This window comes from Pteronotus mesoamericanus, unplaced genomic scaffold (genome assembly GCF_021234165.1).
Source record: "Pteronotus mesoamericanus isolate MK-2021 breed Mesoamerican mustached bat unplaced genomic scaffold, CSHL_Meso_final contig_74, whole genome shotgun sequence".
NCBI classification, from domain to species: Eukaryota; Metazoa; Chordata; class Mammalia; order Chiroptera; family Mormoopidae; genus Pteronotus; species Pteronotus mesoamericanus.
In genome coordinates, this window is record NW_026555247.1 from 24573131 (window position 1) to 24688158 (window position 115028).

At 41.0% G+C, this 115028-nt stretch overlaps 2 protein-coding genes across 4 annotated transcripts in view; both read right to left on the reverse strand.

The window, feature by feature from the left end:
- Positions 1-36496, reverse strand: part of EPG5 (ectopic P-granules 5 autophagy tethering factor) — an 85607-nt gene extending 49111 nt beyond the window's left edge. For both annotated transcript variants that reach the window (XM_054583586.1, XM_054583585.1), the window contains exons 1-17: positions 36384-36496; positions 27092-28036; positions 25403-25646; positions 24385-24521; positions 23381-23488; positions 22172-22245; positions 20262-20367; positions 19321-19435; positions 18741-18891; positions 17049-17204; positions 13582-13739; positions 12298-12452; positions 10307-10447; positions 6697-6861; positions 4702-4821; positions 3836-4095; positions 190-330 (exon numbers count right to left, since the gene is read on the reverse strand). In XM_054583586.1, the coding sequence (XP_054439561.1) occupies positions 190-330; positions 3836-4095; positions 4702-4821; positions 6697-6861; positions 10307-10447; positions 12298-12452; positions 13582-13739; positions 17049-17204; positions 18741-18891; positions 19321-19435; positions 20262-20367; positions 22172-22245; positions 23381-23488; positions 24385-24521; positions 25403-25646; positions 27092-28036; positions 36384-36446 (3239 nt within the window). In that variant the 5' untranslated portion in view covers positions 36447-36496. The remainder of the gene's footprint in view (positions 1-189; positions 331-3835; positions 4096-4701; positions 4822-6696; positions 6862-10306; positions 10448-12297; positions 12453-13581; positions 13740-17048; positions 17205-18740; positions 18892-19320; positions 19436-20261; positions 20368-22171; positions 22246-23380; positions 23489-24384; positions 24522-25402; positions 25647-27091; positions 28037-36383) is intronic.
- An 8669-nt stretch (positions 36497-45165) lies between these two features.
- On the reverse strand, positions 45166-109576 carry PSTPIP2 (proline-serine-threonine phosphatase interacting protein 2). 2 transcript variants are annotated; one of them, XM_054583588.1, is made up of 15 exons: positions 109466-109576; positions 75853-75953; positions 71554-71631; positions 66014-66048; positions 65097-65203; positions 62130-62192; positions 56881-56979; positions 56250-56295; positions 55294-55373; positions 53089-53187; positions 52209-52305; positions 52003-52084; positions 50913-50947; positions 49823-49880; positions 45166-46811 (listed from the first exon to the last, which is right to left on the reverse strand). In XM_054583588.1, exons 1-14 carry the CDS (start codon positions 109496-109498, stop codon positions 49831-49833), a joined length of 1005 nt encoding a protein of 334 aa, XP_054439563.1. In that variant the 5' UTR covers positions 109499-109576; the 3' UTR covers positions 45166-46811; positions 49823-49830. The 2 variants fall into 2 exon arrangements, with proteins under 2 accessions (XP_054439563.1, XP_054439562.1); XM_054583587.1 differs by lacking the exon at positions 45166-46811 and adding an exon at positions 49541-49559 and having other exon boundaries at positions 109466-109537.
- Between the last annotated feature and the right edge of the window lie 5452 nt (positions 109577-115028).

Sequence of the window (115028 nt, forward strand, 5' to 3'; positions counted from 1 at the left end):
CCTCTCTCATAGCACCCTGCTGATTTCCTTCATGGTCCTTAAAATCAGTAACTACATCCTCAAGACTGGATAACTTCCTGTGTGTCCGAGGGCAATGCCTGGCCAGCTTTGCCCACCACGATACAGGTGGTGGTGGCACACAGAAACCAGAGACAGTCCTTTGTACCTGCTGAGCTGTTCTCTACTTACTGCTCATTCTTCAGAAGGTAATATTGGCAAGGGTAGAACAAAGGCAGAATCTTATCCAGGACATGGACCACTGTTCTCAAATGCCTCGACTGGACCAGAATTCCCAACAGTGAGATGCCTTCTGCACAGAACTTCTCAATGCTATGGAAAAAGACAAACGCAATGAGCATGCAAGGTAGCCAGTCCATAAAATGATGTTCTTGCCATGAGCTGTCAGCCTACATGCTACCAGGACCATTCTCCAACACGTTCTTGCATAACCAAGCTTCACACATGAAAAATGAGAATCAGAACTCTGGAAGTACAAAGGAACTTAAAAGTTCATTTATATTTTCATTTTATAGATGAGAAAGGTGAAGTATCATGCCCAAATTCACCTAATTTCTTAGTATAGGGTCAAAATGAGAACCCAGGTTTGAAAATTTCTAGTCCAGAGCACTTGCTGCTACCCTCTTTTGTTTCTTAAATGGTGCTTCTTCTAAAAGTCAAGAGACTCTCATCATGTGCAAGTCCCACAAGGTATTTACAGCAAAGAGAAGATTCAAAAGTAAGCTCAATCTGGCAGTAAACTCCGGCAAAAGTCTTCTCAAACCCACTTGGCATCAAAATTTACTTATTTTTTTTTTTACTCCAGAGAAATCTATCCTTAAGAAATAACCTCACATATAGAAAAATAAAAAGAGAGATAACCCATGTAAAAATGCACTTTACAGAATTACTATAATCGCAAACTCAGAGGCCAAAATGACATGGAAATATTGGGAAAATCCATTCAATAGGAATATTATTGCACAATTTTAAAACAATGCATATGATGGCCAAGGGCAACATGGAAAAATACTTCTGCTATAACAATACTGGGAACAAAACATAAAATTTTATACTTCTGACTACAACTACTAGTGGAAAAGAATTATACAAACGGGTAAAAAACACAGGAATGAATGGCACCAAAATGCTCATTGTTGTTGCAGTGGCATATATTATAGCTCTAAAAAAGATCAAAGGAAAAATACTGCACAAAAATAACAAAAACAACAAGACACAATGTTTTAGGGTGAGAAAAATTCTGGGGAATTTTTTTACTGCTGTCCTCCGAACTGTATGTGATGTTATATTCATGTGCAACTTGTACCCCTGCATACTCTACCCCAACCCTCAAGCCCATTCATAAAAGTGCCTTAAGTTAGTTCTAGTATAATCACATCCCAGACGATCAAAGAAAAACCCTTATCCTTACCCTCACTCACACTGAGAATTCAGTAATTTGCACTAAACAAGTACTTCTCTTTAGAGAGGACCTATACCAGTATCAATGAATAAAGAGCTACAGTTCCCAAATGGGTATCAAAAAAAATTAGAGAAATCATGAAACAATTATATTGAGAACACTACCTTCAAAGAATTCACATGCCAGACACTGTTCTAGGCATGTTAAATGTATTATAATTCACAAAAGCCTCATAAAGTCCAAAACTATTATCTCAGTTTGAAAGATGAGAGACCTGAGATACAGAAAACTGAAAGATACCAGAGCTACTGGAAATCAGTGCAGAGTGCCTTCCAAAAGGCCCAGACAATCTCTTCCTAGTAGATCAATTCTGCCCTTTTACCTGGCCTTCAAATGTGTCCACAGGTTGGCCCTCCTGGCCTACCTGATCACCTCCATCCACCAACATGAACCACAGGTTTCAGTCAGGAGTGTTTCCTCATCATCACCCCACCTCTCCTCGTAACCCCTCAGCCACCTGGGGCTCCTTTCTGCATTCATGCAATCAAATTCATACTCAGTTCAAGTTCTGGAGATACAAAGATGAATGAGACAATGCCCTTACCTTGAAGGAGGGCGAGGGAGAAACTTTTACACTACAGCACAGAAAGTGCGCTGCTCAGGATGCACAGGAGTTGCAGGGTGGGAAGGGGTAAATCTTCAACACTGTGGGCACAGATCACCTGGAGAAGGTGAGTCACCACTCTGCTCTGTAGAAGTCTTCTCTAAGATTCCTCTCCAAAGCTTAGCTCCTCCATGCAGGTAATGTGCTCTAACGCTTCTCCTTCCTTTAAATTATTCCTGCCCTGGACGGGTGGCTCAACTGATTGGAGCATCGTTCCATGCACCAAAAGGTTGCAGGTTCAATTCCCGGTTGGGGCATATAGGGGAGGCAACTGATCGATGTTTCTCACATCGATGTTTCTCTCTCCTCTCCTCTCTGTCTCTCCCGAAAATCAATACACATATCCTCAGGTGAGGATTAAAAAAAAGTAATTAAAAAATATAAATTATTTATAAAAAAAATATATAAATAATTCTTCCTGCTCATGCTGAGTGGCCCTCAATCTATATTGTACATTAGAATAGTCTGGAGACTTGCAGAGGAAAGCACTGCCTTGTGGCAGCTGCAGCCACAGAGTCACTGCAGACGCTGATAAAGACACCTCCAAAAACAGAGAGAAGACGACATAATTTGGCTTCTCGCCTCCAGCCTCCAGCCTGTGCCTCCCATTGGCGGGGCCCCAAAAGAACCAATTTGGCTGGGATCTGGGAAATGTAGTTTGCAAAAGTGATCACTGTGATCTGTGCTATAGAACAGAATGCAGGAAAGTGGGGGAAGAGATGGATGTGAGGGAGGAGGACAAGTTTCAAATCTCAAGGCTAGCTTCCTGTTTCACTTCAGATTAACCCAGCCCCCAAAGTGGACGGCTGGCAGGGGCACGAATGATTCCAATTCCTTTGAGGCCTAGAGATGTTTTCGGCCTGCTTGGTACTGCCAACTATTTTATGTCTACCATCTCCACTAAACTGTCAACAACCTAAGGGCATTTTTTAACAACTCTGTATCTTCCCTGCTGTATAGCAGAGGGCTGAACACTAACAGCTGATAGAAAATATACTCAGTGTAGAACATGACATTGAAATCAGAATGCTAAGAAGGTGCTACAATGAGTTTGAAATGCAAGAACCAGAAAGCACAGGTCAAGAGAGGTTTTAGAAAATTAAGGAGGCTAAAAAATAAAAAGAAAACATCATAGGAAAATGGTCTTTAAAGAAAGTAATTTTTAACCAACTAAGAAGCCATTCACTCATTGTTATTTACTGGTACTACAAGACGAACACAGTTCCTAAGTCCTAAGCTCAGAAAAGGTCCCTGATAAAATTAAGCAGACAACTACAAGGAGTGTGATAAACGCTCCTGTGGAAGCAACCCAGACAGCTACGAGCTCGTAACAGAGAAGTATGTAACCTCATCAAGCATTTCATGTCCCTGGGCATGTTTGGCCCTTTGGCTGAGGAACCAGAGTTGGGCTGCCATCCACTTTAAAATTCTGTACAGGTGACCAATAATTTTTATTTGATCATTATTCTGAGGAAGAGAATACATCTACTGCTGACATAAACATTCCATTCTGGATGACATGTTCAACAGTCTTCATAATGTAACAAGGTGACTTTCTGGCATAAATGTATCCTATTAATTTGGGTAGCATTTCCCTCTTGAAAAGCTATTAATCCAGGCTTATGATTGGGCCCTGATGACTCCTAGGCAGGTATGATGGAGTCCTCTGACCTTGGGATGTAAAAGATGAGATTCCAGAATCAGTGACTGTAAGATTCAACAACCCTAGAGCTTCAGCCCAAACACGGTACCTGTGGCCCACCGTCGTCATAGCTAAGGCCAGATAACAGCCAATGGGCATGCCCGCTTTGACAGCCTTCAGGAGAGGATGAAACGTGGGTGACTCGGTCATGTCAGGCACAGTGCTGGAGAAGGGGACTGCTGGACAGTTCTGCTGTATTCCATAATCATTTTTATGAAGTTTTAACCTCAAGATCAAGTTCCAGGCCCATTGGTTAAATGAGGTCTCAGGTGTCTCTCCATATCGAACAATACTGGCCAAGTATGAAACCTAGAACAATTTTTATTTTAAACTACATTAGTCACATACACATTAAATCAGCAAGATCACCCAACCATCTCCTTCTGTGATCAACAATGCCCTCGGAAGAGAGGACATATTACTTGCTGGTATTCTGTGCTTGTGATACTAAACCAAAGCAATCTCTCAAAGTGACCACTTCTGCTTACTTGCTAGTCGTTTTATGAACTTGATCTGAGTCAGCTCAAGCAACAGGGTAATAATATAAAAGTCAGGCAAAAAACGGTGTGCTGGTAAGTAAATTTAACCAGTTGGAGAGTGAGAGAAGCTAATTCACACCATTCGCCAATTTTAGTGGATTAAAAAAATTCCCACCATGGTCACTTTCAAGCTACTAATAGATAATCCTGGCTTAGAGGTTCTTGAAAATGTCCACAATCAGTTCTCCTGAGCGAGTACAAGCCAGCTCCAGCACACAACTGTAGCACAACTCAAATTCCATGATATTAAAATCATCATATGTAGACTGCTTCTTAAAGAAAAATTTTTATCCAACCATAGAGTAAATACTGTAACTTGATTTCCCCAGGCTATTTATAATAAAGATATATGTCCTCAATACAGAGATGGAAATACCTGCTTCATACTTTCAGAAAGAAGCCCAGCATATGGCTTCTGTGCAAGGTATTTCTGGTATGCTTCGAGAATTGTTAAAGCCACTTCAGCATGGACTACTTGCTCCAGATGAAGGATATCCTGTTAAAGAGAAAATTAATCACAAATATGCAATTTTAATTTATATATACGCGCGTGTGTGTGTGTGTGTGTGTGTGTGTCCTTATTTTTGAACCAGAAGACTAGGCAGAATAGTGAAAAAGAATCTTGGATGCAGAAGCTCAATTTCCCGAAAATCACATTCCCTAACTATTAAGTTATAAAATGACAATAGGAAAAAAAATTAAAGTCTTGTTTTAAAGAACCATCATGTTGTACCAACATAGGTTCAGAACTGAATCATCCAAGATTCCAGCATAAAAGTTATCTTTGATGTAATCCTCCTCCCCTTCCCTAGAATCTCTATAAAGTTACAGGTTTAAGGGCATTTCCCCAAATGAGGAACATGTTTAATTATTATTAAATAGGAAGATATTTAATAAAGTTTTTATTTCCTTTTCTTGTTCTATCAGTATTGAAAATATAAAAAATACTCAACAACTCAGGTAAAATATTGAGGAGCCTAAAGTTGTCTATCAAATTTCCCACCCAGTCTTCCTCTGCAGCCTGAAGAAATCCATTCATTTACTCTCTCACAGAAAATGGCTTTTCTAACTCTAACAAGGGAGCAAGGACACTCTCACGGGGGAATCTCCATGCAGATAAGGGAAGAGGACCTGGGAATGTGGAGGCAGAGAACAGCTTCCTGCAGCGCTCACCCACCAGCTCTTGAGAGAAAGAAGACCCAGATGAACCTATGGGCAGTCCCATGTGGTCACGGTCACCCTAGGAGGAAAGCTCTCTGGCTCCAGTGTCCTCATCTATACAACAGGCGTCATGTTCATGCACATCACTGACAATGGCTGTCAGGACTAGTGACGTGCTCAGAACAAAAGCTGAAGAGGGCTGAGTTCTCTCCTGTTTTCCCTTTAAAATGCTTGTCTATTTTGACCCAGGAGGGCAACCACTAAGGCACAGGGTAAAGAAACAGGAAGGGTTTAACAGTCAAAAACACTTCACCTGACACTTTGGAGACATAATAAGTAGCAAGACCTTCAAAATAATGAATTATTATTAATGAAAACTACTACCACTGAGTACTTAATGTATGTCAAAAACCATACTGTTTTACCATGTCCTAAGCTAAAGAATCCTTACATCAACCCTCTAAAGTAAGCTTATCAGTACTGATGCTTAGAGATGACAACTGAGGCCCAGAGAACACAAGAAGCTTGCTCAGGGTCACAGAGCCTGGAGGTGGCAGAGCTGGGATCAGAACCCAGGCGGGCTGGCTCAGGCTCATAACCAAGGCGCAGTGTTTCACAAAACTAATCTGAAATAACATGCAAGACAAAATGCAGGAGGAAGAAGGACCAGAAACAGGAGAGGTAATTAGGAAGAACTGCAGTAAATAGCCACCGAGAAAACAGCAGATACAAATCGTCTAAAGAAAAAAGGAAGAATTTTCAGTGTGGAACAACTTATCTTCATACGGAGGATATTCTGTATGCAAAACAGGATTAAAGAGAAGATTCTAAACTCTGACACAGCTACAAGAAAATGCAAACCTTGCAAATAACACTTGGAAATGTTAATGTTTTGAGAAAATGTTTCTTTGAAAAGGATGTGTATAGAATATACAGTTTCTAGAGCCACAAGAATTTTTAGACCATGCAATACCTTACTATTTAGTCAGGAGCATTGACGTCTTTTCCCTTAGACTGTCAAATAAAAAATGACAACAGCCAACACAACAATAGCCATCCAGTGTGAACAAATCAAAATTATACCTATTTTTTTTTTTGGTCAGATTGGCAAAAAATATATTTCTGGTGTACTACAGAATTTTAGTAATTACTTTATGTGCAATGAGATTAAAAAGGTTGAATATCACTAGAGAATGGTTTTAACACATACCTGTACATTAAATCCCCAGTTGAGTCCTTCCAGAATAATACAAGCCAATTTGTTCTTCACTGTTGTCAGGTTATAATTTAGTAACCAATCCCGAATCACGGCTATCTCAGAGGCGGAAGGTCGCCAAAGATACAAAGGCAGTTCTTTAAACAAGTATAAAGACACCTTATTGAAAAGAAAATGATAATAATTAAAATAAAAAAACTTAGAAGCAATCCTATATCACTATAATACTACATCATTAAACTGCTTGCAAAATTTTTTCTCAAAAAGAGGGGTTTTGTTTGATTTTTAGATAAGTGAAAAGGACAATCAAATCAAATAAATATTAAAATGGATACATCTAATATAAAATATTCAATGTCAACTATAATTGAAAATAAAATAAAAATAAAAATAATGATACACCAAAAGCACATTTTGCAATACTTTATAAAGGTCAATTTTTTTTCAGTATGTCAACTGGAATAATTCCTCTGGAGAACACCACCATATCAAGACCCAAATTTAATGTCATGTTAAATATGATGGTTCTCCACCTTCACATTATTTTACAAAAAGGTTTAGCACTTTAAAAAAATTATTTCTTCTGCGGCATTTTAAAAAATATTTCTATTAGCTTCAAAACAAGACAGAGAGGAGAAGCAAGAGGTGGATGGAGTTAAAAATGAAACAAGATCAAGAAAGAGTTGGTAATTGTTGGAACTGGACAATGGGTACATAGCAATTCAAAATACAGAAGAAGAGGGAATGCTTCCCAACCCATGTAGTAAACACAACCTTAAAACCAACAACTAGCAAAGACATTAGGAAAAAAAATTAAAAATTAATATCCTTCAGGAATATATGTGTAAAAATCCTCAACAAAAACACTGATTTTATGCATCACATTGAATCTAACAATACATAAAAAGAATAATATACCATGATCAAGTGGTTTTTATTCCAGGAACAAAGATGTTTCAACATTTGAAAACTAGTCAGTATAATTTACCACATTAATAGAAAGATAAAAATCATAAGATAATCTCAATGGATGCAAAAAAAAAAAAGAAAGAAATTGAATAACCATTCATAAAAAAACTGAGCAAACTAGAAATGGAAACTTTCTCAACCTAATACAGAGCATCAATGAAAAGCCTACAACTAATATTTTACTTAATGGTGAACTTCTGACCACTTTCCTCTATGAGAGGGAACAAGGGAAGAATGTACACACTCCCTATTTCTGTTCAATATTATAATAAAGGACATAGTCAATGCAGTAGGGTAAGAAAGAAATTAATGGCCTAACAATTAAGAGGGAACATCCTACTAAGAGTTCTCAACAAAACAGAATTTAAATAGGGTATTTTAAATTATATTCATGTTTTCTCTAGAAGCGTCAGCAAGTTCACAAAGCACACAGGAACCACACGTATAGATGAAGAGTGGAGGCACCTTTTAGATGTGCACTAAAAAAGATTATGGTCCTAATTTTTACACGTAGAGTTAAGCATATCTCTGGGGACAGTTTACTACTTAGAAATATCATGACCAAATTAAAAATGTAAGTGTGGCCAAACCCTGAAAAACACTTTAGAGAAAAAGGCCATAGGCTCAATCAAACTGAAAGAATCACATGACCCACTATAGATTTCTTTGGCATTCATTCCATTAGATGTCTGCTCAAAAAAGGAGGAACCAAAAACATGCTCCTGTATTGCTCTTTTAAAGAACCTTTCATCTCAATATAATCATATCGCAGTGGAATGCAATGAATGCAAAGTTCCATGTACTAACAAATTGCCACTTTGGAAAACAATAAAAAAAAATATTAAAAATAGAATCACCATATGATCCCATAATTCTACTTATGAGTACATACCCAAAAGAAATAAAAACAGAGTCTTAAAGAGATATTTGTACATTCACATTCATTGCAAAGTTATTCATAAGAACCAAAAGGTAAAAGCAATCTGTAGCCATCAACAGATGAATGGATAAACAAAATATGGTATATACATACAACTTTTATTTAGGCTTGAAAAGAAAGAAAATTCTGATACATGCTAGAATATACGTGAACCTTGAAAATATCATGCTAAGTGAAATAAGCCAGTCGTAATAAGATATATACCATATGATTTCACTTACATGAGGTACCTAGAACACATAGAGACAGAGGGGAATGTCTGTTGCCAGCGGCTGGGCTGGACGGACAGTGTAGGGTGGAGGGAGGAGGAAATGGGAAGTTACTGTTTAATAGGTATAGTTTCAGTTCTGCAAGATGATAGAGTTCTGTGGGCAGATGGTGGTGATGGTAGGTAGCAATACAATGTGAATGTACTCAATGTACTGAACGATACACTTAAAAATGGTTAAGATGGTATATCTTATGTTGTATATAATTTACTGCAATTAAAAAATTTTAATGTACTTTTCCCACGTACTTTTCCAAAGAAAGCATGATATATTATTTATTCTTCATGTAGGAAAAAAAGTCTCATAAGCCAATCTTTCATTGGAATCTGCCCACTTATGAATGTGACAAAGTAATAACAGTTATCAGTCGCCTGTCCTACTGTGACTATAACGTAGAAGGCCTTTTGTAAATATAGGCCCAAAGAAAAATACTATTACATTAAACATTTCTCTTGAAGTTATGACACACGACAATCTGTCATTAGAAAAACTCACAAATTATAGCCTTATCATAGGTGATGAAGGATATCCTAAGTGTATGCTTTTTTAAAATGGTACATCCAGACAATGGAATACTATTTGGCCATAAAAAAGAATGAAGCACCTGCTAAACATGGATGGACCTGGAAAGTTTGCTAAGGAAAGATGCTAGTCACAAAAAATCACATATTATATAATTCCATTTATAAGAAATGTACAGAATAGTTAAGTCTATAAACAGAGAGTAGATTTGTGGTTGCTTAGGGCTAGAGGAATGGAACCACTGAGTCTAATAGTTAACAGGTATGTGGTTGCTTGTTGAAATGATAAAAACGTTCTAAAATTGACGGTGGCAATGGTTGCATATTTCTATGAAAATATTAAAAAACACTGACTTGTACATTCTAAATAGATGAACTGTATGGCATATGAATTATATCAATAAAGTTATTACTAAAAACTACATAAAGTTACAAAAGTGAATGTGATTGTGACAAATGACAGAAACTATATGTGTCTTGCTCAACTTCAACTATTGCTTTTAATTTTGCTTTTAATTTAAATAGTGTCTTGTTTCTTAATCACAGTTGTTTCTTCCAAGGATAAAACAGAAAATTATAAAAGCCAAATAAAATTATGAAATAAAAACTGTTAATAAACCATAGGCTTATAATTATTTGAAACCTGATATTAAGGAGGTAGAAACGTCCTCCTTTGAGGATACTAAAGAAAAAAATCACAGCTTTTTATAAGCAGCAGCTAATCCCAAGTAGGCAGGTGGATGGCACAAAGCCTGAAACACAATACATGTTCTCTTCATTCTGCTGTGCCCATGACTCAGTCATTCCCAACAACCTTACTAATTCTCCCATTGCTCCATTACTCCAGGATTTAAAAGGGGAAAAGACGAAACAAGTAAACAAATAAACAAAAGCAGTGCTCTTACCATTCCAACCTGGTCAATGGTGTCTTGAACTCTATCCAAAAGAAGAGAAATGATCTTAGGGTGAACCGCTGTGATGGCCCCTAAAAGCTCTCGACCAACCTTTGAAAAAGTCTCTCTGGTGGACAAGGTAACATAAGATACCTAAACGTGGGAGGGGGTAGAAATGGCACCTTTAATACCAATTATCAGTCAAAACACATTTCCATAATTTACTTAGGACGTTTTCAAGTAAAGTAGAAAGGCACAGCCTTAGTTCACATAATGTTCAAAAAGATGTCAAAGAACAAACCTGTACCCTGAGGCTGGACGGTGGGAAGAGAGGGAATGGAAAGGAAAGGTAACTATGTAATAATGACTTAAGAGCTGGGTTTAGAAAGTATATCCTGAACTAGCAATAAAATAGTCCCTTCAGTGTTAAAAGTTTTTAAAAATTGAGGAAATCACTAAAATGATAAAAATCAGCCCTGGCTGGTGTGGCTCAATGGACTGAGCACCAGCCTGTGAACCAAAGGGTCACTGGTTCAATTCCCAGTCATGGCACATGCCTGCCACTCCCAGGAGGGAGCACATGAGAGGCAACCAGACAATGATGTTTTTCTTCCTCTCTTTCTCCTTCCCTTCCCCTCTCTCTAAAAATAAATAAAATTTTTAAAAAATGATAAAAATCAGAAGGCATTTCAAGGGAATACGCATTCTCTCCTACAAAATAAGATCCCCAACTACAAGAGCTCCTAAAATATCAATGTTTACCAATTCCTCTTGAAGAATGTCTCCAAACTATAGGTTACAATCCACTGGTGCCAATGGCAAACATTATTTTTTAAATACAATGGAATAGAACAGAAATATAATAGATGAATAAAATAGAATAGAAAAATGTGAGAGCATACACCTAAAATTAAGTCTTACTTTAATTTCATGCAAGAACTTATACACATGCACACACAGCATCAGAATGTAATTTTCACTGTGAGTACTGGTCAGACACTTGAAACATTATTCAAGAGCGTAAGTATTACTTTAGGGTCTGGAGAATGCCAAGATCCAGTGATAAAGCAATTTTAATGTAAAGTAATTTTTTCACCACATGGAGATAGTTTGGAATTGCAGATCCATCCAGGCCTTAACCTCATGCATGGTTACAACGTACAAGTATAAGAATAGCTTCATAGAGTATTAGATCCTGGAAAAGAACTCATCCAGTCTGCCATTCTCAAATTGGAGTATTGGGTGGAGGATAATAACCTCAGAGAACCTTCTTGGGACATAACTTTACTTGTACAGTATGGAGGAAATACTTATTTTTGAAGATAAGCAGGTAAGTGACAACCTAAACTGAAAATATACATGGGTTTGTTTTTATATATATATACACAAAACTTCAATGAAAGTTTTAGTAACCATTTTGTGTTATGCCCCTAGACACTTGGGGGTCCAAAGTTCACTCTCCTCCACTGCTAGGGATGGCTCAGTGAAAAAGTGAAGAAAATGAGAATTTCATCCCAGCCTGTCATTTTATAGATGAGGAAACTGAAGCCCAGAATGGTAAGGTATCTTTTCTGATGTGAGATGGACAATTAACAGCAGATTTAAAACAATTCCAGGCCTTCTATGTTCAGTATTCTTTCCCTCATCTTATTTAAACTGACTTAACCACCAGCATTCCACATTCCTGGCAGGGTCAGAGGGAGGAGGACGGAGACAACAGACAGTATAAAAACTACGAGGGTCGGGCTATGTCAGGTTGTCTACTCCTTACCAAAACTTAAGTACCAAAGGTCAAGAAATAGTAGGGGGAAATGGAATGGGTATGATCCGTATTTTCAATACTCCTTATAGCAAAATGATGTTCTGTTGATTATCTGCTCCCATGAGTGCAGACAGTAAACAGTAGTCACTTTTATTTTTTTAAAGCATTCCCAAAAGAGGCAGTGAGTGGACAATCAAAAGAAAATATTTTTTAGCTGGCTTCTAAAACATAATATTCTAACCTCATATATCTCCAGAACAATAATTTTTATGAAGTCTTCATCCACATTGGTTCTTCTGGCCTGAGCCATCTGAGCAAATGCAGTCAGAAGGCAAATCTCTTCCGAGCTATTCATGGAAGAAAGACACTTCTCAAAGTTCACAAAATGTTCTGGGTCTGCAGGTTCACATCAAGAGAATTAAAATGGAGAATGAATAAATATATATCACTTTAATTACTCTTTCAGAGAGAAAGAAAATATAAAATTAAAAGATGCTCAGAAATATTTAAGATACAAAAGTTATTTCTTGAAGTTACTCAGTGTTCCTGGGTCTCTGCTGTGTACACAGGGGTATACATGTTCGTAAACTTTAGAATGGATTTCTACAGACACCAAGAGGAAGAAGGCGGGGCCAACTTTAAATATAACATAATGTAGCCTCAGGTGACATTTAACATCCCCAAGCCTCACTTTCCTCATCCAAAGGTTATTTAAGATTAAATGACATTTCACTAGAAAAGTGCTTTGTCAACTAAAAAGCATTAGTACTGTCACTAGGTGAGACATCTTCAAATGGCAGCTTGAAGCTACTTGATAACTTGCCAGGCAAATGAACGACAGCCCTGCTAATCAAAACCACTAAGACTGGCAAACTACTCAGCACAAGCATGGCATTCCAAACAAAGGATATTTGATTATAAATGAAAATTTCAGACAAGAAATTAATTATATTAATAACTGAAATTATTAACAATAACTGAAATACTAATGAAATGTGACACAGTTGTCTATTTCTCAGAGGATGCTCTGTAAGCAACATTACATTTTGTCACTAGGGGGCAGTATTGATCAACAGCTTTGCAGTATATAACAAAATTAAATGCTTCAAAGGCAAGTTGTACAGAGGAATGCAGGGGAAAAAAATCTTAGAAAATATATTCCCTTGATAGACATTTTCACAGTAAGAAAGCAACAAGCCAACAATGCTTTTCATATATTTACACATTTGAGAAAAAGGGAGGACATCAAATTTCCTGTATCTTCAAATTATCTTTGCAAAGCATTTATCAACTCAATTTTCATTTCCTATCCACAAATTGGGTTTTCCATAGAAACAACTACCCGGAGCATTTCTAAAGTAATGAAAATTGGAATTATATTCTAATATGTCAAAAACCACAGTCTCTTGAACTTCAAAATTATCACACAAATACACAAAGTAAAACATTCTCAGTCTTTCTAAGAGTAAAGAGGAGCAAGCAACGATGACAGGCACAGATGCTGCCCACTGCGGTGAGGCTCTACCTTGGAGTTGCTTCTTGCACTCTGCTGGCGGGAGGGCAGTGCAGAGAGTCTCCAGGTTCCCGCTCTCCACCTGGTGCATGAGGTAGAAGAGCTTCCAGAGCATCGGGACCGACAGTGTTCCAAAAGGCATTTCTGACATAAACAGCCAAATGCCAAGTCTGCATGTTTTAAAAGAGTAGAAAGAGTTTTATTTATATTATCAGTCAACCTCACCACACTGAGAAAGTAAACCTTCAGTTCTGACAAAAAAAAATTTTTAAATCATACTATAGCAATTTTTCTAACACATCTCAGCTATAAACACCTTGAGGATAGATAGTGTAACGGGAAATACAAAGCACTTAGTTTGTGCCAGATACTGTTCTAATCGCTGCTTCATGTTTTATCCCCTCATTCCTTCCTCACTAAAACCAAGGCAACCACTACTATCAATATTATCCCAATTCACACATGAGGCTGCTAAAGGGAGACAGTAAGAGGCAGAGCTGGGTTTTGAACCAAAGGTTCTTTTAAGACCTGAGTGACAGAGAGTCTGCATCGATGTGGGTGTGTGTGCCTGAGCAAATGTACAGGTACATGTGTAGTGGGTGAGAGGGGAATCAAAAACTCTTCAGTGACTCCTCACTCATCTCCAAGTGAAGTTCCAACTCCTCAGCCCTGCATTCAAAGGCCTCCACAATATAGCTCAGACCCACATTTCCAACCAGAGTCGTCTCTGCATTCAGGTTAGACCACTCGGGCACAAGCCTGGAGAGGGCCTCCTGCCTCCAAGCTACCAGCCCTCCATTTGCGAAGCTCTTCTCTGCTGTCCTCCTCCGCACGGTTACAGAATGCCATCCATACCTGACTTTGGCATTATCATTCCCTTTATCAGTGGTTCTCACACAGCAGCAGGTGGCAGAAAAATCACCTTCAGTCTTTGTGGGAAATGCAGATTACAAAAGCCAGCCTGTAGAAATCCTAATTTTGTAGGTCAAATTGGGGTGACTACTTTTTAGTCACCCCAGGGCCTCAGACTCAAGTGGTCCTTAAACTACACAGTGAGAACTAGCTCTCAGTTCTGTAATATAGGTACACACACTAGCCACAACAGTTTGAGAGCAGAAATTAGATTTTGTTCATCTTTGTATAAACCAGTATGTAATCTAGAGTCTTACACTTTAATTATCCAGTGCTTGAATCAGTATCTCAAAAACATCAACATTCAATAAATGCTTATAAAAATGTTATGCTATGTGAATTTTATCTAAAAAAAGAAACACCTAAATAAAATAGGGGGACTCTCAAAGCTTTTGTTATATTTTGGGCAAAATTACAAACTGACCAATTAAAAATCAACAAGGCTTATTAATTGAAAAGACAACTAAGATAAATAGCGTATGCCTCACCCATATCAATGGGCTACCAGATCACTAGTGGTCCAAACTACCACTGCCCTGGACTCTGAAAATCAAAAGCTAGACTCCTGAGCAAGAGCTGAAAAAAACTTCTCTTAAAGTTCAGGTGGGCCTGGCTTCTTAATTATTGTAACACCTCACATGGGACTTGACTTTCTTGTATAACGGATCCCAAAACAATTAGGGGAAATGTAGACACCTTGTTGTAGGCTACGAAATTCCTATATGGCAGACATGCAGTGAGTCTGGCTTAGGTTTCTGCTCTGTGTACTCTGGTTTTGATTTGTTTTGTCTTAGGCGGGGGGATAGCCACTGTCAGAAATTTCCATTGGAATGCCCAATAAATTTAAATTTCATGGCCTTAAATACCTAATTCTCATATAATTTCTTCCCAAAATAAATTCCTATAATAAACTATACTCAAGAACAATAGTTTTCAGTATTTTAAAGTTTAAAACAGTTATTGTATATGTAAATTATATACATACAATGTTACAGGAGGATTCACAGCTCAGAATATGAGCTAGTAAGTTGTTGCACACCTGAAACTAATATAATGTTGAATGTAAACTGCAATTGAAAAATAAAATTTAAAGTTAGTTTCAAAAAAAAAAAAAACAACGCTAGGAAGTAGGAAGTAACTATGGTGAGAGCTTTCCTGCTCAGCTCAGCAAGCACAAGACCCAAGCAGCAGGAAGGCAGAGCAGACTCTTCCACAGCAGGCCAGCTTCAATGCGCAGGTGCTCCTGGGCTGACCCCTCCTGAGACCACCAAACTTGTGGACAATATAGAACGTATAACAAGAGCATTCTAATTTTTTTATTGATTGGGGAGCAAGGGGGAGAGAGAAAGAAAGAAACATTGCTTTGTTGCTCCACTTATTTATACACTCCTTGGCTGTTTCTTGCATGTACCCTGACTGGGGAATCAAACCCACAACCTTGACGTATAGGGATGACATTCTAACCACCTGAGCTAGCCGGCCAGGGCCAAGAATAATCTGAAGATAAATTTCAAAGCCTAAGTTCTATTTACGTTAGACCCACACCTTCTGAGTGCCTGAAACTGACTAAAATTTAGTCAAGGAGTCTTGCTCTTTCTCTAAGCAAGCAGTTATCTTAGTCTTCATCTGAAAACACAAAAGAACCACCACTTACATTTGAAAACTCCTTCATGGTTTAAAAACTAGTTCCACATATTACTATAGTTGAAGCTCCTTCCTGAGCTTGATGGGAGAGATAGTATATTATCATCATCTCCACTTTATAAATGGAGAAAGTGAGACTATAAACTATTAAGTGGCTTCCCCAGGGTAAGAACAAATAGCAGACCAAGACTCGAACCCACTACACAACACAAAATAGATAAGAGGCTGAGGCTAAGAGGCCCAGGGTCAGAGAAGTGTAGAAAGCTCAGAAGATGACAAGGATGGGGAGAGGTGGCAGTTCACACGTGGAGCTGGGTGGGGCTGGAGGGCTGCGCTCCTCTCCCAGCAGGGGGCACAATGATGCCGGAAGAACCCACTCCCACACTTGGCCAGAGGCTCAGCGTACTGGGTGTGCTGCTGTGCCCCTGCCTCTGCCTCAACTGTAACCTAGGCTGTAAGTAGCAGCAAAGACAGCATGATCAGGAGACAGCATTTAAACAGCCAAGGCGGAGGACCAGGACCCAGGACCGTCCTGGACCTTAAAACCTCCGGAGAAAGGCAACTTCAACAATCAAGTCAGAAAACCACCTGTGCCGTGCACTGAGCACCTACTCTGCCACACTGTACGCACCAGAAATGAATGTGAAAAAGGATTCATCCCCTGCTTAAGGTTACCCCAAACATTCAGGGGTGCCAAAGCTAGATCTCAGAATCCAGTTATTTTAAGACTAACAGAAACCTGAGAGATCATTTTCAGTCAATACTACAGTTAAGGGCACTTTAGTCCATGAATTTGCCCAAGATAAGAAATACATGAAATACATTAAGATATCAGAAGAAATCAACTTCGGTCAATACTTTCATGTCAATCTTTCTCCCTAGCCAGGGAGCCATTTCTCGACACTTACCATCACACTCCTTACCTTTTGGCTTTCAGCACGTGCAGGACAGTTCTCAGAAACAGCTCATCAAACTCAACCTGTAGTTTCTCCACGGAGTAGGGCTCCAGGGCCAACCCCACACCTTGGTTGTGTCTCACATACTGTGCCCAATGGTCACTCACATAACCAAGGGTCATCCTGAGGATGAGGAAAAACAATACAGCACGCCTCATCAATGTGCTCAGGGTCGGCAGCTTTAGTTATGTTTGAAGCATTAATCTATTCAACACATGGTTACAGAACACCCATCATCTTCTCGGTTCTGAAGGAAATTCAACAGGAGGAGGTAGAGAGGCCCTACCTCCACAGAGCTTACATTTAGTTAGGACAAACAGACAATAAACGAAGTAAGTAAAATATATAGTCTGCCACATGGTGTTAAGTGACACAAGGAAAAATACATTGGAGAGGAGAATAAAGTTTCTCTGGATTTGATGGGAGGAGAGGTGATGGGAGCAGGAAATGCCTAAAACTGAAGAGGGACGTGCGATCACGACAGCGGGAGGTCAAGGGGATATCGGAGGCAAGAGCATCAAGGCAGGAGACACAACCAGGGCGAAGGCTGCACGCTGTGCTCAGCACGTCGGAGACACAGCAAGGCAGCCAGTGTGCCAGAGCGAAGTGGGTGAGAGGGGGGCTGGCTGCAGGGGAAATCAGACAAGTGACGAAAACCAGACCACGGAGGGGCCTGGAGGCCCCTGTGAAGACTTTGGCTTCTATTCTGACTGAGACTGGGAGCAGCAGGGTCTTGAGCAGAGGAGAGACGTGAGCTGACTCACTATTTTCAGGGAACACTGGCTGACATGGGAATAAGCTGGAGGTGGGGTGAAGGAGGTGCAAGGGCAAAAGCAGGAAGGTAAGTAAAGGGGCCGCTGTGATAACCAGGGAGAAATAACTAAGAATGAACCAGAGTGGTAGTCGTGAAGGTGGTGAGGAGCTGCGTTCTGGAAATAGCCTGTTCTATTATTCAAAGGGATGCATATCCCTCCCGTGTTAATCTCGGCAGCTGGAATGTATGATAAGACTGGTGGCATGCCATAATTTGGCAGCATTTTTCCTTTCTGAGTGGCACACAAAATACATCTTCAGAATTGGTGACATCTTAGCTTTGATAAAAGATGGTGTTTTGAAGGCAAAGATGATGGAACTGGCTGTTAGATGGGATGTGGGGTGTAACAGAGAAAAGTCAGGAATGACACCATATGCGTCAGCCCAAACATCCAGAAGAATTAAGTTGCCACTGCGTGAAACAGAAGACTGTGGGAGGAGCAGTTTGGAAGGTGGGAAGAGTGAGTTTGCTTTGGGAATATTAAATTACAATGTTCATGAGTCATCCAAGTAGAGATGCTGAATAGGCAGTTAGATAAACAAGCTTATGAAAGAGATACATACACACTGGAAATATAATTCTGAGAATTGTAACAGTTTGAGGATGTTGACTCCAACAACAATTATCAAGCAAACCAGTTAAATTTGAGATAATTAACCAAATATTCTGACTGGAAGCATTTATATAATTTCCATCTAGTAGATGGTGCAAAAAACTAGTTCTTACTTTTATGATAAATTAAGATGTGAAGCATATACAACAGTGTCCTTAATCCCAATGACACAGTATCTATATCTGACCAGGGTGAAAGCAAAGAGAAACAATGTGCCAGCAGCAGTTATTACCTGATCATATGACCAATTCGCTTCACAAACTGCCTATAGCGTGCTCTATTAAAGGTTTCTAACCCCACAGCCAGAAGTTCCACTAATGAGTTAGCAAAGGCAAAAATTTTCATCATCTCTTGAGGTCTTGTTGTTTCAGGTAAATAATCACCTGGCAGTTAAAATCAGAGAAAAGAAAAAATTACAATTACTATGGAAAAACAGCAAAAGATACACGTATAGATACCTCAATAAGGAAACAAAGCCTGGGCGGAGAAGAACTAACAATCGCCATTGCTCTGGCTCCTATGTCAATGAGAAATGGGAAACTCAAAACAAAGTACAAAATTAAAACAATTTCAGTTGGGCAATGTGCTCACTAGTCACTCTTTTTGCATTTAAACACTAAGTAGGAAATTACAAGCACAAGAGATGGAAAGGAAGCTTTATCAAGATGTGATGCAATCACCTCTTCAGAGCACTGCTAGGCACAGGGGAACCGGAACAGGAGCCTGCACAAGGTATAAGACTTGATGCAGGCAGGGTTCCTGTGCTTGATCCTGCCACTACATTTTACATATGACCAAACAAATTAGTCTACCTTTTGCCTTAAACCCAAGAAGATGTTGAAAGAGTTCATGAAATGGGAACTGTGATAAAAGGATAACCAAGTCATCTTCATTAAGGAGACTCCAACTGGTCTCAGGGTCTTCATCCTAAAGGAAAAGATGCAAAATCACATCCACTTGATCAGATGACACTACAGTCTAGAGTTTCAGAAGCTAACTTATCAAAAGTCTCTATGACACAGGTGCGGTAGTCTCATGAGTATTCATGGACTTCTCTTCCAGGACACAGATTTATAGGATCGGTTTCATACGTGGGCTGTAAATCCTTGAAATTGCAATTATAATTTTATGTGTATCTGGGTCACGTCCATTCTTCAGTAATAACTGACTGGAGAAAAAACTTACAGATATACTAACCACTACAGTAGAAGGAAAAATTAATGAGGGTTTTCTTGAGAAATTGGATTTTGATCATTAAATTCTCACCAAAAACAGACAACCATCTTCTACTTTTCAAATGAGAAGATCTGGATAAGAAGTTGTAAGTTAAGGCAGAACTCTGGTGTGCTCAGCTCTTTACTAACCAGACTCAGATAATCTGTAGGTGAGAACCTAAGACTAGAAAACTGTTACCACAAAAAATACAATCCTAATACAAAGTTTATATAATCTGTAAATATTCCCAGGTTCTAAATCCTCCCAACTCAACAAGGAGATGTTCTAGAAAAGGGTGACAGCATAGCACACTGGATTGGAGCAGAGGCGGTAGAGGCTCCGCCATTTAATCATTTGTATGACTTGAATGATTTGGAACAAATTCCTTCAGCTCCTGGGCCTCAGTTTTCCCACTGTAAAACGGGATGACAACAGTACTTGCTTCACAGGGTTGTTGGGAGAATTAAGTGAGATCATATGTGGAAAGTGCTTAGAACTCAAAATGATGAATCAAAATAATGCAGACATGATGGGTTACCTCTTCTCCTCCTTCATCTACTAGCGTCCAGGACCCAGACGCCGGCCCCGAAGAAGGCGGCTTCCCCTCACTGGGCTTCATGTGGCACAGGAACTCCGCTCGATTTCTAAGGACAAGAGAGATCACTCCAATCACAAACACAGAAAGCCCACACGCATGCATTCCGATCACCTCCTTTTCCTGAAGAGTCAGACATCGACTCAATCTTCAAATGGTTTAAATTAGTAAACACGAAAGAACTGACTACAACTCAAGGAAACCAAAATCTCACTAATTTCAGTGAGAAGACCACAGCCATTCTGACACAGTAATGATGAAAGAAAATGCAGAAAAGCAGTTAAACCAGCACCCCCCCACCTTGCACACAGTAGGACCTCAATACAATGGGCTGCTGCAGCAACCTTAACTCTAACCAGGCTTACAGAGTGTTGCCAAGGAGATGACTTTAAAAATCATGCTTTATTGAATGAAAACGGATAATCCACAGGTAATGCGGAAGCTTGTTTGGGGCACAAAAATACATGTAGATGCAAAAACATTTTTTAAGTCCAATCACATGGACCCCTGCATCCAGGACATGACAGAGGAGTCAGGAAGAACTCCTGCCAGCCAGATTGCCACACAGTGCTGGCCGGATCTGGGGAGTACGCGTGGCCAGAAGTTTCTTCTCTGAGACCACAGCTCGGTTCACAGTCCCTCTTCCTTTCTCTCTGGCCTGACCCTGAGAATTCATCCATTCTGTTCTTTAACCAGGAACTTTCTTCTATGACTTATAGCGCCACGGAGCTCCGATCCTGAAGCTCCATATGACCACTGGTATCTCACTTTTGTATCCAATAGTATACATGCCTCGTACGCTCTCTGTCACTGGGTCTCAGAAGTTGGTCAAGTCGTATCTGAACTGCTCCTTTCCCACATTTTGTTTATTGAGTCAACTACCTAACGCTTTCCCGGGAAGATGATCTTTAGCTTCCCCTTTCTCTTTCTCAGGCTTGGATGCAGACAGGCTTTCCAAGACTGAAAGCCAGTGGAAGTAACACTGCTCAAGGTCACCTAGGTACAGACTCTGCCTCTCCCCAAGTTAAGGAAGTGCCCCCTCAATGCTGGTTTGGGTTCCAGGGCCAGGAGAGCCAGACGTCTATAATTGTAATTCGATTAAGCAGAAGTACACCTTCTGCCTCCAACTGAGCCTAAACTTGCTTACATACAACTGTCATCCACGTTCAAATACTCTCAATTATCACGAAGGCCAGATCGTATCAAATCTAGATTTTTCTGTTTTAGTGTCAGAGCCTTTATAGTCCAACTCGCTCCGTACATCTCTATTATCACCTCTCACACAACCAGCCAAGGCGGTCCTCTTTCCTGTCCCCCGCACAGCTATCCTCACCTGTACTTCGGGCCACTGCTCACTGTTCTCCCCACTACAGTGCCCTCTTCTCCTTTTCTCCTACTGAAATCCATTCCGTCCTTCAAACCCAGCTCACGCCCTTGGAACCCTCTCTGACTCCTCCGCTCTCTGCTCTCTTTATTCTCATTACATCAAACACAGCTTCACAATTCAGCACTTAAATCTGTGTTTTTTGTTTCCTCTGCCATTCAATCTCTCCTTCTAAGAAACAGATTATCTTTTTTGTCTCCCCCCACAGTACCTTTCACAATAACATATACAATAGGAGAGGCAAACCCACTAACAGGGGGACTCAAAAAGATCAATAATTTATATATAAGCAGTTAATAAGGTCACTTTGGGACAAAGGGCAGCAAACCCAAAGGAAACCTGCAATGTTAAATCCTGGAATGCTGATACAGCCCTGGACAGTTCTCTGGATACGGACAATTTAGGAAGCCAATCCTTGGATAGAAAGAAGCATTTCAATTTCTACATCAAAAAGATCTTCCACACTTACTTGACAGGAGACATTAGAAGGGCAAGGGACTGCATAAAATGAAAGACCCCTGATGGGTTATTCAACACTTTGATCTGAAATCAGAAAAGGAAAAAGCATGCTGTAGAAAGCCAACAACCCAAGTATCCCTTCTTAGTTCACAAAAATTCTGAGAAAGGGCACTGTTAAGAAAACAAAGATGGAACTGGCACCTAACCCGCAAGAGCGAGAGCATAGCTCATGGGTCACCTGGCAGTAATGATTCAGCTGTCCTCGAAGGGCAGAGGTAGCTGAGCAGTTTAGAATTACCTGTAACAATATGGGTCAAAGAACAATGTGCTATTTTAATCCAAAGATAAACAAAACAGAACAAAAAAATCCTCCTTCTACCTAAAAAAAACCGAAACTTCTTGCTGCTAGAAATACTAAAGAAAAGGTAATGTAAAGAAGAACTTGGCATACACTTGGCTTCTGCTCATCTGAGTGGTTGCTATTAGTAACAAAACAACCCAAAGGCAAGAAGCAGAGAAGAAAATCTATAAACCATATAATCAACACCTGAGTTGATTATATGACAGATGATCATACACACCTGTTCATATGCCAATATTAATAAACTTTGAGATACTGGTAGTTTCTGTTCTACCTGTACTAACTGTGGTATGAAGTGAATTAATTTAGGGAGCTGTGTAGCCCTGGCCAGTGCAGCTCAGTTGGTTGGAGTGCTGTCCCATAAACTGAAAGGTCGTGGGTTCAATTCACAGTCAGGGCACCTGCCTAGATTGTGGTTCGGTCCTCAGTCAGTGCACATACAAAACGCAACTGATTGATGTTCTCTCCCTCCCTTCCCCTCTTTCTAAATCAATAAGCATGTCCTCAGGTGAGAATTTAAAAAAAAGAAATTTAAGAAGCTATATTGAGTATTACAGAAAAAAGTCCTAGAGAGCCTTCCCACACAGAATTTTTACAGAATTAACTACTACTGAACTACCAAGCCATACTGCTACTGAACTTTTGCAGTTCTACTTAATTTCATCAATTACGGGTGACCCAAGAACTTTCAGCATAAAAAAAAACTCCTACAAATGTATTCTGGATGTATTTTAAGAATTTTATTTTAAATATAAGTACTTTTTAGCTAGCCTTTTTTAAAAAGCAATTTCTTCAGGAAAAATGTTTAACAAAATCTCCTTCCCATACCCCTCAAAACCAGAAAGATATTCATCATACCTGTATAAAAGGAATAGCCCATTTACTGACGCCAGCTGGGCATCGAAGAACATGGTTTAGCAGGAACAGGTGATCTCCAGGACAGCCAACTCTTTGTAACACTGATACCTAAACACCAAAGGACATACAGTATCACTACTTAAAAAAGAAGAACATGTCTAGGGCTCCAACATTGGGGTGATTCTAGTGAAATAACTTACCTAATGTCTAAATACATGTGATCTTTCAAAGAATAACCAGACATAAGACACACTATTGACTGACTGAGTCTCTACCACAGAGGCACCCAGAGGCTGATGAATCTATGAGCACTATAATAAAAATATCTTAAGTCGTTTCTCTGAAAAATTTTTACATCTGGCAAATTACAAATCACTAATATCCCTGGCCATTTGTGAATAGATAGAAGTATTTTATTCTATTCTCATTTGTAATAATTTCCCCAATCTATATTAAGTGGTATGTTTGGAACATCACCCCATATTTAAGAACTCTAGTATAAACCTATCGAAGCACTCAAGGCAGCCCCATTAAAAAACATAACCAATAAACAAATAACCTTCCCTGTAACACACCTAACATCTTTCTGATGTTTCTCTAAGATCTTTCTTTTTTCCCCTTGAAAACATTTTTAAAGTATGACTAAGTGCAACATTAAATATAGATGATAAAAAGAAATATGGAAACTTTTAGATAAAATATCTATATTCTAAATATGAATCTAGTTTTATATTTAGCAGGCTTCATATATTTCCATTTCTTCCTAAGTTGAAGCCAGAGATCATTTAACATAAAACTTATCAGAGAGAAAAGCTGTTTGTGTTTAACAATGTACTAAATGAGTACAACTTATTTCCATGTGTCATGATCAAAGACAATGTTACTAACAAATTAAATGAAGTAGCTAGAGAAACAGTTGGAGAAAAACTACAATGAAAGAAGAAATAATTCTTAAATTATCAGGGAAATAAGGAAGACTACTGTATCTATTTCGATTCCCTTACCAATTTTTGCAGCCAGAGAAGAATATCATCCTGGAACTGAGTATCTTCGTTAGGTCTCCTGGTGAACATGAATAAGACGCTAATGCACTCCTTCAGTGGACACAGGTCAGACGGAATGCTTTCTGCCTGTTTAGAAGCTACAAATTAGAGAGAGAATTAAATGACTCCTACATAAATGGTGGTGGGGGGTTCGGGGGAATACTTATTATCTTCACTTTACAAAAGAAATCTTCAAAACATTCACTTTAAATAAAAATCCAGGAACAAAAGCTGCATCAAAAATATTTGAATTTCTACTAAATATGTAAACTAAAAAAATGTATTTAACTTTGTGAAGTATTTCAAAGCAAGGGAAAATTAACTTCATTAAAATTTATTTTTTATTTTAAAATCAGCAGATCTCTGGCCCAGCACCAGTTCTTTGATTAGTAATGAAAACAATGAGAGGGGAAGGGAGGATTTTTTTACTTTCAACGATCCTAATATCCCTCCCAGAAATAAAAAACGCATGATTCAATTAGTATCATTAATACTTTACACACAATACAGTAAAGCCTAATTTCTTAAAATCCAAAATAGGATGAACATTTCAGAACATTAGATCTCAAAATTAAATACATTAAAAACAGCCTAACAAGCAGGACAAGCAAAAATAAAGTGCAAGAGACAGAGGATGAAACAGTATTGATTATCAATTTCATAATCAAAAAATCTATTTGGCCCTGATTTGGTAACAAGCACGTAAATTAGGACGATAAGGGACATTAAGGATAAAAAGCGAGCTTTCTGGTTCCCTAGAAAAGCAAAGGATGGCGGGGAAGGGAGATCTCACACTGCTCCCTAAAAATGTTAGTGGGACAGATCACAGTCCTACACTGGGGAGGTGAGGCAAGCACAGGCACAAACGATACCTGGGAACACTGGTTAGTGCACAATGAATTCCACTGGATTGTACCCCTCAATTTTTTTTTTGCATTTCAGACTATAAGGAAGAGTGAGACTTTCATTACTTACACACCTCGGCCTTGCTGATGAATTGCTAAAGATCTCAGAACAGCTGAACTGTTAAGCAAGGCATAGATGTAAGACTCCACTTGCAACCTGGAGAGCACAGAAGTGTAAGAGTGCAGAGCCAGAGTCTGGTGGAGGTGCTCAGATTTGGCATCAAATAGCTTCTTTAGCTCCTCCAGAGCATTTTCATTCATTTCTACTCTTTGGTAGCGATGATAGCCTGAAACTTTCACTTGATCTGCACAGATACCCTAGCAGTGGAAAAAAGGGTAAAATATGAAACCAGTTACTCTTTGCACTTAAAATAATCAGGCAGGTGTATGAGGCATAGGCTTCAATAGTACCATTTTCAACATGCTTATAAACCACAGTGAGGGGACCATAGTACCACACAGAGAACAATAAAGTGTAGAATCTGGTGCCAAGAAGTATAATGCCAATCACCAATGCATCACAAGATCAGAGAAAAGAAATCCTAAGGAGGTGGAGAAAGATACAAATAAATAAGAGAGCTTGTCTCTAGGACTCTCATTGCTGATGATCTTACCTTCTACGTTACAAACCCACTGAGGTCAATGTGATAGCCCCCTCATCTTCAAGGGACCTCAAAATATCTTTGTACTTACCCTCATCATTCTATGTGATTTTGCTCAAAAGAAAAAAAAAACTCCTCTCCTTTCCGGTACTAACACTGCCAGCTGTGTTCTTGATTCTAACCTATTTTATTTTTGATTTCAAAGAGAGAAGAAGGGAGAGGGAGAAAAACATCGATGTAAGAGAAACATAAACTGGTTGCCTTCTGATCAGGGACTAAACCCACAACCTAGGCATGTACTCTGATGGGGAATTGAACTCGCAACCTTTTAGTCCACAGGACGATGCTCCAACCAACTAAGACACCCCAGCCAGAGGTAACCTCTCTTTTTCAGTATCTCCAAATGTCTCTCTCTCGACAGACTCCTTTCTATCCACAAATAGAGGTAACACAGGTATCCCAATGAATAAGGATTAGGGACATGGAAAAAAAAAAATCCCATTTCTCCCTGATATCTCCTCAAGATATCTTTCAATGTCAAGCTTGTGAGAATGGCCTTCCCTCCCCTTTCAGGCCGCTATGAAATGGCTTTCCTGCTGGTCACCTTGGTCTCTACCGGGACACATCTAATGGCCTTCCCTGTTTCCTCATCTCCTCTTAACCTTGTTCCATGAATCATCCTCTCCTTGATATTCTCTACCCACTGGATGTTCTTGCCATTAGGCCCAAGGTCACAAACTAAAAGGTCCACAGGCTAAAACTGACTTGGGAGACATGACTTGCTTGGCCTCTGCTGTGTGAGTATGTGTGTAATTAACTGCCAACATTTTCAAATAGATTCCTATTTGGAAAATCTTAAGATGTGGCAATGCTGGATCAACACACCCTGACAGCAATAATCAGCGAGGGCTCCACAGCAGCTGCCCCTGCTGGACCCAACATGAGCTTGCTCAGCGACCACTGTCCCACTCAGCCTGCCTCATTTCTTCAGTTACTCGTGCGGCCCCTTCAGGCACCTGACTTTGTGATTCCTGTACTGTACTACTCTGGACTAAGACAGTGTCAGCGTGGGTACAGGAGCAGACTCCAGGCCTAGGTGGCATCAGAGGGTTGGCAGTACCCCAGGCTCCTGAAAGCTTTAAGGAATACTCGTCAAAGTACCTGTACAGACAACTGTTCCTCCTTAAAGTGCCACAGTCGACTTTTAGCATTTTGGCAATCGGACGTCAGAGCAGATAGCTCAGCTTCAGCCAGGAGCAGCTGCTTCCTGCATCGCGAATAGTTCAAAAGCAACTCATAAAATTCATGCCTGTCCTGATGAGCCATGCTGTCAAATTCTTCTAAATATGACTCAACATTTTCCAGCCATGAACCAGGCTCAAAGACTTTTAGCTGTTCTTTAGTAAACGGTACTACTTCTGGCTGAGCTGGGAGCTCCGGGTAGAGTCGCTCATTCCGAAGCAAGGGTTTTGCTGCCACCAAAGGGGGCACTTCTCCAGCCATTTCCGCTGGCAACTGGGGATACAGTTTTTTCACCCTAGGTGGCTGAAAAATGTCCGTGGCTTCACAAGAACTGTGCAAGCCAACATTTTGTAGCACCTCTGAAGAAAGACTCAAGGCTTGTTTGTCATCTTTGCTATGCTGAGTTTCTCTGGCCTGTAAATTTTCCATTCCCTGCTGAGTATAAGAAAAACTAGATTGCAGTGTACTTTCAGAAGGTCCACGTTGTACCACTTCACCTTTCTCTCCTTCTGTAAAGTTCTTGGGAGTTTCTACTTTGGTTCCAACATTGTCTCCAGGGTCAACCTTCGGCTTGACTTCTTCACCCCCAACACAGGCTCCGACCTCCTCCCCTTCTTTTAGGGTCTCTGTGTTACATGTCAGGGACCCTTCACTGTTTATAGTTAAGGAGGTGAGTTGTACATCAAACATTTCACTCTCGTTTTGTCCACAGGCATCATTCTGGAGCTCGGAACCAGCTGACACCTTCAGCTGGTCTCCTCTTAATTCACAAGCCAGAGTAGGGATTCCCAGTTCTCTGCAGGTTTTTGAAAGGGAGACTTCATCGTACTCTTCCCTTTGAGGAGTTTCATATTTCTTCTTTTCCTAAAAACAAGATTTATACTGTGAAATAACTTACAACAATAACCATGCTTTCAATAAGGAATTTTTAAATTGTCTATAAAATCTAAATTTTCTCACTTAACAAATGGAATCTATATTGAGATACCACCAGAATGACTGCTTAAAATCAGATAATAAGTGGTGGCAAGAATGTAGAGAAATTACAACCCTCATATACTGCTACAGGGAATGCAACAAGATGAGGTCACTATAGAAAACAGCTTGACAGTTCCTAATTGCAGTGAAGCTTGCACAACCCTGTGATCATACTAAAAAACCACTGAAATCATACACTTTAAGTAGGTGAATTGAATAGTGTGCGACTTACAGCTCAATAAAGTTGTTTAAAACAAACATGAGAGATTCTAAAAGTTTAGTGAGTTGAAAAATAAAGAAAAGTAAGCAAGCAGAGACCCAAATGGCATAAAGAGGGAACACATTTTTTAGTTCTCTTCTCTGAAACTCTAAGAGACCTCTGGGGATGTTAAATGCCAACTAGAACACGGGGAGCTGAGGAAGCAGGCACGTGATGGGCCTCCTGATCGAGGGCACAGCAAACAACCACACCTCCTCTGAGCAACTCAGCGCTTTCACTCCCATCGGTCCCTCCTCCAGGCTTTAACCTCTCTGTGTCTGCTCCTGCCCCACTCCGACCCCAACTCACCCTTCCTCTCTCTCCACTGCAGGACTGCCCTTGCAGTTTCAAATTCTCTCCCTCTCTAACCAAAATGAAGTCTCCAGCTGCTACTCCCAAACTTGTACACCCACTCCCATCAGATCTACCTTCCAGGGAATAATCATAACCAAAATAATAGCAACAGATAATGTGGTTAGATAACCAATTAAAGAATTTTTAAAAGATTCTAGCCCCTCCAGGGAAGAACACAGAAGCCTTCAGACTTCAATTTCCTCTGAGAGAAGAACTCAATGCTTCTCATGGTTTCAAAAGTGGAACCAAAGAAAACTCTGTACCTGTACAGATAGGAAAGTTAGGTCCAAAGAGGAATTAACACAGAGTTGCCCCAGAAAGAAGTTGGGGGAAAAGGAGAAAGAAGCTTAAGATGTGACTGGAAGACCAGACCAGCCCAGCAGAGAAGGCCAGGGAAAAGGAAGGAGGGACAATGGCAGGTCCCACAACCTTTGAGCAGGTGGCAAAGGCCTCACCTTGCCCTGTCACAGACCCCTGGATAGGGAGAGAACTTCCGGGGGCCACACGTACGTGGAGGACAGGAGGTTTTACGCAATCACCACCACTGCCATGGCCTCATGGGCGGAGACAACCTCCCAGTGGCCCACTTCACTTCTCTAAAGCACAGAATAGAGGAGCAGGTCCTGAATGGCTCCAGGACTCCAGCCTCTGCCCCACCACCAGTTCATCCCATCATTACAGACATCATTACAAGGCTGGTCTCCATAAAACACTGCTCTGAACAACATAAAAACAGTCTTGGCTCTCCACTCATGAAAGACTGACTCTTAATTCTGGCATTCAGTGCCTTTGTTACCTTAGTTATGACCCAGTTCCAAGACAAAATTTTCAACCACCACACCAACCCCTGAACTCCAGCCATCTGTCCTCGTCAGCTGGTCCTTGTCACGTACTACCACATATGATTATTTATATTTATGCTCTGTCCCCGCCTCTTCTCCCACCCCCATTAGACCACAAGCATCTTTGAGGCAGGAAAATTAAAATGGAACAAAGACCTCAAGCTCTACTCCTCCCCTTCTCCGTCTTTGCTGGAACATCACAGAATGGACCTTCACTGACCACCATTCCCCTTCCCCGGTTTCCTGCAATTGGGGCGACCAAAAAGAAATTGCTATCTGGAGGAGACAATGCCGAGCCCACCAGTATCAGAAGGATCACCCACATTTAATGAAAACTTTCCACCCAGACCTACCCCATCAGGTTGCCTGCTCTCACTTCTCAAGTGCAAGCTACTGAAACAGGTAGAATAAAATGTTCCCCAAAGTTGCTCCATCAGGTTAAGCTCTGCCAGGACTGTGACAGTTATCAATAGGTAGTTAACAAACAATGGTCCACGAACTACCAACTTTTAAGTTTGTTTTTCTTTTAAGTTTGTTTTTCAACTTAAAGTCAAGTTGATCTAAAGTCAAGTCACAAACCCCAGAGACAAACTCTGGTTGGGAATGTCCCTTCCTGCATCCCATAATAAGTGCTGCATAATCTCAGAATGCTTCGCTTCACTGACATATATCCAGACATCAATGTTCCAAAAAAGAAAAACGTAACCTACTCTCTGATTGGTTAACCCCAGCAACTTCTGTGTTCCCAAGCCATAAAAACTCCTAAACCCCACATTTAAGGCACAGAACCTGAGACCCTCTCTTGTGTTCTTGCCCTGTGCAGAGCCTCAAAAAAAATCTGCCTTTGCTTTTATCAGTGTCCCTGGTCTAAATTCTTTTATATCAGGAGATAAAAACCCAAACGTGTTGGTAAACTATAGCATTAATAAATTTACTGTGCCTTGTTAAATCTTTCTGCCACACTCTTGAATTCCTTCTTGTACCGTGACAAGGACCTGGATCGGGTTGAGGCCTCCCTTGGCCTCCCCAGGTGCTGCCCAGCATCATCTTGAGGCCAGGTAGGTATCCTAATGTTTCTTTGAGTCTGATCTGCCTTTGATTTTTCACACTGTGTTCAAGAAATGTTTCTTGTGTGCCAACTACATGCTGAGCTCTGTTGTAGGTACAAGAACCATAAAAGAAATTATTAAATTATCCAACAATTATTTATACTATGTGCCCTGCAACATTCAGAAATATTTTTAATATGCTCACCGGAAAAAGAGGGAATAATCAAAGTATTGAGAGGAAACTGAACTTTTTGCCAAAATGTGAATCTATTATTACTCTTAAAATACAAGACTTCATTTAAAAATTTAAAAAGGCCAGCTTACAATTAGTTGCCTAGTTGAGTTAAATACAGATAAAGACATAGAACATATTATACTTATAATAACCATTACATATCACAAAATAAAATTCAAACATCAAGTGATGTGCAAAAATTAATACTTTCAAATTAATTTAAGAAAAAGACATGTTTCTTAGAATTAAAAATGGCCAGGAGATTAAGAAAAATCTGTATTTATTTTTGATCTCCATATAAGTTACATACACGTAAAGAACCAACTTTAAAATATATAATTCCATGAGAGAAAAAACAATCAAGAAATTATACAGAAATGGAAGAGCTGTTAATAAACAAAGAAAAGCATTTAACTATTCATTACAGTTAATATGCCCTGAGGTGTTGCAGCATGCTTGGGAAAAATCCTAAAGAACACACAACAAATCGTCACCAGCAGTTATCTTTAGAAGATGGAATTCAAAGCATTTCATTTTTGGGTTATTTGTTTCTCTGTATGTGTGCACACTGATAAATACATACTTTTTTAAAGAAAATGGCACTTTTGTAATAAAAAATAAGTTTTTTTTAACTTCTGAAAAAAATTGGGAAGTTTCCATTCATTAAACACAGTTCTTTCTCTTGGAACTGTAGTTAAGAAAAAAAAATTACAACCATTTTCCTTCCTTAAAAGTAAGGATGAGCTGCTTCTTTACAAAGGATGAAGGTCCAATTTTAAATATTTTATTTATTTATTTTAGAGAGAGGAGAGAAACACTGATCAGTTGCCTCTTGCACACCCCCAACCTGGGGCCTGGCCTGTAACCCAGGCATGTGCCCTGATCGGGAGTTGAACTGGTGACTTCCTGGTTTGCAGGCCTCCTCTGAGCAACTCAGCGCTTCCACTCCCATCTGTCCCTCCTCCAGGCTTTAACCTCTCTGTGTCCGCTCCTGCCCCACTCCGACCCCAACTCACCCTTCCTCTCTCCCCACTGTAGGACTGCCCTTGCGCCCAACCCACTGAGCCACACCATTCAGGGCAAAGGTCCAGTTTTAAACATTCCAGAGAATACTTTCATGAAATTACTTTAATACTTTCTAGAGATTTCAGTATCTTCCTTTTCCAGATACAGTAAGGGAACACCCTTACAAATGGAGATTTCCCTTACAAATATAAATGTCCTTTTACAAAGTGTAGCTTCTACTAGGTTTCCAGTGCTTGCTCCACTTCTGCTGTTTCTTAAAATTAACCAGCCTAAAATAATCAGTATCTCAAGAGGTATATTTTGGGGTGGCAAAGTCTGCTCCCCTTCAAATGTCTAATAGGCATTTATTACAAAATTAGCATATCCAACACTGAACTTCTGATCTGCCCCCTGAAACCTGCTCCACCTTAGAGGCACCCTTGAATATTTTCTCCAATAGCCACATCCAAGTCACCAGCAGTTATTGGCTCTAACTTGAGAAACTCCCCAGACTACAGAGAGCATATGAGATCTTGCATTCTGGTATATGCAGTCAGTTTGTCTCAAATAAACTTATTAAAATTCTCTTTAAAAAAGAAAAAAAAGAAACTCCCCAGACTTCAAACACTTCTCATCACCTTTGCTCCTATATCTCTGATCCAAGCCACCACCACCTCTTCTTGCCTAAATTAATGCAATTAATTGTCTCTTAGATGGTGTCTCTGCTTCTACTCTTGCCCACTTAAGCCTATTTTGAACAAAGCACACACAGTGATAGTTTAAAACAGAACTCCAATGGCATCACTCCTCTGCTCAAAATCCTTAAGTGATTCCAAACGTCGCTCTGAGTAAAAGTCCTTCCAATGGCCTACAAGGCCATTGACCCGGCCCTGGGTTACCTTTCTGACTTCATCCAAACTACTCTCCCTCACTCACCCCACCCTAACCGCACTGCCTCCTAGCAGGTCCTGGGACAAACAGGCCACTGCCTTAAGGCATTTGCCCTCTGCCTGGTACATTCTTCCCCAATATCCACAGAGCTAACTCCCACATCCCTTTCCTGTGTTTATGTAAATGTTATCTTCACCAAGTATTACCTTGATGACCTATTTAAAATTGCAACCCATCCTAATATCTCACCTGTATTCCCCAAATCTATATCCAGTCCTTCTGCTTTTTTCATAGCACTTATCATCTTCTAACATGACATATTTTATTTGTTTTTATAGGGTTTACTGTTTGTTTTCTCCCTCTAGAAGGTAAGCTCCATGGAGGCCGGGTCTTTGTGTTTTCTTTTGTTTTTCCCCTCTATTATTTCCCAAATGCTTAGAACAGCTTCTGGGACATAGTTAGTGATTAATGAGTGTTTCTCCAACAAATGACTGAATCTTAGGAGGCACAAAAGGAGCTACATTATATACAGTATCCCCCAACTTTACTCCTATAACCACTAACGGGACGGAGGGACTAAGAGATCTAACAAGATCAATCATCAAAAGAGATCAATAAAGTCAGGGTCCTCTGAGGTAGGGAATATATTTAGCAGAAGATTATTTTTTTAAATGAAGATGTTATTAGGACTATCTATCAGATGATAACCACAACTTAACAATGTGAGGTCATCTACCAGATGACTAACATTAAAGAATGTAGACCAGCAGCCTGTGTAAAATCCAGAAGCTGCTCAACTATTCAAAGACAATAGCACATGACACTGCTCGCTTCCTGAACTGAGCCTTGGAACTACTTCATGGCTCTGTAAATAGTTGCCAAATTATACTACAGATGGTAAATTAGGTTTCACTGATGTAAGACTGTATGATCAATGCCAAACCACAGCCAGCATTAAAACAATTAATTTTCTAGATTGACAGTACGAGGGCCTCGCTAGTACTGTGGGCTTTTTTTTCATTTGTTTTCTCATACTACTCAGGAAATTTACAGGGGGAAATTCTTCTGAGTGACAAAGCTTGGAAATTTTCTTCAATACTGATATTTATTCCTTCATCCAACAAGTATTATCAAGGGCCTACAAAGGCTGTGAAATGTACTACGAACAAGATAAACATGACAGGTCCCTCCCTCCCTGAGTTCACAGTTTTAAGGGAGAAGAGAGATGTTGACAAAACAACTACAAGTGAAATGAGTGACACAAAGATGCAGAGTGGTACTGACGGATTTGGGAGGAGAGAGGGGAAGTGGGAACAGACCTGAGGCTGACGTGGAAAAGCCAGATCGCTGAGGGCCCTGAGTCCCTGCTAAGGTCTTTACAGACTCTAGCCTGTGGGCAATGGGAAACCTTTGAAAGGTTCTGAGAACAGTAATCACTATTTTGTTTTTAAAAATCCCTATCAATCCAGCTCTAGTTTAGAGAATGGACAGCAAGAATGAACTTGGAGAGGCCAGTTTAGCAAAAAAATCCTCCTTGGTGGATGGTGGTAGTAGTTAGGATGGAAGAAATGGGCAGAATTGAAAGAATATTTTAAAAATACAATTGGTAAGACTTAATGACTGATTAGATTTGGAGGGTAAGAAAAAGTGTATGTCAAGAATTTCTGGTTTGACTAAATTCTTTTAGAGTGAAGGCTCTCCATAATTTTTTTTTGTTTTGTTGGGGGTTTTCTTGTTTGTTTGTTTGTTTGTTTGTTTGTTTGTTTTTTGAGAGGGGAAGGGAGAAAGAGAGGGAGAGAAACATCGATGCAAGAGAGAAACATCAGTCAGTTGCCTTCAGTTGGTACCCTGACCAGGGACAAACCCAAAACCCAGGCATGTGCCCCGACAACCTTTTTGTTTGCAGGAAAATGGCCAACCAACCGAGCCACACTGGCCGGGTCACCTCTTCATAAATTTTAGCAGACAAAAAAAATAAGTCAACATATGCTTGCGTAGGAAAGTTGTCTTAAAGTTCTCAATAAAATGAGCAACTGTTTTTTCACAATGGATTTAAAAGTTTTAAGATTTTAAGTTATTTTAGAAACTGTTCTCAACAAAATAACTTGACTGAGAATCCTCTTCACTGTTTTTAGATATTTATAACATTCTATCTATAGGTAAATACATAGAGATATATGAAACAATTACTAGGCAACTGGATTGAGAATTCAGATTTCTGGCTTTAACTTTTCTCATTAACTACATGCTTTTCAGCTTATCGTTTAACTCCTCTAGGCTTTAGTTTCATCATTCATTTTTTTAAAAAGAGATTAAAAATTAAGATTCTGTTCTCTACAGATTGATGTTTACATGTTAAACACCCCTGTATTCTAGGTTCAGAGACCTTACTCATGGTTGACCAATGGCTGTTTTCTTCCTCCTCTGTTTTAATAGTTCTTGCCAAATTAAATGCAAAAGTATTTCCCTTAAAAAATGTTTCTGAAATTAGGTAGCAAAATGGCTTTCAAATCTCCAAAGAGTTAACCCCTCACAGACCTGTGTACCCTGATGTGCATAACTCCACTAGAGGCTTTTAAAAAGACATCATAATGAAAGGGATTCTCCTAAGTCATTTACAACTTATTAAATGTAGGACCTTTGAACACTAGTCTCCTGTTCAAACCTTCTTCCCATGAGAAAATCAGATTTTGTTCCCATCTTTAAGTCACACCTGTGCTGGACCATCCCGCATTTGCAGAAGTGGAAGTTGCCTGAACTTGTAATACCATCCTCATAACTTCCTTAATGTAAATTCAGTTTCAGGGAAGCCAAAGTTATCTAGGTCCAACCATCCAAGAATAGCATTTAATCTGTTCACTGTACAATAAATGTCACTTCAGAAAATATATAGAAAAAAATAAAAACTCAGGCTGCACCTAAAAACAAAACAAATCAACCTAAAAACACATCAATACCACGTGTCCGTCTAATCCATGAAACCTGGAAAATTCAAATCCCTAATGTGTGAGTCTCGTCCTGGTTTAACTTCTGGACATTCGTGACCCCATCTTAAACAACCAGGATAATGAGAAATAAATAGCACCACCACCATCACCTCTAATTTTAAAAGTGAATAGGCCCATCACTACAGTCTACTTTCTGGCGGTCGCTCTCCATGAAGCTCTGCCAAAGCATACATTCTCCGAGTGGAGGAGAGCTTCCTTCCCTCTTATGCACGAGAAAGACTGAAAATGTTGCCAGGTTATAAAGGAGAAATGAAGACAGTCAAAGATAAAGCAGGGACGCGAAAAGCTGCTTCGCCGCAGGAATCCAGACCGAAGTGAGGAACGTCAAGACGGGAACCCAACGAGGTTAGAGAAAGAAGAAAAAAATGGGCTCCCGACAAAGTCTAGCAGGGGAATGTGGAGCAGGAATACAGGAACAGGATGTAGTAGATAGGTGGTGGGACCAAATACGGGGAGGTGGAGGGCAGAGGATGCGGAGGGATCAGTAGATGGGTAGATGTAGCCGGAGACTCCCAAGAGAGGATAAGGGAGATCAAGAACACCGGCCAGGGCCTCGGAGAGTAGAGGGGCGGGAGGAGGGGTATCCTCACCTTGGTTTTAGTCCGGCTGGCCTTGGGCTTGGCCCGGCGAGTTGGTCTCACAGCCTCAGCCATAGACCCTACGGCGTCGGCGTCGCCGTTTGTTTTTGTCAAACCCCTGCGCTCCCAACAACCAGCCCGGTCCCGCCCCCAAACTGTCACATGATCAAATCTCCACCACTCCCGGAGAAGGGGAGGCAGCTGGGAGCCTCTACGGGCTGCAGTCTAGGACAAACCACTCCGGGAGTCCTTTTCCCTGGAGGTCAGAGGCCCCGCCTCCTTCCCTCAAGGCCCCGCCCCCTGGCCCGGGAGCTAGGGCCTCCAGGCCTGTTTTGGGACTGCCCGGAGGGTGGGGGAGCGGGCGCGAGTGGCCCGGCTGACAGGTGGTGTTAGTTTAGATCGGGTACACAAGCACATCTCAACCACGTGGGCGTAAAGGAGTCCGGGGAGAAGTGCTTATCAATCTTCTTCTGATAACCAGATCAAGTTAGCCTAAAGCTCTAGTTGGCGCTCAAAGAAAGGAGAGCTTGACTTTTCGGGTGTAATGAAGATTAAATGGGCTAAATGTGAAAGGTGCTTGGCCGTGGCAGGCATGTCAGAAAATAGTAATTATTTTCATTACTGTGCAAATTCCTGCACAGGAAAGAGAAATCTGTCCAGAAGAATACAGAGAAAAAAGCAGTAAGACAAGACCCATAAAAATAATTTTACACATCTTCATTAAAAATTCCAGACGTCAAAAACTTGGCACCATTTCCCTTTCCCAGCTCTACGCTTTCTTTTTTCCAAAGCCTTTAGTTACTCTTAAAATACTAAATAATTTGCCCTTTTGACATTTTAATTTTTGTTTTGTTGTTAAAATAATTTGCTTACATATTTGTGTCTGTCATTCTGGCTAAAATATAAAATAAAATCCTCAAGGGCAGTTTTGTTCTTTGAGGCATCCCAAGTGCTGCTAGAACACTGGCCAGTACATAGTAGGTGCTCAATATTTGGTGAACAAATGAATGAGTGTGAGTTGTTTCAACTGATGGTGGGATTAGATAGTTGGTGGAATATAAGGGAGGAAAAATTTTCAAAGAGTATGTAGCCACTGGTAGCATACTCTACCTAGAATGAAAAATTCAGGAATATGGCATGAGAAATGGAAAGGACTTCAAATGTGCAGTCTGCAGTGTCTTGTTGAACAGCTAATTAAACATATAAATTACAAGTTCATTTATTTTGATCCCAAATTTTCAACAACCAAAAAAGTTATCAAGCTCCTAAGAATATAAAACTGCACCTTGTATAACCTGGGCGGAGCGGGGGGAGTGTATAAAGTATATACAAAATTATCATGGGAAAGACTTTGCCAATATAAACAAAATCTTTATATCACCATTAGTGTCCACAATTTTTGCTGGCATTTCTTCCAGGCTAGAAAACTCTCTCTGATCTCTGCCAATTCAAATCCTTTTTGGCCTTTAAAGATCTCCAAGTGTCAACTACTACTTAACAAAACAGAACTGACCCCACCTTCACTCCCCCTGCTTTACAGCTTAGTTGGGAAGCAGACACAATGTACAAAGTGCAAAAAATATATCACACCCTATGGGGTAAAGGAGGCATATTTTATATTTATTAAGTGAATTTGTTAGACCTTAGTAGAATAGTGTAAGAAGTTCTATTTATTGATCAGTTTGGGCAATAGAAGAAATCAAAATATATTTCATACTGAAGTTTTTAAGGAATTTAAGTCATAAATGGAACCAATCATTTAACAAAGTTTGGCTTATGTAATTTGAGTTGACCAAATGTTAAGTTCCCCCTTGAAAGAGGTTATTTAAATGTATTAATTAGATTTATAAATACAATGTTAAGATTTATAAAGATAACTTGAAGCCTTAAAAACTAAAATTTAAAATGTGTATGACTTGAATGCACTTAAGATTTTTTAAAATTAATTTAAAAGATTAATTTAAAAAAACAAAACAATGATAAGTGTCTTTTCTATAAGTAAATGCTTTCTGCAGTCACTCTTAAAAAAAAAAATCACTTTGACCCCTGACTGGTGTGGCTCAGTAAGTTAAGCACCAGCTTGTGAATGGAAGGTCATCGGTTCAATTCTGGTTCAGGGCACAAGCCTGTGTTGCAGGCCAGGTCCCCAGGTAGAGGCATGCAAGAGGCAAGAGGCAATGGATCGATGTTTCTCTCACACATCAATGTTTCATCTTCCTCCCTTCCCCTCTCTCTAAAAATAGAGAAATAAAATCTTTTTAAAAATCACTTTGTTAGCAATCAGTGTTAATTACTGGCCTAATTAACAGTGAGGGTTTTGCTACTATTGACCCCTAGGTGGTAATAACCACCATTTCCTGAACTCTTACAATCAGCCAGAGACTGTTCTGAGTACTTCTCACATAATAATTCATTTGATTCTCATAACAACCCTACAAAGTCAATAATTTTATTGTTCTCATTTTATAGGCAGGAACTGAGACTCAGACATATTGAATTATTGGTCTAAGGTCACACAGATAGTAAATGGTGGAGCTGAGATATGAACCAATGCAGTTGTACAGTATAAATGGACTTTTACAATAGGAAGCCAGGCTTAGTCTCTCCATGTTTACAATACTCTATACTTATACACCGAGGCCAAGGTGAATATCAGAAATATTTTATTTAACAAATATTGGATTATTCATAATAGTCACAATGTTGACTATTGGGTATTGGGTTTACTTTTTTTTCCTTTAAAAGTTTCTCTAAGAGTTTTACCTTATTTTTGTAATAATTTTAAATTATAATATTCTTAAACATATCTGTAAACAATGTAGAAGTGCATATAATAAAAAGTTACCATTCCTTGCCCCAGTGTTAACCATTATTAACAGTGCAGTGTGCATCCTTCCAGGATTTTTCTACCCAGGTACAAATATCACACTATGAAATATTCAGTGTATGTATCACCTGTGACCTTTTAATTTATAAATCTTGGAGATAGTTCCTTTTAAGAACAAAAAGCTCTATTTCATTTTTCCTTTAATTGTTACATAACTTTATTTAAACTGATTTCTGATGGCCATTAAGTTATTTCCAATTTTTCCACTAATAAAAACAATGCTTACAAGGAACTACACTTACACATTTTTGTGCATGTGAAATTCTATAAGATAGATGCTCAGATGTGAAATTGCTGCTCAGAGAGGCATTCTCGTTTTTATTTATTTCTTTTGGGGGGCACCTTTATAACTTTGACAATCAGTTACTTCTCATCCACATTAATTGTTTGTAGATTTTTGAAAGTGGTGACAGGTACACAAGTGACCAAAAAATAGAGCTTGTTTGGTGACTTTTCATCCTTATTGTGTTTTCTGGACAACCGTCCCCGACTGCAGTATGGATGGGACATTCTGTATTCCTTTGGCCCAGGCAGCTTTGTTGAGCCTGGTGTCATTGTGTACATCGGGAGTTCCCGTCTCCTCCTGGCAAATTTCTGAATCACTGAGTGCCCGAGGGGCACACTTCCTGAAACCCGCTCCATGGATGTGCTTATGAACATTGACGGTGTATTCTCTTGTCACTGCCTCATTGATGGCAGAACAGCCCTCTCGCCACCCTTCTTCGTGGAAGCCGTTATGCCCGGCCCAAGTTGGAAAGCTCTCAGTTTTAATTTTAGTAAATATTTACCAAATTTCCCTTCAATGAGTTATATTAATTTTTACTGCAACTTTCAGAATTTAAAATGTTTTAATCTCTAAAAAATTCTAATCAATTAAAAACAAAACCAGGCATTGATAAAAGGAGTATAATTCACATATTATATTATGGCACCCCTAAATGTAACATAACCTGGATTCTTCAGTCAGCCAACATCTGGAACAGCGCTTGTCAAAAAAGGTCCCGTGAAAGCCGCTGAACTCACGGGGTCCTGAGTGGACCTTACACTCGCTCACAGAATTGGATTCCAGAATCTCTGTTGCCATCTGGTGGCAATTCCGCGATGATAAAACCTCCTGTGAAAGGATTTCCAAGAAGTCACACATTTTATAGTTAATTACTTCCTCTACATCAGCAGTCCCCAACCTTTTTGGCACCATGGTCCAGTTTCGGGGAAGGCAATTTTTCCATGGATCGGGGTGGGGGTGATGGTTTCAGAATGATTCAAGCACATTACATTCAAGCTCACCTCCTGCTGTGCGGCCCAGTTCCCAACAGGCCTGGACGGGTACCCATCCTTAGCCCAGAGGTTGGGGACCCCTGTTCTACATCATTCTGTATAAGGCATTATGTCATCATTCATGATTACAAGATGGATTTTTAATTATTTTTTAAAATCGTGTCACTTCTAAATTATTTCTGTTTCTGGAGACAATTAGATGACAGTGCAAGTAATTACCAAAAACACCCAGCCTACATTATTTTTGTAAGACTCTTGTATAGAGAGGATCTCTTCTGTTCATAGACTCTGGCTTCCACAGGAAGAAAAACATGTAAAACTTGTCTTTTTCCTATTATTTTTCCCTTTCGTAATCTTCCCTACTAAGAAAAAAGAGTTTAAATGGGTCATAGAACCAATTATTTGCACCCCTGAAGCATCAGACGCTGCTGGTGTCCCACTCGTATCCTCTGGGCACTTACTTTTGAGTATGCAGACCCGAATTCCAACAGGCAGCACCTCTGAGCCTCAGAGCTCATTTGGCCGGATATATGATGGGCTGGAAGTGCCTGGGAAATAATGCACTGCCCTGAATGAAAGCAACTCTCAACCAGGGGCAGTTGGGAGCTGGCATATAAATAGTTACAGGTTGAACTGTATCCCCCAAATTGTATATGTTGAAGTCCTAACCCCCAGTATTTCAGAATGGGACTTTAATTGGAAACAGAGTTTCTACATGGGGTAATCAAGTCAAAAGGAGGTTATAAGGGTAGGCCCTCATCCAATACAGCTGGTGTCCTTCAGGGAAGGGAGGATTTTGTCACAGACACACAAGGCCTAGAACAGATCCCTCCCTCACAACCCTCCGAAGGAACGAACCCTGCTGATACTCTGATTTTGGAACTCACAACTGTGAGGCAATAAGCTTCTTCTTTTTAAGCCACCCAATTTGTGGTACATTGTTGCAGCAGCTTTAGTAAACTAGTACAAACACCCAGCTCCCTCACCGGCTGGGTGGAAGTACATTGACATATGTGTTCTGTGCTATTTCCCAGAGTTCCCAGGGCGAGTCACCTCATTTCCCACAGTGGATAACAGTTTATTCACTTCTTTCTCTTTCCTTTTTCGCTTCTCATTTTATTACTGGTGTCCACTGGATTCACCTTTCAAATAAACAACTTGACCCCAAATTCTTGTCTCTGAGCCTCTCTCTCTGGGGTACCCCACACTAAGACAGTTATTTCTAGAAATGGTACTCAGAGGTCAGGCTGGCATACTGGAATGAGAGTCCTTCCCAGTTAGATGCTAACAAGGGTGTCGCTGTTTATGGAAGTAGAACGGTGAGAAACTCTGAGCTTAAAGCATCACAATTATTAGAGGCCTTATCTGTGGTGAATTAAGGTAAGATTCAGGGGGAAGGGCTTATTCACATTGCTAGCATCTGAGAGATATGAAGTCATGACTAACTGTTATCAACTGCTGTTGGTGCTGTGAAGAAAATTATAAGTTCATGTCACTGGGGACTAATAGGAAAAGCCAGGAAACCTCTATGGTTTCGTTTAAAGAGGTACATTTTGTAAAATTATAAAGGAAATATGAACATGAAATGTTTGAAATAATGTTGCTACTAAAATATTTTACTTTTCTTCAGACAGATGAGTCAAGCCAGCACATAAACAATCCACCATACAATGGAAATGGGACCCTCTGGATCAGGTAGGGCAAACCCCGAAAGCCAAAAGGCCAAATACATCAAACAGGCAATGCATGCACCTCCATCACCATCCTCTGTTGCACTTGTGCCTCTCCTTCAGCTCATACCTGTGGCCTCATAGGGAGGTTTCTTCAACCCAACTGATGGAGAAGAACAAACAAACTCAGGCCTGGTTGATAGATAGGTCAGCTCTCTGTGTTATTTGTCATTAGTCTGTATGCGGATTGCTGCCACACTACAGCTCCATTCAGGAGTGACTATGAAAAGCAGTGGTGAAGAGAAGTACTCCCAGTGGGCAGTGCATCAGGTAACATGGCTGGTCATCATCCTCATGCGAAGGGAGGAGTAGCCCAAGGAAAGTATATGCCATGTGCCAAAGACTCCTGGGCAGTGGCACGTGACCTGACTGGTTGATCAAGAGACAAAATTAGTAGGCTGAAGACAAAAGAATAGGCATAAAAGGTGTAAACCTTTGTGTCTTACAGTTAGTGTCCACAAGAAAGCGTGCATCAAAGGAAGTACAGGACAACCAGGTGGTTAGGATGACTCATCCTGTGAAGTCCGGCCAGCCTCTGTCCTTGCCCACCCCAGGGCTTCCTCACTGGGCTCCCACAGAGTAGCTACCACTGGATGTCTGAACAATTAGCCCTGGAGGCTGAACCCTAAATATGTTGCCATCTCTTAAGAACACCAACCAGCCACTTGGTGGCAAATTTAATCGCCACTCCCACAAAATTTTAATACCACAGATATACTGTATCTGACAGTATATCAGATACTTTCTGTACAGATATTTACGCTCTCTCTGTATATCTGTGCTTTATACATAAGAAGAGTAAGAATTGTTTTGCCCATCAAAAACCAATCTTTACCCCTTGAAAGCAATATTGCCCTTGTTGAAAATGCATGTCATATACCAAGAGCTTCACCTTACAATGATAGGAGTGGTCTCTGTCACCATAGTTCACATTGACCCAACTAAGTTGGGGAATTTGTGTTCCTATCCTTTCAATGTTAGGCTCTGTTGGACTAGAGCACCTGACTTCAGGTGGTCAGCAGAGTATACATCTACCAGGGGACATAGAAAGGGTGCCATTAAAACTATGGCTGGTGCTTGGTCATTCTGGGGCCTTCATGCCAATACACTAGCAAGCAAAGGAAGCAGTAACTATCCCAGCAGGAGTAGGTGATTACCAAAGGAAGGAGGGCAAGGAGGAGGATGTCTGGGGCTTGGGAATTTCACTGGGATGCCTCTTGGTGTTGCCATGCCTGGGGATGAACATAAATCGGCAAGAGCCTGAAAACCAGGGGTTCAGGCCCCTTAGGGATGAGGGTCTAGGTTACCCCACCAGTTAAGCGACCTAAACAAGCAGAAGACATGCTAAGTGTGAAGGGAGCCTGCAATGTGTGTGTGCCAGCTTGCTAGGACTGCCATAGCAAAATACCACAGACTCTGGGTGGCTTAAATGATTGAAATTGATTTTCCTGCAGTTCTGGAGGCTAGAAGTCCGAGATCAAGGTGCTGCCAGGGTTGGCTTCCTCTGAGGTCTCTCTCTTTGACTTGCAGGCAGCTGCCTCTCGATGGCCACTCTCCTGATGCCTCTTGACACGCTCCTCCCTTTCTGCCCTAGCACCCCTGGTTTCTCTTCCTCTTCCTATAAGGACACCAACCAGTAAGACTGGATTAGGGCCCCATCCTAACAGCCTTACTTCAATTTAATTACCTCACTAAAGGCCCTATTTCCAAAAACAGTCCCATTCTCAGGCATTAATGGTTGGTCTTTAACGTATGAATTGGAAGGGACACAATTCACTCCATAACAGGGCAGTAGAGGAAGAAGAGAATGAATATCACTTATGAACTCAGAACCATCTGTGGCAACAGGACTAGAGCTTGTGCTATTAAACTTCCTGGTGTGCGTGTGTCTGTGTGTGTTCTGGGCAGGGGACTGGAAGGAGCAGTGGCAGGATGGAGTATAATCCCTGCGGGCACAGGTGACTCTGAGCCATGCAGGGGCCAACGTTGTCAGCGCCCCATCCACATCCCCTCGGTACCTGGCACTTCCTTACACCACAGCCCGACCTCCAACTGCCTGAAGACCCTGTGAAGCCGCTGGAAGCGCCCTGCCAGCGTTCACGGCCGGCCAGAAATGCCCGGATATGCCTGGCAGGAGCAGCCCTCTACCTGCAGCTGGTGGGAACTGGTGAACGCCTCTCCCAGCTCCTCCCCTCAGGCGCCTGTCCCTGCACCCTCTCAGCGGTTCCCAACAGGCTTAAGCTCCACTTGCCCACTGTGGTAACTTCCTTTATAATGAATGGGTTTTTGTTTTTTTTTTTGCTCTCCTTGTCTCACTTCCCTACTGGTGTTTTCAGGGATCAATGCCCCCGAACCCCTAACCCCAGGAAACAGTACTTGCACTAAAATCCTTATTGCGGGGTCTGCTCCAGGTGGAACCCAAATTAAGATATCAACAGTGGGCACAGTAAATTTGACATGTATACTTATTTGACTGGCTTCGTTCCCATTACACACCTTATTGCTCTCTCAGCTGGCTGCTCCTCTATGTTCTCTTCCAGGTCCCTAATTCATATTTACTACTATGGGTCAGGTGCTCGGGACACAGCTGGAAAATGGACAAAGAGGGGCCCTGCTCTCATGGAGATTAAAGTCTGCGAGGGCAGCCCAACCTTGAACAAGAGTGAATTATGTAATACCAAGAAAAATGTGGGAAGGGGGAGGCTACGGCAGCAGGAGGCCCTGAGGAAGTGACCTTGAACCTGGCACCTGAAGGGTTAGCAGGAAGCAGCATGCCACCAGTCTGCGCCTGGGCGCCCTCCATGGCAGTCTGTCCTTCTGTAGTCAAACAATAGCAAATGTGACAAAGGGTCAAACAGGGCTTGGGAGGGTGATATGGCTAACTCGAAATGCAAAATAAATCCCAAATCATCAAGAACTTTTATTTTACCTCATATTGAACTGAACGAGCAATTACAATACAAATATTTTCAAATCATAAAACATGTTTACATCAATTACACTAATAGAAAGGTGAAATCCCTGAGGAATTGCCAACAATAAATAAAGCACTTAGAAATAAAATGTTCTGAATTTGAAGAAAAATTTCCTGAAACTGTTCATTTGGGGAAGTCCATGGCCCTTTGCAAACTTCAGTTTCTCAAAAGGATATCCAATTGTTGCAAGTTTCCTGTCATGACAAGAAACTATCACTTTTAATAGAGGCTTATGTTAAAAGAGGGAAAATAATCAGTCTTCTTTCGATCAATTTGTCCATAGTTCTGGGGAAGCTATTGAATAGAGCAGGGAAGGAAAATATTTGCTTTGTGGTAACAAAATTTTACAACATACTAAGTACCAGTGCTGTTTTAACTTGTCATTAACTAAAATGAAGTGCTTTCTCAGTGTGCGAATGTTGTACAAAAGGTACATAATCTCCTTGCTGTTTGTGGGTGACAATGGGAAGACCCCAATTTTTGTGAAAGGGTAAGGTTGATACTTTAGAGATTCCAGGATCTAGGAAGGGCAAGGTTCTCTGTGAAGACCCAGGACTGAGATCTGGCTCTGTAACTCAAATTTCTCATCAGGAATAGAGTAAAAATACCACATTTCATTGAGGATCTTTCTCTCCCCGCCACCCCCAGCCCCCGCCCCTCTTTTTGGCACACTTTAGCATCTGAAATTCAAATATGCTTGGCCATTAACTGTCACAATTTAACTGTTAACTCTCCCCCACCTGACTTTCTTAGTGGTATGTAAAATAATAGTATAGTTTACAACCGATGCTTCTTTATTAAATTAAATATGGTGCTGTGGAGTTCGGTACACAGAGTGAACCATATAAAAATAAATATGACATTTAAACCCTGGTAATTTTCCCAGTTTAAAAGATGCCAGCAAAAACAGTTGGCGTCTTAAATTTCATCCTGAGCACCACAGCCGCAGGAAGAGTTAGAAAAATGGTGATGTGCGAAGAGCTCGTACTCCAGTTCTGGTTCTGTCCAGAACCAGCTGGGACAACAGTAAGGAAACTGATTTCATACTTCTGGGTCTCATTTCCTCATCTGGAACATGAGAAAGCATGATCAGATGGCCCCTAAGTCTTCTAGCCAAAAAGGAAGGCCATTTTAAATCATGCACCATTGAGAGTGTGTGTCGCTGTGGAAACGCCATAGCACGCTGCCCCAAAGCCAGAGGGGCTTCTTGTGCAGGTGGGGGGCTCAGACTCCGCTCCAGCCATCCCTGTTCCCCATCCCCCAACAGTCAAGGCTCAAAATCCAGAGACCGTCCTGGACCAAGTAGAAAACACAATGCATTCACAACTTTAGTAACTGATTGGGAAAGGATCATTCTTGAGTCTGGGCCAATTTGTAAACTTCTTTTAGAAACTGCAGAACTCTACTAGCTTAAATTAAACTAAATGTTTACCATAAACTTAAAATATCAAAAAATTACAGCAAGGGTTCACTTCAAAGTCTTCATGATTGACACAATTTCTACAGATTCAGCTGCTCTGGGTGCCTCCTTCCATGCCATAGAAGCATCAGCCAGAAAAGGCTCTGTGCTCTGAAAGAAAATAGCAGAGAAATTTCATTGAATTAACCCATTCACATCAGCACCCTGCTCCTACACTGAGATTGTTTTTATTCAACAGGAATAAGTGTGTTTGGCCAAGGAAAGCGCATGGTGAGAATCAGGTATTCCAAGTGATGAACAAAAATGGAATGTGATAATAGCATCCATTGGTTTATGGTAAATAACACATATATTTATATTTTTTGATACACATATTTTTAAATGCAAAGGTTACCATCTGTCCTGAGGATGTAAAGTACAGCATAGAGGATACAGTCAATAATAGTATAATAACTAAGTACAGTGCCAGGTGAGTACTTGAAATATCGGGGAGAACAATTTGTAAAGTGTAGGACTGTCTAACCACTATGCTGTACACCTGAAACGAATACAAAATAATACAGAATGTAAACTGCCATTGAAAAATAAAATTTAGAGGAGACTTGACTTTGGGCAGTGAATATACAATAAAATATACAGATGATGTACTATAGAATTGTATACCCGAAACTTATATAATTTTATTAACCAATGTCACCCAATAAATTCAATAGAAAAGAAAAGAAAATTTAGAATTGGAAGATGGGTAAAAACAGTGAAGGTTTTTAGAAGTACAAATCGGTAGTTACAGAATAGTCGTGGGTATGTAAAGTGCAGCATAGGAATATACTCAACAATATTGTAATCACTAGGTATGGTGTCAGATGGGGACTAGATTTATCAAGGCGATCACTTCCTAAGTTACATAAATGTCTAATCATGAGGTTGCACACCTGAACTAATGTAATATTGTACAACTATAATTAAAAAATAAAAACTTTTAAAAAAATTTTTTAAGAGACTGCAAAAAAAAGTTATAATCTCTCTTAACCTAACCATGTTAGACTTAAAAGCAGGAATAGCAGCTAGAATCAACAACTGCAGAACAAACTGCAAATTCCTAAAACTTCCTATTTAAATTTCAATTCCAAAGTTCAAAGTATTTTAAATGTTGTGATATGTTGCTTATGAAGCTACTAAGGTAGACTCCCTTCTTTAAAATCCTCTTACGCTGAGTCAATTATACATCTATATCTTGAACTCCTCCTCACTGAGCTGGCGCAGACACTAATGAATCCCTGTGAAACGCTGTAACTTGAGTATACGTGCTCGTTCCAGCAGATTCTTGGGCTCAGAGGAACAAGAGGTTTGGAGTCAAATGCTATTATTAAACAAGTAGAATATATGCTTTATGTAAAGTGGTGTCTGAAGTCAGTTTCACCTTTGAATTCCAAGTCATTGATTTTTCCCTGTTGCTGCTCTACCTCTACCATGGGCCTTGCCCCTTTTAATGAGAAAGATGGAGGCTGACAAAATGAAGAAATGATGACTGGTTGTAGAGACTACACTTTGGCTCTGGCTGGTGTGGCTCAGTGGATTGAGTGCCAGCCTGTGAACCAAAGGGTCGCCAGTTCTGTTTCTAGTCAGGGCACATGTCTGGCTTGCAGGCCAAGTTCCCAGTAGGGGGTGCTCAAGAGGCAAACACACATTGATGTCTCTCTCCTCTTTCTTCCTCCTTTCTCCTCTCTAAAAATAAATAAATAAAATCTTTAAAAAAACTACACTTTGTAGATCAGAAACTTATATGTAGTTAGAGGATGGGGTATTTTATTATGTCTTCAATTTCCAATGTCTTTTCCAGCAAAGTTCCTTAAATATTAAACACACTTCTTAAGCAATTTAGAGACTTACATTTAAATATAAATAATACTGGCTAATTATTTCTATCTAATCAAGACAACATGGCTTTCATCCTCTCTAGCCAAATGGCTAGAAGTCACAAAATAGGTGTTTTTAGAGGGCCAAAGACAAGCAATATTTGATGCACTTACTTCCAAGCACTTGCCAGGGGTATAGAACACTGAAGTGAAAAGCATCAGGGAGCACTGCTAAGAACCTGTTTTGCCTCATAAGTGACAGCAAATGTCACTGACACAAAATCAGGAAGGGTGGGAGAGAGGCTGTGCTGCTTCCATTATGACTTCCTGCATCCTACCCGCCTCTCCTATCACTCCCAGGAACACACTGAGACCAGAAGTACGCAAGAGGATCAGTTCTTTAAAAACAGTTTTTAATTGAAGAAGTAATAAATTTTCATTGCAGACAAATTAGAACACACGGACAAACAAAAGGAAAATGATTATCTGCTTGGGCATATATCCTTTCAGACCTTATATATGCATATATTGTCATACCCCAAGATATGCTTGATCGGTTAAAAGCATTATACTTTAGGAAGAGTATCTTTTAGTATTTCTATTTTGGCTTTGGCGGCATTCCTAAACACTTGTGAAGACCGATAGTGACTTGGGGCATGTTGCAAATACCCAAATGCCAAAGAATAAGAGTCATGTTTGCAGCCATGGTTGCTCAGTAGTTCCCCTCCAGGAATCCCTGTGGCTTGCTAGCCCGGAGCAGTAGTAACGTGGTGCAGGATGAGCCCGGTGGTGCCCTTGTGTGCTTGGGGAGTGTAATATCATTTGCCTTATTTCTACTGACTTTTTCTTACTTGACTTTTCCTCTTTGGGGGATGAAGAAGTAGAGGTCAGGTGTGTTTTGTTTTTGAGCATTGCCTTTATTTTTTTTTCTAGAATTAGCTAAATTTGTTGTCAATCAAAAGATGTTTTCATGCATGCAGGTAGTCCACAAGTGATGATGAGCACTGCCTTTAATGTCGGTGGGTAACGGCCACAAAAGAGCCTAATGAGAGTAAAATAAAGAGTTGTTGCCTAGTTCGTGAAGGAAAAATACCCTCATTCAAATAGGTCTGGGGTGGTCTCCGGTCCCCTTTCCGTGGGGGGATCCAGAGAAGTTGTCCTGCAGAAACACCACACCCACCAACCTGCCAGCCTGGTGCAAGGCTTTGCTTGCTTCAGTGGCATTATAAAGAAGCATCAAAGACTTCAAAAACACTATCCCCAGGCTAACTGCAACTTGATGACATGAAAATTAAAGGCTCTTACCATTGTTGTTACTGGTAGATCAAACTGTAGCCATCAATGAAAGAATAATCCGGGTCTTCTGCATAGGAAACACAGAGCAACATGAAGCCAACATTTTTTCATTAAGATCTTAGCCCTTTCAAATCAAGACACTCCACTCAAAGGTTCTAGAGACTGCCTTTTGTAAGAAGAAAATGTATCTGGCAACAAAGCCTACAAATGGTAGTCATGACTGCAAACCAGAGAATATTCTGGAAATCCCTATTATGATTTCTTTGTCCTTTTTCACTCCTGTCCAGATAGCAGGACCAACGGTAAAGTCATCTTCAAATATGGACAAAAAAAAGTCCCGCATTATGAAGTAAATCCTAAGGCAATAAGAAGTAAAATAATGTAAATCCCTATATTGTTCAAAAATGTAATTTAGCCACTAAATTTTTGCTCACCTGCTAAATGCAGCAATAGCTGTCTCTTCCCTCATTCCCTTGAACACAGTTAGGTAGATCTTCCTTTTATTCAAATACTAGATATTTGCTGAGTGCTATTATGTGCCCAGCACTGTGTTAGGTATGGTGAGTCATACAGGAAAAAACAAAGTGCCTGCCTTCAAGGGGTTTATTATTACTCAAAGAACTAACAAAAAAATGCTAAAAGGTGTGGCTCTCCCAGAGGTATGGTAACAGTCCACAGAAAAAAGAGACTAGTGATTAGTCAAAGATCCAATTATGGGCAAGGCACAAAATATACAGTATTAAGTTACATAGTTCTCGACAGTTATGCCTTCTATATGTTATATTTCTGTGTAATCCAAAGGAAACTATATCTCAGTTCTTCTCATGGTCCAAGATGAAATAATCTCTTAGGTAAGACTGCCTTATAAGATGTTTCTTTGGTACTCCAGGAGGTAAATTCTCCTGGATAGCTACAAAATAGATACAAATGACCAATTTCCACTCTGTGACATACAATAGTAAGACTCCAATATATACTTATTCTTTCAGGAATTTGATTCTATTTATTCCCTTCTCTCCCTTTATTTCAAAATTCTAGCTACCCCACTTTAAAGAAAGCCTAATATAAGCATTCCCAAAGGTGTTCCTTGGCAGCATACCTGGTAAACTTTTAGGAACTGGGAGAGGTCCTCTCCTGTAAGAAATGAAAACCAAAAGCTTTCAGAGAAGTTCTTGTTTTTCTAATCTACCACATTACACAACAAGTGCATTGCACTCCCATCAGATCTGGTTTCTGCCTTGGAGGGTCAAGAAAAGCTCAAGCGAAGCCCAAGCGCTGCAGACGTTCTGTCACACGGAGGACAGTGGTCGGGAGCACCGGGCCCTGCGGCTGCATCCCAGGCTGGCAGCAGGAACGTTCCAGCTGTGCGGGCAAGACTTCCTGCTCTCCTTATACATCAGCATCTTCACATGCAAAATGGGAAGAACAACAGCTCCTACCTCACTGTGAGGCTTAAAACAGCTAATTCATACGAACTGTTTTGAACAGTGCCTGGGATTCTTAAACACTGGTTGGTGATGGTCATGCCATCCCACCAAACACCCCATTATCTTTTTAAAAAGTGGACTAAAAATTCAACAACTTCAACTTCAAGGTACATAAAACAAAAGTTCTTCTCCTGTCCGGGTCTTTTACGTCAGGAGTGGCAAACTCTTCTGTGAAGAGCCAAATGGGATAAGTGATTTAGGCTTGTTGGCCATGTATCACTTCTGTCATAACTCTAGTCAACTTCAGTACGAAAGCAGCTATAGACAGAATGTCAAAAAATGAGTGCAGTCATGCTGTAGTAAAACTTTATATACAAACACCAAAATTTGAATTTCATATAATTTTCACATCATAAGATAGTATTCTTTCCATTTTTTTTCAACCATTAAAATATTCACAAGTCCTACCAACACAGGTAGATCAAAGTTTGCTGACTCCTGCTCTCTACAGGCTCTAAGACAGGTATAGGACTTGTGCACGAATAATAAACTTCATATTCAGGTATGATAATGTCCTCCTTGAACTATGACTAGTAAAATCCATTTCATATTTGTCCTAAACTTGCTATTTCCAAAAATCTAGCAACCTTCCTAAGCAAATACAGTGGTAGCTATGTTTCCATTGTAGTGTCTTAGAACACTAATGATAAATAATGTTTATTAAAAGTATTTTTCTTCATGTGAAAGAAAGCTGGTCATTACCTTGCCACGTTCGGTCCTACAGCCTTTCCCTGTGGGGCTGCATTCTTCTGTGGGCAGTAGAAATTCTCATACATGATGGGTGCTAGAGGAATCATCGAGAAATAAAACATGAACTAGCATGTATCTTCCACTATCAACAACATATGACAAAAAAGACTGATAGAATTGCCTCAATAAACCTCCACCACCCCCACCGCTCCACTCACCTGGTGGAACCTGTCCAGTTTTTCGTTGATTCACAAAGCATTCAATGTCCTTCTCAATGCTGCACATTTCTAAACTCTTACGGACTTCTTCATACATCTAACGACAAGAACATACGTCAAGGTAGAGAAGTAGCCATGACACTGGTGACATGGCTTATTAAAACTGGAGGTTTGTTATATGGCTGACTCATTTCCAAATTGTATTTTTTAAAGATTTAAGAAAAAGCACTGATGGGGCAAAGTAAATAGAAACCAAATCCCAAGATCAATGCTACACACAAACACAAAGACAATCACTTGGAGACAAGTTCTTCCATTTGATCCTACAGGTTTTCTCTGTGCTTAATTGTTCTTCTAAAGTGAATGTCTCATCTAAGTGAGGGTGACGATTTCTCAGCAAAGAAGGTTGCACTAACTTGATTCCGGTCTCTCTGAGACCCAGGGACCCCACAAGGATTGCTGTGCACATATTAAACCTGGATAATTGTCCTAGGAATGCCATTGAAGTAAATCTTGGACCCTGGAGTGACTATGAGCCTGGGCATGGGTCAGTCTGCTAGTACCTGGTGCTGTCCTGGAGTGACCAACTCTCCGAGACTCACATTCATGCTATAACAACTCTGTATGCCATAAATTAAACTGTATTTGGGTCTCCCTGCCCTGCCCTCCTACTCTGAATTTCTTAAAGAGAAAGTCATGGTGGTAAAATAGATCAGGAGTCAGGCAGGCTAGGAGTTTATCTAGGTCCTTCTATCAACTAACTGTGTGGCACTGGGCAAGTGACTGTATCCTTCTGGGCCTCAAATGAGATGGGTGAACTAATAAATGTCTACAGTTCCTTCCACTCCTGTGAATCTTCCCATGGATGCCTCTGACTTACATCATCATTGGTGACGCATTGTTTCGACAGCTGATTCATGTGTGACCACAATGAGTTCCGGAAGAATTTTATTCGTTCATATTCTTGAGCTTCAAACATCTACAGAAACATAACCATATGTAAATACATACGCAGAGAAAGAGGCCATTTGTCGACACTGGCTATGAAACAGTGTCCGCCTTCAATTATGCGAGCGTATTGTCCATTTAGGGCACTCTTCTCACCATCAAGGAAGCTCATAAATTCTTAGAGCAGGCAAAGAATGCAAGTGGATCCTAATACGGCATTCACATAGACAGAGTGGGAAATGATTCTGAAGGTGAGAGGTCACGATGAACCCAGACACCCAGGCCCTAACCTGAGCGCCAGCTCACATTTCCAACTGCCTTAGAGGCATCTCCACCCTGGTAGCCGGCCAGGCCCTCAGATTCCAACCTTCCCCCCACCCCCCACACACAGCAATGAATGAATTCAAGTGGGAAGATGCTCATGGTGGTGGATGCTAGTTGATGAGTACAGGGGGGTCCTTGCGCTTGTCTTCTCATCTTTGTGTATGTTTGAAATTTTTCTTAATAAAGAGGTTTTTTTTTTTAAGTTATAGCCTAAACAATAGTTTTTTGAATACATATGAATATCAACTTTTGGAAAATCAAGCTATTCTATAAAGTAGATGTTATTCTATTCAACAGTGAATGTTATGTATTAACATATTTTTAAAAATACTGACTACAAAAGTATTACATTTTAAAACTTTTTATAATATAAAATTTCAAACATATAAAAGAGTAGAGAGACTGGTATAATGAATTCCCATGTACCCACTACCTAGCTTTGTCAAAAACTTTGCCCAAAATCTGCTTCCGATTTTGTTAAAGTCCCTGTGTGCTTTTCCCAATCTCTGTCACATTCCCCAGAGATAACCATTATCCTAAATTTTATCATTCCCATGCAGATTTTTATAACATGCTGGTATCCATAAGACATAAATCATGTTCTTTTGCATGTTCTTAAACCTTAAAAAAAAAATGGCTTTACTCCATGCATTTCCATGAGAGTGTGGAGTTAAGGAAGTAAAGCAAAAAGAAGGTTTTAGGAGGGAGATAGTGACCTACAGTATCAGGTGGTAAAGACAGGTCAAATAAGACGAGAAACTGCAAAGGTCCACTGGACCTCACACCAAGGGGATCACTGGTTCCTCTGAGAGAGGGGGCAGGGGAGCAAACCCCAGACACAGCTGGGACAGGCAGGGGCAAGGAGGATGTGCAGACAGCTCCTTCGAGAAGCCTGGCTGTAAAGAGAGCAGCAGGTGGCAGATGGGAAGCAATAGCTCCTAGGTTTTAATGCCAGGAATGAGCTGAGTTTGTGTACATGATAATGGAAGAACTCCCCATTAAAGGGAGCTGCTGTGCACAAGGCAGGGGGGGAAAGGCAGCTGCAAGGGATCCTGAGGCCAGGTGGTGGGAGGGAGACCTTGATAGGACAGAAGCGGCCTCTTCTGTACTGTATCAGGAGAAACAAAGGGAAGGGGGATGACTAGGCCAGGAGTTCTCATGTTGGAATTCACATCAGAATCCCACAGAGGTTACCGGGTCCACTCCCAGAGTTTCTGATTCTGTAGGTCTGGTGTTGGTCTGGAATGAATCTCTAACAAGTTCTGAGATGATGGTAATGCTACATGTCTTGGGACCTCATTTTGAGAACCACTGATAAGATGTGTAGAGAGGGTGACAGAAAACTTGGGAAGTTTCCAGGAAATTGTGAATGACCTAATGTGCTGACAATGAAGGGGACCCATGGTGAAGTCAAAGGTGTAAGGGGGTTAAAATATTCTGAAGCCTGCTTACCTGCTGTCTGCATTTTTCTTATCACACACCAAGTGCACGTGAGCTCCCTAAAGGTAATTACTTAATTAACCATTAATGAATTCATCTGTTTCATGCCTGTGCTAACCCAACATTAGAGGAACACCTCAAACAGAGTTGGACAGCATGGTCAGGACAGGCAGGAGACAGAAAATGAGGTTCAGGGAAAAACATTCCAGTTCCTTCCATCCTCCTCTTAAATTTCTGATTTCTAATCTGTCCTCAAGGAACTCTATTGGAATTGGGAAGAATAATAAGAGGGTGACACATTCCTATAAAAGTAAACTCTACAAGTTCTAGGAGGAAGACCACCCCCTCCTGAGCGGCTTCCGGTTCCAGTTACCTCACAGGCCTTGATGTGCTCGCTCTGCCACTCTTCTCGGATCTTATCCAGCGTATTGATCTGCATCATATATGTCTTGTCTGCAAAGGCGGGGAGGGGATCGGATTCAGAAATGGGGCCGGAGGGCAGGTCGCAGACCCACCCCTCAGACTTGTCCCAGATGGCAAATGAAACTCGCAGTGAGTTCACAAGCCTCTGTGGAGCTCTGCACGTTGGAAGGCCTAATTACATCTCTCACTCTCATAATATCTTTGTGAAATAAGCACTGAACCAAGAAATTAGCAAGAAATGATCCACGGCAGGAGAAGTGAAAGCAGGCGAGGAATTCTGGCCAGGGTTTTCTTTGTCTAATTCCTCCTCAACAGCTTCCACCCCTTTTCAGGAAAATTATCCAATGAGAGATGCAGAGAAATACCTTGAGCCATTAAGGGCACTAGGTTACTTTAGTGTTGGGTTTCGAGACATCTTAAGTGACTGTGGTCATGAGAGGTTTCTTTCTTGCAGGATACTCTGGGAATTAAAAACCCTTGCAAACAAACACCTGCTTTGGATCTTGGATTTCAATGATGACAAGGCTTCGCAACTTGGCTGTTTGTTTCATAGCAGATAAGAGTTAATCAGGGCTGAAATGGGCTTTTAAAATAGATGTTCCAAAAAAAATCAGAGTGAGCCCTCGATTACAAAGCAGCTGCCACATGGCCCTACCATCACCATTCCAGTACATGTAAGGCAGCCGACTAAGCCGTCAGTGGCCAGAAACTGCTGCCTCATTTGCTTCCTTGCAGTTTCCCTTCCCTCCCTCCCTTCCTCGCTTCCTTCCTGTTTCTCCCTCCTGAAAGCCTACGGTATAGCCGCATGTCCTGCATTGTAAGGTATATCAATCTACCTTTCTTGGACAGATTTAGGATAATGTAAATCCCACTGCAATCCTCCCCCATCCCTGGAAGCCTCCTCACCGGAGTCCTCTACTGCTGTCTTTGCAGATGCCAGTTTCACAAAAAGCTGTGAGGACACAAAAGAACAAGAGATCAGTAATGCTGGGCCAGGATTCTGCAGGCAAAACAGACCTAAAAACAACGACTGTGAAGAGACAAGTGCCAGTACAAATCTTATTATGTTTCTCTCCTGAGTACATCATTCAACTAGCCTTCTAATCTTATCGCTATTGAAAACTATCCACCAAGCATCTTGCCCTACGCCATCCTAAAGGTGTACCTCTGCCTTCTGGTTGATGGCAGTCTTATATCTAGATTTATAAAATTAAATTTATAATATACCCAAGCAGGAGGCAGCCTAGCTCCAAAGAATACATGAGTTGAGTTTGAAGAAAGATGAAAAAAAAAACCAACCCAGACCCCTCCCTGGCTTATCGCCCCGCTGCCTCCCCCATGGCCTCCCTTCTTTAGCTCTTCTACTACCCCCAAAATGCGGCAAGGGTTTTTCTGGTTCAGAGGATCTCAATAGCCTAAAGGAAGATACTGCCAGAAGCTTAGGGTGCAGGTCCATTTTAAATTAAGAGTATTAGTTGGTTTTAGCTTAATATATAGCGAATCTCGGGTTTTTCAGGTGATCAGCCCTCCCAGGTACCTTTTCTTGTTGCTTCGGGGTTACCACGTTGGCGCTCCGGTGGACAGCCTGCTCTGCGTCATCTTTGTCTCGGCATTTCTGCTCGTAGTTCTTCTTTGCCTTGGTGGTTATGAGCCAAAAGAGGACCAAATTAGGTGAGCAGAGCGCAGCCCTGCGAAACAGCCACCCTAGCCTGTCAAGTCCAGCAAAATACAGGGCGTCCTGAACAGGGCCGTGGTCACCCCTGAAACGTGGTCACTCAGAAGACAGGTACTCGTTCTTATCTATCTTCGGAAGCTCTCTCTAGCCCTTTTCCAAATTATGTATGCAGTGGCAGCCTGATCAGAGAAATAGTAACTCCTATTTGGCAAAGTATTACATGAACTTCAAAAACTGACCAGAACAAAAGATGGCATTTCAGGTGAAAAAAAAATCAAAAGACCTACGTAACTATGAAATATGTAACCCAACATTCATAAACCCTCAGAACTTAGGTGCAATCGCCTGGTCATGGTCATTATCATTATGCTTCAATATTCGAATGTGCCTCAGCATTGCATGTGGACAGCGGCATCAATCCCACCATATCTGTTGCTTAAGAACGGCCATGCTCCTTTTTGATTTAAAGAATTCTGTTTTAGCTCATTTAAAAGTACGCTAGTAGCCCTGATTGATGTAACTCAGTTGGTTGGACATCAGCCTGCAAAGCAAAATGTTGCCGGTTCAATTCCCAATCAGGGCACATGCCTGGGTTGTGGGGTTCAGTCCCGGACGGGGCGCATATGAGAGGCAACCGATCGATGTTTCTCTCTCATGTTGATGTTTCTCTCCTTCTCTTTCTCCCTCCCTTCCCCTCTCTCTAAAAATAAATAAATAAAATCTAAAAAAAAAATTAAAGGCAGGCCAGTAGTACGGAAACAGTTCACAAACCATTGGTAGTGAACCAAATAATTTTCTGTTCCAACTATGGAAGCTAAGTTTTAACTTGTTTAAACAAAGCAAAGGTGTGAATCAGTTAGCTAAGAAGTGAAAATGGTGACCAAAAAAAAAGGCTTGGCTAAGAATGAAGACTCTCTTGCAGAGATGGTTTGTGCTCATTCAATATTTCATATGCTTCTCCAAGTTTCTCAGCATCCTTTGCAATTCAGTTGGGGTTAACTTTTCAGCAAACAACCTTACAATTCTCTCTCTATCCGCACATACATAGAAATAAAAGTCTGTAATTTTTCATTATTACAAGTACATAAGATATTCATGTAATAATTCTTTTCTTTTACAACAGTATGTTATAGACATGCCTCTGTATCAAGCATGGGCTCTACCGCTAAACATTTTTAATAGTTGTAAACACACACACACACACACACACACACACACACCATAATTTTCTTATCAACTTTATGGTCGACACTTATCTTATTTTCCATTTTTGATGACATAAAAACATCCTGATCTTATTTTGAGTAGTGTGAATTTATCCATACAGATCAAATTCCTAGAAGTATAATTGTTTGGTAAAACAGTGTATACATATCAGACCTCCCTCCAAAATAGCTGCACAAATTTATACTCCTACCAAAAGTATACAAGAGTACCACTTGCCTCACATTCTCACCAATACCAAGTTTAGACAATATTTTTTAATCTTTTCTAATGCTAGTGGTGAAAATGTTAGCATATTTTTGTTTTATTTGTATTTATTTCATTACTACTAAGGTTGTATGTCTTTTTTACAGCATGTCTTTTACCTACTTTTCTATTGGAGCATTCTTTATTTTAGTTGGTTTTTAAGAGCTCAATCTAGATTAGGAATACTAACTGGTTATATAAGTTACCAGTATTTTCCTATTACACATGGTCTTCAAACCATGTGTAAGATGACATATTTTTTCCTTTGTTCTAGAGAAGTCTTAGATGTTAATGTTGTCAGTGATCAATCTTTCTTTATCTGCATTTTTAAAAAAGATTTTATTTATTTATTTTTAGAGAGAGGGGAAAGGAAGGAGAAAGAGAAGGAGAGAAACATCAGTGTGTGGTTGCCTCTCGCACACCCCCTGTTGGGGACCTGGCCCCGGCTTGTGCCCTGACTGGGAATCAAACCAGAAACCCTTTGGTTTGCAGGTTGGCACTCAATCCACTGAGCTACACCAGCTGGGGCTATCTGAATTATTTTTTAATATGAAATATTAAGCATTTTTTCTCTGTTGCTACATAGGGCTCATAATCAAATTTTTTAAAGTTACAAAATTTTTTTAATCTTTCCATTTTTTGGTCACTAAATCATCTAGAGTTTTCATTATAAGTAGTGAATAAGTTCATGCCTTCGTTGATTTCTTAAAGATATAGTCTTACATTCTTAGCATAAGATTAATGAGGTATGATCATATTTATGAAAATATCACAAAATACTTTTTTTAAAGGTTTATGTAAGGTTCTAGGAAAGGCAGACCTTGGTCTCAGAAGAGCAACCTAGAGGTGAGTACCCTGGGTTTTCCTTTTGCCTTATATATCACAGACTGAATGCCAAAGAAGGAAGGAACCAAGCAATGCCAATGGACATTGACCCAAAAATAAAGTCCCAACAAAACCTTGCTCTCTCTAGCAAAAAGACCAGAAAAGAAGCAGCCTAGCAGAACAGAAACCTTTAGGAAGAACTCATTCTACTGCAGCCAAACACCACATAAAAAGCTGTGGCCCTACCCCCACACAACCAACAAAGGCCAAATGGGGAGTCTAGACCTCCACCTTCATCAATCTATAAGGAAGTGCCCAACTCCCATGACAAGTGATGTGAGAGGGGGCCAAATAGGGAACTGGGACTTTCATTCCCACTAGAAGTTATCAAAACCCCACACACAATGCCAGTGGAAACTAGGTAGGGAAGGGGGACTTCTACCCCCACCTGGCAATAATGAGGTACATCTCTCCCTGCTAGGGTAGTATCAGAGGAGGTCGAGTGGAGACATTAACCACCTCCCAGTAGTAACAAGACCACAACTATCCTGTGGTGTCAGCAAAGAGTAAGGGGGTAACCTGGAGTTTTACTCCCACGTAGCAACAATGAGGCGGTGCTTCACCTCCCCCTGATGGAGCGGTGTCAGAGGAAGCCAGCTAAAACAGAAGGTTTAAATAAGACCTACAGTCCTCTAACAATACCTGCATTTCCAAAGTCAACTGAATATCATTCATCATTCCAAGAGCCAGGAAGATCTCAATGTGGATGATAAAGACCATTAATAGATGCCGAAATCAAGACAACAGAGATGTTAGAATTATCTGACAGATTTTAAAGCAGCCATCATAAAAAAAAAATTCAGGGAGCAATTACAAACACACTTGCAAAAAAAAAAATACTGTCTTGCAAAGAAATAGAGAGCAAAGAAGAAGCTACATAGAACTAAATGGAAATTTTGTAACTGAAAAATACAATAACCGAAATTTCTTTAGAGTTTATTTATTTATTTTTAGAGATAGTGGAAAGGAAGGGAAAAGAAAGGGAGAAAAACATCAATTGTTTGCCCCTCACATGCCCCCAACTGGGACCCTTCCTGCAACCTAGGCATGTGCCCCAGCTGGGAGCCAAACACAGCAGCCTTTCAGTTCTCAGGTTGGCGTTCAATCTGTTGAGCCACACCAGCCAGGACTAATAAATGAAATTTTAAAACTCAATGGATGGTCTTAAGAAGAGAATGGAAGAGACAGAAGAAAGAATTGGTGAATTAGAAAATAGAACAATATAAATTACCTAATCTGAACAAGGAAGAGAAAATAGGTAGATAAAAATGAACCGAGACACAGGAACCTCTGGCACTGTTTAAAAAAGGATCTAACACTCACATCCTTAGAGTCCTAGGAGAGAAGGAGGGTAGCTGAAAAAGTTCTCAAAGAAATAATTTGCAAAATTTCTTTCCAAACTCAAGAAGCTGATTCAAACCCCAGACAAGATAAACCCAAACAGATCCATAACAAAACACATAGGTGAACTTGTGAAAACTAAAAACAAAAGGAAAAATCAGTCTGAATGACATTGCATTTTAAAAAAATTTTATGGTGTCAGTTTTATTCAGTTTTTCAGGAGGTCATGAGGAAGTGGCACAATGTATTTCAAGTACTGAAAGGAAGGAACTGGCAACACACAATCCTATAGCCAGTGAAAATATCCTTTAAGAATGAAAGCGAAATAAAGACATTTTCATATGAAGAAAAACTAACTTTATTTGTCTCTAGAAGACCTATCTTGAAGGATAGCTAAAGAAAGTTAGCTAAACAAAAGAAAATTATAAAAGAAGAAAACAGAACATCAGAAAGGAAAAAAAGAATATACTAAGCAAAAAAATGAGTAAGTACAATAGTCTTTTTTTCTCTTCTTGAGTTTTCCAAATTATTTTTGACAGCTGAAGCAAAATTATAACACTTATATAGCTCTAAATGTAGGGCAAGGAAATAGTTAAAATATATATAAATAAATCTCAATAAGACTTTCTCTTTAATTGAAAGAAAACTTGCCCCAGGTTGTTCAAAACATAAAAGGTCTGGGAACAATCCCATATCAGTCAACACTATTTCTGCGTTCGTTAAACTGACATCATTTCCTATTTATCAACTGCTTTTGAAGTGATTTGCATCAAAGGAAAAAATGGCACAGGACAGACTGCATATTGCCATTAACATTGGTGACGTTTTCTTTTCTGACCAGGTTACCAAATATCACATCATAGTCATAGAAAGTCATGATACTTCTGTGCAAAGATGGGGTCACAGATGTCATAATAACAGAATTCATTGTATCCAAAGTTAACAGATTCATGAAAAGCTAGAGTGAGGTCCCTAGCAAACTCTCTTAGCTCTGTCTTGCTAAGATTTTTTAAAACAAATTACATAAAGTAAAAAAGGCTCTTACAATTAGCAGATATCTTAAAACAGAACGGAGTTACTCAATAAAATGAGTTAAGAAATCAAGATTCAGAACAGCCACAAGGAGAAAGCTCAAATTCAACAAGATAAACGGTATCATACGGTATATATACTTTTGTGTCTAGGTCTGAAATATTTAAATTAACTTGCTATACTTTCCCAGGTTACCAGAAAGATAATTGTGTTCCCACTATCTAGTTTCATCCTCAATATCTCCAAGGCCTTAAAAAGAAGGAAAGCCAAATCACTAAAAAACCCATTGCACTAATAAATAACATTATTGAAATGTCATTTGAGTAGGAATATGTTCACATGCAACACAGGATTTCAGAAAAGGGCAATAAAGTGAAACTCACATCCATGGTTTTCTTGAATTGTAAGCTCTTTTGTTTATGGACAGCATCCATTATAATCTCTGTCTGTGAAGAGAACACAAGCACTATTAATAATAAAAAGAGAAATGATTGTTAATACCATCTTCTCTTGAGGGCAAAGTGTCCAAGACGGATTATCTCACTGAGTCCTCACACAACCCAAAAGGCAGATGTACTATTGATTATTCCCATTTCACAAATGAGGAAACATAGCAAAGGGGCTGAACAATTTGCCAAGGTTCCATGGCTGGTTTATGGTGGGGTCCATCTTTGAACTTGGGCAGACCAAATCCAATGGAAATTTGATTGTTTTATTACTGATAACACGAAGTAGTGCAAAAACACAATCATCCTTGCTCTAGGGTGGGGAGAAGTAAGAGGGAGGAAGAAGAGATTTATAGATGACCCCACTGACCCTCCCCTCACCATGTAAATAGCTGTTTAGTGATCAGCGGTCTGTTTGTCTGTCTACCCCACTCAGACTGTATTCTGAAGACTGGAAGTGTCACTCTCTATAACCAAGGAGTTTCCTTGCTTCGGAGACGCCTTTCTTCACAGGCCGAACCAAACTGTCACAATCATTCCAATCTTAGCTGACATGGCAAAACCATGTGGGGACCAGAGGAGGGAGTAGCTGACCATGTGCTGTCTCTGTCAGGCTCGGGGCATTCTGGGCAGGGAAAGGAACCTCAGTGCCCTGAAACACCAGGACTCCTGAGAATAGCTCCAAGGGCCCTACCCTACGCACCAACCGCCAGGAGTGAGAGCCTCGTGTCTCACCACCCTCACCTATGTTGCCTTTCACTCTGTTGGTTTTTGCTTCAAAGTCACTTCTTCCAGGAGGCCTCCCTAGCCCCATAGATTAGGTCAGGCTTCCCCGCTGTGTGTCCAGGTGGCAATGTGATCTCCCCCACCATTTAAGGCTCATCACACTTTAACATGATTCCTGTTGCATTAGTCCCTCTGGCCATACTCTTCACTCAGTGAGGGAAAGAGGGCCTCGTCCATACTGTTCACCATCCTCAGAGAGCATTCATTGTGTGAGTGAGGACACCAAAAACTTCTGTCCAGCCATTCTACCTGTCTTTCCCTGCCCCAGTTTTAAAAAAGAAACCAACTGATGGCTTTTCTTGATAAGTGGAAATGTCTTCATTTCCAAGAAGTGAAAGACCAAAGTGTGTAAGGTTTGACCAATGGAAATGAGAAGTTAGCAACTGACACATTTTCCCCTGAAGTCAGAATTTTTTTAAAAAGTATCTAAACCCTGATGTGGTACAACCCAGAGTTCACTGTGATCCATGTAGTTACAGACATATTTATAAACTTTGGACTCCTCCCAGAAAGCTGGGAGGGCATTTTCCTGCCAAAGAGAGGACACTACTAGGCTTCACAGGGAACTTGGACGACAGCAGTGGGTGGGGCACAGGCTGCTCTATTGCCTAAGAGAACTCAGAACACGGTCCTCCAGCTACAAAGGGCTGTTCTTTGTAACTAGTGAGGAGGGGAAGTTTCAGAAGCCTTGCAAAATTAACAAAACTCTCTTTGAAATGACTAGGGGTCACCCAGGGCACTTGAAGATGGGAGGAAATGCCCCTCCTCTCCTCTTGGTGGACATCATGTGTGCACAGACCTTGCTTGGCGAGAGCATTCTGCTTCTCAAAATTTGTAATTACTCTGAAGAGGTGGGCAGGGCAATGTCCGCCCCAAGAGCCTGGCCATCCTGTAGGTGGGTGTAATATACGCATTACTTCTGCTCTGAAAACTACTTCGGGCCAGATGGAGCCCTCAGATCCGGGACAAGAAGCTGGAATTTGCATGAAAGTGCTTGATATGGTGTTCCTCAAATGTCCAGCCTTCCTTCCTAGGAAGGGGCACAGCTGTTAGAGCTTCTCATGAAATGACAATAGGCTGTTAAGATGCCACACCCACTCTAAACGCCAAGTAGTCGCCAAGGAAGCTGGGAGAGGCTTCCTGAGAACCACAGGCAAAGTTGCTGAGATTGAGGTTTGGGTAGCATCAGCCTTAACAGCTGGCTGTCTATGGGATACACCGCAGAAAATGACCTCAGGTGGGTCAGGATAAAGAAGGGTTTCCGAAAAGTCCATGCAGAGCTGTCCGTGGAGACCTGAATGGACATTTTTGGATGCCAGACAGGGGAGAGCCTGTCCCCATGGGAAGCTAGGTTCCAGCCTTGGAGACCAGATATTAAAAAAAGAGAAAGAAAAAAAGAAAGAGATTCTGGGAGGGCCCTACTTGGCTGCCAGGGCAACCTGAATATGCAAGTCTTTTAGGAACAAAATACAAGGGAGTCAGAATAGTGGCTGGTCTAGTCTAAGTAACACTTGATCTTTATAACTTCTAAAATGTTTGCCAGCTTTATTAACTTGCTCGCCCCCATCTCCTCTCATGTAGTTGGCCAGAGTAAATCTCATCAATGAAAAAGAGCATATACATGTCTGCTTTGAAGAGAAAAAGAACTTGGATTTCCCAGCGCCTCAGCTTCCCTGTTTGTAGAATACGGAGGTTGGGCTACACCACAGTCTCCAACGAGAGTGTGAGTCTCCTACACTTCCTACCCTCCCCTTACCACCTGGCCCCAGAAGGGGAGTATGGTCTGGGAGCCTGCCAGCTTGGCTATGCTAGACTCTACTGAAGAAAGAGTGGTTCCCCTTCCCACTCAGAGTTTAAATAGTGGTAACAGATATAAAGAGAGGAGGGAAGCAGGTTGGACCCCTGAACCTGTCAAAAATTAGAAAAGAACTGGCGTGGGGTATAAATGGGCACACAACCACAAGTCTCCACAGTGTTCTCCAATGAATAGTCTCCGAGGTTGAAAGAAGAGCTTGGGCGCATAAAGGTGTGAGCGAAGCCAAGGTGTTTACTGCACAAGCAAGCCCAGAGCATGCTGCCATGAGAGAGGCAACATCTTAACACAGAAGCAAACCCAACCTTTTTCCGCTGTAGTTTTTGCCTTTCCCTAAATTCTTCTATCTTCCTGGCCTCATCTCTTAGGGTCTGTGCAAGCTGAATGTGACATTGGGCTACATTTTCTACTTCTGCAAAAGAATGAAAAAAAAAAACAACCAATAAATAAGATTCACATGTGAAAACTCGGGTGTTTAGTATCTTCTTCACAGTTAGTTGTCTCATTTGAATTTTAATATAAATATATTTTTGTTAAGAAAATGAAACTACTTGTTAGAAAAAAAGACAACAAGTAAAATAACACCAAATATATATGCTTAGGAGACCCAGCCTATGCTGAAGTCCCCTTGGGTCATATCACGATTGGCCTTGCGGTGAGTATAAGAAAATGAAAAGATACTGTCCATATCTTGAGAAATAATAGCCATCGATGAGTTAAAGAGAGAAGAGTACACCTTCTATGGAAAAATTAAGGTGAATATTTATTTAGCTAATCCTTACAAAGGTCTAGAACCACTCAATTGCCTACAAAAACACTTCCAGCACATGTACATACTATGCGTTGGTAAAATCCATAGTGTGGAAGCACCAAGTATTCTGAAGAGCAAAAAGCCTTAAAGGGAGTTTCTGAGTGACAGCGCTTGGGAATGTCAGAACTGGACAGGACCCTTTGAAGGCCCATGGTGCCAGGGCCTCACCCGGGACGTCAAGTGTGAGGACCATGGCTGTGAGGGAGCCAAACGCACATCCTGATAGGCAGGTGTGGGGGGCTCTCCAGCTCACTTCAACTCTTCAGAGCTGTTTCTCGCCTTAGGAGTTGCTTTCATTTTTTTTGTCACCCAACATGAGACTACTGTTCAAATGAAAACCCACCTTTGATGAGAGACACAGAGCTTGCCAAGGGCAGCAAATACATTTTTAAAGAATCACAAATCACTTACTCTGCTTGAAGACTTCCAGGGCCCGCTTCAGGGTGCTGAAAAATAAGGACATATATAATTTCAAGTTCTGGAGATTAGCTGTACAATCTTATTATAATGCCATTGCATTCTTCTCTTGGCCCATAACTTAGAGCCTATAGATTCATCTCTGCTCCAGAGTTTGAGAAGACAGCAAAAGATCCAGGGTTCTTCAGTCCAGTTTGTTCTTCCTTATACTCTCAATCCCAGGCACAAACATCACAAATTCTTCTCTGTCCAGCTGGGTAGAGCAAGATGCCAACATTTTCTATACTTAATTTCCCCCATAGATAATATAGGAGTTATGGTCTCTCTTTCATAAGAATATGAGTCTTTCTTTAAAGTGTAATAATTGGAAATATGGCTATAAGCCAAAAAAGGAAGGGTTCAAACTCAGGCTCCCGTTCACCTCTTCTTCCACCCATTCATCAATCATCACATCCTTATTAAGCATAAACTATGGGTCAGGCATTGTGTTAGATGTTGGTGATTCACTGGTTCAAGACAGACCTCAGAGTCTCATGGAGGAGATGGATATGAAACACACTGTGTTCATGTCTTACTGCTGAATAACAAACTACAACAAATTTAGCTTAATACAAACCCATTTACCTTACAGTGTCTGTGGAGGTGACCATGACTCATACCTTCTTTCAGATTCCCCCTTCCTCTCTCTGTTAGCCCAGGGCTCTTCCTCCCTACACACTCTCTCAGCCATGGTTTAAGTTCTTCCCCATCCTGCCTTAATGAAACCTCCTCCTGAGGTGACTTGGCCCCAGAAATTTCTTGCTCACTGCTGCCTTCATGGAAGCAGATCTCCCTGGGCTCACTCCAGCCGCTGAAGTAGAAAAGGTACTTTGTGAGTTCGTGGTCCCCTAGCCATCCAGCATAGGACCATGGATCATTTTCTATATGTGTATATGTATGTGGCAAGTTTTACTATTTTGCAAAGTAAAAACCCTTGTATTTTCCAGCTGGCCCCTTCTTTTAGCTACCTCACTTTTCCCACTCTATTTATCCCATAACAAAGAGTTCTTATTTCTCCTTCCTTTTCTCGCATAAACATTTCCAATTACTACAAACACATCCAGCAGAAAAACATTACTGCTCATTCTCCATACATTTTACCCATCCTGTGATACAATTTTTCAAGGAACACAGTGAACTGGGGAAGTCATCCTCTCTAAACAAATGCACCAACAGTCCAGAAGGATGAAGGACTGTCACTGATGAGCAGACTTACTACTGGAATTAGTGAGAAACAAAGATGGGTATGGCAGCAGATGCAACTGCAAGTCTTGCCTTACCAAGAGTCATGGAGGTGAAATCTGCCCTCACACCCTTTTAGCTCCCCCTCCCAAACAGCCTGTCCGCATTCCCCCTCCCAAATTGAAAGCCCAAGGTACTCCCACATTTTGTATTTTAATCCTTGTGTTAAGAAAGGTTGTTTTACAGGGCGAGTGCTGAGCAAGCCTCCAGCAGACGGGCAGCAGCACTGTCCCCTCTCCAACCCCTCCTCCACATACAGCCACAAACCAGTGAAGTGGATTGCCCTGCCCTGGTGATACCTAAGGCTCTGCATAATTCAACTTAACAGGTGCGCTAAGACTGGGAGTCAAAGCAGCTCTGCCCAATACACAGAAGCAAATACAGGGAGGCTGCTGAATTGAGGAGACAAAGATCTATGGCCCAAATGAAAGAACAGAACAAAACTCCAGAAAAGGAACTAAGCCAAACGGAGATAGCCAACCTATCAGATGCAGAGTTCAAAACACTAGAGATTAGGAAGCTCAGGCAACTCACTGAGTATGGCAAAAGCATAAGGGAAGAAATGAAGGTTACACTAAATGAAAAAAAGAAATATCCACAGGGAACCAACAGTGAAGGGAAAGAAGCCAGGGTTCAAATGATTTTGAATATAAGGAAGAAATCAACAATCAATCAGAACAGAATGAAGAAATAAGAATTCAAAAAAAAAAAAAAAAAAGAGGAGAGAATATGAAGACTCTGGGACATCTCCAAAAGTGACAACATCCAAATCATAGGGATGCCAGAAGGAGAAGAGGAAGAGTAAGAAATTGAAAACTTATTTGAAAAAATAATGAAAGAAAACTGCCTCATACAGTGAAGGAAATGGACATACAAGTCCAGAAAGCACAGATAGTCCTAAACAAGTTGGACCTGAAGAGGACAACATCAAGACACCATCATAATTAAAATGCCAAAGGTTAAAGATAAAGAGAGAATCTTAAAAGCAGCAAGAGAAAAGCAGAGAGTTACCTACAAAGCAGTTCCCATAAGACTATCAGCTGCTTTCTCAAAAGAAACTTTGCAGGCAAGAAGAGACTGGCAAGAAGTATTCAAAGTCATGAAAAGCAAGGACCTACAACCAAGATTATGCTACCCAGCAAAGCTGTCATTTAGAATGGAAGGGCAGATAAAGTGCTTATCAGGCAAGGTAAAGTTAAAGGAGTTATTCATCACCAAGCCCTTATTATACGAAATGTTAAAGGGACTTATTTAAGAAAAAGGGGATCAAAACTATGAACATGAAAATAATAACAAACCCACAACTATCAATAACTGAATCTAAAAAACAAAAACAAACTAAGCAAACAACCGAAACAGTAACAGAATCATAGATAAAGAGATCATTGGGAGTGTTTCAGCAGGGCGGGGGAGGGGGAGAGTGGGGGGAAAGGTACATGGATTAAGAAGCATAATTGGTAGGTACAAAATAGACAGGAGGATGTTAAGAATAGTATAGGAAATGGAGAAGCCAAAGGACTTATATGCATGATCATAGACAAAAACTAAGGGGGGCGGGATTTCTGGAGGGAGGGGGCGCCAAATGGAAGAGGGCAAAAGGGGCAATATTGGGACAACTGTAATAGCATAATCAATAAAATACACTAAAAAAAAAAAAGAAATCTATCCTTACAGATAGTCTGTTCAGGGTCTAAAATTCTCCCATTCTAAGTGACTGATTGAAGGGCCACTAAAAGAGCAGCCCCGATGTCCCTTTACTTTGTCGTTAACTTTATTGTCTCAGGTCATCACTTGCTATTTCCTGTGTTCGGGACATGATGACCATCAGGGGATGGAACCCTAACTTTGGGAGCAGTGGCCTGGCAACGTCATCTCCTCATCTCCCTGGTGTTCTTCATTACTGTGCACAATGGAAATAGTCTACCACCCTTTCAATAAGCACTTTGACCTTAAACCCTAAAAAGGCCCATCAGAGGCCAGAGACCCTCAGGGTGGCCGATGAGGCCACAAACCCTACCTAGCCCATGGAAAAGCAAAGTCACTCACTCTCATGTAGGGCACCTTCCTAAAGATCATCCTGGAAGTGAGAAAAACATAAATCACCTACGTGGCCTTTCGCTTCAACCTCGGCAACACATTCCCCAGGTCTCACATCCTGTTGTGTGTATACTCTTAGAAGGAAAACGGACTGGCTTTTATCACAGAACAAAAGAGGACTGTGCCAGAGTCTCTCTATGAATTTACTCAGTTACAAGTCAAATGTGTAAAAATATAAGAAATACCATTTGGATCTCTTTCTACTGAAGATCTTTTCCAGGAAGAACTATGCGAGAGAATGTGGCTATTATCCATCAAATCACCCTCATAAGTTTGGGATATTTTCCTAAACAGCTTATTTATTTTATAAATAAAGACTTTGTTTTTGGAGGGGGGTGGAGGGTGGGGTTCAGTTGACCAACTGATCTCCCTTGAAATAATCTGAACCCTGCCGGAATGACCATGCAACTTGTCTAAGTCTATGCAGTTTTGACCTGTGAACATGTAAATGTTTTACATATTCAAAAACAAAACTAAATCAAACAGGAAAAAGGAAAATATCCCTAAAATTTAAAACAAATTTAACTAATACAAAATTGGTTACATAATCACACAGAGGAAATAAATATTTTAAATGACTTTAAAACACAGTATTCTTAGCGAAATACAGCCTAAGAGCAAGAGGAACTGCAAAGAAATGTTAAACTTTATTCGCAAGTTTTATAGTTCATAGCAATATTGATATTATTTTGAAAATTTTTGATATGTATTTTCATATAAAGAAACTAATTATGCTAATATTGTTAGAACCAAGATTTTCCACTTAAGCAGAAATAAATATAAAATTAAGGAAGTTAAGTAAAACCCTGTAAAGTGAAATTAGAATTTGAAATATCAACATGAACTCATGCTTTTAAAATCTGCCCCCTGAAAGGACCTAGAAATACGGACACCTCTGTGACAATGAACTTGAAGTTCCATCTCTAAACGCGATTGATTAATCACTAAAAGGAACTAAGTATACTTTGAGAAATAACTGGTTCCAGGTTTAAATTTAAAGTCACAAAATTTTATTAAGAAAACACAGCAAATGTGGATAATTATGAAATCTAGGTGACGGGTTCCTTATGTTTGTCTTTTTACTTTTCAGTGTTTTTAAATTTTTCATTTACAACATCAAAAATAAAATATAATCAATAGGTCAAAACCAAATTCTCCTTGTACTAATGTCCTGTGCCGGAGGGTAACAAATTTTTAGGCTTACGTAACTATTAACATTTTAACTGTCTCCCAATGTTTGCATCCTTTTCATTAATCTAGTACTTTGAAGTCTGAGAGTGCATGTGTTGCATGCCTCTTAGAAGCAAGAAGAGAGAAGAGGAAGGCCACTAGCTTGTCTGCCCCATCCAGACCTCTGAGAGGACACAGACCTCTACGCAGCTGTCTACAGCACAGCCAAAGCAGTATGCATTTCAGTGTGTCATGTGACTGGTTCTGCTGAGGCCTGCAAAGTTCTGTCCAAACTACTTCTCCCAACAATGCCCTACCCTACCAACATGCTTGTTTTGGAGAGGGAATATAGAAATTTCTACATGCGTAGGACCAGCCACAAAATTTGGGAAGTCCACTGCAAAAGGAAAATGTGGGACCCCTTGTTTTATAAATTATTAAGAATTTCAAAATGATGACAGCAAAGAGCATTAGGCCAATTATGCAATCTTCCTAAGTATAGGTTACTGTGTGATTGACTGCCCATAAAGCCAGGAATGATGGAAAAATAAATCATTGTAGTACAGAAATCTCACCCTGGTGGTGAGAACTACGCAGCAGGGCAAAGACAATCCCTGGCAGCTATCACAAACTATGTACGTGTATACAGGTGTATGCATATGTGTATATAAGCTTCTCTATTAAATTTAGAGAAGCTTAAATTTAGAGAAGCTTTGTAGGTAGGTATATAATGTAATCCCATCTACGAAAAAAATATGCATAGAAAAGGACTTCAAGGAAAATTTAGAGAATATTAATAATGGGTTGTTAGTGTCATGGTTCATTTTAACTTTCTATTTTTCACAACTGGAAATAAGGAAAAAAAACAATTAAAAATTATTTTCATCCAAGACACTTCACCCCACTGGCCAGCTTTGTCTGCTGAGGTGATGGGGGCTCCTGGCAGTGTAAGCCACCCTGGAACCACAAGGAAACGTGGCACCTACTTGATCTCAGACTGTCCACATGGTTTCTTCCTAGAGAGGTTGAGCAGATCTTTGCCGTATCTCTCTTCAATTGATGCCCTAAGGGGAACAGAAGAGAGGCTTGTGAGTCCTTCTCAGGGCTGACTCTTTATTGAGACACATGGCACTCCCTCTGAAGGCAAAACTGCACCTTTGAGAGTAGCTCAGATATAATACCATTTTCTAAAACACCCTCTTTGTAAAGCTCCCTCTACATAACATGGAAGAATTGTAAAAGACCAGTAGCTTTTATCTCTAAGGTGGTCTTTTCAGCTAGTTGTCCCTGGCATAAACATCACAGCAAACCAGGCATGGCCCCCTGACCAGTGCAGGCTAGTATAGTACAGATTAAAATTTCAAAACTATGATCCAAATATATGTATATATATTTGGGGATTTTCAGTCAAGTAAGAGATATTTCCATCAAATACACTCCTGAGACCCGCTCTTCCTCCTCCCATCTTCTCTAAGGGAACCCTTTTGCTATCCTATAGAGTTCCTCATTTACAGTCAATTCAAATACACAACTAAGTGTACAAAGGAGGGGAATTTCAGAATATAAACTCTGTAGTCAGCATGTCTCACAAGATCAACTGATCATTATTTGGTGTGGCTCCAGTCTGGTAAAGCACTAAACATGCCCCATGGTTCCCCCTTTTCCCTCTCCCCATTGCCCTTTGTCACCTTCTCCATGTTGTGTCCAAGGCCCCCAGTGGATGCCTCAAACTGCAGAGAGTACCAAACTGCATGCATATATAGTGTTCTCCTATGCATACATACCTTCTCACTTAAAGGGAGCACTTTACAGCTTCTCTTTGGCGTATCTGAATTGCCACCATCACTGCTCTTGTACTCTGGGGCCATTATTACGTAAAATAAGTTACTTGAACACAAGCACTGTGATACCAAAATGGCTACTAAGCAACTAACAGGCAGGGAATGTATACAGTATGGAGACATTGGACAAAGGAAGGATTCACATCCTGGGTGGGTCAGAGCGGGATGGCAGGAGATTTCATCACTCTGCTCAGGACAGCGTGCAATTTAAAACTTATAAATTGTTTACTTATGGAATTTTCCATTTAATATTTTCAACTGTGGTTGACCATGGGTAACTGAAACTGCAGAAAGCCAAACTGCAGACAAGGGGAGACTGCTGCAGCGATATAACAACTTAGGACACTCTACAGAAAACACTTAACACTTTTACATGTAAAAAGATAAGGCTATTTTCATTTAAAAAGTATATATGTGTATATTTAAAATATGCACACATTTCATCCTTCTTGAATTATATCCATTAAGAATTCTCAAGAATCTTTTGTGGCTTCTCGGAAAAAAGCTATTAAATTGCTTTCTTCTAACATTAAGGCACCAAGACCCTGAACATACCATAGGCAGCATCTGATCCTTGTGGAAAGTCCTAAAATCTGACCAAAAAATGAGTTCCAGAAAAAACAATGCTGTGCTCTTTGGAGAAAGAAAAAATTTACAGAGGTGAAACTACAGCCTCGTCCTTGTTATATCAGCAGAACCACCATGAAATTGGGACGATGTTCCACCAGCAAATGGGAAGCAGTGGAGTCCAGCAGCCTGTAACCAATGAAGGAATCACTAGCACTTTGCAAAAATCACCCTGAAATAAGTAAGCCTTTACCTAGATCACCCTTTTACCATCTATCCAAAATTTCCCTGTTATCTGTTCATCAATTTGTCATTTATTAAACATCCATTATGTGTCAGGCAACATAGAGATGACTGAAACATGAGACCCATCTTGAGGAGCTCAATCTGGCAGAGGGAGAGAAATAAACCAATACTTTAGTTTACTACCCTGTAATGAGGGCCATAATAAAAATATACAAAATAGTAAAGGAAACAAAGTAGAGAATAATACTCCTCTAAGCACTTCACGGCTTATTCTTTCTCATGAAGCCCTGTTTGAAAACTCTGGTTCATTTTTATCCCTTTCCTATTCGAATTCCTAGACCAGGAAAAATGCATGTGCCATTTTCTCTTTGACGACCTACAGCAAATATTGTCAGATCTGGCCTTTTCCATCAGGCCTGAAAGCAGCCTCAGGATGATCATCAGCCCAGTGCTCCTGGCCCCGAAGTCAGGGTGGGTAAGATGAAATCCTGTTGCTATAAAACTTGACACTACCCATATTTCATATATTTCTTCCTCTTCCCACATATAAATATATATGTCTATATGTATTTTTATCCTCAACTGAGAACATGCTTATTAATTTTAGAAAGAGGGAAGTGAGGGAGAGAGGAAGACAAACATCGATGTGAGAGAGAAACATCAATCAGTTGCTGCTCATATGCAGTCTAACCAGGGACCTAGGCATGTACCCTGACTAGGAATCGAACCCACAACCTTTTGAACTATGGGATGGTGCTCTAACCAACTGAGCCATACCAGCCAGGGCCTTCCCCATATATTTTTGTGAAATATTTTAAATGTGAGACCATAGCTTTTGGGGTTCATTTTGACTTGTGTTTTTCAATGTGTGGGCCATGGCCTATTAGGGAACCATAAATTGAGTCAATGGGTTAGGACCAGCAGTTTTTAATTAAATAGAATTGAATAAAATCATAGAGTAGTAACGTTTTCTTAAACTTTTGTTTTCTGAATGTGTGTACTGGGTGGCAGTGTAACATGTATTTCTTACTGAGGATTACATTTTTCACAACATGGACACCACTGATTTACAGCACCATCCCACTGTGTCCAGGGACCCTCGGACAGTCCAGCCTGGACAGTGGAAGCTTCAGCTGTTAGCCAACGCCTCCTGTACGGATGTATGGCAAGGCTACTTCATCCGCAGGAGAAAATGCATGAAAATGTATGAAAGCCCTAACCAGAGGAGGAACACAAAAACAAGGGATGTTCTGCAGCCCCTATCTCCTGCACGTCATCAGACTGTTGATGGCTGGCTCCTTTGTCAGCTCTGTTGAAGGAAGGAGGAAGCCAGCCTCCAGGGTCTGTCATGGGAAAGGAAAGCTGTAATGTGGTGTCCCCACTGGCAACCAGCTTGGGTACACCACAGTCCCTCCACTTCCACGTTTTCTGGAAACCTTCTGAGTAGCCCCGGTGCTCCCTCCTCTGGGTTCTCAGGGCACTCAGCTTCTGAATTTGCTGTTTGGTGTCTACCATGTGCTGTCTTCTCAGCTCTGCTACAAGCGCCTGTGGCTTCTCTGACCTCTTGGACCACTCTTGCACATACGCACACAGAAGAGGGAAGTTGTTCCCTCAAAGGAGGAAGCACAGTGACCAAAATCATGGAGCCTGCCAGTGGACAGACTCCTTTCTGTCTGCCCCTCCTGAGACGCACAGTGGGGCAGGGGTCCAGCTTCCCCTGGACCTTTGAATCAGTTCAAGGAGAGAGGCCTCGCCATCCAAGGCGGGTGCCAGTGTGAGCTTGGTGCTGCCTAATGTTCTCCTGAGTAGAAAATAAAGAGACTTGATTGAAGACACATTGGTATCTGTATCTCCAACGTATGACTCTGACTCACTGCCTGACAAACACAAGCAGTTCATTAGTTCAGGGCCTGGCAATGACCTGGATCTTAGGCCAAAAATCCCCCTAAAGCGCTCCCTCATCTGGGATCACACTGGACTGTTCCAGGTGAGTACGATTTCCACAAAACTAATGCACTCCATTAAGAATAGATTTAAGAAATCTTACTCATTAAAAAAAGAGAAGACGAAAATAGGAAAGAAAATCCTCTAAAGCATGCCAGTCCCCTCCCCCACTACTAAGCTCCGCTGACATCTGGAGGGCCCCAACCTCTCCCCACATCTTTGTCACTGTTCCCTGACCCCTAGAATCACACTCTGCCCCCCACTCACATGAGTCACGCTTGTTCTCATTTCCACTCTTGCTCTTCCCCCACAGATTTCTGGGTCCCCTCCACCTAGCAAATGCTTAAGGATCTCTTCTTCCATGAAGTTCTCACTGCCCCCTCTCCCCGCCCGCCGCCTTTTTTTGGCCAATCCTCCGCAATCCGTCTCCTATGAGGTCTCTCAGTGTCATGCATATCACACAACTGAATGTTTTATTATATTTTGTTTGTTGTTTCTTTCATAAATCTTATCTCTCCAACTGGTTTCTACAAAATGTGGACAGAGATATCATTTACATCTTGGAGAACATTCTGTAACCTACAGCAGAGGGTCTTATGAACCATTAAGAACAAGTAGTGAATTGTTCCTTGTTTGTGTGGAAGCATTTGGTCCTCCCCTCTGTCTTCAGAGGAAAACAGCTTGTACCTTTCTTTTAAAAAGTCTTCAAACTCTTTGCAGTTCTTGCGGCCATTGTTCAGGTGTTGGATGATGCTGTCATAGCCTATGGTGCTGAGGATATCCGGACTCTGATGAAAAAGAAATGACACTATGTCAGACCAGAAACAGGGCAGAGGGAAGCCCCAGAGTCCTGAAGAGATGGGGAAGCCAGCAGTTGGAAGGAAGTTCCTGAAACACTTTGCCTCTAGGACATACGTGACCAAAACAAACAAAATAGAAGAAGTAAGAATGCACATAGCTGTGGAAGAGTTTCTAAAATTATGAAACTGAAGGACCACAAAACAGGAAGGAAGTGACAGAAGATTGAGAGGCACATGAATGAGGGAGCTGGCAAGGCTTGAGGCCCTATCTAGGCTACCACCCATGTCCTAAGTCAGGTCAGGACCGGGAGCAGGAGAGCTTGACCCTAACATCCCTTCTTGTAGCCAATAAGCCCTGTGTGAGGGTCAAGGGTATTTTGCTGCAAAGGGCAAACAGCTGAGTCAGGAGCCAGGCCCCAGGACTGAGAGAGAAGGCCTGGCTTCCCATTGGGAAGCAGGAGGGGAGCCCAGCAGTGAGCATGCTCCACGTGGTCCCTGGCCCCAATGTGGGAGAAAGGAGTTTGTTTTTTAAGTTTGAAATGAGCAGTTTACTCCTATTTTATTCTCCTGGTACTCTGAGGTCGGAGGACACTGCTCCAGCTTTCCAAAGCATTAGTCCTAGATGCAGGACATTTTAAAACTCAGAGTCCCCTCAGCTCCCCAAACCAACAAATCAGGGACTGTAAACAATAGCCACTTAAGTGTCTCCTACTAAATAAGGTTGGCTCCTTGGTTTCTACCCCCAAACGCTTACGATAGGTTGCCTGATTCAGACTTCAGTCCCTTGGGGAGATTAGCTAGGCTGTCTCTGGGTGTGTCCAGGGACCTTTGAGCTTCCACACCCCCAAGCCCAGCCAAGGCACACCATCCCTTCCCAGCACCCAGTTAGCTGAGAGAGGTTAGCTTGGGGTGTAGGTGGTGTTCACCTGAAGATATCTCTCTAGCCAGCCCTGGACAGGCAGAAGCCAAATCCCTCTCTTCCATTTGCTGCCACTTGTCATGACCTGGCTGAGCAGACTTGTCCCAAAGAGACCCAGAAGGACCAAGGTCTGAGACTGATTTCAACACGGCAATCGGAATCTAAACTGGCCATAACTCACACTGCATTTTAACAAATGGATTATTATACTGACTTTTACACATGGACATATAGGTAAATCTAGGTTAGTAATACATTTAATTCCATGGGGTCTGGCTCTTGTTTGAGCATAGATTTAGGCATTGGGAGCCTAAAATACGATCTCCACCAAAGCTTCACTTCTCCATCCACCCCCTCCACACACCCACTCTTCTGTCTCCTCAGCCAGGTAGGCTTCTTACTGCCCCCGACATGCAGTGCCCAGGGGCAACTCTTAGGTGATGCTTATGTTATTCTCTCCTGAATCCAAATCCAGTCCCTCCACTTCCATGTTTTCTGGAAACCTTCTGAGTAGCCCCGGTGCTCCCTCCTCTGGGTTCTCAGGGCACCCAGCTTCTGAATTTGCTGTTTGGTGTCCACCATGTGCTGTCTTCTCAGCTCTGCTACAAGTGCCTGTGGCTTCTCTGACCTCTTGGACCACTCCTGCACATACGCACACACCACCCGCCACAAAAAAAAAAAAGAAATCCAGCTTCACTAAGGTAAAATTCTCTAGGATGAGAATGCCTATTGTGTTCCCGTGCACTCGAAGAGAACAATGAAAATAAAGACTCCCAAGTGAATGAATAGGTACAAAGAGTCAATATCAATGTTGGTTTATAGACATAAACGCTTCACTCTTCCCAAAGACACTTGGGTTGTCTGTTTTATGCTACTCATTTGGAAAAGGTGGTTTCCTCTTTTTAAATTAAGGGTGTGTAGACTCTTTAAGCTAGACGGGGAGTTTAGAGCTAGACCAGGGTTTCCTGCAAACAGAGAGGCATCAGTCTTAAGAAAAACCAGAATTGTAGCTTCAGAGGGCTGACTGCATTACAGAGGCAATTGAGAAAGGAAATCCCCAAGAGAAAAAAAAAAAAAAAAGAGTGCCCAAGGCCAAGTTCAAAGCTGTGGAGCATTTGGTTTGGAAATACCTTCCTATATTACTCGGAGAGCATGGGCCACGTAGGAAAGACCACAGCATGAGCCCCAAGATAGCATCACACATCTGCCGTCATGAGTGAGTGAGCCAAATCCACAACCCCAATATCCTTGATTAGGTAATAAGAGCCCTCTACACATTGTATCTGTATTTATTTACTTATAGTATTTTTTAATCCTCACCCGAAGACATTTTTTCATCGCTTTTAGAAAGGGAGAGGGAGAGCGAGAGACATCAATGGGTTGCCTTATTGTATGTGCCATGGCGTCCAGACCTGGGATCAAACCTGTAACCTGGGCATGTGCCCTGACTGGGAATGGAACCCATGATCTTTCAGTCTATGGAGCAATGCTCCAACCAGCTGAGCCACACCGGCCAGGGCTGCACATTATATCTTACGTCTCTTCCCTGCTTTCCCCACGTTGGTTTCTTCCCTGTTTTCTAAACAGGCAGTGTACATTTTTACCCCAGGACCTTTGTACATGTTTTTCCCACAGTTGGAATGGAATCTTCTCTTCATTTAAATCCAACCTCTGCTTCAGAGCCAGTTCAAATCCCATTCCTCTCTGAAGTCTTCCTCAAATAATTCACCCTTATAGTATCCTCTCCTTCTGAATGCCTCAAGTGTTTAATGCCTAATCATCTCATTTGGCTCTTATTATATACTATTTTGTGTTACTGTTGACATCTTTTTAAAAATTAGTTAACTTCTTAAAGAATATCTGAATTATGCATAACCTTTATCACCCACAGTAGCTTCTGCCTCAATGGTGCTTAAGGAATATCTGTTAATTGTATATCAACTACAGACAAGGAACTAAAGTGGTTATGAAGTCAGCATAAGATAGAGTTCTTGCAGTCAGGGAGCCTATCATTCATTTAGGGACCCAGTAAAAGACATGTATGTAAAACAAACATGTATGCACAAGGAAAACTAGAGACTAAAAGAGTATATAAGACTATATAGAGAAGATATACAACGAATGAGGTTGAAAAGAGAATGAGATGGGATCATCAGAAAAGAGAAGAAATAAGATGGCTAGGACTCACACCAGAAAATAATGACCTAAGCTTTCACTTCACATAGCTAGGAAATGAAGAACAAATTAAGTCTATGTTATGTAGACAGAAGGAAATAAAAATAGAGAAAAACAATAACATAGAAATGGACACACAATAGTGAATATAAATGAAACCAAAAGTCCTTTAAAAGTTTAATACAATTGATAAATCCATACCTAGGTTGACCACGAAACAATAGAGAAAAAAACCCACAAATTACCAGTGTCTTCAATCTGACAAAGAGCATCTACAAGAAACCTACAGTTAATAGCCTACTTAATGGTGAAGACTGAACATTTATTTCCTAACAAGGTGGAAATAAGGCAAGAAAAAGAAATAAAGGGCACATACATATATTGGAAGGGAAAGAGTAAAACTGCCTTTATTTGCAGTCAGCATGATTGTGTATACAGAAAATCCTAGGGAATTTACAAAAAAAATTACTAGAACTAATAAATAAATTTAACAATGTTTCAGGATACAAGGTCCATATTTTAAAAAATCAATTGTATTTCTACATACTAGTGGGAAGAAAATTAAACATCATTTACAATAGCATAAAAGATATAAAATATTCAGAAATAAATACTTAGGAGGTTATATAAGATTTCTTCATGAAAATTAGAAAGGATTGCTGAAAGAAATGAAAGAAGACCTCAATAAGGGTAGATATATATCATGATTATGGATTGAAAAAGTAAATATTAAAATGTCAATTTTCTCCAAATTGATCTATAGATTCAACATAATTCCATCAAAATTCCATAAGCCTTTTCTGTAGAAAACTTCAAGTTAGCCATAAATTTATGTGGAATTACAAAGAACTTAGAATAGGCAAAACAATTTTTTTAAAAAAAAGAACAAAGCTGGAGAATTCATACCATCTCACTTCAAAACATTGTATGAAGTTACTATAATCAAAATAGTATGGTACTGATCTGAGGGTAGACCTGTAGATCAATGGAGCATGATGCAATCCAAAAACAGACTCACTTATCAGCTGACTTTCAAGAAGGTACCAATACTATTCAATGAGGAAATGGCTTCTGCAAATGTTCCTGGGACAACTATATAAAACTTAGGGAGAAGACAGCCTCTCTTCATTCCTCACTCTATGCAAAAAATCAATTTGAGATGGATCATAGACTCAAATATAAAAAATATATAAAACTAAAATATAAAAATTTCAGAAGAAACCAATAGGAAAATGCCTTTAAGACTTGAGGTATTTCTTAGAGCGGACACAAAAATATGAACTCCAACAGAAAAAAAAAACTGAAAAATTGAACTTGATCAAAACTAAAAACCTCTGCTCATCAGAGGAATTATTCAGAAAATTAAATGGCAAGCCACAGCCTAGGGGAAAATATTCACAATACATATGTCAGTCAAAAGACTTGTACCCAGAATATTTAAATAATTCAACAAAAAAATAATAAATGTATAAGCAACCCAATAAAAACTGGGCTTAATACTTGAACTTCATAAACACTTCATGAAAAGATACCTCATGAAAGATATTCCTTTGGCCAAAAAGTTCATGAAACATTCCTCAACATCACAGGGAAATTCAAATTAAAGTCACAATGATACCTATTTCATGCCCACTAGAAGAGCTAAAATTAAAAAGTCAACATTGAATGTAGGCAAGGAGGTTGAACGATCAGAAATCTCACTCATTGCTAATGGGAGTATAAGACTGGTACAATCATTTTGAAAAATGGTGATCTCTCAGAAAGCTAAACATGCATGTACCCTATGACCTAAAGTTCTACTTATAAGCATTTACCCTGTGAAATTAAAACGTATGTCCACAAAAAAGACTTGTACAAGAGTGTTCATAGGAGTTTTATTCACAATAGCCAAAAACCGGAAACAAACCAAATGCTTAACAATTGATGAATGATAAATAATTTATGATTTATTTATACAATGGAATACTACTCAGCACTAAAAAGGCAAGAACTACTAACATGAAATAACATGAATGAAATAAAAAACATTATGCTAGTGAAAGATGCTAGACACAAAACGTATTTACTGTATGATCCCATTTATGTGAACTTGTAGGACAGGCAAGCAGTTGTAGGACTTATTTCTAAGTTAAAAGAAATAAAAACACTGAGTCAGGAAGGTAGGGCTGGAAAGGGACATTTGGGAACTTCCTGGAATATGGAAATGCATACACGCATGTGACCCACATTCCTATCAAGATCTTTCTATAGAGGTGTGGATTGTACAGATGTATGCAATTCACAGAACACACTGATCTGTGTATTTCATCTTCTATAAATTAGACCTCAAAAAATTACAGTACAACAAAAACGTTGATTAGGACTCAAAGAGGGGGAGGCTGTTACTGAAAGAATAAGAGAAGCTAAGCCTTGGAAACGGGTCTTAGAGTCCTAGGTGAGGCAGGATATGAGAAAGAAGGGGTGAGCAGATGCAAGCACCCAGCAAACCTCCCAAAGACCCAGAATGTAAGGTTTAATAATGTTCAAGTTATAAAGACATAAATAGCATTCAAGTTTTAATCAGGGATTTGTACTTTAACCATAAAGCCATTTATGATTTTTTAAGACAAAAAAATTTGGCAGATCCAGCAGTGAGCATATCTGTGCCACATCCAGCACATATGTGAGCCAAAGAATAATAAAAACAGCCTTGTCCTGAGCACGACAGCAGGCAGTGCAGAGCAGGTGGGGTGCGGGTTCAGAGAAGGGGGAAGGAAGTCTACATGAGCTGCCTGCCAGTTCTAACGTTCAAGGCTGGTTTCACCCATTCAGTCACATCGCGTTGACCCCTCCTTCATGCCCAGCCCCGAACATTGTGCCCCCTGTTGCCAAGGCCTCTGAGAACTTGTTTCCAGGCTCCTTTTCCACCACGTGGCCTCTGGGCACAAGGTGTGGAGGCAAAGGGGAAGGAAATAGTACCCGCAGACTCCATCAGAAGTCCAGGTGCTGCTGCAGAGCATTCCCACACCTGGTTCTGCGCTGCATCTCAGGGCCACACCACCACAATCTGTGCTATTCACAATTTCTCCAGAGGTGAGCTCCAAGGACTGCCTGGCCAGAAGCAGCTTAGTAAACATGCAGACCCTCTAGATCTCACCCCAGACCTGCTGAGTCTTGACCCTGGGGTAAGGAAATGTCCACTTTTTACAACCACCCCTCACCCCTGCCACAAGTGACTATAATGCCATTTGAGGAATGCTGCCACAGAAATCACAAAAGACAAAAGAGCAATCATGGTTCCTGCCTGGAGGAGGAGCTGGCTATAAGAAAGCAGAGTACATATGCATGGAACTACAGAACAGCAGAATGGAACTACGAGAGAATGACTATTAAGAAAGGACAAGGGAGAAGAGGACAGAGAAGATTCTCCATGGTTTGCATTTCATTTGAAAGCTTCCAATTCTTGGTAAAAAATAAAAAATGCAAATTGGCACCAATGCCTTTTGGGAACACAGAGCCCCACTAGAATGGAGAAGAGGCTGCTGATTTTGCATTTTAGACAAAGGCTGCATTTGTTTGATCCCTGGACATCTGATGCATAAGCGTGTTGCACATCTCATAAAAGTGCCACAGCATGCTCCCAAAACACAGTGAGACAGGAGTGATTTCCATGTTTTACAGCTGGAGAAAATAAGACACTAAAAAGAGAAGTTCTCCTCATCACTGCCTCCAACCACAATGGAAGAACTTTACCCTCCACTAATAATATATCCAAATTTCTGTTGTTTATTAAGCTATACGGCAACAATAGTCTTGGGATAAAGACTGAGGACTTCATTTTACCTCCTTATGCTCTTAACCTTCATCATTCTTTCCTACCCACTTTCCTACCTCTTTCATCCAACGATGTAAAACCAAATGGATCCATCTCCCCTTACCTGCAAATATGGATTAATTATTGTTAATTGATACTAACAATTGATACTAACAGTCTAATATACATTGAATAGTTGTATTCCAAACAACATATAAAGTATTTTACATGGAATATCTTATTTAATTCTTATAGCAATCCTATTGACATAGGTATCATTATTACCTTTATTTTATAGGACAGGAAACTAAGGATCAAAATCTGTATGCTGAGCCAGACTAAAGTCTGTATTCTTAAATCACTCAACCACACAACTTCTCTTATTGGAGGACAAGGACCATGCCTAACTTTTCCCCTGTAATTCAAGATAGGACACACCCAACCTTTAACCCCAGACTTGGTTTTGAGTCTCAATTCTGCCACCTCTGAGCTACGTGACTTTGAGCTAAGAGCTCAATCTTAGTGTTAAATTACTAGTCTGTAAAATAGGGATCACTGGAAAGATCAAATGAGATAATGTGCTTTGAGGTGGTCAGATGCTTCACAAACTTAAGCAATTAAGGAAGACACAATAGAATTTTTCAAGACCAGGTCACATAAACAAAAAAAACCCCATGTGTCTGGACCACGTAAATTTCTTTATTGAAGGCAGTGAAATAAATGTAGCCTGTTAGCTATTCAAAATCAAGTATGTAGTCATCTGAGGAAATGTGTCATAGATACCTCGGTAAGGGATATGGAAACTGCCAGCAGTGTTCTCAGCCATGTTTACTTGAACCTAAAATCAAACTCACTATAATGGTTGTGGGTTGGGAAAGCAAGAATGAAGCCCCACCCCAGGTCCCACTGGAGCCTTGTTCTGCAAGTCCACCGGTACCCCCTTACTGCCTACGGCCCTCACTGGGACACCCAGCTCTGTCTAACCTGGATCCACAGGACATTTTCACACATCTAATTGTCCCTCCTGTAAAGTCAGCAGGCCAACTAACAAAGCAACTGTACTCAACTGAAAATACGTTACGTGAAAGTAAAGCCCGAGAAAGTAACCTTGCGATACAAAAACTCCGTGTTAGGAAAACAAGGACTAGAAGGATGTGCATCAAAATGCTGAAGACAATTCTCTTCTTAGCACATTTCTGTATTTTCTAGATGTTCTAAATACATACTTTTATAACCTGAAGTCTTTCTCCCTACCTCCACCCCTTAACAATGGCAAACTGAAGTCTCTCCTTTCTCTATCTTCTGTTCCCAAGTGCCACTAAAATCACAAATGATCCATAGAAACAATGGAACGTAGGGGGGAGCTGGAGATTTGGAGGAATTTCTGTGATAGAAAAAGCAGACGGGGCTAGAGGGAGAGAGATCGGAAGCCAGTACTCCAACTCACACAAAACAGAGAAGAAATCCCACAAACTTTCCCAAGAGAGCCCAGAAAACCCGAGCTCCAATCAGCAGGGGCTGAAACTGAGGCAGCACGCAGCGATCAGGAGGGCATTTGTAGGACACCGGGAACCTGGCCAGCGCCCTGCCCGCTCCCGGTGGAAAGGACAGCTGATTCTGACATTTGGGCCAAAGCCGCAGCGGGTAAGGATTCCACCCTGCAGCAGGCTGCTAGCAAGGACACAAAGACCGGAACTGTCCCTAGGCACCACCAAACCTTCCACAGTGAAAAAATTAAAAAAAGGAAAGAAAAAAGGGTCTGCACAGTTCTCAAGCCCTGTAAATGCCCTTCACCTCCAGGGTTACAGCTTTCCCACCTTCCCACTCTAGACAGAGGCAAAAAATATCAGAAGCTGTCATTATTTCTAGATGATACTCAGGAAATAAGAGATATTATGTGAAAATCTAGGGACGAAATTAAATAATTTTTAAAAGCGAAAGCTTTCTTATATGTCAACAATAACCACTTAAAAATATAACTTGAAATTTAAAATCCTACTCACTGTGCCAACAAAATATATAAAATACCTTTTAATGAGCCTTTTAAAAATAAAACTATAAAACATTATCAAAAATACAAAGATATATTCTAGTCCAAGATGGAAAAATCCAATGTCCCCAAATAAATCTATGAAGCTAAAATAATTTCATCAAAATCAAAATCCGAATACAGTTTTTAAAAATTTAATTTCATTCTAAAGCCCACTGAGAAAAATAGGCAAATGAAAATAGCCCATAAAATGTTCAAAATAAATGAGTGAGGGCTTACCCTACTATATAAAAAAGAGTCAAGCAATCAAAAATTTGCAAAGTATGCTACTGACATGGATAATTGATAATCAAGTAAATAAAATACAAACAACTTTCCAGAAATGGCCTTATATACATATGGAGATTTAATATATAATAATAGAAGCATATGAAACCAGAAATCAAAGGATGGCTTATTCAAGAAATGTTATTGTGACAATGACTCCATTTTGCCAAAAGTTAAATATAGAGCCCTTTCTAACATCATACTCTAAAATATCTCTGAGGAATTAAATGTCTAAACATGGAAATTATAAACATGTAAGAAGAAATAAAGAATGTATATATATGAAAATATATATATGAGTATATATTTAAAGATTTTATTTATTTATTTTTAAAGAGAGGAGAAGAAAGGGAGAGTGGGAAAGAAATGTCAATGTGAGAGAGAAACATCGATAGGTTGCCTGTCTTTTGTGCCCCCACTGGAACCAAACCCGCAGCCCAGACATGGGCCCTGACCAGGAATCAAACCAGCGACATTTTGCTTTGCAGGATGATGCCCAACTTCAGTCAGGACTATACATATATTTTATTTTTTAATTAAGGTAAAAATTTTTTCTAAGTATGACTCCAAACTTAGAAGACTTAAAAGAAAAGACTAACAGATTAAGCAGCTTATTCTGAAAATACAGTTTAACAAAATTAACCCCATTTGAGATAGAAAGCTTAAACAGGCCAATGCCCACAGAGAAGCAGAGAAAGTAATCAGGAGCAGAAAAAGCAAGAACTAGATTTTTTTTCACAGAAGTGTGAAATTCTACCAAAACTTCAGGACAAAAAAAAAAAGCATTCCTAAGTCCATAAACTTCTTGGAAATGAAAGACAATGTCCTAATTCATTTTATAAAGCAAGTATAACATAATACTTAAATTTGATACAAAAAAGAAAGAGACCAGTATCACTTAAGAATATTAATCAAAAAGTGCCACATGAAACATTAGCGAAAAAAATCTAAACCACATTAAGAAGAGAATACGTGGTGACTAAGTGGGATTTATTCCAGGAAGGCAAAGTTGGTTCAATGTTAGAAAATCTGTTAACCTAATAAGACATTTTAATAAATCTAAGAAGAAAAACCATGATTTTCTCCATAAATGCCTTTGTGGTAGGCTGAATAATGGACCACAAAGATATACAAGTCTTAATCCCTGGACTTCATGGACTTTATTTTATAAAGGAAAAAGAGTCTTTGCACATATGAACAAGGTAAGGATTCTGAAATGGGGACATTGTACTGGATTATCTGGGTGGGTCCTAAACGCAATCACAAATGTTCTTATAAGATGGAAGCACAGGGGTTTTGACGCAGAAGAGTAAAAGGTATGTGACCACAGAGGCAAGACTGGAATGATGTGGCCACACTCCAAGAAGTGCTGGCAGCCACCAGGAACTAGAAAAGACAAGAAATAGATTCTTCCCTAGAGTCTCCAGAAGGAGCGCGGCCATGTTGACACCTCAGTTTCATCCTTGTGATGAAACTTTTCGCCTCCAGAACTGTAAGAGACTAAATTTCTTTTGTTTTAAGCCACCAACTTTGTGGTAATTTCTTTTAGCAGCCACAGGAAAGTAATGCAAGGACTGAAAAGCCTTTGACAGTATTAAACACACATTTCAGATTTTAAAAGAAACTCAAGAAAATAGAAATTATTGGTACCTTCTTAAATTGATTAAAAATATAAATAATTTATGCCCACAGCCTAAAGTTAGAGGAAAAACACTAGAGGAATTTGCAGTAGGATGAGGAACAAGGCAAGAATGCCCTTATCTACACTACTTTATATTGGAGAAGATAATTGATTAGAAACATAAAAGAAAAGAAATAAAACCACCACTACCTGCAGATGATATAATACAAATGAAAACAATGTCAAAAGATATTCCTGACTAGGATGGCTCAACATCATTAAAAGGTCAGTTCTTAGCGAATGTATAAATATAATGCGATCCCAATGAAAATATCAAATTATTTCTTATGTAGCTAAATAAAGAGCATATGGGAAACATAAAAACATAAAAATAGCTAGGAAAATAATGAGAACATAAAGCTTTAAGGGGAAGGCAGCCCTACCAGACATTTAAACATATTATAAAGCCTCCATAACTAAAACAGTGCAGTACTGGTACAAAAAAAAACAAACAGTGAAATAGGCAATAAAGTTCAGAAATAGTTCCAAGTAGACATGAAAATTTAATATACAAGTATGCTTAAGGTAGCATCTCATACCAGTGGGCAAAAGTGAACTTTTCTATAAGTGGTGCTAGGACAAGTGTTAGCCTTTTAGAAAATGATAAAATAGACCTGAATCCCACACCATACACAAAAATAAATTCAAAATGGATCAGACACCGAAACGTAAAAGTATAAAATCATACAAGTACTAAAAGTAAACATTCAAAAAAGGCTTTCTAATTATGACTTAAAATCCAAGTGTAATAAAAAAATATTTATAAATTTGATCACCTAAAAACAAAAACTTTTTCATAGGAAAAAAATAACAAAAAATAACTGACAAAGTAAGAACACTTGCAACAAAATCACAGCTAAAGGACTAGTATCTCTAATATATAAAGAATTCTTTAAAATTGATGAAAAAGGACAGCCCAAAATGGACAAGAGGTATGAACAGATGAGTGACTGTGTGTATCTACTCCTTAAATATACAGAACGATATGCAACCTCAGTCATTAAAAGAGAAAAGAAAATGGAAACTTCACTGAGATGCCATTTCTCCCCCATTATAATGGTAACTTCAGCGACCATGATGACACATTCTGTTGACAAGACTGGGAAGCAGCCAGTCTCCTGTATTGCTGGTGAGAATAAAAATTGGTCCAAACTTTAGGTGAGGGAATTCAACAATCACATATGTGTTTGCCTTTTGATCCAGGTAATGCACTTTTAGGAATTTACCCTGAAGATACACTGCCTACCAAAACAAAATACATATGCACAGAGCATTCCTTCCAGTGCTCTTTGTAATTGCAAAAATTTAAAAGTAACTTAAATGACCATACATAGGAGAGTGGTTGATAAACTATGGTACATCCATACAAGGAAGTTCTGTGCACCTATAAAAAAAGAACGAGGACTATCTCTATGAATTGATATAGAGTAATTTCCAGTCTATATTTTACAGTGAAAAAAAAAAAGGGGGGGGGGGAATAAAAGTAGCAGCAGTGTGACCGTGAAGTCTGGAAGTACAGGCAAATACATACATAATAAATGATTTATTATTACTACGTTACAAAACATGTTCAGTGACATCATATATGTGCAACGTGATGTCCTTGATGAGCAATGCATGGTCAAATGCACTCTGCAAAGTAGCTATGAATGTAGCTAATTATTAAGCAGCATTTCTATCGCCCCCTGAGCATGCACCTTTGATGCATTGCTCTAAGTGATTCGAATTTCCAATCTTCATTGACTAATCTTTGTCACTAGCATGGCCTAGAGGTAATCAAGTAATCAGTTCTAAAATATAAAACAATAACATGCACATTTCCAGATTCTGTAGTCATTTGAAATGGTATACTACCTTTTATATAAGAAAGAAGAGAAAATAAGGAAATACATAGGCATATTTATTGGCTCACACGTGCAAAAAAGAAACACGGGAAGAATAAAGCAGAAAGTAAAGAAATCAGTCACTTACAACAGGTAGGTGGGATCAGAGTGAACACAATTGGGAGTGGAATTGCAATGGAAGGAATGGGGAAAGATGATACTTCTCTGGGCACACCTTTTGTTCTTAAAAGATTTTTTTTTAAATTTATTTATTTCAGAGAAGGGAGGGGAGGGAGAAAGAAAGGGAGAGAAACATCAATGTGTGGTTGCATCTCATGCGCCCCCTACTGGGGACCTCGTCTGCAACCCAGACATGTACCCTACACTGGGAATTGAACCAGTGACCCTTTGGTTCACAGGCCGGTGCTCAATCCACTGAGCCACACCAGCTAGGACTAGGCACACCTTTTTGAGTTATTCTAACTTAAAGTCATGTTAATACTTTGCAGAATGGAAAATACTAGAAACAAATATGCAAGGATGGGGGGGGGCTCTAAAATGGAATACAAACAAAAATGAATTAATCTAGCTCTAACCTGTGGGACTCAGTTGGTCGGGTATTGTCCTGAAGAGTGAAGAGTTGCTGGTTTGATTCCTAGTCAGGGTACATGCCTGGGTTGCAGGTTCAGCCCCGCAACGGGGCATGTACTGGGCAAAGTGCTAAAGTTTCCCTCTTGCATCAATGTTTCTCTCCCTCTCTTTCTCTCTGCCTTTCCCCCTCTCCAAAAATAAATAAAATCTTTAAACATATTTTCAAAAAATAACCTCACTAAAGGAGAGGGAGGGAGAAGTAACCCAAGTAACTTTTGTACATGGTATTTTGACTACATACTCTCAGTCTAAGACAGAAAGAAGTACACATATTAAGGTCTAGTTTGTTTTTCACAATGGTATGGGTTAGCCATTCTGAAACTACTTTCTCTGTACCTTAGGACTGAGTAAATGAGTACACATGTTGTGGACAATGGGACCCAGGGTCCCCGTAGAAAGGGAGCAGTGGCATGCCAGAGCTGGCTCACTCCAGTGAGTGAGAGCCAGTTGTGCCCATGTCTTCCTAACTCCTGCTTCAGTGATGTCATTCAGTTTGACACTGGCCATGGAGGGAATTTTGACACCATGGAACCTGGCAAACGCTACAAATCAGATTTTTTTGTTTTTATTTTGAGAGTACATTTATTAAAGCTGGGGATAGTGAAACAAGAAAGGGCTTAGGATAGAAAAAGCATCAGGAGAGAACCTAGGTGGGGCTGCTTTGGCTCACTGAGAAGTCAGAGAAAAGAGGGTTTGGGTGACAGGTTCTTGGGGTCAGCCCAGGAGAAGCTGCCGCTGCCCATGGCTCCCCTGGTTGCAAGCGTCATGAAGTTCCTTAGAGTTTAGGAGATGCACGCCTGAGTCTATGGCCATGCCACCCTGAACGCACCCATTCTCGTTTGATCTTGGGAGCTAAGCAGGGTCAGGTGTGGTTAGTACTTGGATGGGAGATGCATGCCTGAGAGGGAAGAAGAGGGGGAAGGGAAAGGCTTGGGATTGCTCCTGGCAGGGAGAGTGCTGCAAATCAGAATTTTAAAACCACTGAGGAACTGGTTGTTAATCATTTACCAGCACAACACTGGAAGGGACCAGGAAATAGAGCAAGTAGGGGAAGGAGAGAATGACCCTGCAGTGTTGGAATGGAATTGGAGGTACCATTATGCACACATCTGTTTCTCTGCTTCGCCGGCTGAGAGAGCAGGGCCCCTCAGGGACACCCAAATGGCAATGACCACAGCTAGAGCACAAATATTGGTTTCTAAATACAATTCTCTACTAAAAGGAACCAGGGTGCTCTGAAGAAACAGCAGACTCCGGGACTGGAACAGAGAAATTATCTGTTAAGCCTGTAACATCTTGTGCAAGAAAACAGGGAATGCTCAAAGAATGATGGGGATATATCAAAAGGGCACAGGATCTAGGAGGTAGGATCCAGTTAAGGGGGCAAGTTGAGCATCAAGATGAAAAAACAATGGCAACATATTATAATCCATTAAGTAAGGGTGGGGTGGAGGAAGCTCTTCCTTACAGTAAAATGCCAACTTAATTATGTAGCTGGAATTAGAAAATCACTATACAAAGACCTTTATATGAACGTTCATAGCAGCTTTATTTTTAATAGCCAAAAACTTGGTAACAGCTTTATTTGCAATAGCCAAAAAAGGTCCATCAACAACAGGTCAATGGTCAACAAACGATGATATGTCCATAAAGTGGAACATTATTCAGTAATAAAAAAGAACTATTAATACATGCAACATGGATAAATCTCAAATTAGTTATGATAAATGAAAGAAGCCAGGCTAAAAAAGAGTAATTACTTCCTGCGCTTCAATTAGATAAGTTCTAGAAAATGCAGCTGATCTGTAGTGACAGAAAACACATCACTGGTCACCCAGGGAGAGGCTGATGAGGTAGGAGGGACTTCAAAGAGGCGGGAGGAAACTTTGGGCATGATGGGTAAGTTCACTACCTTGTTTCATAGGTGCTATACACATGTCCAAATCTATAAAACTGTATACTTTAAACATGGTCAATTTATTAAATGTCAATCTTTCTTCAATAAAGTTGTTAAAAAAATACTTCTAGTCACCATTTAGCAACCATCGTAGTAATAACTACGATCCAGGCAAGAATCATCAATAGATGTTTAAACTAATGGATGAAGGTTTGAGGAAAGTGGTATGTTTGCAAATTATCCTCCAGTAAACTAATTATTAATTACAAACAGGAAAGCATTAAGCTTATAGTGAAACATCTAAAAATACCCCTGTGGTGTTCTCCAATACGTAAGTGTTAGAAAAGTGCTAAGTGCTATGTGTTTTCTAACACCTAACACTGTAGCCTAAGGTGAAAAATGGCCCCTAAACAGGCCCTTGACCTCATCCCCAGAACCTGTGACTATGTTTCCCCACAGAAGAGAAGGAATTTTACAGATGGGATTGAATTAAGGATCTGAAGATGTGGAGTTTATCCTGGGTTATCCAGGTAAATCCAGTGTGATCACAGGGTTCCTTACACAAAGCAGACAGGAGAGTGGGAGTAAGAAAGGTGACGGACCGTGCAAAGGTGAGACAGGCGGGGGGCAGGGGGGCACGGAATGAACAAAGATGCTTTGTTGCTTGACTTGAAGGTGGAGGGAGGGCCTGCGAGCCAATGAACTGCAGCAGCCTCAAGGAGCTGGAAAAGGCAGGAGAAGAGATTCTCTTGCAGAGCCTCCAGGAAGAACCAACCTTGCTGACACCTTGATTTTAGCTAAATGACACTTGTGACCTCCAGAACTCTAAGATAATAAATATGACTTATTATTTGAATTGTTTAAATTTAAACAATAAGTATTGTGTACAGCCACTAAACTTACGGTCATTCGTCACAGCAGCAACAGGAAGCTAAAGTAACCACCTTAACCAATGACTGAAGTTACCACTATGAATAGGACAAATAAATATGTTGCTTCCTGAGGTTCAGAAAAGCACAGCCTCACTTCTGTGAAATTCCTGCCCAAAATACGCAGCCTGACTCTAATCATAAGGAAAGAGGCAAGCGCTAATTAAGGGCCTTCTACAAAGGAGTTGTCCTGTATTCTTCAAAAAGGTCATACTCATAAATACAAAGACTGAGGAACGCTTTCAGACTACAGGAGACTGAAGAGACATGACAACTAATGCAATTCACAAACCTGGATCAGAACTGTTTTTTCCTTTTGCTATAAAGGGCATTATTGAGGAGATTTAAATGGAATCTCTATATGATCTAAGAGTTTTATACTCTGTGTATATATAAGAAAATGTCCTTATATTTAGGAAATGCACAATGAAGTGTCTGTCAATAAAGGGAAATCATGCTTGCAAATTTACTTTTAAATGGTTCAAAAAAACAAATTTGTGTGTAGTATATATAGAGTGGGGCAAAAGTAGGTTTACAGTTGTTTGTAAGGAAAATAATACAATAATTAATAGATAATAGTACGAGTATGGCAGTGACAATTTTACTATACTTCCTTGCCAAGGTTGAATGCTTTCAAGTTTTCCCTGTCTGATGGGTGAAAAGTTATATTTGTTTGTTTGTATTTCTTTTATTATTAATAATATTGATTCTCTGTTTAAAAGTGCTTATTGTACATTTGTTTTGTTTTTCTTTTTTTAAGATTTATTTTACTTTTAGAGAGAAAGGAAGAAAGAAAGAAAGGGAGAGAAACATCAATGTGAGAGAGAGAAACATCAATGTGAGAGAGAAAAACATCGATATTTCTAGAGAGAGGGGAAAGGAGGGAACAAGAAAGGGAGAGAAACATTGATGTGAGGGAGGAACACCAATCAGTTGCCTCTCACGTGCTCCCTGACTGGGGACAGGGACCTTTTGCTTTGCAGCTTTGTGGGATGATGCCCAACCAACTGAGCCACACCAGTCAGGGCTTGCTTTTCTTTTAAGAGCACTGCTTGTTTATATCTCTTAACTATTTGAAAAAAAAATTGGTTGTTCAATTTTACATGATTGATTTTAGCTGCTCATTATGCACATTATTCCTTGATTAAATATTATTGCTCTTTCTGCTCCATTTGACATTTGTCTTTTTACTTTGTTTAGATTGTCTTCTGTTATGTTTAATTTTAATCTTTTTAACTTAAAAATAATTTTAGATTAACAGGAAAGTTGCAAAATAGTACAAAGAATTATTCTACTGCAGGACTATAGATTGGCGCAAACGTTTTGGAGGGCAAATTGTCAATATCCATTAAAATTTTGAATGTGTAGCCTTTGAATAACAGAATTTATCCTATATAAATAACTACACAAATCTGGAAAGATACATACACAAGTGTAACAATGACCAAGAATCAGAAACAACCTAAATATCCAGCAATAAAGATTGCTTAAATAAATTATGACAATCATATAGTGGAAAACCAAAGAGATATCATAATAACGCAGAATTATATAAAGTAACACAAAAAGATCATCACAATATATTACTACAAGCAAAAAAAAATTGCATAGATGAGCCCATAATAACTGAGACCATATTTGCTAAGAAAAATGTATAGTTACATTGTATATAACTGCAAAGATAGAAGTCTAGAAAGAAGCACATTGAGCATCTGTGAGTGCCAACCTCTATTTCTGAATTGTTTGGATTCCTATAACATAACTGGACATAAAGCTATAAAAAAACTTCACATTTTACTAAGTGGAAATTAATTTATATTATATATGGTGAGATCATGGCTTTATAGTGAGATCATGGCCCTATGCATAAGATTTAGAAGATGACACTGTTCCAAAAGTTGGCTAATGTTCAACCTTACCCATCTGACCTTCAGCATGATCCAAATCTCTCTCTCCACCCCCACCCCCAGACACACTATATTCTTAACATGAATATAAATATAAATGCAAAATGTGTTAACTCAACTGGTAACATTTAAATAAATGCAACAACCTCAAAATTTGCACATGAGGCTGATTAATTTGTTTCTGAGGAATACCACCAAGTAACCTATTTCCTTACTACTCATCCTCCATGTCTGAGTGATTCAGCCTTCTCTGACCCCTGAAATATGTAATTCCTCATCCTTTTTTATTTTTATATATTTGTTTTTAGAGAGAGGGGGAAGAGGGGGAGAGAGAGAGAGAAACAGTTGATTCGTTGTCCCACTACTTGATGCATCCATTGGTTGCTTCTGGCGGCGCCCTGATGGGGGATCAACCCCACAGCCCTGGAGGATGAGGGTGACCCTCCAACCCACTGGGCCACCAGCCAGGGCCAGCGACTCTGGGGTCCACTTGCTCCTACTGATTCTCTAGAAAACAAACAACTTATGTTGTCCTTGATGGCTTTTTTCAGTTTAGTTTAAATTTAGTTAAGCTTTAGAGCGTTTCATTTTAGTTTTACCACTGCAGTTGCACTAAGGCCAGCCCCAAGATCAGCATATTCTAGATTTTCTGTACTTCCTATCCATGACTTTCGAGAATGAAAATGTTTTTATTTTCAAATTTCACACTTATGCTGCATATCTCCAGTTTTAGAAAAAGGAAGTATGTCTGCAGTACAAGTTCATCTGAGTCCACTGCCTTATCTCCTTCTCTAATTTGCTGATTTCTTATCCAGCTTGATCCAATAAACATCTTGTACAAATTTTGGGCACAAAGGATATTCGGGCATCTTGGATGTGAAACGCATGTTAAAATGACATTTCAGCTGAGCTAGATCCATAAATATCATTCATCAAAACAAAATTTCAACTAAATTGAGCCAAAAACTTATGTCCAACAAACCTACACATGATTGTTCATAGCATTTTATCATAACTACCTCAAATTGAAAGCAACCAAAAGGTCCTTCATGGGTGAGTGAATAAACTGTGGTAAATCCATACTAGAGATTACTATTCAGTGATAAGGAAAAATGAGCTACCCAGCCACAAAAAGACCTGGGGGAATCTTAAATACATATTGCTAAATGAAAGAAGTTAATCTGTAAAGGCTACATACTGTGTAATTCCAACTACATGACATTTTAGAAAAAGCAAAACTATAGCAACAATAACAAGGTTAGTTAGTTTATTGTAGGGGCAGGGAAGGAAGGATGAATAGGGGATTTTTCAGGTCAGTGAAGCTATTCTGTATGATACTCTAATGGCAGATACATAGCCTTATGCATTTATCAAAATGCATAGAAAGCAAAGAATGAACCCTAATGTAAAGTATGGACTTTAGTCAGTAATAATGTATACAATATTGGTGTGGCAATTGTAACAAAGGTGACCACAGTAATGCAAACTATCAATAATGAGGAAGCACTTAAAATTCTTTAAAAATGTACAGAATATCTGATTCTTTTACTATGAATGCTTCAGCAAAAAAGAACATTAAAGTCATCCATGATCTAGAAAACCAGAGATAAATGCCATTTATATGCTTTCTAAAAAATACAAAAGTGCTGAGTTGCAGGGAGGGAGGGCTTTCTAACCTGCTGTTCTTTACCAGGATCATTAAATGCTTCTTCGACAGCTTACATGGACCAGCTCTACAAGTATGTGTGTATGGAATGAGGTACACATGGAAAATCCTCTACAAAGTTACTCTAAAATTTACCTGAGGAGGTTGGGATTTGAAGTGCTCAGGGAGGGTCAATTTTATGTTATATATATTCTTTTGCTATATATGCATCTGAATCATTTTGCTGTTGTACAATGAGTATGTTATATTCCTACTTTTTTTAAAGTACCAGTAAAAATGAAAAACAAACGACCCATTGTATCCACCAATGGTTAACTCTCTGTTTACAGGCCCGGGGGTACAGAGGGGTCACTACCAGTGAGATGGTCTTGTCACCAGCACAAATGGAAGTTGGGCGGAGGGGGAGGGGCTTCCCTGGACTTGAGTCTTCGTCCCTAGTCATTTCCCAAAGGAAAACTTTGACCTTGGCATAGGCAGGGAGCAAGGCCTCTTTACTGCAGGTTGGTCCATGTCCCTCTGGCTTTGTTACTTTTATTCTACTGTCTGAACATGTGTACTTCTTCTTCTTTTCATAATTAATTTATTAATTATTAATACTTTACTTTTAATTCTTTACTTCTAAAGTTATACATATTTGACTTCTCTTGTTCTAAAAATTCCTTCACATTTAAAAAAAATGGTTTCCCCCTCATCATTTTCATTCATTATCTCAATTTTTAAAATTAATTTAACTGCAATAAAACCTACAATTCTGACATACTAATGCATTATTGCCAATGCCACCTCCTTAACACAGCCATAAGCAATTTTGTCATCTGGGACACAGCCTAGGATCGGGCTGCCCAGGCATTGTTATACTCACTGCACAACAGGAAGCTCAGGCCCAGAGTGGTTATCTGTGTGGCTGTGGGCAAGTCACTCAAAAAGTCTGATGTGCAGTGGCGTGGAGGCTCCAAGTGACATGCAGCCAGGGCCAGGAGGGCTGCGACTGCGCTTGGCTGGTGGCTTCTCCGTCCCCTCTTCCTGCTCTCTCCTGATCGTTACAACTCAGTCGGGATGGTTGCCATCTTGTACACTTAGCCTCTCCGGGGCCCTCTGGTCTTTCCAGGCTTCCAGTTTCCCCACCTGAAGCCCCTCCCACAGGACTTTGGCCCTGGGTTTGCAGCTGGCTGAGCCCTTTGGCCCTGGGGCCTCTCAGTTTGGTTTCTGCAGAAGGGACCATGTGACTCACAGGCAGGTAATCAGACCTGCAGCACATCTGCTCCCTTTCAGTTGGAGCTGAGGACCCCTGAGAGGGGCACCAGGGTCCCTCTTGAACAGACTCATTGCCCAGCCTACCCAGGAAAGTACAGTACCAGCTTTGGTCAGCCAGGGAGAGGCCTGATACATAAGGCAAGGGCCCCGGGCCATGGCTACTCAGAATCAAGGCCAACCACTCTTAGGAGCAGGAAATTGGTGGGACCCTGATTAAACGGGTAGGTGCTAACACAGGACAGGGAGATGGGGAAGCCTGAGCTGGGGAGAGACAGCCCACAGGACTGGTCAACCATCCACATCGGGCCATCAGCAGAAGTACTGACCAAAGGCTGAAGTAAATACTTTTTATTCTGGAGACCTGAGATCTTTTTGGACCCCTAGTTCAGAACCTGGATGTCTAGGAATGAAGGAAGCTTAGTGTCTGCATTTGATAACAAGGGATATACATCCTCAGAGCAGATTCCAGGAGGCTGGGCGACCTCGGCTTGGAGCAGTGAGAGAGCTTAGACCTTGGTATTTTTGGGGGGTTCAGACGTCGGTGGCCGCTTGTGAGCCTGCCACTTCAAGCAGCTATTCTTTAAATGGAAAATGTAGTCTTCCCACAGGAGCAGAGACTCAGCACTGCAGGGCAAGAGTGAAGAGGAAGGGCCATGGCGACCATTTTCTTGGCATGTCACCTTGCATCCTTTGCTCAGCAAAACTAAGCTTAAAGATTAACCAGGATCCCACCTTTCCGAGAGCAGCCAAGCAATCAACTATTTTCACACAAGCAAGACCTTCAGGTAGGGATGGGGTCTCCATCCCCCCACCCTACACAGCTTATTCAAGTGTTCATGCCAGCCCCACGCCATGCCATACTCTCCCTTGAGGTGTTCTTGAAACACTCTTCCCCATCTTACTGTATGCCCAGTGCTTTCTTAGTACTTTTTAGGGACTGGCTTCCCATAGCACCCACCCAGCAAACCCACTCCTTTTAGTGTGAGGAGAGTAGGTCAGCCTGTTCCCAGCTACAGTCACACATGTGCTTGCCCCTTAACCAGAGCGTAGGTCCCTAAGAACAGGGGTTAATCCTCTCCTGACCAGAGGTCCACACAGATCTCTGGCTCCACAAATGTCAGAACACCTAAGGGCTCGGACACAAAGACAATGAAATATAGAGTAACAGTCAAATCACACTAAAGTGCCAAAAATAAAAAACAGTAACTCAGTGTTTATCAAGCTTTCAGCTCAGGCTGACAGCTGTTGCGGGGCCGGGGGTTGGTATTGGGCAAAAAAGAAAAAAAACTCATGGACAGACAAGAGTGTGGTGACTGCTGGGGGTTGGAGGGGTGGAGGGAGGTAAAGAAGGGTATAGGGGGGCCAAATGGTGATGGATAGAGACTTGACTTGGGGTGGTGAACACGTAAGACAGAGATGTGTTGTAGAATTGTGCACCTGAAACAGGTATATTTTGTTAACCAGGATCACCCTGATAAATAAAAAGGAACAAAAAAGAAAAGAAAAACATGCTCATTCTACCTGGTAATTAAAAACACAAATGAAAGTTTCGTAAGGCACTCCTATTTGCTGATTTAATGAGAGGGAAAAAAATACTACAATGGCCATGACTAATAATGTGAAACTGGTATCATCAGGTGTTATTAGGGACCCAGGGAATACATCTCCCCCTTTGGAAATCAGTTCAGTTCTACACACCAAAAGTTTTTAAATGTTCTACTGTTAATGAACATTATTTTTAGTTATTCAATTGATAGTACTGTGATTCTATTATGTGCCAAGCATTGGACCAGATGCTACTGCAGTAACCACACAGCAGTTTGGGTCACTCGTGGCTGAACCTAACCCTATTTATATACAATGTAAAAGAGCTTTCACCAGTTGGTAACTGGTTTCTTAACAGAGTATTAGGCAAGATCATCAAAACAGAGTGAAAATGTGGGAAGGAAGTGGACAGCTGCGTAGAGTGAGAAAAGTATGAAGTTATTATTGTGGAAAGAAAGTGTGATCTTATTAGAGAAACAATGTAAAATGGCTAAGCAGTGACAAGTGCTTTTACCAGTTTCCAGAATAGATACTTAAAGAATCCAGTTTTTAAATACCCTCAATGAATGAAGATGTGCATCACAATATTATTTATTGTTAAAAAATTCAGAAATTATATAAATGTCAAATAGCAAGAGAATAGTCATATCACACCCTATTTTTAAAGCAATTGTTAGGAAAAGTAAATAGCAACAAATAAATTAAACTTACAGTATTTAATATCATGCTTATATTTATCATACTGAAACAGTGGAATATAAAATAATATATACACTATGGTTATAACTATGGATAGAGGGGGAAAAAATGGAGAAAGTACCAAAGTACTAATAATAGAGTTTAAATTTCCTCAATTTTTTAATATTAAAAACTATTATTTTAAACTGGCATGTGCGAGTCACCTCCTTGAGGAGGTAATAACCTCTAAGAGGTGAGATGTGTATGTCTCTGTGACCCAGAGCAGCTGCCACAGCGCTGGTACTCTGCCTCCTAGAGAGCTGGGTAGAACAGCCTGAGATTCCACCATGACTGGAGAAGAACATTCCTCTCTTCAACCAGCTGTGGTGTTTTCTCTGTTGATCACAGAGTCTCTCACCAGGCGGTGAGCATAAAGTGTGTGGGTTTTGCTCTTTCCGTGGGTGCTATGCCTCTCCTGACCCTCCCATGATAGATATAGGGCTTCTTCTGGTGGAGCCAGAGCCCAACCTTGATGATCTCATTTTTCCACCTACAGGATAACCAGCCATGATGTCATAGGGAAACAGGTTCTATAAAAGCATGGGATGACACTTCAGACTAAAGGGAGTGCAAAGACGGAGTGTTTACTTGAATGAGTAACCTCCATTCACATACAGGTCTCACTGTTTCCTCATTTGTTCACTTTTATATTTGTTGAGTGTCGGCTACATGCCAGGCACCGTGCTGGGTGCAAGATACAGTGCTGAACAGGTCAGGCACACCTCACATAGCTCACAGTCTGACGGGAGGGAGGCAAAGAGGTATTTACAATACCATAGATTGTCTTGTAGGCACAGGATGCCATGAGAAGAGGCAGCAGGGGCAAGCTAACTGGTTAGCTGGAAACAATACTTCATTCTTTGGAAACTGACTTAGGAGTGCTGCAGCTGAGTAAGTGAGCGGCAGATGGTGATACACGCAGAGAGGCAGGACGGGCCAGAACAGGCAGAGCCTGGTAGGCAGGCCATGGTCGATGTTTAGACTCCATGGGAGGCCATTGGAGGAAGGCAGGCAGGGGAGTGATATTTTTATCATTGATTTACAGTTTTAAGAGCTCTTTAGATGACATGGGATCTGGACAATAGTGGCTCCAACTCAAGAGAGCACTAAAGGGCACCGCAGGATGACAGCTGGGTGGCAGGGCTGGAAAGGAACCAGTGAGGACTGGGATGGGGACAGAGGGCTCCAGGAAAGGCTGTCCAAAGGGGGATGGGGGTGGGGAGGATTTTTAAAAACAGCTGGTATGCTGGAAAATTATTTTTTTAAAGTATCTCTTATAAGGTAAATAATTTTGCAGAAATAGGAAACCAATCCTAAAATTCATATGGAATCTCAAGGGATACTGAAGAGTCAAACAATCTTGAAAAAGAACAAAACTGGTAGCCTCACACTACCTGATTTCAAAACTCACGAACCTACAGCAATCAAAATAGTGTGGTTCTGGCATAAAGACAGACACACAAACCAATGGAACAGGATATAAAGCCTGGAAATAAGTCCTCATATGACTTTTGACAAGAGTGCTGTGGAGGAGAGACTGTTCCACTATGTGACTGCTGTCTGTCCTGCAAGCCAGACTTGGACCAGAAAGGAGGTTGCTTTCTGCAAACGTCTGCGACTGCCTGATCGTAGCCGATGTTCATTCTACCACAAATCAGCACTCCTCCCTTGCTCCCTGCTACATGCTGGTTCCTGGAACAGGTTGCTGTCCTGACCGGGTCCACCATGTAAAGTATTTTTCCATACCTGGTAGCATTCATGTACTAGTACCTTACCTAATACCATATACAAAAATTAACTGAAAGTGGATCCAGAACCTAAATGTAAGACTTAAAACAATAAAGCTTTTAGAAGAAAACATAGCACAAAAACTTCACAACACTGTATTTAGCAACGATACTTTGGCTATAACACCAAAAGTAAAATATAGTTGTAAAAACAGTTCAGTCACTGATGATAGGTGGAACTTTTAGTACCATTCTTGGAAATGTATAAAAAACACTTGAAACTTGAATCTACTCACATAAACAAATGGTAGTATGTTTCAAAAATGAACAATCTATGTGAAAAAAAATATTTAAGATCATTGCAGCCTTAAAAAAAAAGAATACCGAATACAACATTTAAATATCTAAGAATACTCTTTTGTTTTACTTTCACAAATATTTAGTGTGATCATTTCTGTTGAAAAACAAAATCTTCATTTGGTTTCTAACCCACTAATGCAATCCAGTGTGACCTGGTCAGTGCTAACGCAATGGCCCTATTCAGGGGGGTGGGCGTTGTTTTGGGGTTTTTTGTTTATTTGTTTTGTTTTTGCTGACTATGCTTTATTTGTCCTTTTGCTCCAAACAGGACAACCAAAGATACAGACAGTATTCAATAAAATAAAATGGATGAAACAAATTCTAAGAGACTGTGATGCTACATGCTGCATTTAACCTAATTTTACTCATGCTTGCCTTGAGACAGGGAACAGATCATTCAGTAAAAACAAAATGTGTCTTATCATGTACAACCATTAAACTACAATAATGATGTGCCTTAATTACTTCCATGCACATTTGTCTAACATTGCACTTTTAAAAAATAATAAACACAATTGAGACTTCTAGGAGCATTTTATAATAAATTTCTAATTTTTCTTTTTTTTAATTATTTATTTATTTTTAGAGAAGGGAAGGGAGGGAGAAAGAGAAGAGAAAAACACTGATGTGCAAGAGATACATCAATCAGTTGCCTCTCGCACATCCCCGAATGGGAACCTGGACTGCAGCCCAGGCATGTACCCTGACTGGGAATTGAACTGGCAACCTTTTGGTTTTCAGGCTGGCACTCAGTCCACTGAGCGATACCAGCCAGGGCTCTAATTTTTCTTTGCAGCTAAATCAAGCACCTCCAATATACGAATTCCTACACACAGTGAGTGCTTCACTTGAAATGAGTACTTAAGCAAAAATTGATAGCAACAGCCATTTGAACAGTGAGTTCTGCGTCTCTCTGATCCTTCCCAAAGATAGATAATGATGAATGTTAGGGAGCTGTTCAATGGGGTTTAAAATTGCCCTGAGCTGTCCTTATACATACAAATGATGCAAAGAGTTTAAAACGGGAGCACTGGACCCAAATGGAGAAAAGCTTTCCTATTCTCACAAAGAACAAACCTCTAAGGGGTATCCAACCTTTTGGCATCTCTGGGCCGCACTGGAAGAAGAAGGGTTGTCTTGGGTCACACATTAAACACATTGTGACATGTAATCACAAAAAAAATCTCATAATGTTTTAAGTAAATGTACGATTTTTGTGTTGGGCCCCATTCACAGCCGTCCTGGGCTGCTGTGGTCGGCAGGCTGTAAATTGGGCACCCCTGCGTCAGAGGCGTGGAAATCTCCTACTTGACCCTTATCTAACCTTCAGCTACAAATGCACAAAGTAAGATAAAGCAACACCCAAAAGGCAGGCTTAAGCAAACTAGCCAGCAGTCTACTGTGTCTTTGAGAAATTTGATTTTCCTACTCAAACAACAAGCCCATGACTCTGAGGCAGGTTACAAAACTTCGCTGGAAGTTGTAAGACTCACAGCAGCTATCTGAGCAAGGGGGTTTGAAATGCGAAACTTCTGCCTAACTTCTGGAGCGAGATCACAAGTTTCTGCAGTCTTCAAGGATTTTCATAATATGTTTTTATTCGTGACAACAGTATCTTAACTTAAAGCATCCTCATTTATTTAGTTGGAAATTTTTAATAGCTTGATATTTTTAAAAATTACAATGGCATTTTATGAAGCTAACCAACAGCTCCTCTTATTTAAAGCTCCTTTTTTGGCCTTGGCTGGTGTGACCTCAGTGTGTTGAGCACAGGCCTGCAAACCAAAGGGTCCTCAGTTTGATTCCCAGTCTGGGCACATGTCTAGGTTTCTGGCAAGGTCCCAGATTGGGGTCGAGTGGGAAGCAGCTGACTGTTCACTGTTTCTCTTGCACGTTGGTGTTTCTCTCCCTCTCTTGCTCTACATACTTCCCCTCTCTATAAAAATAAAATCTTTTTTAAAAAAAGAATTATACAAATTAATTGCAGCTCTGGCTGGTGTGGCTCAGTGGATTGAGTGCCAGCCTGCAAACCGAAAGTTTGCCAGTTTGATTCCCAGAGAACATGCCTGAGTTGCTGGCCACATTCCCATCTAGGGGCGTGCAAGAGGCAACCTATCGATGTTTCTCTCCCTCTGTCTCCCTCCCTTCTGCTCTCTCTAAAAATAAATGTGACCTCTGCAATTTCCCCAAATGTGAGAAACTCAACTGCATAATTTCTGGTAATGAGGGACTGGTTCGTGCTCTCCCCTAACTAAAAATAAATAAATAAAAATTAAAAATGCAAATTTATCTATTACGTATACACAGAGATGCTTTGGATGCTGTATATATATGGATATAACCAATATTTTGCTTCGACTTCTTGATAAAATCTATAGATGCTTTTACCAGAAAAATCCATATATTAACATGCATCCATACACACATCAAGTTTTGCACACATCAAATCTTTTTGACTTTAGAATGAATTTTAAGTATATATGTTTACCTATGCATGTATTATGTATACTTTTAGGCCTTTCCATAATGGGTATCTGAAACACCAAACTCTGAACTCTGCATTCACTGTGTAAAGCCAATCTGTGAATAAACTCTCTTCCTTACAAAAAAAAACAAAAACAAAAACAAAAACAAACAAACCCTCAGATAAAAGGTGAATAATGCTGCCACCCCAAAGGCAATTAGAAAGTACAGGGAAAAAAGAATGAACATCTAATCATAATACAGGGTGGGGAAAAAGCAGGTTTAAGGTTGTTTGTATGCAAAATAATATAGTAATAAATAAATAACAATACAAGAATCAACTGTTTCACATACAACTGTAAGCCTACTTTTGCCCCACCCTGTATACTACTTAATTTTGAAATAAACAATCTACATGCTGTGAAAACATAAAGAGTGATTACATTGTTTTTCATTGTAAACCTTTTGGAAATATTTGCATTTTTAAAGCACATGCTTGCATTACCTGATTTTTTAAAAAAAGATTTTATTTAGTTATTTTTAGGCGGAGGGGAGGGAGAAACAAAGGGAGAGAAACATCAATGTGTGGTTGCCTCTCACACACCCCCTACTAAGGACCTGGCCCACAACCCAGACATGTGCTCTGACCGGGAATCAAACTGAAGATCCTTCGACGCTGTTCACAGGCCGGCACTCAATCCACTGAGCCACACCAGCAGGGTGCATTACCTGATTTTTTAAAAGTTTATTAACTCTTCTCAGCTAAAACCCTCTATGTCTATCTACTTGTTCAGATTTTGTTTTATATATCTCAATAAGATTTTATTTTCCTTAAAAAGAATAGGTCCTATGCCTTTCTTATTAAATTTTTAAGAAGATAAAAGAAAAAAGGATTTTGCTAATTATTTTAAAGCTATATCCTATTGGCTGCTCTAAGAAGAATAAATTGGAGAAGGGCAATGGTCAATGACTTTACTTTTCATTTTGCCACTAGGCCAGATAATACAAAATAGCCCTCAAAGTATGTTTCTAAGGAACCAGTTTCCAAGAAAGAATATTTTTTAAAAATTAAAGCAACAGCGTAAACATTGTATAAAATAGCACATAGAGTCAGATTGAGGGAATCTGTGTGATAACATGTTTTCTTCTTTGTTTATTAAAAAAAAAAAAAAAAAAGGAGCCTCCCACTCTGTATAGAGAAAAGTCACAGAACAAAGCCAGATACAGAACCAGCTTAATCTCTGGTAAGGCCCCAGAATGACAAGATGCCAAACTAGTCAAAGGTTTGGAGCAGAGAGGCAGCCCTGGAGCATGGAGCATGTTCGGACAGCCCTAAGACTCCCCAAAGCTCTCTGCAGCTGCAAGCCAGCGGGGACAAGCTGGCACAGGGACTGGGAAGCTCGTTGGAACCAGGAACCTTGAGAATGAGTACAGCTGCATCAAAACAGGATCCAGAGGACATAGAGGGACAGGCTGGACCTCAAACACAAGTGAGTAGCGCAGGACTCTCTTGGGGTGGGAGGACATCTCCCTCATCACGAGCAGGCCCTATGGGTCACCCGTGCATGGCCACATCTGAAAGACACCTGTGTCTGATCATGCCAGAGAGTCATTTTTCCTCTACTGAGACCCAGCCACTTCCCTGGAGCTCTGCAAAGCACAGCCATGTTCACTGTCTTATTCTGACAAGGCACTTTGCATATTCGCCAAGACAAACTACACGCACCGCTGAACCACACTGCCACACAGACGGCATTCACGTGGGAAGGGTGGGAGAGCCACACACAGGCGTGCTACCTGCCAGGCAAACTCAGTTGGGGACGATCCCAGATTTAAAGAACAGAGTATTCTCCTTCTCAAATAGGTCCACCAAAAGCTTCCTTTAAATAAAACATTTCCATAGAGCATTTGAATAAGATTGTTTTATGAAGTATGTGCTGACTCGTTCTTTTTTGAGTCTATCTACCTAATCTGACCACGGGCCTCTCAACTTCCAAGGGAGGGTCCTTTCCCTTGGGCCTGTGATGGCTCTTTCCTGGTGCAGCCCTATGTTCCTGCCTCTCTTCCTTCGCTCCCCTCTCCTCCTGCCTAAACACAGGCATGCACCAAGAGTGCTTCTTTGGGGACTTATTACACTTTCATTTCTCCTCAGTTGAGTGGGACTATCTCCCACTTCCTTTAATTGTCACTTCGGTGCTGTTAAGAGCTGACAACCACAAGTGCTCATTATGTGCCAACTTCTGTACTCATCTCTAATTTCATCCCCGCAACAGTCCTATGGAGTAGACACTATTATTATCCCCATTTTTATACATGGGAAAACTGAGGTTGCAGTGAGGGTGCGCGGGGCGTAGGGGGGAGGCTGAGGTAACTGCCTGTGGTGCCCAGCTAGTGAAGGGCAGACCTGGGATTTGAACCTGGCCAGTCCACCTCAGAAATTCAGTTGGTAACCGATGACACTTCTGTACTTCATGCAATTCCGTGCGCTCTCTCACCTGGACACCCTTCGCAAGGGGCCGGAGCCGTGTCCACCGACCCCTCAAACCCAGAACGCTGACCACCAGTCATTAGAGAGTGCTTCTTTCTGACGTTTGCACTGGCTGTTTAAACACTGAAATACTTCCAAACCCTGCCACCTGGCACCCTGTCCCCTCCCCGACTGATCCCCTCCAAGACTTCCCCGCATCCAGCAATCCTGGCCCGGTGCTGGGCCCTGAGGGATTGGGGAGTGGGGGTTTCAGGATGCTGTTGGCCTCCTTGGTCCTCACCAGTGCTACCTCCTGTTCACATCGCTTCTGCCTCCTCCTCCTCTTCCTCCTCCTCCTCCTCCTCCTCCTCCTCCTTCTCTCTCCACAAACTAGTTCCTCCTCCTAACTTCCTTATTTCTGGGGCCCGCAACTCATTCTCAGATTCACCTTACACGAGCCCTCCTTTCCTCTTCCCTACTCCTCACCTTCAACTCATGGCCTCGTCCTGTGGCTTTGACTGCTTCCGCCTTTGCAACTCATCCCACCTGTCTCGTCTCTTCCCTCTCCCTGTGGTCTCCACCTGGAACAGACCCCTTCAACCCCCGGCCCAGCTTCCTTGGGCCCTGCTGGACTCTCCCTACTCCCTGCCCCTTCCTCCTCCACATTCTGGAGGCCAGGTATTCAAGGACAAAGCTTCACTTCCTCATGAGAAATCTACCTTTTAATCAAGGTGGTAGTCTTACCCTACCAACACCCTCTCCATTTCAGCACCTTATACAGAGAAGGTATTTCATGAATATGTATTAAATTCAGTCAGCTGATACTCATTTACAAACTTTCCTACCTTATGCAATCCCAACCCTCTCATGAAGGTTACTGCCGGCCCCTTGGCACTCTCAATAGCCTTGCCTCCCTACCCCCTGAGAGCGTGAAAGCGCCAGAGGCAGCCCCTGAGGTCCTCAACAGCTTCCCTTCTGCCCATCTCTTCCCAAGTCCTGGCCAGCTGCCCCCTCTGCCTGACTGCTGAGCATCCAATGCACAGCACTATGGCAGGTGCTGAGGGCGCAGCTGATGGTAACACCCCCACGGAAGCTCATGGTTGGAGCTGGAGGAGAAAGGTATATTCATATGAAGGTCCAGTGGTGACCCACCAACATCCTCTGGCACTGCCATGGGAGACAGACATGCAGACAGCTCTGCTGAGACAGACACTCTTGCTGCACACCACCCTCCTTGAGACACTCGCTGAGCATTTGGTCCACGGAGTCCTGCTCCACTCTTTAACAGCTCAAGGACCTTGAGAATGTTGCTTACCTTCTCTGCCACTCAGTTCCCTCCTCTGTAAAATGGGATAGTAAGTAAGCTACCACCATAAGGTAGTTGTGAGGCTTATGAATCATAGTGGCATTTAGAACAGGCTTTCCACAGACTCTGTGCACAGTAATATTAGCAATTATTGTTTTATTATTTGACATCAAGCATCATAGGAAATTAGAGATGGAAGATAACCTTTGCAAACCATCTCTCAGGATCTCAGATACCTTATGAAAATGTACGCCCAGAAAGTTCTCTCCTGCAGACCATGACCTAGCCAAAGTTTCAACCAGACCTCATTTCTGTCCCATCTCCTAACCACTCCTGCAAGTTTGCATCTGGAACAGCTAGGGGGCTGCCTTACTGTGGTCTGGGTATGAGCTCTGAGGATGGGGGCCACAGCCCTTACCCCATCGCTTGCCCTGTTGGCCTTACAGATCCGCTTTTCTCATTCTGCAACTATTTGCAGAGCACCCCTTGTATGCCCGCCAGTGTAAGGCAGTAGGAGCCAGTGTAAACTTGAAAGCCAGCACAGCTCCTGTCCACAAGGTGCTCACGTGTTTGTAAACCCCAAATTCAAAACCATAAACTAACAAGTGCTAAGAAGGGCCAGAATGTGCACCAGGCGAACAGGTGACAGAGCCTATTAGGTGCTATCAAGAAAGCTTTCCCTGAAGAGGAAGCATCTGGGTGAAGACCTGAAAACTGGCTGTCTCACTTGGGGGGTGGAAGGCAGAGAGACAGGTCTCTCTGCCTTGCTTTTTCCCCGCAATGCCTGGCATGGAATCCAAAAGTCCTGTGTTCTACCTGAACAGGCCTTCCTGCGCAGCCAGCGGTGCAGGCATTCACCCTCTCTGCGAATGAAGCTCCACAGCCCTGCAACCCACAGGTAGGCAGTCTCCCAAGAGAACCTCAAAAACCCCAGGAAAAGGGACTTCACAAGGCAAGGTTTAAACTGCCCCGTGGCCACAACCAGGTTTCGCCACCCAGCTGCCCATGTGAGCGGACGGGGAGCTGTGAAGCTCAATGGAGGGCAAGCAGGGTCCCAAATGAGGAGTTGGAGCCACTCGGCAGCTGCAGTTCAATTTGGAGGTGTGCTGACTTCCTGCTCCCACCTTAAAAGGATGAGGATATTTCCTGTAAGTGAGGGGTACACACTTTTAAGGGGTACCTGGGGAGTAAGAAGACTGGAAAGATGAGGGCGGTAGCAGGCAGACCCGTTGCGTTCTGCTTGGGGTGGTCCTATTGGGCTCGGATGCACCCACCAGCTCATGGGTTCACACACGTCCGCCTCCCTCTGGGCTGGGGCCAAGACCTAGGGAGGGGGCTCAGGAAACAGGGCTAGGGGGTGGGACAAAGCTTCTGCGAGAGAACCCCTCTAGGGTCTGCAGGGGAAAGTCAGAGCTAACGCGGCTCTGACAGGCTGTACGTTTCAGCGGGCCTGGAAAAGACCATCCCCTGGGGGTGACCGCCGCTGTCAGCCTAGCGAAGCTCACCCCAGGTCCCCGACCCCAGGTTCCCCCAAATCCGCTTGCAGAGTCCGAGGCCACCGGCGATTCTCCCCGCCGGGTCATCCTCCCTTTGGGTCCCGGTTTCCTCATCTGTGAGATAAGGGGTGGATGTCCCAACTCTATGCGGCTCAGCTACACCCATCCGCGGGAGTACACGCTGCCGGGGCACGGGCAGCAAAGCGGGGACCCAGGAACCGGACTCCGGCACTGGCGAGCGCGCGGCGGGCTGGGGTCCGCGGCAGAGTGCGAACGCCGGTTCTGCCCCCGAGCAGTGGGACCGTGCGCGAGTGGCGCGGGGCCGCGGGGCCGCCTGCCCAGACAGTCCCCAGCCCGGCGACCGACCGCCTGCCCCGCAGACTTACCCAGAAGTTCCCCTTGAACAGTGAGCCCGTCATGGTCGGCGCTTCGGCGGGTGAGCAAGAGAGCGGAGCAGTGAGGGGAGGCCTGGCGGTGACTGTCCGCAGTGAATCCCCAGTCTCACCGCCCTCAGGTCCACCCCGGGCCCTAAGCCACGCCCGTAACGCCCTGCGCGTCCGCGCTCCGCCTCCCGCCCGGCCGGGACCCGAAGTCCCGATCCAGACCGACTGGAGTCCCCGCCGTGCCAAGCCACAGTCAATGAGCTAAGCCTCAACGCCCCCCTGCCTCAGGAAGCCTCGGCTGATTGGAAGGATGGTCCAGGAGCCGGCCGGAATTAGGCTCCGTTCCTGCCCACAAGCCCCCTCCTCCCTCGACCGACTTCCCTCGCAGAGAGGTCAGGCTCCGCGGTGAGGTCGGAGACGCCGCCAGAGCAGAGGGTGACGGCGTGGACCAAGGATCAGCCCTGTAAAGCCTGGGGCTGACAGTGTCCACGGTCGTGTGACGGGGGGCGGGGGGATGCTTCGGCGAGTCGTGTTCAGCACGCGAGCTGCAGACTAACCCACCCTTCAGGCAAGTTTTAGTCTCAAAGTCATGGGAAGGTTGTTTTTACTCCCTCCTCCCCTTGAATCTAGGCCCCTTGGGGGGCCCGTACAGGGCGTCCAGGAACCCAGCGCCTCCCCAACCCTTTCCCATTCTCAAGATTCAAGACTGTCTCCACCCATCTTACTCCAGCAGCAGGAGCCCAGAGCTTCCTTCCTCTTCCTCCACCCTCATAACACCTTCATGAATACAGTCCCAGGGCAAGTCGGACCCACCCCTGCTCTGCAGTAATGGGGCGCTCCAGGTCGAAGTACTGCCCTGTGCTCTGAGTCAAAACCGAAGACCAGAGTTGAGTACCCGGAGATCACAGCGTATTTTAAAGGGACGGAGAGCTCGGTTAGAGCACTGCCCTTCTAAAGAGCCGAAGATACGCGTCACTCCTGGGGCAGATCTACTCAACGAGGAGCGGATGCAGGTCAAGCGTACCAAGACTGAGTGCGCAACTCCAAACCAGCAGAGGCAAGCGTTTGCCTCTTGAGCAGGTTCTAGCTCTGTCCAGACTGAAAGAGCAATGGCTGGAATGACTTGAAGGACAGCTCCAATGTTCTGCTTAGTAACGCCACCCCCGGCCCCACATCTGCAAGGACGCAGAGGTGACCTCCGGCCCTGGGTGACTTCAGGGGCATGCATCTTCTCATTTAGTCGTTCATCTCTTTGGATAGCAATTAGGTTAGAAGTAAGGGAAGTCTGGCAGCACCGTCAGAAGGCAGCAGAGACGTGGAGGGCACCAGGAAGACAGGCTGAACCTCAGGAGGGGTAAGACATAGTGCAAACTATGGAGATAAAAGAAGCTGAAGGACCGAGACTTTTCCTGGAAGTTTTGAAGATTTTGGAACAAGTATTTTAGACTCAATCCCAATTGTCTAAGTTTTAATTTTTAATACTTATATTTTTTTTAAGCCTTGTAAAGTCTTACAAACTTTCATGGTACATTGTGCTTGACTTTCGAGGCTCGTGTCATTTTAACACTCTTCCACCTCCTGGTGGCAAGATTGTAAATTGCAAATGTTTGTCAAAGCTGCTGGAAAATACTCATTTCTCATTTATTAAGCTCATCACCTGGCCAGGTATTTTAAGTAAAAAGACAAGTAAAATATGTACTGTATTCAAGGGTCTATGACAAATCTGGGACATTTTACTAAGTTAAATTAGCACTATTATGGCAATTATGAAATAGTGAAATTTAATGGCCAGCACATTTAAGATAACCTGTTAATATTTTGGCATATTCCCTTCCAGTAATATACACTTGCATGGTTATTACTGTACATAAAATTGAGTCACGCTTTTTTAACTTAACATTTCATAAGTCTTTAAATGAATCTTTCCTAACAAAAAGCTTGATAGTGCTGACCAAAACAGACTCTTGCATATAAAATTAATCTTTGTGAAATTTGGCCATCCACCTATCTTTTGACCTAACAGTTCTATGTTGAAGAATTCACCCTCCAAATATATTCCCCTATGTGCAAAGTGAAATATGTACGCAGTTATCCATAGCAGCTTCAGTTATCCATGAAGGGCATGAAGTAATTCTTCATGGAATTACTTCAGTATGTTGTGATATCTTGACAATGAAATCATACTAAAGCATAAAAATATAAGGATGCTGTGTGTTGATAAGGAACAATCATCAAATATATTTGGATGAGGTGATGGGGCTGAGGGACAAAGAAGGGAGACTTTTCACTTCATGCCCTTTTAGGCCTCGGAATTTGTACCAGGTGAAATTTATTACAAATCCCAAGTAATTTAAATAAAAACCTACAATATCATTTTAACCTTTGCATAATTTCCCATCAAGTGGATACAGATACTTTCTTAGTATTTCCCTAATGCTTTCAGAAATATTACTATGGTAAGTATCTTTTATATAAATCTTTGTTAGTTCCTCATGGTGGAATTATAGGTCAAAGAATATAAACATTTTATTAAATACTTTTTTAAAAGATTGTGTTTATTTCTAGAGAGAGGGAAGAGAGGGAGAATGAGAAGGAAACATCAACGTCTGGTTGCCCCCTCACATGCCACACTACGGGGGACCTGGCCCACAACCCAAGCATGTGCCCTGACTGGGAATCCAACTAGCAACCCTTTGCTTTGAAGTTGGGCACTCAGTCCACTAAGCCACACAAGCCAGGGTAGAATATAAAAATTTTTAAGGTTCTTGAAATGTTGCCAAATTGCTTTCTAGAAACATTGTATCCATCTATATTCTCAGCAATAGAGGGAAAGGGTTTCCCCAGAGGTATTTAGGCATCTTTTCACTGAAATGAACAGGTGTTGGGTAGCAAAAATAACACCCACTAAAATCATATTTTCTCTTGTGCTTTCCAAAACCTGGTACCTACATTCCTCTTCCTCCCTCTGCCAATCCAACCTCTTATCAGTACTCTTAATCTTTCACCCTTGAACGCTTTCTTCATGCCTCTCTCCTCACAAAGCCACCAACTTCCTCTAAGTCTCAAAAGCCTCCGCCTGACCTTCAAAAGACCTTCCCAGTCTGGCCCCAGCTAGACTGTCCCCACCCACCCCACCCCCATGCCAGTCTGGCTTTTCTGTCCTGCCATCCCACCCAAGTTCATGCTTTCCAGGCTACCTGGGTCATGCTTCCTCCTGCTCAAGTTCCACCTCATGACCATTCCCCACACCTACTCCAGCCCTGCATCTTCCTGCTGCTTAAAAATTCTAGAACTTGTCAACTTTATCACACAAACTAGCCCTTAATACGACATACCCTTACTCTCTTCTGTAATTTTTCTTCTTGGATATGTTACCTCCCCAAGAAAATTGCAAAACACCTCAAGAAAGGTATTTTCTCATGTATTCTCATGGATTATACAACAATGGAGCCAACCAGAGAACTCAATAAACTCTCCAATCCCTAAGAGCAATACCAATTTTTACTTCAGTTCCCCTAGTCTGATCCTCCCTTCCAGGAAGTAGGGGTAAATATGGCAAGGGATACCAACCAACCAGCTAGAGCCAGATGGGATGCCAGGACCAGGAACTGGCCAAGCAGTGGCTGTGGTCTGAAAACACCAGAGGGCAAGAAAGGAACAAGCTGTTATTAAAATTGCCAATCAGCCCTGATCACGATGGCTCAGTGGGTTGAGCTTCATTCACCCTGCAAACCAAAAGGCTGCCAGTTTCATTCCCAGTCAGGGAACATGCCTAGGTGGTGGGCCCTGTGCTCTGCCTGCATTAGGGTGCAGGCACAGGGCAGAAGGCAACCAATCGATGTTTCTCCCTCCTTTTCTCCCTCCCTTCCCCTCTAAAACTTTGCAAGTATTTAAAAAAAATAAATGTACCAATCAATGTCAAAAAGTGGAGACTGGATTTTGTCACTAAGGGTAGAAGCTGAGCAGACTGAGGAGGAATGGAGCAGAGGGTCAGGAGAGGACAGGAATACAATACACAGGAAAAACATTCAGAAGGAGGCTTCGGTGCCAGATTAGTTGTGGTAAAGAGGTCTACCCTAAATCAAAACAAGAATTATGAGTACCATCAAAATCTGAATTTTCACAAGTGTAAGTGAAGACCAACTTCTGTAAAGATGGAAAAACTTGGGTATCTATTGTCTACTGTATATTAGGGGCTTTATTTTTTTTAATCAAAAGCCACTAAGAAAGTGAATGGCAAGCCACAGAAAAGGAAATTTATGATACATCTGTCCTACAAAGGACTCATATCCAATATACAGAGAACTTGTAAAAGAAAACCAGGATAGCGCTGGCCAGCTAGGTCAGTTGATTAAAAGCATCATCTCATTATACCAAGATTGTGATTCCCAGTAGTAGCACATACAAGAACCAACTAATGAATACATAAGTAGGTAGAACAAATCTGTGTTTCTCTTAAAAAACCAAGAGTGTTTCTAGGACTGGAGCAGGAAAATATGTAAGGTAAGCCTGGAGCATCCTTTAGTTCCAGAAAACACACTTACGCACACAAAACTGGGACATATCAAAAGAACACAGGAGCCAACTGAAAGAGCCCACAATGGCCAAAACTGGAACAATCTGAGTAACACAATATTGGATCTGACTTGAGATCCTAATCAAATTCAAAATGTAAGATGTTCTAAAGGACTAGTTGCCTCTTCAAACATACTATAAAAAGATGAGTCAAATATTCTAGATTTAAAGAATGTTCCAAATAGACAAAGCAGACAATATGTACTTTACTTGGGTTCTGGTTTTAAAAAAAAACTACTATAAAAGATACTTGAAATACTGAGGAAATTTCGCTATGGATTGCGCATTCCACTTTCTCAGACATTCCCCATTCCCCAGTGATAGGCTATGCAAACATTTTGAGTCATCTGGCTGGCACAAAGGAGGGCCATTAGGCAAAGTATTTAGGTGTACCTGGTGAGGACAGCCTGGTACCTGTGAGGTCTATTTCACTAGTCTGTGATTAATTAAATTTTTTTTGAATCTCAGAATTTGTTTCTCCTGGTTCATTGCTACACTAGATGGGCTGGGCTCTGGCTCAGCAAGACTACAAGGGACAGGGCCCAATAGGACACAGGTGTCACGAGGAACAGGTTCAATGGGAGTGGGGAGACCAATTAGTAAATGGATCTAAAAAAAATTGATATGCATATGGAAAAGGAAAAAAAAAAAGGATTCCTGATCTCTCCACAAAAATGTAACTCCAGGCGGGCTGTGATGGTCAATCTTGTAAGTCACCTTGGCTAGACTATCGTACGCATTTTTTGGTCCAACACCAGTCTAGATATTGCTGCGCATATTTTTTTAGACATGATTAACACCTAGTATCAGTAGACTCTGAGTAAAGCTTATTTCTATAATGTGGGTGGGTCTCAAAGCCTCAAGAGAAAAACCTGAGGTCCACAGAGAAAGGAATTCTACCTCCAGTTACAACTATTCCTGGGTCTCCAACCTACCAACCTGCCCATTCGCATTTGCCAGGTTCCACCATTTCTCTATACACATCCTCTTT

Bases quoted from the DNA above. Each gene is read 5' to 3' on its own strand.
- PSTPIP2 (XM_054583588.1), bottom strand. From the start codon at position 109,498: ATGACGGGCTCACTGTTCAAGGGGAACTTCTGG. The intron at 50,948-52,002 runs GTAATGACCAGC...CATTTCTTACAG, and splicing joins GTAGGACCGAACGTGGCAAG to GAGAGGACCTCTCCCAGTTC. The intron at 49,881-50,912 runs GTATGCTGCCAA...TTTCCTATGCAG, and splicing joins AGTTCCTAAAAGTTTACCAG to AAGACCCGGATTATTCTTTC.